Source organism: Atractosteus spatula, chromosome 19 (assembly GCF_055471065.1).
Source record: "Atractosteus spatula isolate fAtrSpa1 chromosome 19, fAtrSpa1.hap1, whole genome shotgun sequence".
Lineage (NCBI taxonomy): Eukaryota > Metazoa > Chordata > Actinopteri > Semionotiformes > Lepisosteidae > Atractosteus > Atractosteus spatula.
This window is the reverse complement of record NC_142724.1, coordinates 2,915,216-3,037,111: the sequence shown is the minus strand read 5'-3', so window position 1 is coordinate 3,037,111 and position 121,896 is coordinate 2,915,216. Positions and strand designations below refer to the sequence as shown.

Genomic DNA, 121,896 nt, shown 5'->3' with positions numbered 1-121,896 from the left:
ATTTTAAAAAGCAGGGTACGGAGAGTCCAGCCATGAGCAGTCCATTTTCAGTCCACAACTAAGCTGTTTTACTAAGAAAAGTAGACACGGACACTGGCATGTCTTTAAATAAGAGCCGGTCCGCCGGTTCGAGCCGCTCGGGGTTCGCCTCCTTCGCGACCTGCAGGCTGGTGGTTCGGTGAACCGGTGAACCAGCGCTCAGGGGCTGTGTCGTCACGGCAGCGTGCGACCGCGCCAGTGGTGTAGTGGTATCATGCAAGATTCCCATTCTTGCGACCCGGGTTCGATTCCCGGCTGGCGCAGAAGGGCGTTCCTGCTCCCTCTTTTTTTTTTTTTTGGACATACTCTAAATTTTTCTAGAATTTAAATCAAGGGATTGTTGCGGTAAAAAAAAAAATGTAACACATGATCAGGTACACGATCGTGGTAGCCACGTGATTAAAAGATCGTGCGGCTGCGGAGCCCAGAGAAGAGAAACCAGATGCATTCTGGGGATTATTTGTCATGCCATTTTCTGTCGGTGTTAACGTGATCTTTTATGTCCTCGTTTATGTCATTTGTAATAAACTTGTAAGCAAAACACGAAAGTTAGCATACATATGGCAATAAACGTGAACTAAGTAAATGTCCTACACTGACACTCTAAAGGAACTGATATTTTTAATTTTGAATAGATAAGGAGGGGAAACAGTCACGTTGTTGAAGCCAATACCTTTCTTTCAAGAAACAGAAAACGATCAAATAACTATTGATTACCGAAACAAGCGAGATGGGTCAAATGGCCTCTTGCTCTTTGTAACTCTTCTTATGTTCTTGTGCTGATTTCTTATTAGCGACTGATTTGTGACATTTAGATTTCTGAGAGGTTTTAAAGAAGGATTTTTAGATGCTGTTTATGTATCTGTAAACAAACTCTTTACATTAAGTCTCTTTTTCGAAAAAGGTTAAATGAGTCATCAAAAGTATTTGTAATTTCCAGATCACTTTTGATGCACACCTTGACGGGCATTAAGTTTGTCCCTCTCCAGACAAGATGTACTGTACATTTCCATACATTTATCCATTTGACAAACACTTTTATCTGAACCAAGTTAAAATTGCATCTCACCAAGACATGAAGGCTGCATAACTCCCATTGTGTAAATATTTGATCCAGTCCGAGTTATAGGAGAAATTCGAGGTTGTGACCTTTATTGGCTGATATAAAATGATGGGAACTTACTGTCCTTTACTTAGTAATCTGTATCGACAGAAACGTGGAGCAAAGAACAGACAGTAATACTGCTGATTAACAGAATATGCATCAGAATTGGAAGTTAGAAAAAACATATAGTGGATCAAGTAGCTATGAAATAGGATTATTGCGTCTGTTCCCCAGTTTTTCATTTCCATTGATAAAATCTTTTTTAATCTGTTAATACTTACCTTCCAGCTTTTCCTCCCTCCCAACTCTGTCCCACCCTATCCAGCCTTAGCGTTGTCTGCAATTTCTCATCTTCCAAATTGTGCTGCAGCAGACACTAACTGCTAATGGCCTAACAGCTATGAATATTAGATATGCCTCTCTTCTCTGTTGAGAAATGATGAGCTGTTAGAAAGCTGTTCGGGGAGAGGACGGGAGACTAAGTTCCTTCTAAGGTGCATCTTGGTGTCTTAAGAACGGGTGTGAAGGGGTCCAGTGTACTGGGCTCCTAGGTCTGTACCGTTTGATTGTCACCATGTGAAAACAAGGGAAACCGCTTTGTGATGTGGCTGTGCTGCGCAAGCTGCCGGACCAAACCTCTCTTTTTTGATGACAGAGATCTCACACACCCTAGCGGGCATCACACGGACAGAGGGAATCGATGACAGATGTCACTTGCCATGCCACAGCCGCGGGATCACCCACTCTACAACATGTGGATTTTGGTGCTGGCTGCTGACTTCCTGATCTCTGCTTGACGGCTGTCCTGTGGTAGCCGGGATTCAGGAATTAGGTTTATAGCATCTGGAAAAAAAAAGAGGGGGGGGGGGGGGGAATTTGGAAACACAAACACACTCAAAACAAGCCGTGAAAGCCTGTTTTGATTTTTATGAGCATTTGTGTTCGATGTTTTGGCACATCTGGGCAGGCTTCTTGAGAGACAGGGGCAGCTTTCCCCCCTCCAGTGAACAGAAAGTGAAGAATATCTTTTTATTTAATTTTTGGACCGGTCTGTGTTTTCTTCCTCTGGTTTTACTGGAAGTGCAGCGTCCTGTGCGTAGCGGACACGTCCCCAAGGGGAACATCAGTGTGAACGAGTTACCTGGTGCTACAGAGAAGTTTGAGAGGAGCCGGTCTTCAGCCTGGCAGTCTGTTCCTGCACAGTTGCGAAGCTGCACCTTGCTCTCTGTGTGCCACAGGCTGCGTGAGAGGACATGGCTGGAGACATTGTGGCTGGCATGGTGTTCAGGTTACTCTTGCCTCTGTTGCTGCTGGCTGGTAAGTAGAACTTCGTGTAATTGCCCAGAAAGGGGCAGTTGTCATGGGTAGCAATGTACAGTACGACTGGCAGAAACCTGCTGGGTTTTAGAAGGTGAATATGAATCTCCATTAAACACATTACAGCCACCATTGGGTAATAATAAGAAGAAAAAGAATAGAAATAATTAAAAAAAACAATCATGAAATAAGAGCAGCTCTTTAGGAGAAATCCAGAACTGTTATTTTGAATTCGCAGCAGCTATGTTAACATGCAGCCAAGATATTTTGTATTTACCGAAAAGGTGTTTATTACCAATAGTGAGACAGGTTGATAATATGGTAGCCTGGTAGTTTATTACTAGTACAGAAAGTGTATTTCCAATTTAATGAAATGACTATAACTGCAGTTGGGGTTTGTTCCCACAATTAACACCTTCTGTATGTATATGAATGTATGTTTTTTACACTTTATTATTTGTTCTCTGCTGTGTCTGATTTCGTATTCCTTACATGTTTACAACTTTGTGTGTGTGCAGAGGTGAAAGTTGTCCTGAAAGAACAGTCTGCAGAGCATAGAAGAGCTATTATTGAACAGGAACATTATTGAACAATAGTGCAGAGATATTGTATTCGGTAATCCTGTCTAGACACAGAGTTTGTCTGGACCTTTTTTGCTTTTTTATCCCAAAATCTTCCCTAAAGCTGTGCTTTTAGAATGAAATTTGTTAATATCAAATTGATTCTGCATGCAACGCCATTAAGTGTGGTCTGTAGTGCACATGTAGAAGTTAACGTTTATGCTGATGAGCTGTGTGCTGCCTGTCGTGATCTTTATCACCAAACTCTCCAAATCGGTTGTGAAAAAATACAAATATGGGTAGAGCCAAGAATGGGTTTTCTTCAATGCCATAAATAAATGCATTTGTAAACCCTGAGCTGTTGCCCAGATAGTTAAAACGCCGTCATCGTTGAAATTTACTGTGTGCTGTGATTAGCTAAAAACAGCTTAAAATGATTCAGTCCTATACACACGTATTCCAATTCTGTCAGGAGTTAAATGAGTCATAGCTTCACAACTTAAATAATGTAACTCCCCTTTATGCTTTGTGAAAAACAGAGTTTTAATTGGGCTCTTAATTAAAAAATGAGTAGCACTCACATCAATCTCCACACATCTGAACTGGTTAAATTCCAGACCTTCCAGTCCGCTCCAGCACAGAATTTTGTGCTCCACCAGGTCTTTAATTGTTTGATTAATAGAGCCATTTATTCAGTCAACCAAATAGGCAGTGAGGTGTATAAAAAACACGTGCGCTGAAATGATTTCGAAGCCTTGTTATATGACTTCCCCTGCTGTACGCATTTGCTCTTGTGTTTGAACCAGCAGACTAGATACTGGAAAATGGTTTCGTTAGACAAGTCACAGAGAGTTGTTGATTGGCTCGATTGAATGTACCGTATTGTTGATTGCACGTCTCCGTAATGGACCTGTGTTTTGAGTCTGAAACTCAGTTCCTGGTGGGCCTGCTGTCTTTTGTTCCAACTTATTAAGTCACTTAAACAATTAGTCTAATTATTCTCTAAGACATCTACAGTATAGGATTTTTCTAAAAAGTCTTTTACAGTCAGGTCTATAGAGCCTAGTTAGAAATATTTCAGTTATACAGTTAATTAATTAATTAAACCAACCGTGCAAATGAGAGATCAGATGGAATAAAACCCAAAATGCACAAGGTGCCCCCGAAAGCAAGTGTGAGATTCCTGCTCTGTAGCTTCTCTTTTTCTCTCTCTGATTCTCCACAGCCATTTCCTTCCGCTATAATGGTATGTCAGCGGTCTACCTCCTCTTCCTCCTCACCCTCCCTCTGATGCCAGAGCCAACAGTCTCCTCCATGCGTGGTGAGTTTCCATTCACCCGAGTCAATCGAGGCCCTGAAATCAATCAATCAATCAAGGTTTATTCATCAATGCACGAACAGTACAGCACACAGCAGGGTTGTCGGCAGTGAAATGCTCTGTCCGCGAGCTCGTTAGGAGGGACAGAAGAGTAGAAGGACAGGAGTTTAGAGGGATTAGATTAACAAAATGAAAAAAAATGAGGATACAATAAGTTACACAATTGTAATGTACAATACAATTTACAGATTGTGCGAAAGAAACACAAGGATCGCACACACACAACGCTCTGGACACACTGTTGACTTTGACGTGCCGCAACATTACAGCAGGGAGGCAGAGCAAAGCCATTGGGACCGGCACAATGCTAGACTTTCCCAACAGGACTCATCCTGGGAAAGAAGCAGCAGGGGTTCTTTCAGTGAGAGGGCCAGCGTTTCGTCACGTGCCAACTCCCTGTCGATTTCTGATTCGGTAGGGCAGGGGGATCGGCCTGGGCTGTCTTGGGATTTTAAGGATGGCATTTGCATCGAATTATGCATCCAGAAAGGATACCTGGGGGAGAGTAAGCCTGAAGACCCATTACAGTTCATGTTCTTCCAGCAGCAGGGCCTAGAAGTGCATGGGGTTTAGCATGGGGTGGCGTGAAGGTAGGAGCATCTTCGTGCTCTGTTTTACACGTGCAAGACTGTACGGAGCATTTTGGAAAGACAAGCCAGCGATGTGTTATTCGCTCTGAATGAATTAAGGTAAGATACTGGGGAATTAACTGGCTGCAGTGTCAGCCTCGTCAGGACGGATGTGCACAATCTGGAGAGCCCTATGGATTTCCTCTCCTGGCTGTTCTTTATGGCTTAATGTCTTCGGCGCGGCTGATGGAGAGGAAATTAAATGGCTTCATAAATGTGTCGGGATGACATCCCTCCGCTGCAGACGAAAAGAGCAGAAATGAGGCTTTTAGCAAAAATCTAGTTATTGGAAAAATGTTAGCTGGCTCAGCTACTGTGTGTCACGCTGAATTCTGTAGCAGCAAAAATCTATTGTTATCCCCATCGTTGGCACCAATCTTCCTGTCTTGAGCCCTCCTGCTTCTATTAAATATGAAATTCAATATAATTTTCTCTGAGTTAATAATTGCTCTTCAACCTCTGTCTTTTTAACCACCTTATAGTGGTTCAGCATGCAAAAAGACTCTATAGAAGCTAGTCCGTGGGTTGTGTTTCTTTGGAACAATTTTTCAGATCCTAAAAACAGCAAAGCCCTGTAAAAATTCCTTACAGCTCTAGAGGCTGTATCCCGAGGTTATCCCGCTTCCTCCCAGCCTCAAAGGAAAACGCGTTTTTCACTTGCCACCAGCTTAGGTAGCTGTGCCTGTGAACTGATAGCAATTCAAGAGGTGTAGGAGACACTGAACAGTCAGGACGAGCAGTTCTGTCCTGCCAGTTCCTACATTGTTCATCAATGGATAGAGTATTAATCATCGTGTTATAAACTGAGGGTCTGTAGGACATTGCTAAAGCATCTATAGATTGTTTAGTAGTGATGATGTTAGGGTTTTTCTAAGTGTTAGGCTACGATTAGGGTTTTTATCATGATCAGAATTTATCATTAATCACATCAAAGATCTACTGAACCCTTCTTTATGAAACTGAGTCTAACGCCAACCTTTTTTCATGGTTTCAGTAGTTTTGCTCTAGCATATATCGGCTTACTTGTGGATTTTGTTTCTTTATTGTCGACTTGTCCTTACAGCACTGTTTAAGCTAACCCTATTTGTGAGGTTGAAGGCTAATTTTGTGTGACGTACTGTACTATAAATGTTTCGAAGTGTGCAAAGTCTATGTAAAATAATCGAGAAATCAAATTTCATATCATATTTATCTGCCTAGAAAAGGATAATGAAACTGAACTGTTCTTGCTGTTTTCCTAAGTTTTGTATCTAAATTCTAACCATTTCTGAGTAGAAGTCAGAATTACAAATGTAGTATAAACGTATGAATGTGTGGTCTATAGATGTAGATGTGTGTGACGTTTTTCCTAACACAATATCTCCTATGTCAGCAGTCTTGTTCTCCGAGACAGAAAGCCACACTAGCTATCCAAGAAGGCGGTTTAAATAATGCAAAAGAGATTTGCCATCTCTGAAAATAATACTATATAATAAAAGTAGACCATATTATGCTCTCTGTTTTTTTATTGGAGTATAGGGAGCTGTTAAGGCCTCGTACTATACTAACTTAATCTTAAGAACTGTGTGTGTCAGCAAACACTGCTGTTTTGATGCTCCTGCATTTGAGACAACAGTGAGCCTTCTCCTTTGATGCCAGCAAACAGCCTCAAATGAGATTATTGGCAGGATATGATTATCCTCTAATGTAGTGTGCAGATCGCCAGGGTTGTGCATGACCTTCCTTGCCTCAGTAGCACTGATACTGGTCTCAAGTGAATAATTAGTCGGAGCTACAGGACGAGCTCGAGGAGGGCTTGTAAAACACATTGGGCTCATTGAAATCCACATTCTGGCAAGAACATGTGAGACAGGCTGAGGTGCAAAGATTAAAAAAAGGAACAAAAAGCAGAGTCTCTGTGTTGGTTCAAGTGTTGCATGTCTTTGGCTGAAGTGAGGGGAATATAATGTGTGACCTTGATCATTCATAATCCTAACGCTTACCTTCGTGGCTTGGCACCTCAGTACCTGTCTGACTTACTCTCTTCCTGCTCCCCACCTCGCCGCCTCAATCTGTCCCACTCTGGTTTCCAGAGGTTCACCCCCCAAACACATCTACACTCAGTGGGTGACAAGGCCTTCTCTCGCTGCGCCCCAGAGCTCTGGGTTTCTATCCATAAGGATGTCAGAGAATCGCCTTCCGTAAGTGCATTCAAACCCAGACTCGAAACCTTCTTCTTTAGGAGGGCTCTGGGTCTGCCCCTGCACCTTCTTCTGCCTCCTGAACCCTTGTCTGCTAACTTTGTTACCTCCTCTCCCTGTTGGTCTAATTAGTTACCTCTTCTCCTCGCTAACTTTTTGTTAACTGTAAAGCACCTCGAGAAGTTACTTTTAAAGGCGCTATATAAAATGAGGTTATTATTTTATTATTTAAAACCACATCAGCTTGGCGAGTATATTTCTCCAGGGATAGGCCTGAAAATATGGAAAGGAAGCAAAACCTGAACTGACCAGTCAGGTTCCCAGTGGAAAAAAGTGTCCTGGGTTACTTCATCTTGTGGGAATCTTTCAGCCCTAACCAAGGCACCTCACATTTATACACTGGCACATCTAAGAACTGAAGGCTGTTTAACAAATGTTTTGTTTTCAGACATACTCACTGCCCTTCACAGTGCTGAGGCCAGAGAGCTGAAGCTTCACCCAGCTGATGTAAGGCTGTCACAAAAAAAAAAATATTGCTGGAGAAACTAACCAGCGCAGAAAATTGCTATTAGTTTCCTTCTGGGTGAAGCCCATAGCTACAATGTGTAACTTTGCGAACACCGAGTGCTAACATTAGCCAGGTAAGTGCTCAAGTGCTTCCACCTCTGAGCCTGCTTGGCTTGATTGTGACGCTATTCCCTCCTCCTGCGAGGTGCCCCAGTCCCAACTGGACCAGTCCGTCACTCCCTGGCTCTCTTCTCTGTCTTTCCCAAAGGCAAAACTGGACGATTTCTGCGGTTCCTCTGCTATACTGGTATTACCTTCTTTACTCTACAGTGTGGACTGCAGATCACCTTCTCCTATGTCCCCCAGCACGGTAAGAAACAGCTGCCGTTCTAGAGGCAATCGGGCTGCCGCCGACTTTATGAGCCCTGGACTTGACCCAAAGAAGATCTCTCATGAGCTGGTTTTACTTTTTAATGTACTGCATTGCATTGATTAACCTCGTTCAGTCTTAAGCTTTAATGAAGTGTACTGGAAGTGGTTTCAGATATTACCTTCAGAAGAACGTTTTGACTTCATCGAATTTTTCTCCTTTATTCACAGTAAGTGGTGTTTGGGAGACTGTCCTCTATCACATTGGGATTATACGGTATGAATCATCAGTATATGGTCTTCCTACTCATTCCTGCAACGGTCTGAATGTTCACTTGCTTGGCATTCTAACTCTGTCTCTTTACTCTCACCCGGCTGTCTCTGCCGTGCCCTGCCAGGTTCAGTGTGGTAGACGCCGCAAATGTCGTCCGTCACCTGGCCCCCGACCTGGGCCTGTTCCTGGCCGCTCTGCTCATCCACAGACTCTGCAAGAAGCTGCTGAGGCCCCTGGCGCCCGTCGCCGTCCATGACAACTGCATCCCGCCCCCTGACAACGAGGTCGAGTGATTCGTGTCGGTACCCGTAGGGCAGATGTAGAGTCGTTTCTCTGGAACGTCACACAGTCTGGGGCTCGAGAGTGATTCCACCTGGAAGGACACCTGCGCTAAGTGACAGAGTAGCCAAGCCCGGGTCACGCCACTGTCCATCCTGGATACCTCAAGGACTGGCACACAGGGGCACTGATTTGTCAACAGCAGCTTTCACAGCAAAACAGCCACCCCTGAGACTTCCTGGTGGCCAGTAGGCATGTGGTGATATCAGTGAGGGATGCCAACAGAGGCACTGTCAGAATAACACATCAGCTGGCCCCAGTGAAACATTTCTTTAAGGCTAGATAGCACCGCACATCAGAGAGCATCCCTTTTTCTTCAAGAAATCGGTTTATACTGTAGGTTGATTTAGTCCGTTCAGCGACAATCCTTGTTCAGCGTATTTAATAGTCACTAGAAAAGCAACAGTGAGCTCCTCCACAGACGTGGTGGTTAGTGGCCCTGGATTCAGACAGTTCTCAGTTTAAAGTCATACATCTCTGGAAAGAACGGAACAGGATCTGGGGTGCACTGCTGAGTAGTAATGTTTTGTAAAATCTGTAGCATTATGTACTGTAGGTCAGAAGGTTTTTATTGAGTTAGCCGTGACAATGATACAGAGAACCAAAACTCAAAAGCTCACTGCAGTATTGTATTATGAAAGGTGCTATATAGAATGAAGATTATGATGGCATTATTAATTGTCATTAAGTCATGGTTATTATTGTTAAGTTTGTGTGTTGGAGACGGCTGCCTGTGTCTCTGCAGGATCGGAGGCAGTCGGAGTCGGAGTCAGAGTCGGAGTCGGAGAGCCGCACGGAGAGCGACGGATCGTGCCCGGACAGCTCGGATGAGTCTGGTGCGACCCAGGGAAGCCAGCCTAAGATCGTCCGGAAGCTGATGGTCTTCGCAGCCGGACTGCGCCTCCTGCTGGCTACCCTCCTCAACACTGCAGGCAAAGCAGTGGTGACCCTTCTGCTGGGGCTCGCAGGTACCAGAGCTCTCTCTGCACCACCCCAGTGGCGTACAGTACGTACTGTAAGAACAGGCGTCCACCTCAGCAAGATGAGCAAGATCCCCTTCAATAAATTTAGAGTTGCTTTCCCCTGAAATATAAGAATGCAGGGAACAAGCTTTCTGGCACTTCCTCCTCTTTATTTTCCTTGCTATTTCTGTCTCTTTTTTTTTACCTGATCCTCTCCGTTCTGCCCCCTCTCTGTCTAATAAGGGTTACAAGCAGGGGGAGTCTATTTACCACTTCAGCCCGTTTAGTAATGAGCAGTTAATCGATCCCAGGATCTCACGCAGCTGTTCATTGAAAGAAGCCAGGGTAGCGGCATCAGCGTCACGGCTGGCTGGGTAGCGTGCTTCGTGCCTCCACTCTTCTGTGCTCCCGCTCCGTGTCTCTCACTCCCGTCCTGCGTCGGACTGTCTCTGCAGGAATCACCCTGCCCTCCCTGACCTCAGCGGTGTACTTCTCCCTGTTCCTGTGGCTGGTGTGGCGGTGGGCATGCTGCCGCGCTCTCGGCCTGCTCTTCTTCAGCAGCCTGTGTGTGATGACGGCCATATTCAGCGCCGGCCACCTCCTCGGCCTCTACCTCTACCAGCTGCAGTACTTCCAAGAGCTCGTCCCTCCCCAGGACATCTATGCCAGGTACTGCAGCCGGGCCTGATCAAAAATCAGTAGAGCTTCAGTTCCAGGGCTTTTTAAATGCACGACAGATGGATTGCTGTACGTTTACAGGACATTTATATATGGAAAAGAATCTGACATTTGTTAATAGACATGCAGTCAATTGTCTCTAGATGTGTGTTATTGGCAGTTACATACACATAGTGTGCCGTACTGAATTTATAAATGGAATTTGAATCCCTAAAATATAGTGTTGCTCAAAAATCTATATTATAATAACAAAAAATTCTTTAATTTATTATCTGTAAAGACTGTACATTTGTTAGCAATTTAGCGTAACACTAGGATGCTACATCTTTAGGGAATTTATCCAGGAACATTTGCAGGTTATGTTGCTGTGCTTCAGCCAGGTTCAGGGTACGGACTGTGATTCTGCAGGTCTGACTATGAAGCGAACAGATTTCTGTTTCTAGATTTGTCCTTGGTAGCCCAGCTCAGGAGGTCTGTGGTGCACAAAGGGTAGCTTTCTGCTGTAGGGTCAATTCAGGTTTGCAGAGGAGATTCAGCCACTGCGCCTGTGTTCAAGAATGGGAAGCACAGTTCTCCTCTCTGTGAGCTAACAGTGTCAGGAGGGAACTAGGGGTGTTAGCTTGTTTGAGCGTCACTTCAAGAATGAAAAATTGTTGGCTGCATTTTTGCATACAGCCAATAGCATAAACTAAGCACCACCAAGAAAAAAAATATCATTAATCTAACCTGTTGTACGTTGCCCATTTAGGTTTATGGATAACAGTTCCTTTTCTCTCTGTTGTCTCCTAGGCTGTTTGGCATGACTGCTTTCATCCATACCAATGAGTCAGACCCCTATAGTTTGGGGGTGCACACTGATGCCACCTGGCCAGTTTTTGTGAACCCCTTGGTACTGCTGGTCCTGTACTACACACTAGTGGCCTTACTGCACAAGTGGGTCCACATTACAGAGGAGGTACTGCACATCGTCCTTCTCAGTTCACACCCACTTTGGGACTGCCGGTGCCTTCATGGCTCAGATCTCTCCGTGTTGATAATCTGCAGGAATCCCTGCCCAGGCTAGACAGCAGACTGTCTGAGGGACCCCACAATATCCGGGGGATGATGTGGGACTCCAGGAATGAGAAGAAAAAGGTAAAAAGCACGAATTCTGACGGGAACAGCTCACCAAAATAAGAAAAATCTGAAATTTTGCAAGCTAGGTGCTGGATAAGAGCACAGTAAAAACAGCAATTTTATGGCATACATACAGTATCAACAGTGTGTTTGAGTGACAGGGCAAGTGGCCATTTTTCATTCTATAATGACAGCCATTTTCTGTTTTATTCTCTTATAGCTGCTTACCAGCATGGATGAGGATAACAGTGTTGCGAACGAGGTATTTCCTCAGATTTCTCACAGCTGGGGCCTCCCCTGGAGGTCCGAACCGTAGTGCACGAGTTACCCCACGTGCTTGTCTGAGACTCTGACACTGCTGCGTGACATAAATTTGTCATTTCAAACACCAGCTCACTGCACGTTGTAAGAAATGATTGGCCAGTCAATAATTTATGTAGTAAAGATTGCATATTGGTTATTATCCATCTAGCCATTTTTTAACCAATTCAGGGGCATGGGGGAGACTATCCCAGCCAACAATGGGCACAAGGCGGTATACGCCTTGGAGGGGACACCAGTCCCTCGCAGGGCAGACTGACATAAGCACAGACATGCACGCACACACACACACACACACACACCTAGGGCCAGTTTTCTCAAAAATGTGTTTTTGGACTGTGAAAGGAAACCAAAGCACCTGGAGGAGACCAGCAATGACACAAGGTGAACATAGAAACTCCACGCAGACAGCACTCCAGGTCTGGAATTGAACCCTGGTCTCAGTGAAATGTCCTTCATCTTTGAGTGTTTTTCTCTGATTTCATCTGAACTGTGACTCCTCTCCTTGTTGAAGGAGCATATTTTCTTTTCCGCTGCACCTTGGCCGGACGGGTTTCTGTCCAGTTGAGTAACCTGCTCTCTCTGTGTCCTGGTGGCCTCTCTCTTCTGACCCCTGGCCAGTTTCTTGTGCCTGTCCCGGTGTACGTCTGTGCTCTGCTCTCCTCCTTCCCATAGGAGCCCAGCACCTTCCTGCTGAACGGCAGATGGCAGGACCCTGGAAGGCTTCACCTAGGCCCTGCCCTGAGAAAAGAGGAGGAGTGCCACGCTATGCCAGTCTACCAAGAGGAACCTCCAAGCCCAGGTAGAAGCAATCGTAATCATAGGGTCCTTGGTTCAGCGCTTGAGAAAGGCTGATGATCGTAACCACTGAAGAAGAACTGTCTTTATTCATCTTTATCTTACCGCATGAAGTGAATTTGCCCTATCGTGTTTTATTGACAATACAAATAGTTACTCAGGTCCATGTTGGGATTTAGATGTGTCCTTGAAGTTTGTGCATCTTTCTGTGGTTGTAACTCTTTCTTGTTGCTCCACCGCTGGCATTGTTTATAAGCTATAAATACGATAAATGATAAATATTTTCAGTTATTAAAGTTATCGTTTATTAAGCCTGTAGTAACCCCTTGAGCAAGACTGGTCAAGTGTCCCCCTCTCGTTTGTGCCTTTCTTATGTTCTTTCACAGTTTTATACAGAGGTAACAGATGCTTGTACCTTGGGACCTATGGTCTTATCTTTGTTGAGACTGCAGACCTGGAAATAATTCGGTTTGACTAGCACTGTAAATACTGTAAGTGTACAGTCCAGGCAGAATTAAAACCAGCAGTTTTAGATTTAGTTCCAAACATACCTGGAGCTGTCTCCTACTGACCAGGTGAACAGGAGGTGGAACTGATCACTGGTTGCAAGCTTCCTGGTTGCAAAGTTACAGAAATCGGACAACCGCAGAGAAGCCTGACACACGGTCTACACATTCAGAGCATTTTTCTGAGAGCTAGTGCTGTTTAGCAAAATTGACATGAACAGCACAGGGTACCTGTAGCCTCCTGCCCCATCTTTAAAACAGTGAGAGTATTAGTGTGTGGAAGAACGGCCCATCCCCCTGGTTTGTGACTGCAGAGTGCTGTCGCTCCTAACCGAGCTCTTTCTCCTGCTCCTGTCCTCCTCTGACCAGAGGCGGAAGAGGAAGAGGAAGAGGACAGTAAAGACGAAGAGAGCTTGGAGGGGCTCACTGAGACAACAGCGCCCATGCCTGCTCCCAGTGGGCTGGTTGTGTTTGGACAGTTCATCATGAAGCAGAGCTACGTCAACGCTCTCATTGTCATGATGGTAATAAGTACTATGATTCTGGTGAAAAATATTGCTATTACTGTAAGCAGCAGTAGTCTACTTCTTTTTAGTCTCTTCATTTTGTGCTCAGCTGTTTTCACCATCTTAGCCTTGGACTGCTCTCGTAAGTCCGCTCCTGACAGCGGCACACTGCCGTCGATTTTCTTGTGGTCGCAGGTCTGGAGCATCACCTACAACAGCTGGCTGACCCTTGTGCTGCTGGTGTGGTCCTGTGGGATCTGGATGCTGCGTGACCGCCGGCGCTATGCCATGCTGAGCGCGCCCTTCCTGGCGGCGTACGGCACGGCACTGGTGCTCTGCGCCTTCGTCAGCAGCCTCCGGCTACACCGGAGCGAGCTGTGCCCGGGGGTGCCCTCCGCCATGCTCACCGACTTCGACCTGAGGGGATACCCCACGCCCTGCGCACACCTGGGTGCCAAGGTGGGCCGCACGCCCACACGCCCACAGCCCCGCGTCACTGCCACGCAGGGGCTGGTCCCTTCTGAAATATCCAGCTCTTATTGTATGACCCAGCTTAATCATATTACCATATGAAAGATACAAGAATGCATTCCTGGCTGCTGTAATTTGTTCCTTGCTGAAATACCTAGTCTGATCAAAGTGTCCATCCAACATTTCTTAAACGCGGCCTGCCCCCTTTTTTTTTTTTTTTTGATCCCGCTTGTTCTCCTGTTTTTTTGGAAGGTCACGTCATGAAACTCTTTCCTGGTGCGTCTTTCCCGCAGGTGTCCTACGCCTTCACCTTCTGGGTGTTACTCCGGCAGCACCTGACGGAGAAACGGCAGGGGCGGTGGCTGCAGCAAGCCCCCCTGGAGGAGGTGAAGGTCTCGCAGTCGGGTGAGCAGGCCGCTCTCTTCCTCTTCGCCTCCTGCTCCTGTTTCCACTTGCCTGTGAGAAGTGGGTGAAAATGCATTTTAAAAAGCACCAAGAAGGCATTAAAAGGACATGGAAAAAACGTACAGCTTTAAGAAAAGAGCAAAGGTTCGTCACTCTGTTTCACTGCAGGCCTGCAGAAGAGCAGTAAAGGCAGAACCTTACTGGGGGGAGGTGTGTAATGGACATACTGTACAGCGCATGTGTAAGAGCACATGGCTGGATTTCCTCTACAGCAGAAGCATGTGTCCCAAGCTGAAGGCACCCCAGCTCGCTCCTGATAAGCGATCATCCTAATTTCTTTATTTTGACCCTGCTCTCTAGGAGAGGAAAGGCGGTCCTCGGCCCTGATGGAGCTCCTGGGATCTCTCGTGAAGGGCACGCTGGTCAAGTACTGGATCTTCTTCTGCTGCTCCATGTTCTTCGTGGTCAGCTTCACCGGGAAGGTGGTGGTGTACAAGATCCTCTACATCGTGCTGTTCCTGTTCTGCGTGGTCCTCTACCTGGTGGGCTTACCTCGGCGTCTCTATACTTTTCTGCACTCTGAACCTTTTTTCCCAAAATGCAGTGTTTGACCTTTGTCTTAGTTCGTTCTTAGAACCTCCCACTAAAACAAAAGCAGTTCTCTTAAGGGAAAATGTTCAGAACAGTGTTCTCTGAGAGGGTTTTAGCATTTAGATGAAATGACCCTTAGCTCCAGCCTGCTGAATAGTTCTGTTAGATTCTCGAGGGCCCAGCAGGAGCAACAGATAGAGAGACACTGCTGGTGGCCTGTGGAGGAGAAGTAGCCCAGCCTTCTACTCTCGCTGACAGGAGCTCGTGTGCTCCCCCTGCTCCCTCCGCCTCTTCCCCAGGTGCGTTACGATGTGTGGCGCAGGGTGCTGAAGTATTTCTGGGCAGTGGTGGTGGGCTACTCCATGGTGGTCCTCATTGCCATCTACATATACCAGTTCAAGACCGTGTCCGGCTTGCTGCGGCAGATCATCGGCATGTCGGAGGAGGGGTGAGTGCCTGTTCACTGGTGCGCAGATTGTCTCAAGGGCAGCGCTATTCTTTCGTTCCTCTGTAGCTCTGCCCTCTTCTTTTTTCTATCAGTGGCAATTCAGCCCCCACTTTATCTCTTATGCTAGCAGCTATACCACCCTGCGTGTCCCAGCTGGCAGCCCCACTGGAGCTCAGCAGGGGTGAGCCTGGTCAGTACCTGGATGAGAGACCTCCTGGGAAAGCTATGGTTGCTGCTGGAAGAGGTGTTAGTGGGGCCAGCAGGGGGCGCTCACCCTGCGGTCTGTGTGGGTTCTAATGCCCCATTATAGTGACGGGGACACTATGCTGTAAAAAGGAGCTGCCCTTCAGATGAGATGTAAAACCGAGGTCCTGACTCTCTGTGGTCATTAAAAGTCCCAGGGCGTTTCTCGAAAAGAGTAGGGGTGTAAACCCTGGCGTCCTGGCCAAATATTCCCTGGCCTTTACCAATCATGGCCTCCTAATAATCCTCATCAATGAATTGGTGTCATTGCTCTGCTCTCCTCCCTACTGACAGCTGGTGTGTGGTGAGCGTTCTGGAGCTCTATGGCTGCTGTTGCATCATCCAGGTGGGGATACACATTGGTGGTGGTAGTGGGATTCCCCATGACCTGTAAAGTGCTTTACCGTGTCTCTGCGTCTCGGAAGCTTTCCCTCTCTTCCTCTCTGTTCCCTGCTGCTCCCTGTTCCTCAGCCCAGCCGGCAAGCCTCTCGCCCTCTCTGTCCCGCCAGCCTGCGCGACCTGGGCCTGGAGCAGTACGACACGGTGGAGCTGTTCGCCCGCATCCTTCTGCCCTCCTGTTTCCTCCTGTCCTGCATCCTGCAGCTCCACTACTTCAACAGCGACTTCCTGTCCCTCACCGACCTGGACAATGTTACCGTCCGCCAGGGACCCTCCAGGTGAATGACTCCTCCAGATATTCCCACTGTTCCTTTACAAACGCTGACCACAATAAATCTGCACTTGGTCCATGGTACTCCCATGCAGTGGATGTGCTTGATTTACCCTGGCTTACAATGCCTCCCCATGCTTTACCATGTTTTCCCTGTGCTTTACTGCATTGTGATGCAATTTTACTTTACTTACTTTACTCTGCATGAATTGTATTTACTGTATGCATACTATCTTTCTGGGCTGCGTTTTAATCAATAAACCCTTTACATTCCAGAGGCTGCCCTGTCTGTTTCTCTCCCTAAATATTTGTCATTTTCTCTCCTCCAGTGAAGAAGCCCTGAAAGCCAGAGTAAGCATGATCACAGAAACGTAAGTCACAGTCGACTTCCCCTTTAGAATGCAAACCTTGATCTTGTACCACCGCTTCATCAGTATAATCAGAAGTGGTGATGTACTGTGTGTCTTTTGGCAGATTTATACTCTGTTTTGAAAGGGTAAAGAGACATGGGGGTTCTTTTAATACTGTTTTCTTTAGGCACTATTTATAGATACAAAAGTACTATCACTGAGTTGTTGGAGAATTATGCTCAGTAGTGTAACGCATGTAAATTGTTAATGCTGTTTTAGTAACTGCATGCTGTAGAAGGGCAAAGTTCTGCACGTACTCATTTTGTGATTTTCTCCCCTTTAATCAGAATTAAAGAGAATATTGAAAAACTTCAACAAAGGTAAAACACTTTGCTTGTTGTTACTTGATCAGCTGAGAGCTGTATGCTTAGTCTTTCCACGATCAGTTTTTAATTATTCCTTAGTTTAAAGAGTAAAAAATCATGTCGATACATTACTGCGATCATAATATCCTTTCTTAGTAAAAAAAACACTTCTTGAGTGGAACAAAAAGACTGTTACTATTTATAAATATTTTGAGGAAAGATTTTTTTTGTGGGATGGGCGTCAGGAGAGTTGAGATCTAAAGACCCAGGTGTAACCCATGACTGGGAATGTTCAAGTGACAGGAGTGCAATGACCTCAGTAGCAGTAATTCTGGGGATTCACGTTGGACTTAGTGGTCAGGGGAACATTCCACTCTTCCGCTGTCTGTGTCTGACAGGCTGGCCAGGGAGCAGCTGGGGGGCTGCAGCCAGGACACCCCGGGTGGGGCCAGGCTGTCTGAACAGATCAAGGACTGCGGGCAGACCAGCACGCACCCAGAAAGCGGTCCGTATCACATTTATGGCAGCACCCCCAATCTTTCATTACTGACTATTAGAAGAGGGACATTTTCTTTATGTTGTTCCAAAGTGAACAGATATTTTAGCATCTTAAATCGAACAATTATAATTCACTTGTGGGCCATCCAGCTATTCAGCAAATACATTTAGCCCCTGACTGTGCTCCTCTCTTTTTTTTTACCATCTGTGTCAAATTGAAGGAAGGGACTGTTTGACATCTCACCTGTTGCCTGATTCTCTACAGACTTTCAACAAATGCAGATGTTTGTGTTTTATTTTAAGGCAGAGTCGTTTTTTATTCTTCTTCTTCTTCTTCATTTTAAACTTTCATTTTTTCTTATGTTTATTATTTTTTAAGTAATCTGGTTATATCTTATGGTTGTATGTTATGTTGTGTCTGATGTTTTTGTGCTGCTGTTCTTATTGTTTTATGGTTTAAACCGTCATGAGCACACCGAGGCAAATTCCTAACACCTAAGTGGGTATGGCAATAAATATAAAATCTGGAAATATATCGAATCTTGTCGGCAGCTTACAATCTCCCCAGCCATGTCACTCTTTCACCGGGCCGGCGGCTCTAACGCCCGGCCCTGTGTCTGCTCCTGCACGTCTCTCCTGCAGGGGGGCGGCTGAGCCAGTGGGGCCTGATTGTGGACCGGGCGGGGCTGCTGGCGCTGCAGGGGCTGGAGGGGCTGCAGAGGGCCCAGGAGCTGCTCTGGAGGCTGCTGGAGCTGCACTGCCTCAAGATCGTCTCCTCCGGCATCATCTGGGTCGCGCTGCAGGAGGTCAGACCCGGCGGAGCGGGCTCGTTCCCGTTCGGACCCAGCCTAAACATCCGCGTGTGCGGTTGTTGTTAGCCTGGGCCTGGGGTGCCTTGTTCCGAAGTGCCTGCTGAGGTTGCGTGGGCTTGGACTGGCCGATTTGTGCTTGGACTGTCCTGCCACCCCAGCCCTTGGGATCGAGCGGCGCTGCGTGACCAGGCAGCGCCGTCAGTGAGGCGTTCCAGCTGCGGCTGGCCTGCCAAATGACTGGCGGCTGCGACAGCTGGGCGTGTCGAAGGAGAGGGCGCTCAGATCCGCACTCTCCCTGCGTGGCACAGCAGTCAAGCGGATTAACAGCTCTCCCGTCTCAGTTTGGGAGTTATTAAAAAAAACAAGCAGTTCATTGCAAATATAAAGTCCCTCTTATAACTGTCTTGTTTTTCCCGCAGTTATGCACTCTGTGTTTTTCAGATATTGTTTTTACCGTATCTTCCTTTTTTGCTCCACAGGTAACGAAAGCACAAATATCACAGTGCAAAAACATGAAAGGATAGCATAGCACAAAAAAAGAGGCAAACGACTCTAAGAGCTGCCCTTGCTTATTTTTACCTCTGGTCTACTGTATATCAGAGTCAATGCATCTCAGAGCAGGTCTTTCCATGCAGGCAGTGTAAGGCTGCCATATTTTGTACAATATATTATATTATTTCTTATTGTAAATTTTTTTTTATATATGTATAGACTTCTGCTAATTTTGGCAAACCAGAAGAGTGGAGTCTAACCACAACTGCAGAGTTAGAAATGTTCTCTTAATAGCCAATAGCTATTAAGGAAGCGTGGAAGCGTGATATCTGCTGCACTGTCTATGCCCTCCGAGGCTCGGTAAAGCTGTCCATCACTGCGCCTGCGTCCCCAGGTCTCTCTGATGAATTTCCTGTTTCTGGTGCTGTGGACCTTCGCCCTCCCCTTCAGGCGGCTCCGCCCTCTGGCCTCCGGTGTGTCTGCCGTCTGGGCCAGCGCCATGGTCGTCTGCAAGATGATGTACCAGCTCAAGTTCATCAAGCCGCTCGAGTACTCCTCCAACTGCACGGCCGTGAGTCCCGCCCGCCCGCTCGCCCGCCGGCCGGCCCTCCGAACTGCCTTCCCTACAGCGCCGCCGTCTCTCAGTAGAGCTCCCAGTGTTACTTTGCACCACGCAGTCCTGCAGCAAGATGGGCAGTGTGTTTATTCTCTTAGCCAAGGTTTGACCTGGCGTAATCCCCTTTATTTTATCTGAAACCTAAGAGCAAGACACATCTTGTCCCATCAGTCAGTCTGGTCTTGATCCTTCAGCTCTGTTCCTCCCTGGAGAGTCTCACTTTCTGCCGGTAAGATGCCACTGTGCTCCTCCAGAAAATCTCTGGGCTCCCTTCTCCATCTGCCTTGAGTTGTCCGTTGGAAAGTCGTGCTAGCAACATTACTGGTGACATTCGAATGACCTGCACCAGCCGCGTCAGATAGCATGACACAGGCACTGCACCGTTTAATGTTGGTCCTTAGGGTATATTTATGGGATTTCAGGATTTAAAAAAATCAGGTATTTGTCATTCCTGGTGACCCATACCTTGGTCCTAGATGCGACCTAAATATGTGAAAAACCTTCACAATGCACTTTACTGCAAATTTAATGGCTTATCCTTTAATGGTGATGATTGTCCAAAAACCCTCCAGGTGCACAGCTTTCTCTCGGTGACTTCAAGGCTGTTTTTTTTTTTTGCAGAACACAAGCCTCAAATAACCCATCTGTTTTTACCTGTATATTTAAACATACAGTAGGGAAAAAATTGGTGCTCACTACCGGATGACTTTCAAAAACCTTTTACAGATGTTTGAATTACACAAGAGCTCAGTGCAGTATAATGTTATTCTTGTTTTCTTTATCAGCGGCTGGTGTCTGCGAATCAGACTGTGGCCCGTGGGAATCTGGAGGAGCTGCTGAGGACGTCTGTGCTGTACGTGGAGCCAGTAGACCCAGCGCTGTGGTGTGGTGCCCTCAGGAAGTGTGGGGACAGCATCTTACCATGTCTCAGGGTACGGCAAGGACTCTGTTCCGAACTCACACTCGGTTTTAGCTGATAATCTCTTGTTCCCAGGTCTGGACCCATAGCTAGAAAGTGACAGGCCATGAGAACAGCAACCCTAAGCTTCTTGTTTCAGAGGAATTACCTCATTAGTGAGTTCTTGGTTCACAACCTTCAGTTAGTGGAGTTCATTGGGCTGGGATGGGTGGAATTCCCAAGGGGAAAGAGAGGTGTGGAGACCGATCCCGACCGTTTTTTCATTGTTCAAGGGAGAGACGCCCACAACACACTTGGAGTGCACAGATGATAAAAATGTTCAATCCCATGAATGTTCTGAAGTCGCAATTTGTAGAAGCACTATTAAAACCTGCGTTAACGTTCTGGAAACGGCGGGCCCCCGTCCACAGCGAGAGTCCCCCGAGTGGCCCTCTCATTCATCTCTTTTTCCTGGCAGAACCACCTTGCTGTGCTGGCGCTGCTGGCGTTTGAGGTGACGGTCCATCGGCACCAGCGGTACTACCGGCTGCGGAATGGCCTGCAGGCACCCGTCAGTGGCACGCTGTTCAGCGGCATCACCCGGCAACACCTCGACCAGGGCTTGCTTCCATTCATCAAGTACTTGGTGAACTACTTCTTCTACAAGTTCGGCCTGGAGGTGAGAGCCCCTAAGAGCTGCTGTAGACCCGTGTGATGCGGCTTGGCGTGTTCCGTGTGCCGTGCCGGGGGGGGGGGTGAGCTTCTCGGCCGGCCGCTGATGTCTGCCGTCCCCCGCCAGGTGTGCTTGGCGGTGGCCGTGAACCTGATCGGCCAGCGGATGGATTCCTACGCCCTGCTGCACTCCGTCGCCTTGATCGCGGTCCTGTCCCGGCGACGGAGAAAAGCCATCGGAGAGGTGTGGCCCAAGTACTGCTGCTTCACTGCCGGCCTCATGGTCTTTCAGTATCTTCTGTGTATCGGAATCCCGCCGGCACTGTGTTACGGTAGGAATTCAGAGGAGTTAGGCATGGGGCACGTTTGGTGGACGTTACAGATGTATGATGTGCATTTTCCCCTTTCCTCTCACTTCCCCACTCTTATTCTTGGTTATACCCTCGTTCTGTTTTTTCCCTCCCCTTGTAAGATTACCCCTGGAGGACCTCCAGACATCCTTTAAGCTCCAACCTCATCAAGTGGCTCTACCTGCCGGATTTCGCCATGCGGCCCAATCCCGTCTTCATCATCTGTGAGTCCGTCCTTCCCTCGTTCGGCCGGGCTGCCCTCCCAGCCGTGCAGGCCTCTGCGAATGCTGGTGTCCTCGTGAGCCTCACGAGCAGCGAGTGTGTCTGTGACCCCGCGGCTCTTCTCCTGCGCTTACGTCTGTCTCTCCCCAGATGACCACGTGCTCCTGCTCTGCTCCTCCCTGCAGTGGCAGGTGTTTGAGGACGAGAACATGGCGGCCACCCGTCTCCTGGCGGGTGACAATGTGGAGATCAGCTGCAGCCTGGATCCTCGAGCTCTCAGCCAGTACACCCCCGTCAGCAACTTCCTGCACTGCAGGTCAGTGTGGCCACATTTCCAGGGGCTGGCTTCTCATTGGCACATCATAGCACATTGAGTGCCCTGTCTCTTTAAATGGAGCGCCCTTGGTCAGACAGCTGCTGTGATAAAACAACTTGCACAAAACTGAGCAGGCTGAATGATAACAATGCTTTTTGCATTAATGTGCCATCTGCATCCTGCGCAATCAGATATGAAGAGATCATGAAAACGTGTGGCACAGTGATTACGGTTACGTGTAAAAACAAGACTTTTCAACTATTTTAAAAAAGTAGGTGCTTATTTTAACATGGTGTGGCTTAAGACTCCCTGTGTCACGCAGCAGGTCCTGTGTCTTTGATGTGCCTTTGGTTCTCCTAGGTCGTATCTGGATATGGTAAAGGTGTTCGTGTTCAGCTACTTCTTCTGGCTGGTGCTGTGCCTGATCTTCATCACAGGTACCACACGCATCAACATCTTCTGCCTGGGCTACCTCATGGCCTGCTTCTACTTCATGCTGTTCGGCGGCAGCCTGCTACTCCAGCCGGTCCGGCACATCCTGAGGTTGTGGGACTGGCTCATCGGCTACACCTGCCTGGTCATCGCCACCAAGAACCTGCTCTCTGTAAGTGAGCTTCCTGCCCCTCTTCCTTTCCCTACAGAGGCCAAGGGGCCAGTGACCAGAGCTGGGACTGTGTGGACAAGTGACTTATTCAGGGGTGCAAGCAGGTCTCCCATTAACACAGCTGTCCGAGTTATTTCGGGTCACATGAGCAATCCCGTGAACACGTAGCACCAAAGGAGCAGCAAAAGTTGTTTTTTGTCCTGCTCTGACTTTAAATCAATGCTTGAGACCTTTTATTTTTCAAGTAAGCCTTTCTTAATTGATTCTTTATTTGGTACTTTTCATTTTATCTTGATTGTGTTTTCATGATCCTTTTCCGTTTCCTTGTGCAGTGTCGAACCGTAACCCCCTGTGTTTTTGCTTGGTGTGTGTGTGCTCACAGCTGGGATCCTGTGCTTACCTGGACAGCCTGTTGAAGAATGGCTGCTGGTTCATACAAACATTCAGCATGTTCTGCACCATAAAAGGCTACAACGTCCGTGAGTGCTCAAGAAGTCTTAAAAATCTCATTATAGCCGTGCATCATCTACATGAAGGTTTCAGAACTCTTTTCATCTAGGCTACATACAGTTTTATTTTCCTCCATGCCAAATTGTGTTTTTGTATGTGTTTCTTGCCTTGCATTTTTCATTTTCCACTGTTGCATTTTGATAACATCACAGGCGTTTGGCGTGATCAGAGCAATTATGGAGAATAGGAGAGAAAGTAGAGGGGAGGGACTGGGACTGGAAAGTTCAGCTCTGTTCTGGTAGTGCGCTGCGCCAGCAGTCTGTCCCCCATCTGACAGTGTTTCTGCTTCTTACCAGCTCCCCCCAATGATGAGTGTGAGCTGCCTAAAACTGAGGCGGGGATTGTGTGGGATGCCATCTGCTTCATCTTTCTCCTAGCGCAGCGCAGAGTCTTCCTCAGCTACTACTTCCTGTATGTGGTGTCAGACCTTTGTGCCTCAAAGATCCTGGCCTCCAGGTGAGCCTCTAGCACACACTGTCGTGAAGGAAACCATGCAGCCTTGTGGGATCGCAGTAGTAACAGGAATGAAAACCCATTGGTCTGATTTTACAACCTTTCCTTTATTTCTTGGCCTGGTTACTGCATGCTGCAATCAAACGCGGTTAGCAAAACAATGTTTCACCCTGCCAGTCTGTGGGAAACCACAACAGCACTCGATCAGTTCACTCCATTAGAAGCACCATTGGGGACCGATAGGGCCCGTAGTGCACCAGCCTGTGGCATAGATTAGGCTCAATTCATCATTGTGACTGCAGCTGGAGCTCTGCCATTGTGACTCAAAGGGCTGTGTATTCGAGATGGGGCAAGGCACTGATAAAGCATGGACAGGAATGTCATCCTCATGTGTTTCATGTGCTGGGCGTCACTTACAGTGCATCATATCCAGACTGCCAGTGCAGACCACCCGTAACACTAGTAACACTGCTACACAGAACACCCGTAACACTAGTAACACTACTACACAGAACACCCGTAACACTAGTAACACTACTACACAGAACACTCGTAACACTAGTAACACTACTACACAGAACACTCGTAACACTAGTAACACTACTACACAGAACACCCGTGACACTGGTAACACTACTACACAGAACACTCGTAACACTAGTAACACTACTACACAGAACACCCGTAACACTGGTAACACTACTACACAGAACACTCGTAACACTAGTAACACTACTTCACAGAACACCCGTAACACTAGTAACACTGCTACATAGAACACCAATAACACTAACTGGGAAGCCTAAACATAACTTCTGTTCCATTGCACATCATGCTGTGGCTGCTCTTGAAGACTGGAGGGTTGCACCCTGCCCTAGGTCATGGTAGATGTGGTTCATAACTTTCAATGTTTCCCTTAGAACTGCGGCAGTCCACCTATTTCTAAGGGGCCTGCTTTCTTGACAGCAAAATTACCACCTGACGCCCTCCGCCTGATCTCATCAGATCCTTTATCCTTTGAGATAAAAAGCACACACCTTCAGTCGTACGGATGTGACACAGCAGCCGTAGAGACGCAGCAGTTTGTAACAAGATGGTTATTCTATGGTTGTGGCATACAGTATCAGCAATGGGGAATCCCAGGGTTAATCAATGGCACAAACTGGGCTGGCTCAAGCCTTCGATGAGACCCTCAGTGGTTCAGTGGTGTCCCTCTCACCCCCGACAGGGGCGCAGAGCTGTTCGAGGCCAAAGTGAAGAAGCAGGTTGCGGCACGACTGGAGCAGGAGAAGAAATCTGTTGAGATGCTGAAGAAACAGTAAGAAAGTCCTTCCTGCTCACTGAGGGGCTGCCTGCTGGGTCCGCAAACCAAAATGATCATTTCTGGTGCACTGAAGTGCTTTGTACTGTGTGTGTGTGTGTGTGTGTGTGTGTGTGTGTGTGTGCGCGTGCTCGAAGGCTGAAGGAGACAGAGCAGGCTGTGTTTCTGCTGTTCTGTCATGCTCTTCTCCAGTGCTGCACCCAGTTTGGAAGCAGCATGATGCTGCGCGATGCCCTGACAGCTTTCTCTCCCCGATTCTCCTCCTTCCCCCCAGGATGGAAAAGATTAAATCCAAGCAGAGGAGGTTCGAGGGGGGAGAGGGAGCACCAGCCGTGCAGGGGGATGCGGACGTGGAAGAGGATCGGGACTCTCAGGGTATCCTCCTCTTTGGGTTTCTTGTTAAAAAGCCGTGGAGAATCTGTTTGGGGAAACACTGAAAGGTATGAGTCACGTCTACCATGACCCAGGGCAGGGGTGCAAGCCTCTGGTCTTCAAGAGCAGGCCACTGTGTCTCTAAACCACCTTCCTCTTGCATCTTGAGAAAATGGTAAAGCTGGAGAATTTAAAACAAATACTTAGTTCGGTGAGAAATTAGGAGCTCAGGGTAGAGGCCTGGAGACCAGAGCTGTGTGCCCCTGGCCTGTGGTGAGAGACAGACCTGGCCAGGTAAGAGTTTCCTGAGTCTGTCTTCCAGGTGTCCCCATGGTTTCGCACCCCTCGCAAAGCTCTGAAACCTGGCTTATTCACTGTGAGGATATACAGACCCGCCACAGCTCTTGGGAACCAAATGAAACCTTTCCCACTCAGCCTGCATGCACTATAATCGCAGGAAAATGTGCCACCACTGGGTTTAGATACCCAGTTTGTCAGTGACGTGGTTTTCGGGCACTGGCACACTTCCTGATCCTTGGCTAAGAGCAGACTCCTGAACGCTTTCTGTGAAATATATTCGATTGACTTAGCGACAGGGGAAGTGAGAGGTCATTGCAACACCCTGAACTGTAGTCAGGCAGAGACTGACCCATGCTGGGCAAGCTGTTTTGACTGGGCCAAACACTGAGGGGTGTAGCAATCACGGCCTGTCCCATGGGCACCCAGTGCATTCGACAAACTATCCAGCCTCTTCTTTTGCAGTAAAGGACATATTTTGCAGGTGGGAGTGAAAAGGGGGACAAAAGTGATAGAAAGAAATGGTGGCAGCCGTGGGTGACTCACACGTCCAGTAAGTTCTGTGTTGTGCTCTTCGCACCTCGCCCGCTGCCTGGCTGCTTGCTGCTGTGCCGGTTGCCAAGCACCAATACGTGGACGGATTCTGCGCTCGGCCTGGTGGCGCTTGCATGACCCTGGCCTCACTTGGACCCCTCTCTTAGTAACGACTGCAGGATCCCAACTCTGAGCGTCAGACGTTGCTGAATGTTTACTTCATTTTCTTGTGTGTGTGCTGGAAGGCTGGAAGAGCCTTGTGTGCTTTTTTCTGAAAGGCTTCTAATACCTGCATCCGTTTTGAAGAAAAAAAAAACACAGACTGGATGAGAAGCATCTTGGCATGAAAGGCGCTGTATAATTGGTTGCTGCTTGAAAGGTTGAAAGGCTTTCGAACATGAACAAGCAGAGAAAGAGTTCTGCTGTCTTTATTACACTGAAACTACTGAACTGTGTTTTTAGTGTCTAATCGGGTAAAAGCAAGTTTAGCTAAATTAGATAACTTATTATGATAACAGATGGTTCTTTTAAAATATTGACCTGATTGATTTTGTGCATCATCTAATTTCCAGAATGTGAAGCTTGTGCATTACCTCTTTTTATTTTGACTAGGTGTGTCCAGGGTTAATGTGCCTGATTTTCTAAGGGCTGTCTCATTCTGAATGACAATGCCTTCACGTGCATGAGAGCAGTGATGCCCGCCCGTGTTGCTGGACCGGGCTGTGGGCTGATGCTGTTTCTGTGTGTGCGTGCGGTCCACAGTGGTGCGCAGCGGCAGCTACTACCTGTTCGAGTCTGACAGCGAGGAGGAAGAGGAAGAGCTGGAGGAGAAGGAGGAGGAAGCCCCTGCAAAGAAGAAAACAGCTTTTCAGGTGAGGAAGAGATGAGCAGAAGAGCTGGCAACCACTTATGCATCCCTTGCACTGGTCTCAAGTGAATATATGGATGTCTCCACACACAATAGGCATATTCATTTTGTCTCTTTTATTCCAGAGGGTAAGTAAGGACAAACATTTCAGCACTCATGACCACCCTTATTGTTTCAGACAGACACATTTTAAACTGCCTGAGGGAGCTCTCATGGTAGGAGACTGAAGGTTGTATGAGACCCTTTATATATGTTTTTTGTATTTTTTACTTACTAAGAAAAAACTCAGCATAGTGGTAAACACTCTATGAACATCTCCCACAGTCTTGCGCACGGTGACCAGGTGTCATGATTTCTTTTAAACTCTTTAACAAAACCTTTATTAATGGAACTAGGAGCTCATCGCTAACTGAAGAGTTCCAGGCATTTTATCATGAGTCCAACAGCAGTAGTGAACAGCACAGACGAAGAGGGAAAGGCGGATTTATGGGAACGACTTGTTTTGAATTTGAATCTCGTATTAACGACACGTAGTTGTTACGTGTTTCTGGAATCCGGACTTAGTAAGACCAAAATTTCCTGCTGCAGCACTGCTTGCTCGCTCACAGGCAGTAAGATAACCATGTCGCTGGACTCCTGCAGTGGGATCTGTACAGCGGGCAGTAGGTACAGCTGGGGTGGAACAGCATTAGGGGTTTCTGTATTGCAATCCTCCGGGCCCATTGCTTTGCAGGGAAACCGCAAGGAATCAAACTGTATTTCCATTGGTATAAATGCCAGCGTAGTTCAGCTGACAGGCCAGCCTGGATCTGTGACCTTGCCTTCTGCAGCTGGCGTATGAGGCCTGGGTGACCAGCTCGAAGGCTGCCCTGAAGGGGCGTGAGAAAGAGGAGTCCATGCTGAGGAGGGAGGAGAGGAAGAGAGCCAGGCAGGAGCTGCACAGACAGCAGGGTAAGAGGGCATCTGTGTGTTCTGATGGGCCAGATGTTGGACTCCCTGTCAAGTGATTGGTGAGGGTCTCAGGTGTGTCAAGGAGCTGTGAATCTCTTTTGTGTTTGGTCAGGTCTGAACACTGTAAGTAGCCACTGTTCACTGAGTGAGACATTTAGCATTTATCTCCCCATGTGGCTCTCTTCATCTGTGTAGATCTCAGTGCACTGTACTGTACGTGCCTTGGTGTATTCGTCACTGCTCCCTGTACCAGAACCATTTTCCTTCTCTACATAACTCCCCAGGCATCGACAGGACAGAGTCCACTGAGGACGAACTGGACCTGGACAGCACAGAGGAAGAGACAGGTGGAGAGAAGGGTAGGTGGTGGTTATACCTTTGAATAAACACTAATCAGACATTTCCTTGGTCCTTTCTGGTGCAGGATTTATTTCAGCATTTTATCTTTTATGAAGATGGCACATGGTTATGTGACTGACATCAACAAACAAAAAACGATATTCATTGTAAATAATTGCTGGGATTCACAAGAATAAAAACGACATTTTCTGTGAAACATTGCATGCTCCTTTGTAGACTTTGTAGATTTATGAAATCTCAGTTTCCTTCCTGTTTTTCCGGAATGGGGAGAGAGCTGTCAGTTCACCTGAAAATCCTAAACCTACAAAAAAGGCTTGTTTTGTTCTTAAAATTAATACAGTTCTTATCCTGTGATTCAGTGCCCGATTTCTCCCTGATTTCTCCTCGCAGACAGCAGGTTTACGCGTTTCATCGACTCAGTCAGGTTCGCCTGGGTCTTCATTTCTGCCCTCATCGAGGACCTCGCTGATGGGCTCAACTCCCTCTGCAAGGACAACCTGGACATCTCCAAGGTGCTGCGCTTTGAGAGAGCCCTGCTGAGCCAGGAGCTGAAGAAGGTGTGGTGATATATTTACAACCGCCTGTGATCAAGTCATGACTTCATTCACGCAACGATCCTGTCAATAACAGTGCAGTTCAATAGCATCGGCAGTGCCAAGGGGTGGGGAAGGGTGACAGGATAATCTTCTCTCTGGCCTCCTCCAAAATGTCCCTTACCCTCCTCTCCACCCCCAGAAAGAGTGAAAGAACACGTCTCCCTTGCCTGACAGCAAAGGAACTACCAAAACTGTCAATTAATCGTGGGGATTACACAATTGCCTCTGGGCTCCCCTCTATTATTTTGTCGAACCCAACTACTCTCCTGCCCTTGAGTGCATACTGGTATCTCCTCTGATGAATATCCTCATTACTATAGTATGTGTTGTGAAATACCTTAATATGTAGCCTTGTTTGCACCTAGAATATTTCCGTTCTGGACCCATGTGTAATAGTGGTTAGTGGCAGCTTAGTCGTTGGAGTAGCTGGAAGTGATAGGAAGGAATGCGTCAGCGATGCAGGTACAGGCTGCTCTGTGTTGAGTCCTCGTGCTCTAGCCCTTTCTGGTCTTTCCCTGCCAGGGAAAGGAGGCGTCCCAAGGCACGATAAAGCGGTTTTACCAGAGCCGACTGTCCAGGCAGTCCACCCTGGCATCTCTGGGGGGTCAGGGCAAGGAGAACCCCCTGGCCGCCATGCCCCGTGGCTACGCCCAGCTGCGCAGCTCGGACTCCAAGCTCTCCTGGAACAGCAGCTTCTCCAGGTTGTCATGTCTTCATCTTCATCATCTCCGTCTTCATCCTATAACACCCCCCCTCCCCCAGAAAAACACAATTCCCTAAATCGTGTAATCTAATTTGCATTTCAAGCATTGATAATTCTTGTGGTTTGTGTTTTGGTTAACTTGTCACTCTTTGTTAACTTGGCTGTGTCATTCTGATGTACTGTTTACAATACCCTGCATGTAACATTAATTTGATGATTTTCCTGGAGACAGTTCATTTCATATAATGACACTCTGTAATCCGTTTGAATAAGCTTTCAGTACCTTCCACCATCTTCATGCCATTTTCAAATGTTGTTGGAACAGGATTCAACAAATTAATAGTTAATATTCCTTTGCTGTGTTCTTCCTTTATTACTCATTATGTTCTGTTAGTCCCCCAAGAAAACTGTGATGTTTTAGAAGCTGAGACCTGAGCAAGAAACAGGTCCTGGGATCCGTGCTACAGGCCCTCGGGTACTGCCTCAGCTTGACGCTGTGTCATTTCCCAGCTGCCTGACGGACGAGACCATGCTGGGCTCGCGCCAGCCCACGCAGGAGGATCTGGACGAAGAGCTGCCTGCCTCCCAGCCCCCCACATCTACTGGGGACCAGCTCCGCAGGAGACTCCTCAGAACCGCCAACATCGACCTCCCTTCGATCGATGACGACAGTCCTGCAGACAGGTGAGCCTTTTCTCCCCTTTTTACTCACAAGACTGACTGTCGGACCCCGGCTTCGAGACCACAGGAGGAGCCTGGATTCTGGAGGAGCAGCAGTCAGGTGAAGAGCTGCCTGTGGTCTACAGCCCCATAGGCTGCACACTCTTTCAGTTCAGCTGTTGGACATGCTCACCCTGCTTGCCTGCTCTTCTGATCCTCACTCCCTTTTCTTTCTCCATCTCCTGTTGCTTTGTTCCATTCCTGGGAGCTCTTCCCCTTGTCCTCCGTTTCTTGCCTGTGGATTGAGACGCTGTCTCCACACCCTCACAACCCCTTTGTTTCCCCCTTCCTTACTCTCGTATGCTTCAGCTCCTCTGTGAACGTCATCGCTGAGAAAGCAGGAGAAGAAGAAGTCGAAAGGAGGGAAGGGCAAGAGGAAGAGGAGTGCAAGGAGGATGAAACGTTGAAGCGTCCCTTCACCTCCTCCCGGGCTTCCCTGGACAGTAGGAACCTCCTGGATGAGACAGAGGACCCAGAGGAGCCCAGGCCCCTCACCCAGGAGACGCGCACTCTTACCGCAAGCGAGCTGCTGCTCAACAAGTCAGTGCAGAACTGTCCAGCCACGGGACCATGTCTTTCTGCCTGCCTATTCAGAATTTGCAACGGAATAATACTAATAATAAGGACAACCTGCACAAAACCTCGCGCACTGCAAAATGACGTCTAAACTAAGTTGTTCTTGCATATTTTGCTTGTTGCATGCAGTTGTGCTTGATGAAGTAACCTGAGACGGAACGATGCTTTCAGAGCATTATGGATATTCCTCTCCATCCACAGCCCCCCCCAGCTCTCTCTGACTCTGCTCCTCTCCTTGCTGTTGGGCCCCCTGCAGGATGTTTGAGAACGAGGAGATCGAGGAGTCGGAGAGGTTTTTCCAGTCTCTTCCAAGGCACCTGCGGCTGCTCTTCGCTCTCTACCGCACCATGGTCTCCAAGTCGGAGATGCTGTGCTACTTCGTCATCATCCTCAACCACATGGTGTCAGCCTCCCTCCTCACGCTGGTTTTGCCCGTCCTCATCTTCCTCTGGGCCATGCTGTCCGTGCCGCGCCCCACCAAGCGCTTCTGGATGACAGCCATCATCTACACCGAGGTGATACTCCCGCCCTTCGACCCAAACCAAAACCGTGCAACCATGCTCAGAGCACCGAGGCCTGAGCAGAACCCCAGTCAAGCAGGCAACCTCTAATCTGCTTCAAGCCACATTTTAAATATAGCCCAGGACTTAATAATAATAAACCTTATATAGCACCTTTAAAAGGTGGCTTCTCTAAGCGCTTTAAAGAACAATAACAATAAAAAAACACACAATGAGAGGAGACAATAGATGGGGGTACTGAATACAGTAGGAGCAGAGGGGTAAACAACAGGACCAGTTAACTGAAGGTCCTTCTAACAAAGAAGGTTTTGAGTCTAGAGGTCAGTTTTAAGGGTAACTTTCTCCTAAGCCGTGCCTTAACATGATGCAGACACTTAATTACAGCTGTAACCCTTCTTTTCCAACATGGAACCCTAACCTCATGCTATTCTTGCCCTAATTTCAATTTTCCCTGACCTCCAACTTAAAGAGTGGGATGCTAAGCCCCTTTGCAAACTAAAAGGACACCCCACGAGATTGGTGAAGAGCACGGGCATGTATTAATAACGATTTTGACTAAAATGGTGCGAGGACACGCCCTCCCGGCAAAGCCAGAGGTAGAGGGATGCACCTCTCCGGAGGCTCCAGTCGGAATCCGGAGGGGGCCGGATCTGTAGGGTGTCGGCTCTGCTTGGTCTCCTTGGCCTGTCTCTGTGTTTTACTATCTCTCTCTCGTAGATCACTGTGGTTGTCAAGTACCTCTTCCAGTTCGGCTTCTTCCCATGGACCACCTCTGCGTATCGGGGGATCAACGCGGAGCGCCCCTTCGCTCTGCCCAACATCATCGGGGTGGAGAAGAAAGACGGCTACGTGCACTTTGACCTGGTGCAGCTGCTCGCCTTGTTCTTTCACAGGTCAATCCTCAAGGTACGGCGGTCGGGCTCCGACTGGGCCCCTGCAGCCTCGGGCCAGGGGCCCTCAGAATACCAAACCTACTTAATACATTGCAGAACAGGCCTTCTGGACAACCAGCCACTTAATTAAATTGTAGATCTAGTTATGAGCTAATCATGTGAGCCGTTTCTTGTTGTGCTGGATTAATCCCATAGAAGGTTTAGTATCTGACTGCCCCTGCCCTGTGTACAGCTGTTTGTGTGCACCTTGTATAAATACATTCAGCAGCTGGCTGATGAACATTCTGCACTAATCAAACAGGGCTGTTAATATTCTGAACATTAAACGTTGATTACAACAGAGGTGTCGCAGAAATTTAAGGCTGTCAGTCGTAATGGATCGAAGGCTTGGTTTCCTGCCCGGCAGTCCATTTTCTTTTTGCTAACGCATGCTCGAGCTGCTGTGTGACATCCCAGTGCGAAAGCCTTCAGGAAGACCTTCAGCGTGTTTTCTCCTGATGTGCGAGCAGCCCTTTGGGATCTCGTCTGGTGGTTTAAACCGGGTGCTCGCACGTGCACCGCCTGTAGGGAGTGAGGGGCTGTTTCGGTGAAGATTCGAAGAGGCCCGAGAGCCGCCAGGCCGAGATTCAGGCGAGGTGTCCCCGTGTCCCCCCGCAGTGTCACGGGCTGTGGGACATCAAGGAGGTGGAGATGCCGGACTTCTTCAAGAAGCTGAAGAAGAAGGCGCAGAAGAAGCGAGGCAGCACGGGGGAGCGAGAGGACAAGCAAGGGCAGCGGGGCTCGGGAGAGCGAGAGGCCCAGAGAGGACGCAGGCTGCCCTTCCTGCCCCTGCAGAGCTCCAGCGGCTCCCTGTTCCGCAGGCGGAGAGCAGCGGACAGCACCGGCGGCACTGGTGCGTTGCCCACACAAGTCCCGCCGCGCTCTAGCACGTGGGTTTTTTTTGTTTCCTCATTGGAAAAGTAAAAACATATGCCAGTGCCAAGTTCCTCTTGGCCGTTATGTTTAGAGAACTTTTGTTTCGTTTTCGGATCTCTATGGGTATTTCCTGCGTTGGGAACACTTTGACTCTTGTGTGTGTTTGGTCGTTTAGTCGAGTTCGTGACCTCGTGGACTGGAGCGTGCCAGACCTGTCTGTCAACACCTGCTTCTCTGGGCTCTTGCAAACTCATTTTCATCACTTCAGTAATACTATCTATCCATCTTGACCTCTGCCGCCCCTTCTTCTTCTCCCTTCAATCTTTCTCAACATCACAGTCTTCTCCAGTGAACCCTGTCTTCGCATTTGTATGGGCAAAGTATTTGAGTTTTAGTGTCACTATCAGTCCTTCCAGTGAACAGTGTTTATTTCCTTGAGTATGGACTGATTTGATCTTTGATTTCGTGCAGTCCAAGGAACTCTCCACAATTTTCTCCAACACCACATGAATCTTAACGTGGAGCAAAAAACTTTATAAGGCCTATGAATGTGTCCAGATTTCAAAACACAATAAAAAAACTTTATTTCAACTACGTTACTGAGGAGGTCATCCCTTGAGTGTAAACCCCCAGAGTGAGTTTTCAAACTTCCAATGACAGAATCTCATAGATCAGAATCATGTAGCAAGACACACAGATTTAATCAGATTGAATGAATCGTAACATGATTGCTGTGATATTTTCCGGAAGAGCTTACTATGGTATCTGTTGTTTCCCACAGGGATTCTGGAGCCCCCGAAACGGGAGTCAAAGAAGAGACATCACTCAAAAGTGCCCCAAACCCGGAAGCACATTATCAGGGAGAAGTTTCGGGAGAAAATGTTGGAGTTCAAAGCCAAGGCAGTGGAAGTGTAAGAACAGACTTCCCAACCCCTGACCCCTGACCCTTGACCCCTGACCCATGGTGGCCTCCTCAATGATAGCTCCAGTGCTGTGTGAAACAAGTGATGATATGGCCATCACACAAAGCTAAATCTGGCATTGTTCTTCTTGGATGATGAAAACTGTATTACTTTTCTTTTTTTGTAACATGTTAACAGTTGCTTGCACGTGTTTGTTGTTCAATTACAAATGGAAACTAGAAGCAATTTTACTGCTTTCGAGCCTTCCTGTGAGTTCTAGGTGACTCTATTTAACTGTAATGGACACGTGAAATTTCAGACATGCAACATTTCCTTCACTTTGTTTGTGCAGTGTCTGGCATTCCTATCATGATGCCACCTATAGGTCAGTTTCAATTAAAACAAATGCTTGTTGCAGAAACTATGGTCATAGTCTGATTCAAGAAATCCCAAAACATACTGAGTCCCTTTTTATTTGGCTTAACCAACACAGTGAACACTAATAGTAAAAAAGTAGGAAGAGTAACAGACTGAAAACGCTAGGGCAAGAACTGAAATATCAAAAGAATGAACACAAAAAGGTGGGGGAAAATACTTTTCTTTTTTTTCTCCGGTACCACATCACCTTGCACATTTTCATTCATTTTTTAATGTCCTGTTAAATCGTGGATCCTACTACAGAATGCACTTGCAAGACTGATTAATGTAACTCTGGTGCTTAGTCCATCTCAGGCTTTGTTTAACACGACCTTTTCAGAAACGGCTGTTCTGCCCAGCTTGCAGTGCTCACTGGGAGGAAGGACATGGGCACATTTCCAGTCATTACAGAGGAAAACCTGCCACATGAGAACTCTTGTCAAAGGTGGGGTTCCTTCTTCCCCATGAAGGTGCCTCTCAGAGTGAGCAGGTCTGCCTGGTGGCTGAACTGATTGAAATGCAACAGGCCAGGTAGAGACAGAGACAGAGATAGAGTGGAGCTGAGCAGCTGGGTGATCAGTAACAAACAGGACTGTAACATTGATCTCTGTCTGTCCGCAGAGCTCTCCAAATCTACCTGCCTGTCAGGCAGTTCTTCTATGACATCATCCACCCTGAGTACAGCCCCGTGTGCGATGTGTATGCCCTTATGTTCCTGATTGATGTCGTCAACTTTATCATCATCATTTTTGGTTACTGGGCCTTTGGAGTAAGTACAGATGCGGATGTACTTTTAAAGCAGGACGCACACAGAGCGGCAGATGTCTCCTTGAGCTGTCTTGCAAACTTCAGCTGAACCAACAACCAGACTTAACTTTGGGTTCAAGCATGGCTCTTTGTCAGTTTCAGTGGCTTGTGATCTCACGGGTCTGTATTCTGTAGAATAGAACGTTATTGATGAGGAACTCCTGGAAAAGAGTCATCAGCTAGATTTGATGGGTATGAGCTATGACAATGCAACAGCTTAATAAGGATTCAAGAATAATTCAGAACTGCCTGTTGGCATCCAATCGTAATGCCTGCCTGTCCGGTTCCCGCAGAAGCACAGCGCTGCAGCTGACATCACGGAGTCTCTGTCAGAGGACCAGGTCCCCGAGGCCTTCCTGGTGATGCTGCTGATCCAGTTTGGCACCATGGTAGTGGACCGGGCCCTGTACCTGCGCAAAACCCTGATGGGAAAGTGTGTGTTCCAGGTGGTGCTGGTCTTCGGGATCCATTTCTGGATGTTCTTCATCCTTCCTGGGGTCACAGAGAGGTGCGCCCCCCCTCCCCCACTTCCACCCCACCCCCCGACCCCTCCCCACCACCCCACTACCCTTCTCCAGCTCACAGCGGCAGGTCTCCACCGGTCGTTCCGAGAAGGGAAGGGGGACGACGGGCTGCTGAACGTTGGGAAAACCAGGTTCTTGAGCTCTCAGTGGGCTTCAGCGCTTCTGCACCTGGATTCGGTTTTCTCAAAAGATGTCGCCAGAAAATAGATGCGACCCAGGCGAAGCGGTTAAGAATCCGCCGAGCAGCGGCAGCAGTCCTTCCCGCGGGGGGTGTCCTGATTGTTCCAGTTTCGTTTCATTTCATTTTAACAGGAGGTTCAACAGGAACCAGGTGGCCCAGCTGTGGTACTTCGTGAAGTGCGTGTACTTCGGGCTCTCTGCTTACCAGATAAAGTGTGGCTACCCGAACCGCGTGCTCGGCAACTTCCTGACCAAGCGCTACAACTGCCTCAACCTCTTCCTGTTTCAGGGGTGAGTGCGGGCGGGGCTCTGTCCCGGGGAGAGATCTCACTCTCACTTCCACCCAGAACTCCCTTGGACTGCATGAGGGAGGCAGGAAAGTGTGGGGTGTGCTGCTGTCCCAAAAAACTTTCATTCTTGAAGGGGTTCAAAAACAAGAACTCCCTGGCCACACCCCCTGGTAAATGTCAGCTGGAATAACTCCGGAAAAGCCTGGTTTGGTTGTGTTTTATTGTAAAAGAGATCAGGTAATTAAAACTGAATTCTGCAGGCAATATGCAAGGCTATTATAGATCTTTTTACTTTGAAGTGGTAAAGAATGACCATCCCTGGCCTGGGGTTGCTCCTTTTTCTGCGTGCATACTGATCGTCTTGTAAGAATCTGGGAAACCGATGGCACGGGTAGCAGCCATCGATCAGAGTAGTCGACCTGTGGAAAAACATGGCTCTGCTGCACTGAGGGTCATCCCGTGACTTGTTCCGGACAGGTTCCGGCTGGTGCCCTTCCTGACGGAGCTGCGCGCGGTGATGGACTGGGTCTGGACCGACACCACGCTCAGCCTGTCCAGCTGGATCTGTGTGGAGGACATTTACGCCAACATCTTCATCCTCAAGTGCTGGAGGGAGTCCGAGAAGGTAGGAGGGTGCCGTGACGCCCAAGCTTTCGTCTGCTGGCTTTTCTCTTGCCGGTCCCTGAGGTGGCAGAGACTTTTTTTAAAAATTTGCTGTCACTTCCAACGGCGGGAACAAGTAAAGGTTTATCTCCATGCTGAAAAGAGAAGAAAAGAAACACAACGTTTCGGCTGTGGAGCTTTCTTCAGGACCCCAAGAAGACTCCACAGCCTAAACGTTTTCAGCAGGGAATAGTCCTTTACTTTACCTACGCTAGCTCACACTTTCCTTCTTAAACTTCTTCTGTCCCAACATCAGTATAGAATGAATCAAGCAGCCCCTTGTCAATGAAAACAACGCACACACATCCCTGTAAACATGCATTGTCAGATAACTGACTTTTTACTGGGTTGCCACCTTGTAGTCTGATCTCTTAGAAGATCAGCAAGGCTGGGCTTGGTCGGAACTGGGTTGGAAGACCTCAAATGAAAACCAAGCTGCTGCCGTAAGTGATGTTAGTAGACCAGTAGGTGGCGCTCTTCTTACCAGACTAGGAATTCCAGAGTAGTTTCTCAGTGTAGTGATTAGGAAAGCAGAGCTGTAGGGGGTGCTGTCCTAGGGATGACCTTAAACTGAGGTCATTAATGATCCCTTGGAATTATTAATAAGAGCAGGAAGTTACTGGTGTTGTAGTTTTCTCACTACTCCACACATGAGCAGAGCTGCTGGTGTAGAATGTCGTCATGCAGATGGCTTCTCTTCAGTGGTGGGTGAAGTGGGTGCCTCCCTACACATGGAGCGCTTTGGGATCCTTTTGGATAGAAAGCTACATGCCAACATGCAGTTGTGAAGGCATTCCTGCACGCCTCCCTGACGGGGTGCGGGTGTCACAGTCACAGTCCGCGCCTGATCCAGAAACGTCCGTGGCTTGTTCCCCCCGGGAGCCTGCTCCCTGGCCTTGCAGCGAAACAGCAGCAGCTGGCTTATCCGGTGGTTTCTCACTCAGTGACGTCGGTGTTCCCTGTGCAGAAATACCCACAGCCCTCGGGGCAGAAGAAGAAGAGCGTGGTGAAATATGGCATGGGGGGCCTGATCATCTTCGCTCTCATCTGCATTGTCTGGTTCCCCCTGCTCTTCATGTCACTGGTCAAGTCCGTGGCTGGAGTGACCAATCAGCCGCTGGACGTCTCCATTCAGCTCAGCATAGGGGGGTATGAGGTATGGACTTCCCCATCGTTATTGTCTTTCTTATCCTTGCACTCTTTCCCGCTTTTCCTAGTTAGTTAGTTTTCCTCTCCTGAGTTTTAGTAAAATGAAAATAACAAGAGCCGGTCGATGATTGAATGTTGCGCATTAACACTTTCCACAATGACACAGAGCAGGTGCTGATGTCTCAGTGAGAGGGGATGTCCTGTCTGTGTTTCTCCTCTCAGCCCCTGTTCACGATGAGCGCACAGGAGCAGAATCTTGTGCCCTTTTCTCAGTCTGCGTACAACCACCTGACCCAGCAGTTCGCCACGCATCCGGTAAGAGCTTCTCTCCCCACTGTCCTTACTTCACGTCCGTCTCCCGCCCCTCAGCCACGCTTACGGCTGGAGACGTGATGTGTGTCCCTCGTTTGTAACCCTTCTTCCCTTCCGACACTGTAAAAATCCACAAATCAGAACACATCAGAGATCCACTTGGGTGGAGTGGAAACCCTGATGACCATACCATAAAGGTTTCTCTGGAAATGTCCCAATTTCCTGTAGAAACCTGTAGGCAGTGTCGGGGAAGAATGATGTTAAAAAAGCAATCCATTACAATTACATGTGTAAGAGATTACTTTTTAATTTAATAAGAAGTTGCATTTAAGAGGTAATGCATTACTTTAAAAATTACTGTACATAATAACATAGGGTTGCTTTTCAAAATTATTTTCCCAAACTTTTTTGATTGTATTAAATTATCCCTTATGTTAGAAGTATCTTCTACTGCCAAATGGATTACTTTATTAAAATAACTTTCCCCCCTAATATGGTCTATTGGTCATCTAAAGGTTAGTTTTTCAGAAGTGGAGTCAGAAAAACTCAGTTGGCTTGGGCCTGGTACTGATCCGAGTCTGTTACCGTGGCAACAGACTGGTGTCCCACAACGCTCAGTTCCTCAGCCAGTGAAATGGCAGCACTGGTGGTCCTGTGTTCCAGTGCAGGGCTCCTCCGGTCCGGCCCGACAGCACCTTCATCATCACTCCATCTCGTGTCTCCCTCTGCCTCTCTCTCTCTCTTCCCTGGCAGCTGGCCATGCAGTTCATTGTGAACTACCTGCCGGAGGACATCGTCACTGCAAAGATCAAGAGTGACGCCAGCCTGCTGTGGGGCATCAGTCCTGCCAGCCGAGAGGCCATGATCCAGGAGCTCAGCAACGCCTCCCACATTTACGTCACCCTACGCTGGACGCTGCTCAGGTATGGAGACAGCTCACTCTGTGAGGACAGAGCGAGGGCTGTGCCCTGATTGGTTCAAGCAGGTATCTGCGTCAGCATGCGTAGGAATTCGCACACTTGATTCTCAAACAGTGATTGTAAATAACATGGTTAATCAGGGCTGCAAAAGAATAAGTAAAGGTTTATTCCCTGCTGAAAAGAGAAGAAAAGAAACACAACGTTTCGACTGTGCAGTGTAAGAAGAAGCCACCCACCTGAAGAAGACTCCACAGCCTTCTTTACTTTACTTAGTTATCATTTACAATCACGTTTTGAGGATCAGGCATGGGCTTGCCCGTGTGCGTCCTTCTGTCTGCGTCGGTGAGTTTCTGCCCTGTCGGTGTGCGCAGAAACGCCTCGCTGGTGATGAACGCACAGACCGCTGGGGAGCACACCGTGAAGTACGAGGACCAGAGGATGAGGGACGAGCTCGTGCACATGCTGCGCGGGACACGTGGCCAGCCTGTGTGAGTCCCCACACCTCTTTGGGTAGACAGAAGCAAACTACCTGCTCCGTGCGTCGTATGTTGACTTCATAGGAAACGTGCATCCGTCGCATGTTTACCAACAAAAGATGCTCCTCTGCCACATGGTAGCAGACCTTTCACTTGGCAGATTTGGCTTCTGTTATTAAATCATTGTGTTCTCTAGGTTTTTGTTGATTCAAATGCAAAATGAACGAATCTGTTCTGCAATTGACGATGCAATTTGTCAGGGTGGCTGGAACCTGACAACAGTAGTCCCCCTTTACTGTGCCGCCCTCTCCTGCCGGCAGCAGTTTCGTCCAGAACGTGATTTGCACCCAAAGCACATGTGACCCTCGTTATACCGCCCCCTCAAAGCTGTTCTTGATCTGAACCTCAGTGAAGACAATGGCATGAATCGGTAGGGGACAGTGGTGCTGAATTACGGTGTTTTCTCCGCTCAGGATCATCAAGTCCCTGCTGCCTAAATACATCCGGGCTCCATCGGGCCCAGAATCCAAGATCGCACACCGGCTGGACATAGGTGAGTCTCCTTCTGCATTATGCCCTTGACCTAATCAAAGGCTCTAGGCTTCTCAGGCAATTGTAGATTCCATGTCCAATTCAGAATGAGGGCTCTCCACTGGCCAGGTATAAGAGACCTCTGTCGGCTTCAATTACATTTAAGAGCTTGAAATTATTGTTTGTCGTGTGGGTCAAACGTTCCATTTAGTATGGACAAAAGACTGGACCCAGATAAAACTCTTACATTAATCAAACGGAGTTAACTTTCACAGAGAACTAGCAGTACTGCCTTGCCTGTCCAATACTAGAAAACTGAGTTTTGGGATCTCGCCTCAGCATAGTTTTGGAATTATTCCGTAACAGAAAAGAGCAGCAAAATGTGTTATCTGAGCAAAAGGCTGTGAATGCCATTCTGTAAATACAGCTAGTACCATGTGTCTCAGGAAGTTCTGTCTCGCAGTTAAAGTGCTGCTCACTGCAAACGGTGCAGCTCATATTTGCAGGTGAAGTGCCACTCGATCGGATCTAGGCAGCTGCAAGCCTGTGTTGCAGTGAGCGTGTTCCTTCTGGTTTCTGCTCCTGGCAGCGCGGAGCTCTTGCGCTGCTCAAGGGGTTTCAGGGTCTGTGCTGAGTGACGGTGCGTCCCTCTGCCGGGCTGTGCAGCTCCACTCGTATGCCCCAGGGGCTCGCAGGCCCCTGCCCTGACACTGTGTGCCCCCCTGCAGCTCACTCGAACAGGACCGAGGAGCTCCGGACCCTGGCTGCGCTCCGGCCCGTGGCGATCGGGCTGCGGCGGGCCAGCTCCAGCGCGCCGGGGGGGCAGGTGCCGCAGTGGTGGGTCGTGCAGGAGTGCCTGCCAGGCCGCGCGCCCGCCAGCTGCCAGAGCATTGAGATTGTCGTCTTCAACGACAAGGTCAGCCCCTCCAGCCTGGGCTTCCTGGCAGGATACGGGTAAGAAACGCCAGCCCGCTGCTTTCCCTTCCGAAACCGTGTCAGATCGATTCAGTCCACTTGTCCAGGTGATGCTTGCCGTAAAGGTTAGGTCACGTGTTGCCAGTTTTCTTATCCTTCACTCTTCCTCTCTTTCTTCATCCCTCCTGCAAATCTTCTGTTTCCTGCTTTTCTTGCCCGTTCTTCCTTCTCACCCTCCGGCTCTCCTGTCCCGGCTGTTCCTTCATTCGCAACTCCCCTTCCCCTCTCTCCCCGATCGGTTGCCTCCGTCCTGCTGCTTCCTCGTCTTTCCCCTGCAGCATTGTGGGCCTGTACATGTCCGTGGTGCTGGTGATCGGGAAGTTCGTGCGGGAGTTCTTCAACGGGATCTCGCGCTCCATCATGTTCGAGGAGCTGCCCTGCGTGGACCGCGTGCTCAAGCTGTGCACGGACATCTTCGTGGTGCGGGAGACGGGCGAGCTCGAGCTGGAGGAGCAGCTCTTCGCCAAGCTCATCTTCCTCTACCGCTCCCCGGAGACCATGATTAAGATGACGAGGGAGAGGGAGAGCAGCTGAGGAGACGCAGAGAGGGGAGGAAAGAGGGAGGCGGGCAGAGGACGGGAGAAGGGAATTCTGCAGTTACAAAGGGAGGGAAGAGGAGACTGTTAAAACTGCCAAACACATCCAGCCACAAGCAAATCCCAACCTAACCCAGGAGACAGGGAGTAAATGTCAGGATTATACCACAGACGGGATACCAGCCTATTGCAGGGCAGGGCACGCACACGCAGGCACCCCCTCACCCGTGGGTGCCGAATCACTGCGTTATCATGTATTTATAGTTAATAATTATAAAGTAAGGTAAAAGCAGACGAGAAGGAGGAGGGAATGGGAGCAGGGAAAGAGACTGATGACTTGCGGTCCTTTGGTGGTGGTAATTCTGTGCATTAATATAGCACCTTTCATCCCAAAGAATCCCTAAGTGCTTTGTGGATAGGAGGGACATCCATCACGCACCAGCAGCTTCACTACACAGCAGGGCAGGGGGAGGGGCGAGTCATCACTTCAGCCGTTTAATTCGATACACAAGCTCAGGGCGGAGCTTACCTGGGACACCGGTGTTGACACCCCTGCTCTCATCCTGGTCCCGTCCAGTTCTGGTCCCGAGGAGAGAGCACTTACAGCAGCAACGCCCCTTACAGCAGAAACCTCGTTGTCTTGGGAGGTCTCCCACCCCACACTGACCAGGCCCAGCCTTGCCTAGCTTCTGACAAGATCGGGCGACGTGACAGTGAACGAATGGCCCGGAGACTTGATGTTCGGACTACAGTGTTTTCTTTACCAGCAGAAGCAGACCTTTGAACCTGGGAATCAGACTCGGTTCACAGCATCCTGGCCCACAGGAGAGAGACTTTGTTGGAGCAGTTCATCCCGAATTTGTGTCTGTGGTCGCTCAGCAGCAGATAAGACCACCCAAAGAGTGCATCAGAGGAAAGCTGTGGACATTTCTGTGAGAACTCAGTATTTTCATCCATGCCTTTTTTTAAATATATATATATCACAAAAGCACAAATCTGTTTAGGCGGCTCTCGGGGTGCAAGTCTTGCTTAACTGCGGATCTTCCTGAACACGGCCTGCGATTATTCACTTGTCCACAAGGGGGCGATATGTAATAACATTCGTATCGAGAGTCCGTGTGGGACGGCAAAGAGCTGAAACACTTGCAGACACTTTCCACCTGAAAGTTCAGGCTTAGCTGTCCCTGCTGACCTGACCAGCCAGTCACGACACTGCTTGTCCTCTACAGCGGACCTTAAAGGTCTCTGCCTGCACCGTTGGAAGAAAAAATAACTTTTAAATCTGACAAAAGTTTGCTTTTTTCTTGTCATACAATCTAAGGGCTGGTCAGTATTTCTAATGTGCTCCGCCTTAATCAGGCTGACACCTATTGGAAACCTTGCAATGCCAGTAATAACAGACTGTAGGGATAAAAGACCTTTCCAACACCACCTGTTTCAGAGACTAATCTGCTGATTTTACAGACTGAACAATCAAGTGCATGCATCTTTCTTATAATTAAATTGCTTGTCATGAACTTTAGTGATCATCCATGTTAATAAAACCGCTGTTACTGAAGAATTTATTGACTTTATTATTATTAGCATTTCACCTCTTGCATGGACTTACTTAAGGCAAATATGCGAATGTAAAGGGTAATTATTAATATGCAGTATATTCTCCTTTTCATTAAAGACTTTGAAGTCACTCACTGTAACGGTAGCTCCATGTCATACCCATTCGTCTGCTCTGCATCTTTAATGCTTTTAAAATGGAGCTTTTTCTATATCATAAAGGCAAAAGGACTGTAGGAGGTTTGGAGCTGGGACACAGCAGCCTGACAGATGTTCAGCATGTGGCCATTGTGTTTGCAATCATGTGTGAGAGACTCCACTCTATTTTAAAGCCCTGAACGAATTTAGAAAATGAATATTTTGTGCGTGTGTGTGTGTGTAATACGGGGCAGATAACAGCTCTCCACTACTTGCTTTGGGAAGTGGAGCCCCGCTCCTGTTGCGACATACCCCCGCGGGAGGGGGCTGCTGGGATCGGCCCCACGCTGTCAGAGGGACGGGAGCGCTGGCCCACGCAGATAAGGCGCGCGGGGCGGGTTATCGGCCGGCCGCCGCTGGGGCGCGCGGCTCCCCCCGCCGGCTTCCTCGCCGCCGCCCGTCCGGGGCCTCGGCTTTGAGACCCTGAAGGATTTTAGTCACCCCCACACCCGCGTACACAGGGCCCGTCGTTTCTGTCCGATAATCAGACGTCTTACTAGTGTTCGGGACTGTAGCGCTAGGTCAGAAAACCATGTGTTGCTGGCACTCTTAATTAACTCTTAACTCTTAACACCTTCCCCGTGGAGATCAGGATGAGCGAGTCTCTGTCGGGCTCTAGACCACACCTCAAACCTACCTGTTGCCTCTGCTTTTAAAGTCAGGATTCTGGTGTCTGGTGTAACATTTCATCCTGTGCTGATTTGTCATGTTTTCTGTATGGTACTTTGGTAGAGTGAATATAAATGGTGCTCTATAAAGTAAAGTTGTTTAATAAGATCACTTTATTGGCCATATACAATTTCTTGCGTTAGGAATTTGTCTTTTCGCAGACCCCAGCTTGCTCTCCATGAGACACACAGACAGGGAGAGAAGCTGGGGGTCAGAGCGCAGGGTCAGCCATTTATACGGCGCCCCTGGAGCAGCTGGGGCGAAGGGCCTTGCTCAGGGGGCCCAATGGAGTAGCCTTCCAGCCACAGGCGCAGATCCTGAGCCAGAGAGCCACCGCACTGCGATTGTGCATAATAATAATAATAATAATGCTGGCAAGAGGGCCCTGTGAGCCAGCGGCTGTGTCTCGTGTCTGTCAGGCAGCACGCTGGCAGACTGAGCCCTGTCAGAGCGTCCGCGTCGCCACTGTCCCGTTTCCTGTGCGGCAGAGCGGCGAATCCCGTTCACCACAACCCACATCTCCGTCCCCGCGAGAAATGAGCTGCACAGCTGTGCTGAAAGATAGATCTCCTGAGCTGCATCTGCATGACAAGACCAAATAAGGGCACAGTCGGCGTGAAAACATTCCCTCTGTGAGCGACGTGTCCTCCTGCCCTGGTGGAACTTGAGGGGACTGCAGGGTGATGTCCGGGGATGAGGGGAGATGTGTCCTTTTCTTGCGCAGGGTTTTTAAACGCGCTTTGTTTACAAAGTATCCTCAGCTTCTATCTGTCAGCTTTGTTAGAGAATAAGTACTACGTTTACCCCACGCTGGAAAGAGAAGAAAGAAAACGCAACGTTTCGGCCGTGGAGCCTTATTAGAGCATGCATCGCAAAGGTCCAAATGTAAAAACCAGCAGTAGTTTAGAGGCCTGTTTTGATCACATGCAAACAGGTGAAGATAAGGGCTGCAGGCTGGGAGCTTGTCCTGAGGGTGCCTCTATGTGAGCGACCCTCATGACACCCGTAACCCACTGGGGCTCAGGTAAGAGCACTAATGAACCTCTGGGCCTCATTAAACATAACACTGATTTCCAGTTTCAATCCGGTTTCCTTGGAAGTCTCTCCTAAGCGGAATAACTGTGAAATTATTTGTCAGAAAATGTTACAAGAAGAAAATAGCAGAGATCTTTTGAGAATGTACAAGAATCGCTTTGAACTCTTCTCTGTCTGTGAGGCAGAATGATGCTCCCTGCTGGTGTACTGCACTGTAGTGTTAAAATGTGCAGTGTGTAGAAAAGCTCGCTTCACGCCTGTCACCAGTGAACCTGTCATTGTGCTGTGTGTGCAAGCGTGCTTCACGTGCTGGCTGTGTGAGGTGGACTCACCCTCCCTGCCAGTGACATCAGCAGCAGTATATAAGGCATGTCTGGACCGCGAGCTGTGTTTCAGACTCCTCTGCCTTCAGCCTGTGTCTCAGTGTCCTGCCGCACTCCTCACAATGCGCGAGATCGTCCACCTGCAGATCGGACAGTGTGGGAATCAGATCGGGTCCAAGGTAAGAGATCTGTGCGTCTGTCTGTCTGCTTCATCCAGGCAGGAAGGTGAGGAGGCAATTTGCTTCCTTGAAAAATGTGAGATATGTTTAAATAAATAGAAATATATACTCCTCCAGGAAAGTGGCTTTTAAAAACACACAATTACACATATTACAGAAATAATTTTGAACGAGCTCTAGTCTGTTAAAATTTTAACTTATTTTTGACTATGAGTCAAGTCAAATAGTGCTTCAGAACAACTGTAGGTATGGCATCATCAGCACAGCAACTTAAGCGAGAATCATCCAGAATTACAGCAGGATAAACTCAACCTAAAGCATAACCCTATATTATAAAGAAATAAACCTCAGATACGCATATAACTCTTTAGTAATTAAATTTGTACTAAAGTTATTTCAAATAATCTGCTTCATGTGGTATTATGGTTATTGTTTTATTTTAAATTATATTTGTAGTTTAATTATAAAAATAAATGATAATCGAAGCGTGCCGGGCTCCAGCTTCTGAGAGAATTCATTTTTTTTAAACGAACCCTGCTCTTCCATTCAAAATCCTGAAAATGTAGCCTTAGCAGAAACAGCGACAGAACGAAATGAAATGTAAGCTCTGAGTTGTATGCAAATGGCATTTGTAACAACAGGACAGAAAGGGGGTATTTTTAAACATATTTGCATTCGAGCTAAGTAAGGGCATGCAAACTGTCTCTTTAAAGTTTGGGTGACGCTGGGTGTATCTTACCCAGCCCCCACCCCAGAGTCCGCAGATAAGGGGGAGAAGTGTGACTCAGATAGTTACTGCTGTGAGGGCGAGGGAGGGGAAAGGGAGGCATCACAGTCCGTCAGGAGGGGGTAACAGTGAGAGAGTCAAGGAGCCATAGAAAGTGCACAGAGAGAAAGCTTGATTAGAGCTGGTACACAGGCTGCCTCCGAGCCCGACCTCTAGAGCTGCATCAGCCCCCGTGCATGGAGCAGTGTGAAAGAGATAGTGGGCCTCAGGCAGTCTGTCAGATACACAGTGTTTTGCAGAACTGTAACTGAAAGTTTGTTTTACTCGCAATGCATCTCTTATGCACTCCCATCTGCTCTTTGAGCTAGGTGAGGCTTTTCTGTGACTAAATACGTTGTGGCACATTGGGTTGGTGTTGTAAGTGCTTGACCAGTGTGTGTCTCTGTGTGCGCTCACAGTTCTGGGAGGTGATCAGCGATGAGCATGGGATCACTACCACGGGCACCTACCAAGGGGACAGTGACCTGCAGCTGGAAAGACTCAATGTCTACTTCAATGAGGCACATGGTACAAGCACCCCCCCTTCCAGCCCCTGAAACACTTGGTCCCAGTCAGGATCCTGCTATATCATCGGAGTAGCTGAAATCACAGCAATCTGAAAGTAGGAGGTAGCTTGACTACCTTGCTTAATCAAATCTTGCTTATGTGGCTAATCAGTCCAAAATTCTCATCACTTCTTAAAGTTACATCTGTGAAGGTTTGGTCTAGAATTTTTTTGTACATTCTCACAACTCCTTGTGAAAGAATGACTTCCTATTTTGAAGCCTAAATGCATCGCATCTTTATTTCCATCTGTGATCCCAGGTCTGTCAGACACTAAAGATCATGTCATGTCAGTTGTTTAATTTCACCTCTAACTCTGTCAGAGGAATTTAAGAGAGTTCCTTGGTATGTTTCCCTGTCTGGGGAACTAAGCTATCCTTGCTGGGCTCCAGTGTTTTGTTGTTAATGTTTTTGTTGTTTTATTGTTTGCTACGCGTGTTCAGAGAAGCATCAGAAGGAGATGGACGTTCTCTGATTTGCAGTCATCTTGATTTCTTTTATTGGAGAAGAAGTCAAACAATTAAAGTACTTTTGCTTCTGTGTAGCCATTGGAAGACAGTGCATTCACACACCTCACCCGCAAGACAGGACAGACAAGATATACTGTATCTTGCATTCTTTCCCTGTTTTTACATTTCAGTAGCTTGAAATGAAATGCCTGCTACTGGATTTTCATTCTCCATTTTTCATAAAAGCATTTCCCGAAGCTTCCCATAGTGCTGCATATGGTGATGATAACGAAGGTCCATGCTGGGTGAGGAAGAGTGACTCCGTCCTTGTGTTGGGAGTTCCAGACTGATAGACTAGGCAATGATAATGTAATCAAAAACCACAGAGAGCTAGATTAAGACTCAGACCCACTGCGTGTCTGAAGTAAGTGTTTCCCGTCTTGCAACTTCAGGCGGCAAGTATGTCCCTAGAGCCCTGCTGGTGGACCTCGAACCCGGGACCATGGACAGTGTGAGGAGCAGCCGGATAGGACAGCTCTTCAGACCAGACAACTTCATCCACGGTGAGCCAGTGTGACTCCACTCGTGCAGGCAGGCCTTACAGAGCTATCATTGCAGGCTGCCTTCTCCACTGTGCTCTCCCTGCTGACTGCTGTATCCAGCGGGTACCAGTGTCATTGCTGTGCTCTTTATCCTCCTTTTCAGAAGCTGTTATTAAGCTAATAAAGCCTTTGGCTTCTGCCAGACCCAGTGCTCTGGTCAGTTTAGATGGTGTCTCTCAATTGCCCCCAGTACATGTGGTTGAGTTAATGGGTTGGTGACCCATCCAGGGTGTGGTCCCACCTAGCGTCCTACACCTCCCTGGAGAGGCTCTGTCTCGCTGCGATCTTCTTCCAGGATAAAGCTTCCAGGACTAAACGCAGATGGATTTTACTCATCTAGGAAACCGCCTCCCATTCCGAATGGCCATTCTACTGAGCAAGGATGGCGGTACAAAGCAACAGACACAGCATGCCTCGTGCATTCTGGCATCGAGCGGTATGAACGACTGTCGATCGGGGAGATTCATTCGGCTGCTCTGTTTTCTTGGTCTGCAGGGAACTCTGGCGCTGGGAACAACTGGGCCAAGGGGCACTACACGGAGGGGGCGGAGCTGGTGGAGAGCGTGATGGACGTGATGCGGAACGAGTGCGAGAGCTGCGACTGCCTGCAGGGCTTCCAGCTCGTGCACTCGCTGGGCGGCGGCACGGGCTCGGGCATGGGCACGCTGCTCGTCAACAAGATCCGGGAGGAGTACCCGGACCGCATCATGAACAGCTTCAGCGTGATGCCCTCACCCAAGGTGTCCGACACGGTGGTGGAGCCCTACAACGCCATCCTGTCCATCCACCAGCTGATAGAGAACACGGACGAGACCTTCTGCATCGACAACGAGGCGCTGTACGACATCTGCTTCCGCACGCTCAAGCTCATGTCGCCCACCTACGGCGACCTGAACCACCTGGTGTCGCTGACCATGAGCGGCGTCACCACCTCCCTGCGCTTCCCCGGGCAGCTGAACGCCGACCTGCGCAAGCTGGCGGTCAACATGGTGCCCTTCCCCCGCCTGCACTTCTTCATGCCCGGCTTCGCCCCGCTGACGGCCCGGGGCAGCCAGCAGTACCGCGCCCTGACCGTGCCCGAGCTCACCCAGCAGATGTTCGACGCCCGCAACATGATGACGGCCTGCGACCCCCGCCGGGGGCGCTACCTCACGGTGGCGGGCATTTTCCGCGGCCGGATGTCCACCAGGGAGGTGGACGAGCAGATGCTGGCCATGCAGCAGAAGAACAGCAGCTACTTCGTGGAGTGGATCCCGCACAACGTCAAGGTGGCCGTCTGTGACATCCCGCCCCGCGGCCTCAAGATGGCCTCCACCTTCATCGGCAACAGCACGGCCATCCAGGAGGTGTTCCGCCGCATCTCGGAGCAGTTCTCCCTCATGTTCCGGCGCAAGGCCTTCCTGCACTGGTACACGGGCGAGGGCATGGACGAGATGGAGTTCACCGAGGCCGAGTGCAACACCAACGACCTGGTGTCCGAGTACCAGCAGTACCAGGACGCCACGGCAGACCTCGACTGGGAGGGGGAGGAAGAGGAGGAGGAGGGGGAGGAAGAGGGTGGACGGGGGCTAGCACAGACGGAGACGGAGGACATATAGGGGACTGAATAAACAAGAGACCGGGACCAACAGGAATACTGCTATATTGTATATTCAGTGGGAGTTTTATCCAATAGGACTGATGTCAGGGATTTGGTGTTGGGGATGGGAATGCAGGATGGAGTCGCAAAGTTTTGAGCCTCTTTAGGTAACACAGGGAGTCACACTGAGGGTGTCAGCCACTGTGTCTTCTGTGTTTTTTTTTAATTTATTTCCATCTGCTCCCCAGTCTTCTAGAACCCAGAATTTAATTAACTCCTTTCTCTGCTTCCTCACTGGTATTTAAGAGTTCCTTTGCAGTCAGATGTTAAGTGCTCTTCGGTACATCAACTGAAATGAACGCCAGCAGACGCAAGAGCCCTGCTGGGTTGGTGCTGGTACCCCAACGCCACAGTGTTTCGAACTTTAACCCCAGAAATAGGCAAACCCCACCTGGGGGGCTCTTCTGCCTGCTCTGCTTCCGCCTGCTCGGCTTGCTCCTTGACTATTTATTACAGCTAGTTTTGCTTTGTGTTTGGCTGTCTGTGTGAATTAGAACTTGGCGAGTCTCTATGTGCTTGTGTCCTTGCCAGTGAGTTTCCAGCCCCCGAGCTCCTCAACCCCTATCCTTTAATTGGTGGCTTCGTTAGTCTTGATCTAACTCACTAATTGGTTCAATTAGGTAACAGAGCGCTAGGATGTGCTGCCAATCAGAAAACCCTGCAGCTCTTAGGGACCCTAGTCTACACCAAGTAGGCTGGTGTGGGATAACATGTAATATGTTACATGATGGAAATATGGAAAGTTTTCTAGGGAAGTCACCCACCTGCTGTGTGTAGATTGTACTCTGGGAGAGAGGATAACTGATCCAAGCAGGGTAGCACAGCAGCTGCCCTAGACTGGCAGAAAGTGCTAGGTTTAAATGTCAGTAGGCAGTACCATTGAAGAGCAATATAATAAGAATAGATACAAAGATCCAAGATCTTTTCGTATCTAAGCTACATAGATCCGAAAAGAATCTTACACTGAATTCTCCTTAATAACTTTGAGCCTGTTGCTATTTTTCAAACAATTGTATATACACCTGTGTAATAAACTTACAATGTGTTGTTTAGCACAAAGGAAGTAGTAATTATACATAATTAAAAAGGTGCTCATTCGCTTTTTGATTAAATTTGAAATATTTTTTTAGAAACGTACTTTTCCGAGATCGCTATTTTTTTAAACAAAAAGAGCAGCTAAAAGATTTTCTTCTTTCTTGGATCTAAGCTGTGATCATTTTTAGTGCCTGAATTTTGCATGCAGAATACTAAACATTTCCATTGACTATATTACGGTTCTGGAGTCTTTTGTCCATTCCTAGCCAACACGGGTGGAATTTTCTGAAGAGGACGTTAAATGAACATGCATCTCACATCAGCTGCAGTCTGCCAAACACGAGTCCACGGAAACACCCAAAGTTTCCTTGGGGTTCTCTCTTAGACTATGGCTTTTCCACTGGCCCGAGGGAGAACTTCAGCAAGAAAGAACATCACCACACCCCGCGCGCCTGCATGAAGGGGAAGAGATTGCACAGGACCAGTCCCTGCACACACGCAGATAAGCACACACACACGCGAGGCTGCCGGTTTCTTCAACCTCGAACAAAAACACTCGACAAAGGCAAATGTCTGAAGGACAAACAGCCCCACCTAGCGTCACAGAAGAGAAAGCTTTAATGTAGTCATCTATATTAATTTGCTTCAGCTGTTGTACAGAAATTCTCACAATTTAAGATGCAGAGAGAGCCTTCTTTTATCACAAAAGATCAAAAGTACTTTATATATAGAACTAAACGTACTTTCTGAGCAGGCAGCTGAGACGCTGGGTTAAGGTCTCATCCAAAGGAGCCCCCCTCCTATAACAGTGTCCCCAGTTACCATACTGGAGCACTAGCTTGTGAAGTCTGGTCCAGGGAAGAGCACCATCTACTGGTTCTCCTACACCACATCCTGCAGCAGCTGGATTTCCTCCCATTCCAGCACTGACCAGGCTGAGCCTTGCTGGCCTTCTGTGGAAAACGACACCCCTCGAATCGTATTTTCATTCCATCTTACAAGACCCCAGAGCTTACAAACACACTCAGACTTCAGGCATCAATGCTAATATCAGGTTAATCCCTCTGGCTTTTTCTCAGCCTTCTTCCAGCTGAAGAATTGCAATGTTTTGCTTTTATAAACTATTTCATGTTATATCTAGAATTGTATACCTTGTGTTGTTGTTTTAAATATATTTGCAAAAAACTGTAAGGCCTCTCAAGCAGATGTGAAAAACAACATACAAGTCTATAAACAGATCAAGTATCTATCCAGAAAGCCTTGTGTGAACCCCTTGAGCCAAAGGAGGTCAACAGCGCCCTCCGGTGTCCACAAGTAGTAAAGGCAATGAAAAGAGGAAGAAAGGGCAGGAGGTAACTGATTGGGTGCTTTATTTCATCGACCAGATGGACAGAGGAAGATACTAATGACATCAGTGTTGGTCTAGAGTTATCTTACATACAATGTAATTTTCAAAACAAATTCTCTTCCAAAAACAAAAGACAGGACTGGAGCAAAGTCTTCATTCCAGGCTTCTTAATACAGGTTCTTCATCCGGGTCCTGCAAGAAAGGAAAATCACATTCATCTTTTTATACAGAGCTATCATGCCCCTTGGTTTCAGGCCTGTGGGGTGAGAGCAAGCAAGATTCTCTGCAAAGAGAGGGCAGTGCACAGCCAGTGCCTTCAGAATCCTCCTCCACTGCAGTAAAAGCTACTCTGATGCGACAAACTTGTCCTAAAACCACCTGGGGCAAAAAAAGAGAGAGAAAACAGCAGTGTGGATCAGTGTGCGATTGGGGTCCTGGACCTTTATGGTTCTGGGGTTTGAAACCCAAGTGAGATGCCGCTGGAGCAAGTGAGGTGTCTCACCTGCAACTGGAACAGTACGGACGGGAGCAGATGCATGTCGCTTTGGATAAAAGCGTCAGTCAAATTCGAATGAATTTCAGTGGTTCAAAGAAACGTTCACCAGTCTCCTCTAACCACAGTCTTGAACTATTATGTGCTCAGTGCAGGATCAGTAACGGGCCATGATTAAGCGCAGAGCAGTGTGGAAATGGACTCTAGATCGCAGGACAATATTTGGCATCACCACCCCCCCCCTCCCCACAAATTAATGAACACAAGAAAAAGCTTGTAACCTTCCGACCCGCCTTGCTCAGCCGAACGGTGGGGGCTAAGAGCTGGAGCACGCGAGCACAGCTCACACTGGAACGGCTAACCTGCTCCGTCTCTGCTTTCTGCAGTTGGGCTGCGCTCCAGAAGGTCAATGCGATTCAATTTACTTTTTTTATGTAGCGCCTTTCATGACAAGGTTGACCCAAGGCGCTTTACAAAGCGAGTGACCTTATGTGTTGCGAACACAGGGGGCAGAGCGGTGGCTCTGTGGCTAAGGATCTGTGCCTGTGACTGGAAGGTTGCCGGTTCAAATCCCGCAGCCGGCAGAGGAATCCTACTCTGTTGGGCCCCTGAGCAAGGCCCTTAACCCCAACTGCTCCAGGGGCGCCGTACAATGGCTGACCCTGCGCTCGGACCCCAAGCTTCTCTCCGTGTCTGTGTGTCTGTGTCTCCATGGAGAAAAGCTGGGGTATGCGAAAAGACGAATTCCTAATGCAAGAAATTGTATAGGGCTAATAAAGAAACATTAGAACAGAAAAGACCACAAGACAACGGAGGAGAGAAACCAAAAACCCCTCAGTAAGGAGGGAAAAAAACCTCTAGGGGTCCAAGGTCAACTGGCTGCCCAACCCATGCGGGCATGCTAACATTATATAATTGGAAAAAAAAGGAAATCATTGAATGAGGTCGGGCTCATAGTGTGACCCCTTTCAAGAGCAGCCAAAGGATTGCAGACGACAGCCCCGCGGCGCACTCACACGACGACGCCTGCTTGAGCCGGGTGATCTTCACGTTGGACTCGGCCACCTTCTCCGCCTCCAGCCGGAGCTGCGGCTTGAGCGCCGCTCGCACCGCCCGGGCGCAGATCGCCGAGAAGCGGATGTAGCTGCAGACGATAAATAAAAAAAAAAGAAGAACCATCAGTTCGCGTTTCCAACCAGCAGCCGGGCTGTCAGCAGGAACATCATTAAATGCCGAGGACAGCGTGAGGACTTAAGCAGGGGACACAGTGTTCAATGCATCAATTCGGGCTCAATCTTTAGTGCAATAAAGTCAATCCTATCAGAAGTCATTTAATGCATCTTTCTCTGACAGCGGACCTCCCCTGTGAACGGTTTCTATTTTAAACAACAGAATGGAAACTTTTGCTATGCAACAACTAAATATACACACTTCCAGTCGTCAATGAAGTCTTAATGAAAGGCAGTGAGACGGTTAAAACCACGCGAGTCATACGGCAGTGATGTTCCAGACTCACACTCGCTCGGCAGTCCAAGCAGGCCGAGACACTCGGGAAAGTTATTTAAAAAACATTCTTGAGAGAAAACCACACCAGTGTCGCCTTTCCCCCCCCCAGTGTGCAAGACGAGTTCCCACCGTCAGACCGTCACAACCCAACATAAACTGGCTGTCTGTCTTTAGTCCGGGATCTATAATGCAGACTGTCACTTGAGGACCTAAACCGATGGGCTACACTGATGGCTTCTAGTTCTATAGCTCGTCAAGCAAGCCGAGCGCGAAATACCATGCAAACATAACCCGACGCCCCGACTGGAGCAAGAATAAACTTCGACACGAGCAGGACAAGCCGAAGACCGACCGCCGTACCTGAGGCCAGCTTGTCTCCAGTACGCCACCATTGTCAAGCACCTCGATCTCCGTCTCCCGAGCTCAAGGGCAGCGGCCGGGCGGATATCCGGTCGGCCTCGTGCTCTCCGCGCTGGTTGGCTGTAGCTGACGTCACTCAGCGCGCAGGCTGACCTGACCGTAATGCACAGCAACCAGCGCACGTCACATTGCCAAACGACTTTTTTTATGGCGACACCTACGGCAAAATTAGGAGCACAATACCCTAAATTCTCTCTAAATTTAAGCGCGAGCAGGATGATTTGTGTGTGTTTTTGTCGGGCTGAAGGGAAATCTTTGGTGCATTTATTTGTGAGGTGTGTGTTTGTGAAGTTGTTTTGGCCGGACTTGCAGAGTTTTGTTTGCAGGCAGTTAAAGGTGTTTTTTAGATTTAAGGATTTTGATATTTTATTGTACTGTTTAATAGAAAATTTGGGAAAAGAGCATAAATGCATTAGTCATTCTGGGTAAATTTCACATTCATAAACCAAAATGTTCTAATAATACTCCCCTTTTTAGTACTTTTGAGGTGGAGTTGAAACTAAATTCTATAAAAATTTTGAAAAATGCTAAAGGAAAACATTTGATATATGTAAAAAATACAGTTTGATCACATAATATACTTCATTATCTCCGGCAGTTAATTGTTGTTTTTTTTTTGCTCTTGTACCTGTTTCTGATCCTGGGGTTGGATTTGTATTGGTAAATCCTTTATACGTTTAATATATATTTTTAAAAAAAAAATACTCTTTAGGTTATGTAAAGAGACAATTAGTTTTGAACAACACGCGATCCGATACCTGCGCTACCATCGACAGGAAAAGAAATAAGTGAAGATTTTCTTAAACCTGCATTATTAACCACACTTTGATGGGGTGCTTTGTCGAATAGCAGCAGGTAAGAAGAACTCTGCAGTGTACACATACAGCTGGAACCACAGCAACATTCACACCCAGAGGGCATTATAGTTACACCACTGGTGCCTGGCACAGGACGGTTAGTGCATTCCTAGCCCACAGAACTGAATCCATCTAAAGAGGTGTGAGCTGAAAGCTTAAGAAAGGGGCACATGTACTTCAGGGCGCAAAATGAAATATTTTCTGGCACGTAGGCGCCCGAAAACGCTGTGGACGACAAAGGTACAACCAGCGTTGGAAACTATTTTTGTTTTTCGTAACGTGGATGTGATAGATGAAGAAAAAGACCGTAAGGAACGCAACCTCCCCCCCCCCGCCAGAACACGCTCACACCAGCGACCCCGTGAGCGCCCTGACGTCACAGCCCGGCGGGCGGGGGTCTGTCAAGGCAATATCCGGCGTCCCCGGAAGTGCGCTCGCCGGTCATGTGACTGACTAGATCTTTCCGTCTGAGAGCTGCCGGCCTGGCGGTCACATTGACAGCGGCGGCGGCGGCGGCGGAGGAGACATCCCGGAGTCTGTCACACACGCTGTCGCTCGGCCCCAGGATGAAGATCTGGACTTCGGAGCACGTCTTCAAGTGAGTTTGTCCGCGCTGGAAAAGGCTCCCCGAGAGCCCTCCCCGCAGGAAGGTGTCGCTTGGGGTGTGGAGTGAAGTGGGCCGGGTCCTCTCGCCTGGGGCCGGGGCGGCGCGGACCGCAGCGGGCGACTAGTCCAACTTTTCCTCCTCTTCATCCCTAGGGGTGTGTGATTGCTTTAGTCACGGCTGCGAAAGTCCGCTCCCTACGGTCTCAGCGCGTCGTTTCCCCCTCACTCGCCGGCTTTTAAAAACCGGCCATTTCAGCGCCTGAGTGCACACCGGTGCGCTTTGCGTAACGCAGCGTGTCGCTGGGGCTCTGGCTCGGCTCAGTTTGAGGAGCCGGGGAGATCGGGGATGTGGGTGCTGTGGGCTTGCCCCCTCTGTATTTACTCTCCCACTGGACCCGTGTAGTAATCCCGAATGACTGCGATTATTATTATTATTATAGGGTCGAGGGTTTCTGAACTCCGCACTTGCTCAGAGTTAACTTCTGCTCCCGCTGACGCAACGTGTCCGAGCCCGTGTTGTTCGTGGTTTCTCCGTCCTCCCGACTTTCAGAGGCATCATAAAACCGGGGGGCCTCGCTCGCCCCGAATTTGGGCACGGGGCTTGGATCTCCGTTTAGCTGAAACTTTTCTAGCTCACCACGTTTCCGTTGCGATCATCGCCTAGAGAAAAATGTTCACCTTTTAAGTTGTCTGCGGGCATAAAGCGATCCCCCATGCCGACGCGTGTTGACTGTTTAGCCATCCAGGACTCCGATGGTGAACTTGGTCAGATGAGCATCCCAGCGATGCCTGGCGTGTCCCCCGCCGGGGGCGGTGTAGCGCTCAGGTGTGGCAGGAATGCCAGGCATTTCTGTAACTGCGGCTCTGTGTGTTGGGGGAGTCGGGCTGTTGCCGGAGCAGCATGCTGCTCTGTTTGGGGAGGTGCACCACCCCAGGGCTGTGGGTGCACCCCTGCCATCTGCGCCTCCAAAACTCGCTAGGACACCTCCGCAGGGCCGGCGTTTGACGCGCTGTGGTCGTGGGGCGTCCAGTCCAGTCCAGTCCAGTCCGGGCTGGGCTGAACTGGACCTGACTGGAGCCAGCCTGTGCGTGAGAGATTGGACCTGTCCCGGTCTGCAGATTGCACCCCCTGAGTACTCCCTGTGTCTCCCCCCCCCCCCCACGGGGAACAGTGTGTGAGAAGCGGGGTGCACTGACCCCTGGGGGGTGCCGCTGGATTGGGGTTCTCCTGGGGAGGCAGGGTAGCCCATCTCCCCTCCCCTTCTGAGTCGGCTGACACTGCTGCCCTCCTCCTGACCCACAGCGCAGAGCCGCAGGGTTACAAAACTCTCCCGCTGGAACCTTTGTGCTCCTGATAAGCTGCGCTCACGCGTGTTGAGACAGAGGGCCTCCTTTCTGCCACATCCTTCTAGTTTTATCTGGGCGACTGATGCAAGAGACTGGCCCGGGCAGGGCTCTACGTTGGTTTGCTCAGGTCCCCCGCAGTTCAAGTGGCTCCCTGAACTGTTCTGATTTTTTTTTTTCCATTAATGCAGCAAGGTATGAGAGCAGGGGGGTTTATTGTAGTTCAAACCCACACAGGGCCAAGCAGCATGGAAATGCCCCCCCCCTGGCTGGGCTGAGACCGAGTCCTCCTGCGCGAGTCGCAGACCGGGCGCAGTCCAGGGCTGTAGGTCACGCAGGTTCTTACTGAAGGACATGTGGCCTCGCTGGCAGCTCACAGGTGCCGGACCTGTGACAGATTAATACCCGTCATGTTACAGACCTGTTTTAAAAGCCCCTGGTGTGTGATGTCCCAAGTGGACAATTTCTGGGGGGTTTTTCCATTAAAAAAATAAATAAATTAAAAGATGGTTAATAAATGTCCTGATTTGCAGCACAAATGCTGAAAAGCAGTATGAAAGCCTGGGAAGGGTAGTCTGTGCCAGGGCCGTGTTGAAGTGTTGGGGACAGCCGAGTAGAGCTTGACAGCGAAGAGGGAGGCGGAGAGTGAGTCTGCGTGACTCCCCTGCAGGAGCAGAGCTGCCGTGACCTTTCCCCCGCTTCCCTCGGCCTCCGATTGCGTCATCGCCACACCCCCCCCCCATCTCCACAGCAACCGGAGCTCCATGTGTACACACTACAGCCCCCGGTGCTTAACTGAAACACAGGCATAATCACGAATTCAGAGAATTCAGGTCCTGCGCTGCCAGTTCTCAGTGGTGTATCTTTTTTCCACGTGTCTAGGAAGAGGTCGTACCAGCTTGTGACAGTTCTGATGTGCTGAGTACATTCTGTACCAGCAGGAAAGGGCTGGCAGATCGGATGTCATAAAAGGACTTTGTTGAAGTCCTCTGTGTTGACCGTTCTGGGAGACACAACGGGGGGAAGGAGTTATTGAGCTACTCTAAATATTTAACCTTTTACTGCTTATAGCAAGTGCAGGTGGACAGAGCACTTCAGCTTATTCTTATGTCATGTGAGATGTGTTTCGTGGGAAGTTTCTAAACCCACTCAGTTTAGAATCTGTGCACGTTCCTGAAGAACTTTGGCCTTTTCCCAGGTATTAAGACAATCAGCTGTGATGTCAGAATACCAAGGGTGAGGCAGTCTTTCATGACCTGATCTTGTACAGTCAAGCAGGTGCTGTTTCAGAGCAGTGAGTCCTCGGCGCCCTAACTGAGTCTTTCACATATCTGTCCTTGCGCCGGAAACGCTGGCTGTGGGCGAGTGATGGAGCAAGTTCCTCTCGGCGTGCCGCTGACCCAGCCCCTGTCTCACTCTGCCGTGTCCTCCGCAGCCACCCGTGGGAGACGGTGACCAAGGCGGCCATGCAGAAGTACCCCAACCCCATGAACCCCAGCGTGGTCGGCGTGGACGTGCTGGACAGGCACGTGGACCCGCATGGCCGGCTGCACAGCAGCAGGCTGCTCAGCACTGAGTGGGGGCTGCCCTCCATCGTCAAGTCTGTGAGTGTCGCCGGGGCGACGGGTAATTGGTGCGTGTGGTGGGTGGGGGGGCATCTCTACAGGGGACCCCAGGGGGAGGGATGGGTTTAAAGTGGCTTCCATTGGAGAGAGCACAGCCTGGTTCCAGGCTACACCGACCTGACCTGGTCCACTCAGTCCTTTAGGTCTCTATTTTGGGGAAAGAGTGGAGTTTATCCCTCTGTTTGGAGCAGCCCCTAGTCTTGTGCAAGCAGGACAGCGTGTCCATGTGCCTTTCACGTTACCCTTTTCAGCCTGTGCCAGGGTTATATTCAGCGCTGGGGACAGTCGAGTTGCACTTTGATCTATTTGTGGAGCTCCCGGGACAGGCGGGTACGGTGTGTATCGTGGCGCGGGCTGGGACAGAGCAGGGCCGCTCCCCCGACGGTGCTGGCTCAGGGCTTTGGCAAGCGGCGTGGGTTCGGAGAGACTGCGCTCGCAGCGTGACGTCACAGCCAGGCACATGAGCGCTGGGCGGGAGGCCCATCTTGAGCCTCGGCCAGGGAGTGACATCAGCCTGATGCTGTGTGCTGGAGGGCCGCCCACTCGGGCTGTCCAGGACCAGCCAGTACAAGTCCCTGCGGTAGCTGTGCCTAAGTGGTGGGATTCCACAGCAGTGAAATACCCCACAGACCCAGAGGAGGGATGGGTGGTCAGGTGACCAAGCTGGATTCAAGATTCTTAAGGTGCGCTTTGCAAGGAGGGCGGCGGTATTATGAAAGTGTTTTATAGCTGCAGTATGGGATAACATTCAGTGGCTCAAGAGTGTAATGAGACTCCAGAACACACTGGACCTGAATTAACAAATAAACCTTTAAGTGAAATGACAAAATATAATGCTTATTCAACCTTCTTAAAACTGATTATTATGGTTACTGTATTCCTAGTTTTGAGTCTTCCTTAACATAGTTTTAAGTAACACACAGCATGCTGTGTGCAAGAGGTGCAGTCTTAAAATTGTGCCCGTGTGGTGACCAGTTGGCCAGCCTGTATTCCTGACTGCCAGCTACAGTGTCCAACCTCCCTCTCGTGCTGAGGATCATGGGAACAGTAAGCACAACTGTAGCGTCGCTTGTTTATAAATAGCTCTTCTTTGACCTGCCAGCTCAGTTGTCGCCCTCTGTGTGATAACTGCACAGGTCTCGTGTGCTTAAGGACATGCAGGAGCTCAAGGGTATCGATCTGAGAGAATGATGTATGGGCAGTGTTTTGTTTGGCTAAAGCAACCTGCTGCAGGCTCTGTTTAAATAAAGAGGGTCTGTAGTCCAGGTACTGGTGACTCTAAAGGCAGTGAATGTGTGGCAGTGAATATGAACAGCAAAACTTGGGGGGGGTCATTTTTTCTGGCGGAAGAGATTGAAATGTTACTGTGAAAGGGAGGGGAGGTGAGGGGGCTCAGATATTTGATGTTTGCTTGGCTAACAGGCCACTGGTGCAAAGCTGCCATCTCTGGGGTTGTGGCTGGATGTCTTGTAGCCAAAGTCCACCCCCATTGAAGGAGGGCCTTTAGCAGGAAGAACTGCAGTCTCCCGGTTGCAGACACTCCCTAACTGTCACAGTCTCAGAAGTCTGAAGCTGGAAGAGGCCCCACTGCTGCCCAAGCAAGAATTCCGCCTTGGGAGTCTGATGTGTGTACCAGGAGTGTGAAGAATTCCTTTCATTTATTTTACACTATGCTACTAGCAGCCAATATCTCTGCTTGCTGCAGACTGTAACCTCCCTGTCCTTCTCTCTGTGCTGCCCCCCAGCTCATCGGTGCCACTCGTACGTGCACGTACATCCAGGAGCACTCTGTGGTGGACCCCGGGGAGCAGACCTTTGAGCTCAAATCGACCAATGTGAGTTTTGCTTTCTCTGCAGATGTTACTGTTTCTGGCCTGTGTGCGGAGGAAATTTGCATCCTACCCTGCGGTTTATTGCAGGGTTCTATAGCAATAAGAAGAATTGTAAATGGACGCACATCCTGTAAATAGAGATACGCACAGTGCACACCGCTGCAGACCTCACAGAGCCTTTCTCAATTTTTTCTCTTCTCCAGATCACGCTGACCAATATGGTCTCCGTGGACGAGAGGCTCATTTACAGGCCCCATCCCCAGGATCCTGAGAAGTAAGGAATTTTAGACTGGGATTATCTTTCGTGCTGTGTGCTGGCTTGTTGGGTGTGGAGCTTGTTCTCCCTGCTCCCTTGGGCTGAGATCTGGCAAGGGGGAAGGCAATGTCAAACCTTTCTTTCGTGTGCACATAGTGCCCATTGCCTTCCCCTCGTGAGTGTACCCGTGTGTGTGCATGTTCCTTTCCTGCAGAGTAGCATTGCATGTGCCTGAGCTGCCCTGTGTACAGCGCGCTAGTGGGCAGCTGCGCCCGAGCTACCTTGACCACTGTGGTGTTGTTCCGCAGGACGATGCTGACGCAGGAGGCCCTGATTACGGTGAAGGGCGTCAGTCTTAGCAGCTACCTGGAGGGGGTCATGGCCAACACCATCTCCTCCAACGCAAACAAGGTGGGTCCCCTCCTGGCGCGCGAGACCGGAAAAGCCGGAACCCGAAACATGGAATGTGCAGTTAATGTGTGTGAAAGCACAAATTCCCAAAACGGGAATTGCTGGTATGAATTTAGGTAAATTGTTATCATTTTTATGTAATCTGCCGCGCCTCGTGAAGGTAGTTTTCTTTGAGCGGTGCTCTAAGGAATTGGGCAGAGTAGGCACCGAGCTAGTTTAAAATGTACCTTCTTTTTAAAACGCAAACTCCTTCATGTCAGACCTGACCTGCAAGGCTCAGGTTTGCTCCCACGTGTTGGTGGACGAGGGTGTGAGACCCTTTAGGTCTTCAGTGTTGTGCGTCCCTGTCTGAGCTGGCGCCTGTCCGCCTGTCCGCCTGTCCCGTCCGCTGAGGCGCGCTTGTCTGTGCTCCTGCAGGGCCGCGAGGCGATGGAGTGGGTCATCAGGCGGCTGAACTCCGAGATCGAGGAGCTGGCGGCGACGGCGCGCAACACCATCCGGACGCCCATGGCTGCAGCCGCCGTTACTGAGAAATGACCCCTGACCCCGGGCCCTTACCAAGGGGCGCATCCTCCTCTCGCCAGCACGGCCTCCCTCTGTGTCGCCGCAGATTAATTTATTATGAGTTCACGCCGACGGGGATCTCCGATCGCCTCTCTGTCCCTCCTGCACTCGAGGGCACTTGATCCAGTGCGATCCAGCCAGGTGTGACACAAAGGGAGGCTGCGGAAACGTATTTATTGCTTGGGCGGGCAGCCTAAGACTCTGGATTTGGTGCTGGTCCTGCGAAATCTGGCTCGTTAGTTATTTTTTTTTGTTCCTTTAGGTCAAAACTCTATAAAGGTTTGTGGGGAAGCTGGGGTCCCCGCGGGGGGCACAGGTACTTTCCTGACGGCGCCGGTTCAGACTGAGCTGGGCTGTGACCATCCTGCCACCCCCAGCAAGAAGGTTTTGTGAACTGGACCTCCTGCAGCTTGTCCGTGGTGCTGTCCGGGTCCAGAAGGAGAGGGATTTGGACTGCTGGGACCTGGCGGTTCTGGGTCAGAGGCGGTGGCGAATGCCATCTCAGCCCTGGGCTAGAGGGGTGGGGAGGAGAGAAGGGTTTGGGAATGCAAACAAAAACTACAGACCAGGTCGGCTGTCAAGGGTGAAGGATATTTATTTTTTTATTTGTAGAGGTAGCTATTTAGCACTTGTAAAGATTCTATTTATTTGAGCCACGTTCTCGCAGCTGACTGCTCCTCATCCAGAGTCCTTCTCTGAGGGCCTGAAACGGGCCCCGCATGCCGGTTCAATCCGGCAAATATCTCAATACTTGAATGTCAAGTACTGTACGTTTCTCTTTTGGAGTATTAACTGTTGTTAATGGAGGTACCAGTGGAGGAGACCAAGGGAACAGAGAGCGGACCAGGGCCGGAGGGCGCGCAGTGGTGCTGTGCACGGCTGGCGTCTCTGCGCTCAGCTTGCGCTGCCCGGGGTCGGGGGTCAGGGGTCGGAGGTCGGGGTGGGGGATCCTTCTTAAAAAGGTTTACTTGCTGAAGCGCTCCAGGAAAGAGGGGGGCGCCGCCCTGGATAAACGCTGGCTTTGGCGGTGCCACAAAAGCGTGCTTAGGTCAGAAAAAGGAAAGGGACGTCTTCGTCTTACACGCACAAGAAAGAAAACCCGCAAGTGGAGAGAGGGTACTGAGAAACCAGAGATGGGGGAGGGCGGGGGGCGGGGGGCGGGGGCGGAACTTTTTGCTCGCTGTGCAGTAGGAGTTTAAAGGAATTGTGCATCTTTCGAATGTTCATAACTTTTCTTGTTACCCTGTCATGTAACAAAAAAAAGTCCTGGTGTGTTTGGACATTTTTGGAATGTATTTGACCGAACTTAGTAACAAGAATTCAGTGACTGCAGAATTGAAGTCATTTACACACTGTGAGCCCTTTTGGTTTCTCTGCTTTGACCTGCCATGACCCTGAGGGCATTATATTACATTTGGTCTACATCTGTCTGTAGGATACACACTACCCCCCTCACTTCTTCATGGTGTACATGCTGCCTAGGCTGTGCTTTGCCACTAATGCCACTAGACTCACATTGCCCCTTGTCTAAAAGCTGAGCTCAACAATGTCTGATCCTCTAGGAAGATGCGCTGCTGAGCCACAGTGGCATCAGAGGTCTAAACATAACTGGAAAGGTTTGATGCTTTTTCAACAAGCATAACCAACTGCTTTTTTTTTTTCCTGTGTCACATTGCATGCAACTGAACTTCTGAGAGACCTGCAAGGCTGTCACCTGCCAGCTACTTTTGGTGTGAGTTTTGTTCGGAAGAGCAAGTGGCATCGCGCTACTGGAATGCGCAGAGCTGTTGTGAGTAGGGAGCGGTTGTCAGGATGAAGCTGGTGGAGAGGTGGGAAGCCCGAGTCTTTATAGTGACGCCAGCTCCTGGTTTCTCCAAGTCCAGGCCCGTCGAGCTCCAGCCCTCGCCGTCCACCTCCGCGGGGCGTTTTTACAACATCCAGCTCTGCAGTCACCTTATCCAGACTGCAGGCAAGGGCCGCCTGCAGACAGGTGCTGCGGCAGTGTGGAGACTGAAGGGTAACGCAGCACGTCAGCGTGTGCTCTCCTCCCGAAACGTGTTGGACACGACCTGCACAGCAACATGGATGCCGATTCAAGGGAGCATGGATTTTCCCTGTGCCTCTCCCAGGGTGCCCATGACGCTGCTCTGGGGCTTTTGCAGGCGAAGGTCTTTATTTAGAAAGATCTTCTAGTTCTTTGTGTGCGACACTCCACGATGCCCCCGTGCAGACTCGATAACAGACTCCCACCCGTTTCTTCATCCTGTACGTGGCTGCAAAGGAAAAGTCCCGAAAACGCCTTCTCTGCTGGTGTGGCTTGGTAGAGCGATGCATGTCGGCAAGCTGGTGTAATTATTCCTGTCCTGAGCGCGCAGTTGCGGCAAATCTGTAGTGCATGAATGCTGACTAATTTCTACATGCAGGAGTCTTTTACTTTTATACTAGCGGGTGTGAAGCCTTAGACTTTAACTCCGGCTTCAGAGAAGTCCCCCTCTGACCGCGGGAGGTGTTTCCTCGGAAGAGTTTGTGTGAGCCGGAGAGTCATGACACGGCGGCTGTTCTTTCCTGATCCAGCGCCGGCCTGCGTTGCGAGTTGCCGTTTCAAGAGCTGTTGCTTCGGTGAAGTAGGATGATGGACCTGCAGGCGAGCTCGGGTGCTGTGTGGCAGTCGTCTGACCTTCGCTATGAGCTCCCCGACGTGTGGCACTACTGAGGGGCCGGGGTTGTGACTTTTTTTTTATAGGTACACGGCATTTGTGGTGCTTTATCTATAATGTTTTTATACCAATAGACTATGGTTTAAAAGAACTATCGGCTAGAATGTGTGCGGTGGGGGTGAGGGGGTAGAATGCATTTTGTTAAGGCAGGAGAAGGGTGCCTGGTGAGGAGTGAGTGGGGTTCTGTGCTGTGTGTGATGGAACAATACTGATGTCAACAACATGCTTAATAAACTTGTAACAATTTAGCCTGGTTGTTTCCTTCTTCACAAGTGGGAGTGGACAGTGGGGAAAGGAAAAGGAACTGCACTGGTCAGCTCTAAGGCCGGTTCTTTAGGGTCACAGGAGTTTGGTTTCTTATTTTTGTTCCCACTCATTGTTATGACACCAATTCCTTCCAGATGAATTCACATAGGTGCTGTTTGATCTGGTTGCTGGGACTGGGAGAAATGGGGGCGAGGCCGATGTTCTCTGGAGACAAGACGGCTTTGGTGTCCGTCCTGCGTTCCTGCTGCTGTGAGGCGGGTGGCTCAGGGATGGAGCCTGGGCTCCCCGATATCTGCCAGCGCTCGTCTGAAGACGCAGAGCGACCCTGCAGGCCATCTGTGTCTCTGATGAAGACCGATGCAGGAGGTGAAACAGTCGGGTGGTTGGTGCTGCGGACAGAAGTGTGTTCCTGCAGAGGCGTATTATCATTGCTCTGGGTCAAGGAAAAACTGTCCCTGCTGTAGATCCCCCGTCTCTAAGACGGCCTCAGAGCAGCTGCCCTCCTCTTGCGGTGTCTCCCAACTCACGCAGTCCTCAGCTGTAGCCAGGGGGTCAAAAGGGCTGTGGTTTGGGAGTGACACAGGCTGCTTGCAGGTAGCATGCGTTTCTCTAGTGTAAGCACACTGGCTAGAGACTCTTTCAGTGAAGACTGAGAGGACAAGATTCATGTCTTCACAAAGTCTGAGGTGTTGACAGTGATGAACTGCATAACGGCGAAGGGGGCTCAATTGGAAGCTGTGTTTAGTACTCCGTACAAGGGGCATGTCTTTACACAAAGGGTTGTAGGAGTCTGGAACAATGCATGTTACAGAAGCAGATTGCGATAGGTTCATAAAGAAGAACTAGCTGAACGAGAGCCTTAGATCGACTTGAAACGGCACGGGTAATGGGGGAGTGGAGGCACGCTGGGAAATTCTGAATTCAGCCGTTCTTTAACCTGGTCCTGAAGGACTTCTCCCTACTGAGCCCTTAATCACCAGGAAATTAAAATAATTATTAATTTAAAAGGATTAATTTTTTTTTTAAACTAAGGTTTGAGAAATATGATAAAAACTTATTAGCATCGAGGATTCATTTTTATATTACGATAATTGCCGTATGATCACACGGTCTTGAGAAAATGGTTCTCGCCGCACAGCAGCCGTAGACTTGTCCTTTGGCGACAAGGAGGGGGCGCTGTGGGAAATCGCAGCACCTTTTACACCGGCCCTGTGCGGTTGGAAAGGCGGCCCTAGCCAATGGGGAGCAGGGGCGTGGTTTGATCTCGGCCAATCAGACGCCGGGAAGGTTTAAAGGTAGTTAAAAGAGGGAGATTTGAATTTAAACAGATTGTACTGACGTGCGATAGGAGCATTGCGGCCTGCGGGCTGGCTCGGCAAGAAACTGTGGGTTAAAGCTCGAAATAAGCTCTTCTAATTCTCGGATTCGCCTGGTAACGTACCTGAAAGGATTTAAAATACAGATACGCGGCAGAAAGCGCGGTTCAGGTGTGGGAGGAAAAGGAGACACGGAACTCCGTCGTTCGGCCTGAACAAGTAGCTGAAAGCGGTACGTGAGAGCGCTTATAATACCAACGTGGCCTTTTTTCGTTTATATCATGATCATCTGTCATCTATCATGATCATATGTCAACCAGTTGTGGCTTAGCAGTCTTGGTATTTTTAAATAATGTGCTGGTTATTGTTTCCAGTCCGGCGTGGGATATGTATCTTTTGGGGAGAAATCTAGTTGCTAATCAAATATTTTTCAATTGTATGTATAACAAAACCGTGAGTGAAATTGAGGTGGCGGTGTCGTGTCCCTTCAGGCTTAGGAAAAATGTTCAGAAAAATGCGTACCGTTTCCACGTCGCCATAGGAGACGCGTTTATACAACAAACGATGCGTCTTGAACAGTAAACTAGCTGAATTCGCTTATCTGCAGCGGAACGCCTTTCAAACGTCGATTAAAATCGTGAGTGTTATCTGCAGATGTGTCGCCCTGGGATTTTTAGTTGTGGTGGCGATCGTGTTGTTTTTTTTTTTAATAAAATGGGTACGCTGGTTTGTATTCTAGATCCTTTCGTCATGCGTTTTTAAGGGAGACAGTCGATTTTTCTTAGCGTAACTCGTTTTCTTTTAATTAAGGACGAGTATAAGCGTTTGAACATCTCTTTTCCTTCATCGCTCCTTTCTCCAGTGATCGATGGACGCAGCCAAGACGGTGAGGAGGTCGCAGTGTCCTGCGACTGCGAAAGTAAGCTGCCGCCGTGCGCCTCTCGGGATCGCCGCTAGGGGGAGACTCGCACCCACTTCCGAATTCCTGCTCGTTTCGTTTCTGAATGCCCGTGCTGAAGGGGGGGGGCAAAGATCACGTGTGCTTCTCGGGAGGGCGCAAATTTATGGATAATTTCCTCTTGCACACAATTATCCCCTCCACCCAAACGGGGGATCTTTTGTCTTGGGTATAACCATGAAAAACCGATTCTCAGGGGGGAAAAAAAAAAGGTTCTGATCTGTGCTTGCAATTGGTCCGGTGGTTCCTGGTCCTGGTGACCTGCAGGATTGTGTTCCAGCCGAGCCCTTAGTCCCACAATCAAACCCTTCATTCGCTTAATAATAATAAGATCAATGTGATCTGTTTGTTCCCGGCTCTTACACATGCTGGAGCTTTAACTGTTGTATTTTGTACGTGAAATAAAATCCCTAACTAAAAACACAATGCAAATATTCACCGGAAGCAGCTCATTGGCATTAGCTCGGATAGGGCTGTGATTATCTAATTACAGTGGGATGGAATGAAAACCGGTTGGTGTGCAGCTCGCTGGGATTTAGGGTGTGCAAACGCCTTACCTCTCTAGTCTGATCTCCTTAGGTGACAAACAGTTGTTCTGCTGTGACACAGAACTGAACTTAATTAAGGCTTAGGAAATTGATAATTGTGGCTCATTTCCTGTTTCACTTAAGTTAGCTTCCAAGCTTTCTATAATACATCTGTTTTGTTTTTTTTAATTCCAATGAAAGCTTGGTGTTTTGAAACTGCAGTGGACAGGAGTTTTGGAGTGCTGTAGATTAAGGCTACCTGCCGTGTGAAGTGTGGTCCCTGACTCTCCTCTCCCCATGTGTTAGCAGCTCAACAGCGACGGCCCTAAACGGGTTCCCATGTCCCAGAACAAGCAGGCGGCTGTGTCCACGTCTTCCCAGCGGGCCCTGGGCGTCTCCAACGGGCCGCAGCGCGTCCAGCGCCCCGCCGGGCCGCAGAAGCTGCCCCAGCCTCCGGCCCTGCGCATCGAGGCCTCGCAGGCCTCCCGGGAGAACACCCCCCCGCCCGCTCGGAGCCAGACCTCCTCCTCCTCCTCTTCCTCCGCTCCTGCCCCTGCAGAGCCGCCCGCGCAGGAGAAAACTACAGGTGGGCAGCACTGCTTTCTCCAGTCTGCGGTGTGACACTGCTGGGCTTGGGCCTGTCTGAGGGAGGGTGGACGTAACATGAGCTCTGGGATAGTTGAAATAGAGCATTACCGTTAACTTTCAGAATAAGCATCGGTCTTCAGAGCTCCCTGGTACTTGCAGTTCACTTATTTCGATGTGCTGGAGTGTCCAGTCTGAGACATCGGGGGACTCAAGTCAAGACCTGGTGGCCATTGGGCATAGAGAGGCAGGAGTACGAGCTCTAGATCAGCACAGGCACATGTTAATAAAGGAAATATCTTGGATACATGAAGGATCTGCACACAAAGTCAAATGTTCTTTTACACTAATGTTCAAGAATGTCCCTGTAGTAATTGTCCTTTTTCTTGTGCAGATAAAGCTGTGGCCACTGGATCTGCGAACTCTGTCAACTCTAACTCTAAGTAAGAACCAGGAATTGAACTCTGGGGGGTCACATTTTCTGTATTAAAAAAATGCAATGTCCTTTTCTCAAACCAGCAGTTAGAATCGACTTCTTTACTTTGCTCCTGGTGCTACTGCTCGTCTTGCATGTGAAGGGGGACACTACATCTAGACCAGGAGAAATGAATTTTCTAAGCCGCTTCTAGTATTATCTAAAGGAGAACTTCCTGAATCCTGTTCCTCCTTCTTAAGGAAGCGCTGGAGCCTGGAGAACTTCGACATCGGCCGGCCGCTGGGGAAGGGCAAGTTCGGGAACGTGTACCTGGCGAGGGAGCGGCAGTCCATGTTCATCCTGGCCCTGAAGGTGCTCTTCAAGAAGCAGCTGGAGAAGGCGGGCGTGGAGCACCAGCTGCGCAGGGAGGTGGAGATCCAGTCGCACCTCAGGTACACCTCCACAGCAGCAGCCCTGCAGGCTGCTTGGGCCTCTCCTCTCGCCGGAGGACGCCGTGTTCATGAGCTTCTCAACATTCACGCGTGAAGAGTGAAGGGCAGCTGAGTGCAGGGAGGTGTCGTAGTCTTTGGTCGCTTGATGTCCCTTAAGCTGAATCATTTTCATAGATGTACTAGAAATCTAATAAGGTAAGCTGCCTTTCTCTTAAGATTTTATCCTCTGCTTTTCCTCGATGGTTTCAAGCACGATCAACATTTGACACCCTCTGGGGTTAATAACCCATCCTGACCAACTGAAATGTGTATAGTTGCATGTTTTCCAGTTGAAAGTAATTGCTGGTATTTTATCAGTTTGGCGATACTGTACATTCATAATTAATCAAGATCACCGTCCTGTACCCAGAGGGCTATGAATGTATTCGTGCATTTGAATCTAGTGAAGGGGCTGTATCTGCATCAGAAGTCTGCTAGTTGCAGTTACAGGGAGATGTGCTGCAAAGTAAAAACTGAAAAACAATTTGAAGGAATGAATGTGGAGGTGACAGTTCAGAGCAATCAATGCTGTTTGAACATTTAGATATAAAAATGCTGCTATTCACCCTACGCTTCTCATCTCTATAAAAACATGGGTTGACTTTCGCCTCCCGTCTCCCCCTCTCTGGCGCTCCGCCTCCACCAGGCACCCCAACATCCTGCGCCTGTACGGGTACTTCCACGACTCGTCGCGCGTCTACCTCATCCTGGAGTACGCGCCCAAGGGGGAGCTGTACAGCGAGCTGCAGCGCTGCAGCCGCTTCGACGACCAGCGCAGCGCCACGGTGAGCCCCTGGGGGGCCTCCGAGAACCTCCGCCGGGGTCGTCATCTGATCTTTTAAGTGTGCGGGGCTAAGGGCTGGAAGTTAGTAGTCAATTGCTACACTTATTAACATTGAGCAGCTGTGAGCAAGAGGACACCATTCGCCCTACCTGGCTTGCTCGTCGGCGTTTTAACCAACCAATTTAAAGACCTCCTCCACCTGTTGCTTGAAAGAAGCCCTGGGTCGGCATGCCCCAAGCCAGTTGCTTCCGATTCACTTGCTTGCAACTTGGCGTTGTGCGTTTGCAACCCTGTGGTAATCTCCCAGGCACACGCAAAGTGAACATGCATGCACCCCTGTTTTAACTGTGACTAAAGACCTGGGGCTTGTGGCTTTTCCCCACACTCCCACAGCCCGCTGGTCTTTGTTCTAGGTTCACATCCTTTTTCTTAAAAGCGAAGAAAATTGTTCATCATTTAAGCTCCATCATAAAGATGATGCCTTTAGAAGAAATTCTAGGCACACCCAGTAATTGTTTTTGCCTGCTTGCAGTACATCACGGAACTGGCCGATGCCCTCCATTACTGTCACTCTAAGAAGGTGATCCACAGGGACATCAAGCCGGAGAACCTGCTGCTTGGCGCCAACGGGGAGCTGAAGATCGCAGACTTTGGGTGGTCTGTGCACGCCCCTTCCTCCAGGTACCCAACTGCCTGCCTGCCCTGGTCTCCGGGCTGTACGTGCACTGCAGGGGGCTTACAGTGGAGGAGGTTAATGGCCAGACATTCCACCGCATGTAGTGACCTTCTCGTGCCCATCTTTGTTTGAATACAGCTGTGTGAATGGTACTAAACTGTACTAAAACTGTTCCAAAGGTATTAAGTTGACTATTCAGTTAGTGTTGAGGTTTAGCTTGTGTGTTACAACATAGTTGAACATGGAGATTTCCATCCCTGCACTCAGCTGGTTGCATAGAAGCATAATTATGCACTTTCACTGCAACAATACCCATAGACCATAGTTCAGTCAAATACTTTCCTGAAGACTTGAACGGTCTTGTTCTGTAGTTATCTGAAACAACCATTTTAAAGCCGGTTCTCTAGCAGCCCGTGATGAAGCCTTCAGCGTAGCGGCGTCTAGCCGTGCCCAGGGCAGCAGGCTCCCGGAAGGGCCTGCTGTTGGCCTTGACCGGCTGTCTGTGTCGAGCAGGCGCTCGACGCTGTGCGGGACGCTGGACTACCTGCCCCCCGAGATGATCGAGGGACGGACGCACGACGAGAAGGTGGACCTGTGGAGCCTTGGCGTGCTGTGCTACGAGTTCCTGGTGGGCAAGCCGCCTTTCGAGACCAGCAGCCACCAGGAGACGTACCGCAAGATCTCAAGGGTGAGAGGTTCCCCCTGGAGCTGGGGGGGGGGGGGGTGTTTTGTCTTGGGATTTTAATTTGAGCCAAGTACCTGATGGGTAACATGTGGAAGTTAGGTTTGCAAGTGAGAGCACAGCCTCAAAACAACAAAACGGGAAGCTCGGATCGTGGGAGTTAATTTAAACATCTGCCACAAACCCATGTCCTCTTAGTAATTTTATCTTCCGGACCTCATGCTTGACTCATGCTCATTTACAGCATGCACAGGGTACACAGAGCATTTATTGCATAACCATGGGATACAAACTAGACATGCTCTCCAACCCTCTTCATAAGAGATGCATTTTTTTTTTTAAAAAAGTGTGTTGCTTTTTGTGAAGTTGAATTCCCCATGCTGCTCCTTACCGGCCTGTCCCCCTGTTGTGACTCCCCCCCTCTATCTCTCTCTCGCAGGTGGAGTTCAGTTACCCAGCGTTCGTCAGCGAGGGGAGCAGGGACTTGATCAACAAGCTGCTGAAGCACAACCCCATACAGAGACTGCCACTGCAGGGCGTGCTCACCCACCCCTGGGTGATGGAGAACTCCACCAAGCGCCCCACTTTTGAGATTCCCAGCGCCGATCCTGGCCAATGAGAACACGCCGCCCCCCCCCCCCCCTCGCCTGGAGCAGGGCATGGCTGTACCCCCTGAGGAGACTCGCGCTTTGATGGAGGACGCACGCTGCAGAGAGCCTCATCCCTGGCGGGGGGGGGGGGCTTTGGCCTTAACGTTTTAAAGGGAAGTAATCAAGACTTGTGACCGAGGGCTTAACAAGGGGGAGTTCTTTCATGCGATCTTCACTTGACTGTTCTTGTTGCGTCTGTTACTTCACACACTTCTCAGTGCACTGTGGGTGGAGGTGTGTAAAGCCACATGACCACCTGGTGTTAGTCTTATTTATGACCAGTCTTGGGTTCCACAAGATCCAAGATCGTCGGCCTTCGACTGAGGCTGTGGCCCTGCGCCACACAACATTTACTTGTTTTTGTACATATTTAGCTGTTGTTTTTTTAAATGATTATGCGTCGAATGTCTTTGAAACTTGGAAATTGTATTAAATCACTATTTGAAAAATAAAGTGACAAACCTGGTCTGCCTGTATTGGCGATGGAATGAGTACAAACCTTTTGCCCAAGACAGTGCTCACATAGCTGATGAATGGAGAGTATGTAGCCTTGCAAGGACTGTATTCAGAATATAAAATGATCCACACCATTTGTACATCATAGCACTCATTTACTGTCTTTAATGTCAGTTTTGCATAGTACAATGAAACTCCACATTTTGTCAGAAAGGTTAATTGGCTGATTTTTTTGCTGTAAAATTGATTTGTATTCTAATACAACTTGTATCGATGCCATAGCGATTAATTTTACTACAGGTGAAATGTGTTTTGAATTTGTGCACTGGTCTTATCATTCTTGCTCCAGTTAAACTGTGCAGCTATACTGATTCTAGCTCGGCATCCTCCAACGACGAATTGCATCATTCCGGTTCATGATTGACCCCAGATTCGTTACAAAGCAGTCGATGTTGATGCTGGCAGTTCAGCAAGGAAACTTGTTCCTGTACGGGGTCTTGGCAGGGTCTTGCTCATGAAGAATACTGGGCGTCGGTGGCAATAGTCACAAAACCCTGAGGGAAGCACATCTCTCTTTAATTCTGTTTCTGGTGGGCAACACACTGCACTTGGTCCTGTCTATACTAAATGCAGGTTGTAAGATGGAAAATGCTGTAAATGGGACTTTTTTCACCTTTAAAGCATCACTTCTGAGATGAATTGATCTGCTGGGGAGCAGGACTTCTAATTTAAACTAGCTCAGAAAGTGTCATCATCCAGGTGGGGCTACACATTAGTGGTGGTAGTGGGATTCCCCATTACCTGTAATAGGTAAAAAAAACTCTAGGAGAGAGTGGCAACAATGGTGCTATTATACCAGCAATGGGTGGAATGGTGGCTCTGTGGCTAGAAGGTTGCTGGTTCAAATCCTGCAGCTGGCAGAGGACTCCTACTCCCTTGGGCCCCTGAGCAAGGCCCTTAACCCCAACTGCTCCAGGGGCGCTGTACAATGGCTGACACCAGGCTTCTCTCTCCCTGTGTGTCTTAGGGAGGGTAAGCTGGGCTATGTGAAAAGACAAGTTCCTAATGCAAGAAATTGTATAGGGCTAATCAAGTGATCTTACAGTAGTGGTGTAGCTTGGCCCTGGCCGGTCCACCCCGTTCTTTCTCCACCCCCTGAATGTGTCCTGTAGCCAGGTGTGTGAACGGAGGCCTAAACTTTCAGGCAACAGACTGTTCTGCCTTGGTGGTAGGTGGTGGAATTAAGGCTCATGTAATGTTAGAAACCACTCCCAGAAAGTGATTTTGGGTGAGACATGGCAAACATGACAGGAAGAGCTGTCTGGCAATTAATGTGTACACTTGGTATTGATGGGAACAGTACGGTACATGGTTCAATTCTACCGATTTAGTTTGTAAGCAGAGACCAGCTCAGTGGAGCCAGCCTGCCCCCTTCTGACACTTCTCAACTAGCTTTTAAGCAGCAGGTAGGTCCCCTGGTTAAGGTGATGTTCAACAGAGTGAATAGCATTGCGTACTGCTTACTGAACTCGTACTCGTTTGGTACTGACCTGGTTGACCTTAAGTACAGGATCGACACAACTGATGTTATAGATGGGAGGGATGGGGAATCCAGCTTTCAGTTTTTCTGAAATAGCACAAAGCACAAAAATAATGGTTTGACTTAGCTGAGCAACAATTAAAACCACAAAGAAAACTCAATGTGTGACCACAGCAAACAGCTGGTGTGTGTGTGTGTAGATGCCATTGTCTGAAAATTGTAATTTTATAGTAACCTGCTCTATAATCAGGAAACTTTCTTTCATGAGGCTGAATACCAAAGGTTTTTCTTTCATATGAAAGTTTTTAGATGAGAGTGACAAGCCCTGAAACGTGAGACACTCTGCATTCTTTTTAGGTCAAATTTTGGGTGGTTTGCTAGCAAGTGATTTTTACTGTGTTTTCGTATAATTATAACTGAAGAATTACTAAAGTGTTTCAACAGCAGAAGCATGGTATAATGTTCGAGTGCCCCAGCACAGGGGTCTCCAACCCCGGTCCAGGAGAGGTCCGGGTCCTCTTTAAATCCTCCATTTCTAAAGGCCTGAACCAGGTTAACGACGATCAGGTAAAGAGGTGATCAAATCAGGACTTGAGAGTTGGAGCAAATCCTTCATCCCTCCTGGAAGGATGTTCCTTCATTGAAACATTACTTTCCTAATTGATCATTTTTTTTAATGTTTCTAATAATCTCCAACAGGTGGTCAATAAGAGCAATTTAACTGGGACCAGGGTTGAAGACCCTGGCTTTAGGTTCTCTAACACTGGTCCTGGAGAACTCTGACATAGCAGGTTTAATAGGTAACTTTTATGCTTTGATTTTTGAGGGCTTAGAACAATTTGATTGATTAGCTAAGCAGGCAGTTAAATCAAATAACTTAGAAGTCTGGCTGAATGACATTTGTCCCTCAAGGAAGGACTGAGCTAAACTGGGAACACTACTGGCTCAAGTAAGTTGATCAATCCTTTGTGTTGAGAGGGGAAATCTAGGCATAACCTAGATGGTAAGACTAAGTGAGCTGTGACTCTCCAAGAATTTGGTAGCAGACTCCTGCACCAGGCCCTGTGCTCATGCAGAATTACTGCATGTTCCTTATGCAAGAATAGGTTTTTCCAAGTTGGCTGCTGGGGGGGTGATGGGCAGTCGGTGCACCTACCATTCACTTTGGGCAGCACAACCGTTTGCACCCCCATCTTCAACAGGTTTTCCAGGGGTGTGGTCTGCAAAACAACAACAGTGTGATGAGCAGTCGCGGGCTCAGCTGTCGTTCGCAGATTTGCGTTGAGCAATTTTTGGCACGCTTTGCACCAGATTGTTCAGGGACCTTCTGCAACAACATCCTCTCTCAACATTGCAATCATTGCATTTAATCGGTCGGCGCAGTCCGTGTACAATATGATCAGGGCAGGAGAGCACTGTTCAGTATGTTCTCTGTGACGGTTGAGGCGTGGATGGGATGTCATACCTGGAACTCTCCCACCTCGCTGGCCGCCAGGGTCAGAGTCAAACTGCCAGAGAAAAGGCAGATGCTATAAGTACTTAAACACATCTTGCATAGAATTTGCAAACACTCACATAAACCGTACTTCTGCATCATCCAGAAAGAAAATCCCAAAGTGATTTGACGATTTCTTCACTAGGTGGATTTGTAGAAAGGTGGGCTTGGGGTGCTGTGGACGGAACGAGACCTAAGAATTCTAGACCGATCATCTTTCAGACCCGACATACTGTACAGCTTCTAAAGATTTCAAGATCTCACTTCCTTTGAATCTGGCTTTATGTAGCCTCATGTCTACAGCGCTCCAGGAGATTAAATTGCAACATTTATAAACCTTTTCAATTTGTACCCAAAAAACATAAACACACGAATATCCCCAGCATTTTTCAAACTGCGCGTTCTGTAGCTAGGGCTGGTGTTGTGAAAATGTATTTGCTCGTTACATGACATGTTCTGGGTGTTATTGTATAGAGCCTACAGGACAGGCAGTGGCCCCAGCTTTTCTCTGTGTATCGGCTCTTCGCAGGAAGCATCAGGGGGCGGCAAGAATGCTCACCTCCTCAGAGCCAGAGATCCAGTCAGCTTCATGTCCGAAATGAAGACCTTGGCATCGAGACTGGCTTCCTTCAAGAGAGAAGAGATTGATGGGGGATCAGGCACTGAATATACACCACTGCGTTCTGCCTGCCATGGGCATGAGAGAGCTTAGCATTGGGACATCCCTTTGAGAGGCTTAGGATGATGTGATGTGATGGTTAACAGTTAAATTATCCATTTAAAAAAACTCAGGATGAATGGGATTTGCGAAAAATTCGTTCTGAGGTCCTCATTCCTGCTGCTTGGAGGGGATGATCATCACGCGGTCGCTGCAGCAGAATCCCTGCTCTTCCTCTGGGTGAAAGTAACCACACACGTTGGCTGAGCCCCGTGTTACTGCCGGCCTCACCAGCGCCCCCCAGAGCCCCCCGCAGGTGCTCACCGACTCCAGGGTGAACAGAGGGGCCAGGGAGGAGTTGGGCAGGATGGCGAAGACCTTGGCTGCCCCCGACAAGCCCATGGTGACGTTGTCGGGCTGGAGAGAGACCACGGGAGGCTTGCTGGCGAACGCCTGGACGGTCATGAGCATGTTGGGGAACATCTTGGGCAGCTGTGGGGAGACGGAGGGGACAGGAGAGCACTCAACTGCAGTTTTGGCTGTTCCTGCCCCCATTCGGATGGGTGACAAGGAGGAGGTGTGTAAACGGGGCATCCGAGCTGGATGAATCGTTCTAACTACCCTGAACGGGAAGGGTACAGGCAGGGGCAGGTCCTGCTACGGGATTTTTGCCTGGGCTTTACAAGGAGCAACTGCTTCCGACCTAAAGAAGCAGGACTCTTCATCCCAGTCGGATCGTGCAATCAGGAGATTAAGGTCAGAGGTGGGGATGGAGGCCGGAGCTCACTGGATGAGCACTGGAGCTGCACTTCCTTGGATGAAGGCAGATTTGTTTTTACAAGGAATAATTAAATTTCTATCAGTACAGCTAACGTGTATAATAACATGGAACTGTAGCATTTCGCGATTCACCGCAGACTGGCAGTGAGGCTGACCCGTGGCTCTGGAGTGGCACGTGATCCCCTTTTCACTTCAGGCTCAGCCCTTCTCGGCTTAATCGAATCGCTTCGTTAATCGGGGTCGCCGAGCCGTGTCCCCCCAGCTCCGGGGTGAAAGCCGAAAGGTCCTGTACCTGAGGGACGAAGGCCCCGAAGCTGGAGGTGTTGAGGTGCACTGGAGACGTCTTGGGAAGCTGGAATGGTAAAAGATGGATATTGGGCACAGTCACGACATGCTGATTGTGCCAACCCATCTCTCGCGTACGTTTTGTTCCCCCACAGTCTCTCAAAATAATTCAGCCTCTGTGGTGGTGCTTTAGGACAGGACTCCCCAGCTCTGGTCCCATTAAACTACATTTCTAAAGACTGGGAGAGCTTGGGACATCATTAATCGATTAAGCACTTAATTTCTTCCGTGTAGGGGATTCAGAAGGATTTTCAGATCTTTGTTCCAAATGTTTTGTGTGCCAAATGTGTGGCACAGTGGTTAGCATTTCTGCTTAGCAGTGCTGGGGCTCTGGACTACGTCCCTGGGGTGCTGTCTGTGTGGAGTTTGCATGTTCTCCCCATCCTTGCTTGGGTTTCCTCCCACAGTCCAAAGACGTGCTTGTGGGGTTAATTGGCTTCTGGGGAAACTGGCCCTGGCGTGAGTGTGTGTCTGTCGGCCCTGTGCGATTTGCTTGCGTACTGCCTCTGCGAATGAAAAATACTTTTTCTCTCTGGACATAAATAAATCCGAAGGGAAAGCCGGCGGTGGAGGGGGGTGGACTCACCATGCTGTCGGTGAGGTTGACCTGCAGCAGGCCGGCCGCCATGTAGGCGAAGGCGGCGGAGTTGAAGAAGAACTCGGACAGGCCGAGCGCCAGCATGCGCCCCTCCTGCGCGGCCAGAGAGAACGCCCCGGCCGGGAACGGGGGCTCGGGGTGCCCCCGTGTGCTGTAGAACTCTCCCTGCGAAGCGGGGGGTTATTTTATAGGGGTGCGCCGCTGTGTAGCGTGCACACAACCCACAGAGGAACGACTGAAGGTTTCTTGCATGCCGAAAAGAGGAGGAGGAACGTTTCGGCTGTGGAGCCTCCTTCGGGTACAAGACCCTTCGGCTTCACCCCCGAAGAAGGCTCCACAGCCGAAACGTTGTGTTTCTTTTCTTCTCTTTCCAGCAGGGAAGAAACCTTTACGTGTTCCTTTGCAGCCTCGAACTATACAGTAACAGTATATACGTGTAAGTTCAAAGTTGCCAGTTGGAACCGGGCTTCGTACCTTTAAGTCCAGCTCCATATCTGAATTTCCTACCAGGGGGGCGCTGAGGAGGGGAATCTCGATGAGAACGTAGGGGTCGATCTGGAAAGAAACTATGAGCGAAATCACAACTGTGAGACGATGCTCCCGACTAGGCCGGATAGAATCTACCCGTCTGCACCTGCGTCTCCTCCGTCTTCATCCGTCTCTGTCTGTCCCGTCCTGTGCGTCAGTCTGCGCAGGCGGTTTTCATATAACGTCTTATTTTTAAACTGGTGCCGGCGGTATTCGTTTCAAGAGTATGATCTCGTCAACGCCAGGGCTGGTGGCGCCCCTACTGTTAGTACAGTGACGCTGCAGTACCGTTCATCTCCTGTAGGTGTCTCTCCAGGCCGTCGACCGACTGCGTGATCATCGGGCAGATCTTAAAATACCGGCATGAAAAGAACGATCAGCGCACGATGGCACGATTCTCTTTTGTTTAAAATAAATCCTTATAGAACCAACTATAGAAACTAACGAGTGTGAACGGATTCCATAATTAAATATTCCATAATATTTATTATTAAATATTAATCCATAAAGATGCGATAAAAACAAGTGATTCACTTTGATTCTGTTGAATGCAAAACAACGAATTAAGTAACAGTGAAATCTTGAATGACTACCGGCGCTTCCCGGATTGCAGTTTAAAAGTATGCGCTGAAGATACTCATGGTTTTCCCACCCTTGTTTTACTACAAAAAAAATCAATCTGAGAACTGCAAACATGTAGAAATAAGTATTAATATAACGTACCGAAGTTTCAATCTTTTGTTGGATTACTCTTCGAATTTCACCGATGAACAAGCTGAAAATAAAGCTTAAAAAGAGAGTAAATTATGCAGCTGTTACTACCTGTAAACCTTCCATGTTCCTTTTTAAGTAAAATCAGACTCCGTGTTTTTTAAGCCCATCCTGTCAAGGACCTCCAAAGAAAATTCCGCCCGGAACGATGCCCCCCCAAAATATTTGGTAATATTTCTGAAGGCTTAGACAAGTAGAGGCCTAGTTTAGGGCTTGAAGCTAATGTTCATCAACTCAGGTCTGGAAGATGTGCCTCTAAGGTGCCTCCTAGTGGTGAGACAGTTTCATTACATTCGCTCCTGCAGTGTGGGCGCAGATACAGAAAAATGTACTTCCACTGTCTCACCACTAGGTGGGGGTGCTGCAGAGGCCGTCTGTCCCGATCTGCCCCCCATCTGCTTCAGGTGAAACCCCAGGTACCGAGTTTGCTTTTTGAGGTTTTAAAAACCCAAGTTTAATCATTTGTACCTGGCCCCCCCATGGAAGGAGACGTCCGTGCTGCCCACGGTGGAGTCGCACATAGAGCTGGAGACGGACAGGTGCCCCGCCTCATCGCTGCCCAGCGACAGGAGCAGAGAGATGCCCACTCCGTAAACGGCCAGGTCGAAGGTGCCACCATCCTTTCTGCCGACAGAAGGAAAACGGCAACGTGACTCTCGCTCTGTTCGGCAGGTGTTGCAATCAGTAAGCGAGAGCTTACAGCTGCCTAGGTTCGTGCAAAGAACGCGGTTTACGCAGTGGTTCAGGAGCGCCTTGCAGCCGTATTCTCCAAGGACGGCTCCTCCGGGCGCCGTAGACCTAGGTTTGCTGCTTTTCAGTACCACGAACAGCCACAGGGGGGGCGGCACTCACATAAACTGGTAGCTTGTGTGCCAGTTGCCATGCACTGCGATGTTCATTCCCGCGAGTCCCGTCTTGATCCCGCTGCCCTCGGAGAATTCCACCGTGGGTTCCGGGAGGTTGAATTTGGACACTTGCATGCTGGAAAGGGCAAAAGGATTAGTGCCTTGGATGGCTTTTACTGGGACCACACGGGCCATGAGTAGGGCGTTGCCACACAATCTGCCACCGCACAGAAAATCGGTGTTTTTTTTTCCATGTATGACATCTTGGAGAAGGACGAAAGCGGCAACGCTTTTTGCTTAGTAATGTCTTTGAACATGATGCCCCCCCCCCTGCTGGCCAGACAGACAAATGCCGTGCGTAAAGAAAATTAAAAGAAATTATTTGTTAAGGCAAATCTGTGCGTGGAGGCTGCTGCTGACACACCTGGCTGCGTGCTCCTCTGGGGTGAGGTTATTCCTCTTACTGGCCACAGGGGGCAGTGTCTGCCGGTGTCTCCTACCTGTCCAGGGAGAAGTGAACAGAGCCGAAGGGGGAGATGCTGATGTCCCCCTGCACGGCTGGGATGGACAGCGCCCCCAGCTTCTCCTGGAGCAGGTTGGCTCCTACGTGCTTCCCTGGGGAGGAGGGGGTTAAAACCAAACACTCTTTAAAGGCTGTTTCACGAGCTCTCTAAAAATGTCAAACGCACAGCCGGAGGAGAAGGAAAGCTTCTCTTTGCTCTGAAGGTCTATGCCAAGAAATTTCATGTTTCTTGAGAAGCAGGCGTATGTAGAGATTGCAAGTAATAAGCATGAAAGCATAGTCAGTGCTGCTTAAACTGTGTACTTTGTGCAGGGTGGCTGTCGTCAAGCACACTAGACCCATCCAGCGCCCGCTGTCGGTGGATGTCCTGCAGCTCACAAAGCTGGAACTGGATCAGATCGCTTTACAAAAGAGTGTGATATAAAGAGCAATCCTGGTGCGTTCTAAAGCAGGGGTCCCCAGTCACAAAACTGGGGCTCCGATACGCAATCAACCCCTCAACTGCCTGGATGACCCCTGAGCGGTTCATGACTGTTTTTGGCTCAGAAGCTGCTTCTTGGCTATTGCATTTCATTAGTAAAAAATAACATCCCGAACGTTTGAATAGAAAGAAAAAGAAGCTGCAAATATCCCGGTGGAGCAGGTCGAGCCAGTCGAGCAAGTCGCTGGTTCAGCTGAATTTCCGCTCAGGGCGTTAAGCTCGGCCGGCAGGAGCTCTGGGCCTCTCACCGTACTCAAGTCCTTTGCTGGTCAGCATGGCCTTAACGCCAGGGTTGGCCCCGAAGGCCCCGAGAGCCCGCTGAGCGATCGCCAGCAGCAGGAGCAGGGATTTCCACATCCTGCAGGGGCGTTGTCACCAGCCGCACTCAGCTGAGGAACAGGAGACTGCAGCGCGGTGCTCTGGGGAGAACAGGCGTTGCCCAGCAGCAGACTGGGTGAAAACGAAACTGACAATGAAAATCTAACAATAAGTATCGGTTCCTTTTTCCTCCCCCCTCGGATCTCAGAGGAGTTCACCTTCACTGGGTGGATCCACAACACAAATTAGACTAAAGGGAAGCTGGCAAAGGCTGGTGAAGTGGTTAGCAATGCTGCCTCACGGCACTCGAGCCCTTCGTTCAATGTCAGGCACGGGGTGCTGTCTGCGTGGAGTCTGTATGTTCTCCCTGTGTTTGCAAGGGTTTCCTCCAGTTTCCTCCCACAGTCCAAAGACAGGCTGGTGGGTTGATTGGCTTCTGGAAGAACTGGCCCTGGTGTGTGTGTGTGTGTGTGTGTGTGCGTGTTTCTGTGTGTGCATGGGTGTGCCGTGCGATGGACTGGCATCCCGCCCAGGATGTACCCTGCCTTGTGCCCGTTGCTTGCTGGGATAGACTCCGGCTCCCCCACGACTCTGAACTGGATAAAGTGGTAAGACAATGGCTGGATGGAAAACCACACAAAGCGTATATGCACTACATTAAAGACATCAACCCATACAAAGTCATCATGCACTAATCAATAATGACACTTGCCCATCGGCCAATACTTCTGTATTGTGTGATTATTTATTGAGTAGTTTGAGTGTGTGATGAAGGGATTTCTGATTTTGTTACATCTGCGTTGAGGGACTCTAAACATCTGCTTTTTATACAGGGTGGTATTCCTAGGGTTCTCCTTGAGATTATTGGACATCATATGCAGATGAAAGTAGCACATTTAGTGAATGAAGTAACGTGTGTAATGAAAGCAGCTGTTTCCTGCACCGGTGTTGAGAACTGCCGTCCTCTATCCTCTGAAACACGGTGTGCATGAGCTCACGCGCAGGATGTAGAAGCGCCCTTGTCTGCCTGTGAGAACGGAGCAGGGCGCTCTGGCGCCTCCTGCTGTCTAGGGTGTGAGGAGAGATCATACGGGTTTTCCCTGCTGGCGGACTCAGGGTGGGCGGGTAAAGATCGAGTGCTGACCGCCGAGGAGTGAAAGCAACTTGTACTTCATCGAAAATGAGGAAGTGTGGTTAATGATTCTTTTTCTGACATCTCAGACAGTTTAGTCTTCTCCTTTCTGGTCTTTATGATAGCATTTTGGGGGTAACGACACATTTTTCCTTTTCCAGTATATTGAGCTGAGAAGCTGCATTGGAAATCCCTGGATTCTTCTTGCTCTGCATTTCTAAACTTTATCCCTTGAACGCTTTGTATCGTCTCCTAAAATAACACACTTCTACTGTGTTTTTTGCAATGAAAAGCTTAATTCTGAGATTTTTTTGGTCCAGTTCTATACACATGACTGCCTTTGCATAAAGAGCTTTAGTCTCAGGTGGCTGATGTTTACAGCTTGTTTTCACGTGCTGTATGTTTATGGTCACATGCGGTTAAGAGCAGAATGGCAGCTGGGAGATGAAGAACAGTGGCTCTCCAGAGCCAGGACACAGAAGCACTGCCCGAAAGACCCCGTGCCACAGTGTGCCAGTCACCAGCAATCGTCTTCTGTCCTGCTGCAAGTTATTTAGGATCATATTCAGTGATTGACAGCTGTCTGATTTCTGATTTATAACCTTTAACAGTTCAACACTGTGAAACCTGCTTGCAGTGCAGGGCTTCCTAATTCTGATGTTAGTCAACTGAGTGTCAACAGGTTTTCTGTGCAGCTGAGCTATAAATTAATTGAGCTAATGACATGATTGTTAAGGATGTATGTTAAAATGCAAGAGATTTCACAGTTACATATTGCCGGTAATTTAAAATGTGCATGTTTTAGCAGCTAAAAATTAAATGATACATCTAAATCAATCCATCAATGAATTGGGAATTCAGCTGGTTTGAAAAGTGGGAGGGATTGCCTGTTTTGGGAAGCCCTTTTCAGGGAACTGTTCATTCTGAAAAGAGCTGATTTATCACAGGCGCTGTCTGGGCCTGTGTGTTAAAACTCATCGTTCCTGGACTGTAAATCTTAAATAAAGGTTTAACATGTTCAACTTTTATTCATGTGGCAAGTTCCTCAAAAGCAAGGAAAATAAACAGATGCTGGAACAATATAAACAGTAACAAACAATAATAATGAAGCTGAAAAAACTGCTACTGAGCACAACCTGAAAGATCCACAGTCAGATTCTGTAAATCAACCACATTCAGACAGCAGATATACGTTTCAGTGACTGAATTATATTTCCAATGTATGTGCTCCCGTTGTCCATCTGCTTGCTATGAGAACAGTACTGGCAATAACACTAAGTACTAAGTACTGACAATAGCAATAAAGGTTATTCTGTGTTGATCCTGATTAATTCTGGCACCGATAATAATGTAATAAAAAGAATTCTTTTACCTGACTTCTACAAGCTGGAGTCCCAGCGGGAGCAGTGAGGGTCAATCTTGTGCAGTGAGGAAGTTAAAAATGAAACACTGTTCACATGGCTGTAGTTTTATTTCCTGAAATGCAGCTCATGAATATTTGCTTCCTGTTTCTTTGAACAATTAATCACGAACCACGACTTCTCAGTGTGAAAACCGCTGTCGGTGCCTTTGGCAGCGTGTGTCTTTGTGCACGTCTGTGCAGACGCTGCTAAGGTGGTGTTTGTTTCTCTAAAGTTTCCACATGATTCAGATCATCCGGTTGTCAATAGATAGCAGCAGTATCTTAAGCAAATAAATTCCAAACCTTATGCGTAACTTGTATAATGAATCAACGTTGAACTGCTTTCACTGAAACAAAAACTTTCCATGATTTCTTTAATCTTGTTTAAATACTCTGCAGGAACATTTGCTCTCCTTCCATTTTATTAAATCATTCCGTTTATTAAAGAGCACAATATCATATATTCTACCCAGGTTGTGTGACACCTTCTGAAGCACTTTTTCTCAGGTGTAAAATGTTTTTCTGTCTGGAAAAAAAAAACTACCTGGAATACTCATACTGATGTTTGGGTAAACTTGACAAATGTCTGTAAAATCCCTGTCACATTTTTTTTTAAATCTGCGAATGAGTCATTTTTGTCCAAGTTTTCATTGCTTTGACTTGGGGGCGATGTCGCAGAGATCCATTGTCTCCTTGTTCTAGCGCTCGGCAGATTGTGTGATGCAGTAAACACGCTCGGTGAAATGTCAGAAGAACCAGCTTCCCCTTCCTGTATTTCTCAGCTGTTGGTGAAGTGTGCTAATCTCTGGAAGCGTGGAGGAAACAAGCTGGGGAAAGTGACCAGCCACAGGGGTCGTGAAGAGGTGCAAACACACGCTGGCCCTGAGGATCGGTGGGTTTGGGAACCTGCGCCACCCTGCTGCTGTGCTCTTTCTTCTCCTTGTGAGCTAAAGTGCGTGCAGGAGGCCTGCAGACCTGGGCTACCCGAAGGAAGTGAAAGCAGCTGTGGTTTCTCTGAGTCAGGACCCGAGAGCTGTCACGGTGGGGGCTGGGGGGATCTGGGGGCGGCGTGCTGCGAGAGAGCCAGTGCCCGGTGAGCTTCCTCTTCACTGCTCTAGCCTGGGTCCCTCCTCCGCCAGGCAGGCCTGCAGAGGGCGCTGTGCCCCCCCCCCCATCTCCCCGCCGGTGCATGGCACGGGGGCAAGGGTGTGGGTACTCGTGCGGCTGGCTTCCCTTCTCTCAGGCCGCGCCCTGAGATCCAGTCCCAGCCCCTGGAAGGGGGGACGGACACGCACATGGCTCGAGCCCGAGAACCCCAGCAGTGTGGAGAGGCAGAACCACCACCTGGCCTGCACCTGAGAGTAAATGAACAAGTAATAGGTTTATTCCATGCTGAAAAAAAGAAGAAAGAAAACACAGTGTTTTGTTTTCTTTCTTCTTTTTTTCAGCAGGGAATAAACCTATTACTTGTTCCTTTGCAGCCTACGCATGCTGACGCAGCTCCCCACCTGAACTGCCTTAGAGTAAATGCTGACTCTCGGCCCATTGTAGAACCTCATACACAGAGAGATGTTTAAAGGGGGGGGGGCGGGCTATTCAGTTCGCATGAATCCTATTGCCCAGGTGGTGCGTGCCTTCACTCTAAACACCCCCTCACCCCGGTTCTGAGTCGTGAAGCCCCAGGGGAGCGCCTCGACGTCCGACCCCTCCTGCTACCGGAGCCACGGGCCGAGCTGAGCTGAAGGGGCGAGGGAGGAGCCTCTGCCCTGTCCTCGCTCCGCTGCTCCGGGCTTTTTTAAAAAGCCCCATCGGGAAAGTTCAGATCTAGATCTGAAAGTGCCACACTTAATAATAGTGTGAAATTGTCAAGACCTTGCGATGCTTTGGTGCGAGCCCTACTTAGAACACTGTGTGCAGTTCTGGTCGCTGTGTGTGGGGACAGGGATCTGTGAAGCCGTGTCCCAGAGAAGAGTGACCCAGCATGTCACTGAACAACTAACAGGTCAGGGGCCTGTGAGGGACGTGTTCCAGGTCCTGCCATCACAGCGGACTTCTCTGGGAGCGGTGAAGGACAAATTCAGGGGAACCCGGGGGGGAAGGGCTGTGAGGACTACGAGCAGGAGACTGCCGAGGGCTGTGAGAGTCTGGAACAGTCTGCCCTGCCCTGCCCTGCCCTGCCACATGACATCCTGGCATGAGATTCAGTCAGCTGCTCGCAGCTAAGCGAGCATGACGGGTGATCAACGCCTCATGACACCCAGACCCAGCGACACCTCCTTTCCTTCCAGGAGGTAGACTGGGCAGGTGCTCACATACCGTCTGAATGTGCTTTCTGTGCCCAGCGGCATCCTGTATGTAGCAAAAATTCAATCTGTTCCCGCTGTTCCAGAGACACTAATAGCCTCAGTTCCCTGCAAGAGCACTATCGACTCGCGGGCCTATTACGTCTTTTAGATTTGAGATTGGAGCGCGGTGAATGAATTCGAGCGAAGAGGTGTGGATCTCCCTTTCAGAAAGTGACAATACGGGGCCCGTGCAATCGGAAATAAATGCTTTTCTTTATTCCTGGGGAAGGCTTTGGAACAGCCCCCCCAAGTACAGACACCGGGCGGCCGTCCTGGTCCGTTTCCATGACGATGAATGCGGCTCTCAATCAAAGACTCGAGCTGCTAAAATTGGTCGAAATGAGTCGGGAAATATCTCATGCTCTCCGGATGCTTGACTGCCAGGGCACTTAAAGAAATCAATTTCTCCTGCTTTGAGGGGAATAACATGAACCGTCCTTGTCTCTTTTAAGGAGAAATGAAGTGGCGGGGGGTCGCCACAGACTGCAGACTTGCAGCCTCTGGTTCACACCCCTCGGAAAACTGCAGCCACCTTTCAGCTCGAGGGCTTGAGCTGCCTGCTCCGAACAGGAGGTGGTACTTGAGCACACATCCCGTTTTCGAAGAAAATGACCCCCTTTTAATTTTAGAAATGTTTAGGTAAATGGGGAGAACACGCTCTGTGGCTTTGATTTGGAGAAGTGAAACTACTGTACATACAGTGTCGACTGTGCTTGATTCAGGGCCAACAGCCTCTTCCCCTCTCTAGCTTTCGGTTGATTGCTGAGCGTTTCAGAGAAACAAGACTTAAGTTGAACTTGTTTTTCAATTCGGTTTCGTTCACGCGGCTTCGTACTCCGTATTTAAATGAGCCGAATGGCGTTAGATCTCGCAGCTCTTTAAACACGTAGGAGTGCGGCCAGTGGCCAGGGACGCGGGCGTCCGCACCGCTGCACATACAAAGTCAGAGCCCGTGTTGAACCTCATCCAGAGTATCTGCCACCTACCTCACGTTGCCACTGCACGGCTCTCTGGGGCAAAGGATTGGAATTGCCCGTGCGGAGGAAAGAGCGCCACCTGCCGTCCCACGAGCCTCACTCTACAGCAGAGATGAATGAACTGGACGTTTTCCTGAGAGGTCACCCGTCCAGTTGAGATCAGGCCCAGAGTTGCCGAGCTTCTGAGCTCTGATGAGAAATACATTGTATGTATATGACTGAGTCTGTGTTTTGGTTTTAACACAAAAAGGTATTGAACCTCAGTCGTGTTGTTTTCGACACACCGTTTTCTGGGGTCGCTCCTGTTCCATCACAAGGGGGTTATAGTACAGCATGATGATTCAGCTCTCAATTACACCTCGACCTGTTCGTTTTAAACGAAACGGGAAAATTGTCGCTTATTTCTTGGTACAAAAGTGGCGCATGTTTTACAATACAATTAACATCTCGTTCTTCCGCTGAAAAGGGTCGTGTTTCATTTATTAGTATTCCGTGTTTTAACCGATTTGTGTGGTACAGACAGCGCCCATTCCTTTGTGGAAGCGCCTTTATCGGGTTTCACGTTCATCACAATTTCTTTGTTACCCTACGTTTAAAAAAGGTTCCAGCTACGTACATTAGATCATATAATAAATTCCAAGATTAAAGCGAGCTCCATTTTCACCATCTGTTTTGACTGCTTTACAGTCATGTCTGCCCTAAATGTAAAGTTCTGTTCAGCTTAATTCGGATTTAGAGGAGCCGGCAGACAGAGAATGAATTGCAGGAAGATATGAACTTCGTACAGAAAAGTACATTGCGGTTTGCGATTCACTGGGCGATCCCACGATGCCTCAGCCGACCATCCAGGGTGTGTGGTGTAATAGTTTCAGCAGCCGACTCTGCGCTCGGGGGCTTCAGCCCGCCGGGCGCGGCCAGATGTGGACCAGCTGTTTGCAGGCGGTCACGTGCCCTTTGCCTACAGGCCCTGCGTGTTCTGTAGTCCACCTGCCGCGCGTCCTTAAGGCCCGATTACACACCGCACGGCCGGCTTACAGGTACCGCTGCCGAGCCCTGACAGCAAACACCTGGCGAGGGTCGGCAGGTCTTTCTCCATCTGTGGAATCAGCTACAAGCGAACCGGTATATTTCCGTTCCTGAATATGCAGATCTACATCTTAATTTACACATGAGCAAAATCTTAAGGCCCTCCGTAATTCACAGGGAGTCCAGGTTTTCGTTTTCTGTTTTGGAATTGGTTATTAACTCAACTTCCCATAAACCGTAACATAAATATTAAGACTGGAAGCTGCGTTATGGTGTCCATTAAACGACACGTCGCAACGTGTACGTGTGTACGATATAATAATCAGAGGACGTGTTTGGTGCGAGGAAGTAGCATCTCGTATATATATCAAGTTAAACGTGCGTGAGCAAAGCATAGTGCTGTTCTCCTAACCTGCCACTAGGGGTCGCCCTCTCCCTTCTGTTCCTCTGATGTCGCATTGCGGGGACGAGACGCGATTGGACGCCCCTTTCAGCACCTACACTTTCGGACAGTGTCCGAAGCAACATCACAGAAATGCCCAAAGATTTGTCCCTCCCTCGGCTCTGATGTAGTGTCGCCTAAGCCTTTCTGGTTCAAACGTTCTGTAGGAAAAGCGCCACAACTTTTAAGTGGTCCCGAAGACAACTGATACGACACCTGCAGAAAGGAGAGTTTCCTTCATGCACAGATGGTGACAGGGCAGGGCAGGGCGGTCTCGGTTTGTGTGTATCTATTGGAACTGCAGACACAAGCGCTTGGCTAAGGAGAATCCCCAACTCGAACAGTATAGCTGAAAAAAAAAGTCTTGCTGGATTTGATAACAGCGACGTCAGGGACTGTTCGGCGATGCGTCATGAATAATAGGGGTTTGCGCGTGTCACTGTTAACACCGTTGTTTTATCTTGAAGAGCAAAACATTTGTTCTGGTGGTGCACAGTATCGGCAGGAAAATTCGATTAATATTGTTTTCGTGTTGTTTTGACCATATAAAGAATGATAACCCGTTTAAAACTAAGAATGTAATGCGCACCGGTTGCCTTAAAATAGTCAAAAGTATTGTGCATTAACACGCATACCAAAAGAGGAGGAACAGTGCAGACCATGTGTGATCTTGAGGTGAGGTGTCCTTTTATCCCTCAGCCCAGCCTATCGGCCAGATCTGGGTGACGGGGACTCTTATCCGCGAGTGGGCAAGATGTCGGGACATTTTTAGTGTGTGCTTTCAATCTTTTAATCAAGAGGCTCCCAATTAAAATACGACTACAGTCGCGTTAAAAAGCGCCAGCGCTGGATTTAAATATTCTGAGCGAGGAGATCGTTCAACAGAAAATCTACAAAAAAGGTCTATAAAAATTCATTTCGTATTCATGCGGAGTCTCGTTCGTGAAAGGTCACAGATATTGTTCCCAATTCAATGGCACATAATTAACTTGATCTGTGACGTGATTATTTAATCATTGAAAAATGACACCGGTGGCAAAGAAAAAAAAAACCCACCATAATAATAATAATAATAATGTTTCACGAATTCATTGTGAAAGATGATCTGGCGTTTCGCGCCGCCATCCATTAAATAGCTGATAAGATCTGAATCGCCGCTCCTGAAAATCCATTTTATTCTGGGCTATAAATAAGCGGACAGCGCGTCTCCGGCGAGCGCGTTCATTCCCAGGCGTGCAGAATCTGGGGGGGGGGGTACTGGGGTATAATTATTTGCCACAGGTGAACGAAAAGAGCTTAACATTCCACTTTTCTCTCAGGGTATTTCTCTTGAATTATTTGAAGTACATTGCCGTTGAAATGTGGAGCCCGGGTAGCTGTGTTTTTAGTGAGGACTGCACGTGTTGTCTTTCGTTCGACGGTTCTCTTATCCTTGATCTGGGCCATAGCTGGGGTAAGCTTATATCTCAGATCTCGAAATTCGTGCATCCTGTTCTGTTTACCTCTTCTCGCTGGGCTCCGTTCGTTAAACACGCGGCGTGATGAGCCTATACATTTAAAAAAAAAAATGATTTACACGAATGACAAGTCAGGAAATTGAGCCTCGACGAAAATGAATGGGCCTATTTACGAAGCCGGTTTCAGATCGAATTTCCTGCCGTCGAAGTTCACGGTGCTTCGGGTTGGTAATTCTGGGTTTGTCACTGAAGAAGCGCTCGTGTGGTTTCCAGCGGCTCAGCACTGCAAGATACTGAGCGCTGGTTTTAAACAAGACCCGCCGAGAAACTGGAACAAGTCGGTAAACTAATTCTGTAAGAGGCGATAGACAACGTGAATCATGTCCACTGAATTGCTGTTGATCACCGTATAAACTCAAATGGCGTTTGGTGATCTATGCAATAAATCTTTTTAGGATATTCTCAGTGATTGGTCTCTCTCTTTATAGCTCGTATTACCGTTTTTCTGTAAACCGGGAATCTGTGTAAAAACATCGTTTTCATTTAAACTGGAAAAAAACACAACGAGCTGTTTCAGTTATTTATTCTTCAATATATTATTTTTTATCCACGATAAATGTTTAGATTTTTTTTTATTTTTGTGATATACATTCCATCTTTTGAGACCACAATAACACCACACATACGTTTTTAATAACATTTCCACAGGACCCGTTGAATTGCACAGAATGAAAAATGTCTTTATGCTTGCTTGCTTCTTTTTAAAAACAGAACTCCGCCTCTTTTAACCATTTGCGATCCAAAACATTTGAATTCCGAAACTGAAAGGTTTCCAGACCGTATTCGTAGAGGGAAAAATAAAATGCATTTATTTTTTTAAGAAAAACCAACCAAACAAAAACCGGTCTGGAAAGAGTAATTTCCAGGGAAAAGAAGGAAATATTGTCCCAGTCTCCCCCCGGTCTGTCCCTACAGATTTTAGACTGAAGGAGATCATTTATGCTGTTCAGCGCGAATCCCGGGCAGGGAGACTCGTCCGTCTCTGCGCACCTGGACTGCAGTCACTTTCAGAGAGGAATTTCAGAATCGGGGCTTGTGCTTGAGTTTTTGAGTTTCATCCTAGATTATTAATCAATTTACAGAAGACGGAGACGGGAAGGGGGGGGGGGGTTAATTAGGCCTATTCATTAGGCGTACAGCGACGTCGTCTTTGTAGAGAGGATTTTGTGAGTTTCCAGTTTCTGTACTTTTATCGAAATTGACTCTTTTCGGGGGTTCAGGCAGCCTCAGAAATCGCCTGTTATAATCTGACTGCTAAAGCTCAATTTTTTTGTTTGTTTTTATAGCTAAAGAATACGCGTTCTCAATTGTGAATTATTTAAGGTTGTGCCGGGAATCGATTGTGTATTCAAGATATTAAATTCCACCGTTTTGGATTCTGCGATTAGAATTATGTTAATTAATGTTAGATTCATGTTGGAGAATATAGGGTGCTTCATTTCAAAGGATTTGAAACCTTCGTCGTCTACTTTGCAGCTCGCATTTCACTACACTGTGGTGCAGTTGATCATCTTATTTGCATAAATAATTTGAACTCGATGCGCAGCTTTAAATAAATGAATTTTTGTCTCTCTCTATCTCTCCCCCTCTCTTCGTGTTTACAGCGGATGCCGCGACTGCTGTGGCACTGCGAGTATATTTACTTGCCCGCCCATATCGCATATCTTGCGGTGCGCCCGAAGCGTATCGGCCCGAGGTTATCGCCGGGACGGAAGACGCCAGGCACGAGGCAACATAACTTCCGCCCTTCCTGCGTTTCCCTCTCGCCCCCCCCCAAAAAAAAAAAACTGTTCGACGCGGACACAGAAACTCTGGTTCTGTTCGTGTCCCGTCCCGTCAGTGAGTCCACATTGTTTGGTACACCCGCGCAGAAAAGCCCGTCGGGTGACGTCGGCGTTCCTGCGGGGAAAAACGGCGACTTCTCGAGATAAAACACCTAAGGATGAAAGGAAGGGGGAAACCGAACTCGTGTGGCGAAGACGACGCGACACCCATTTTTCCGTTTCGGTATGCAAGTCGGAATGAGCGAAATGCTGCGTGTTTTATTTTTGTTGTTGTTGTTGTTGTTGATTTGCTCTGTAAACCTACACTCTTGAGAGTGAGAGAGAGATATGTGTCGTTTTTTTGTTTGTTTTTTTGTTTGTTTGTTTGTTTGCCTTTTGCCTGCCCAGACTCCTCGACACGTTTGGATGCGGGTGAGTGTCGGTATCAGTGAGTGAATTTGTGCGGAGGTGTGTGTGTGTGTGTGCGTGCGAACCTTGGTACATGTGAACGTGCTGTTTAGACGCGTCCCTTTAGCGTCCAGTCTTGTTTTATTTCGTTGTGTGTTTTTTTTTTTTTTAGTCTTCGATGTTGTATCTGAAAGCCTCGATGAGGCCCTCCAGGGAGTGGATGAAACCGGAAATGCTGCATATGCCTCCTATAACAAATATGGCGACGTCGAAGAACACGTGGTGCCACAGCAGCTTCCGCCAGAGCAGCTTGAGGTGGAAGAGGCTGGGCAGCAGGAAGCACAGGCCGGCGCCCGTCAGGCTGCCCGTCAGGCCCATGAGCAGGGCGAAGTGGGGCACGTAGATGGCCATCAGGAGGGTGAAGACCACCAGGGCGCAGCGCAGACCGAGGCCCCAGGACTTGAGCCGCCCATCGCCCCCGTAGCAGTCGGGAAACACGGCCCGGGCCCCGTCCTGGAACAGGGACTTCTCCAGCACCTCCACGGCCGCGAAGAAGGGCAGCGGGTAGGACAGCAGCGCCTTGGCCACCAGGAAGATGTTGACCACGGCCCGGATGGTGGAGGGCAGGTTGTCTGTGATGACCTCCTTGGTGGTGTCGGCCCAGGTGAGGTAGGCCACCAGGGCGAAGAGCCCCTTCAGGATGCAGGCGGCGATGTGGGTCCAGTTCATCATGCAGTGGAACTCGCTGGGCTTGTGCATGTTGCCCTCCAGGGAGGGCAGGAAGATCTGCGAGGTGTAGCTGAAGACGATGATGCCGATGGAGATGGGGAACTTCTTGACGTCGATGTAGAACTTGACCTTGTCCCAGGCCCAGTCGCGCGCCCGGGACAGGCAGTAGGCGATGACCAGGATGTTGATGACGAAGTGGGCCAGGGTGCACAGCAGGCTGAACTTGGACACGGCCTTCAGGTTCTTGAGGAAGGCGCAGGGCAGCAGCACCGCCGTGGCGATGATGGACCAGGACTTCTGCGACACCGGCAGGTTCGGGAAGCTGTTGTACATCAGGTTGCCGCTCACCACCACGTACAGGATGCACGTCATCACCAGCTCGATGATCTGCGCCACGTTCACGACCCGCCCGCCCAGCGTGGGGAAGCGCGGGGCGCAGCAGGCGTTGGCGATGTCCACGTAGGAGTCCCTGACGCGCACCAGCTCCCCGTCCTCGTTCTCCTCGTACAGGCAGGCGATGAGGATCTTGCCGGTGTAGCAGCACACCACGGCGGCGAAGATGATGAGGAAGAGGCCGAGGTACCCCCCGTGGAGGATGGCGTAGGGCAGCCCCAGGACGAACATCCCCTGCGGACGGAAAACACAGCCACTGTGGAAGGCGCCGGGCCCACGAGGGGAGCCCCGCCGCCCGCGAGCCCGGACGCTGCGGCAGCGGCGACGATTTTATTCGTGTGATTTTATTTTATTTTTTTAGATTTGAGGATCTAGGATATTACATGAAACAAACCGCAGAGTAAAACAAACCGAAGCGCGCCCCGACATCGGAGCCGGCGGGGTACAGTTCGCTGTGGCGGCTGCTTAAGGAGCGTTGGAAAGGAACAATGTCACGTAAGCACACCGTTCCCGCAGATGTTCAATCCGTTTAAAAGGTACCGTTTACCCCGCACCCAGAGGATTTCCTAAATGAAAATACTGCCGAGGCAAACGCGCTCTCTTGTCCAGACCGCACATCTCTGGCGCGACAGAAACTCTTTAAATCTCTAGATCGATTTTTTAAAAAAGTCTTCCTTTCCGTGGACTGGAATATGCAGGCGGCCTCCTGTAAAACATTTCACAAAGCTGCCCCCCCCCCCCCCTGCGTCAGCACCACGCCCGGCCTGCAAAGGAACAGGTAACGGGTTTCTTCCCCGCTGGGGAGAGAAGAGGAAAGAAGCACAAGGTTTCGGCTGGGGTAGCCTTTTCTTCTCTTTCCTGCAGGGAAGTAACCTGTACTCGCTCCACTATTCTGTCTGTGCGTGTAAAACATGAATGACGCGTTCCAGCCCGTCCAGAGGCGTGGGCGTGGGGCAGCGTGACGAAGTCTGATATCGAGGGGAAGTTAGTGAATGAAGTCTGACGGGGTGGAAGAGCGCTTGCTGTATTCCCCTTGACTGAACACACCCGCTCGCCCTCCTCGGCCTTTCTGTCACTCCGGGGGGGGGCTGGGGTGAGGTGACGTAACATTTGCCTCCACGCGGATCCGTGACAGTTATTTTAATTGTGCGTGATGGAATGGGGCTCTGGATGAGGAAGGGGTATTTTGTGTGTGTGTGTGTGCCCGGTTGGAAACATACTGTTCCACCCACCAGGTGCGCAGTCAGGCGCAGCAGACGTGTGCTCTGTGGCCTCTGCGGGCCGAGACACACAACGATCAGCTGGAGGTAATGGAGAGAAATTATTAAAAGCCCAGACCCGTAAACCCAAAGCTTTTAGACGCTCGGTGTGCGATATACCCGGGATTTTCGTTAAATCGTTTTCCCGTTGCGGCGTGAAACGCTGTGTTTTGCTGAACGATTTGCAGTTTTTGAATTCAGGGAAATTTAACGACCTTTATTTTTTTAAAAGGTATGAAATATATAGACTATATTGCATAGCAAAAATGTACATTAAATATCGTTATTGCAGAGCAGTTAGGAGTGAATTGTACTGCGTGACCTTGCAGAGGGACGCCGACGAGATCGTTAGTGTTTCTTCTCAAGAATCGTTTAGTGTATTTACAAAAAAAATTACATATTTATATTTGTTCTGTACGTTTCCCTTTTGAAAGGGTATTTAACCTATTTAAAAAGTCGTCCGCGATTTTGTTACATTACATTTCAATATTATAAATGGAAATGCATGTATCAGAATTATTATAGCAGTTGAATAATTACATAATTACTGAGACGCTTCTGAAAAACTGTAGGCAACGATAGCGTTGAAATATACCAACAGTGATGTATACTACCGTTGAAATATACCCCTGTTAGCGCCGCATTGATCCCGGGAGAGCGCGCGGGCTGGGTGTTAAAATTATAACAAGTGCAGGAAACACTGTCTTCGGTAAATTTAATATTTTTAGCAGCGAGACGAGTCGTTTTATGTGAAGGAAGGGGAAGAACGGATCGCGCCTTCAGCTCCCGAGTCGAAGAAGGATTCCGTCACGAAATACACCGTGTATCGGCGCAGGGTCGCGCTGGGCTCCCTGTGCGGTCTCCAGGGATACCGGCATCTGCCGGCGCTGCGCACATTTCGTTAGGAATGTGAGAGCACCGTCCCCCGGCATCGCGACCGACCCTGCATCTCGCAAAACAAGACGGCATTCGTTAAGAAAACAAACACACACACACGCACAAACGAAACAAGCCCGCCACCGACCCGTTTCTAATGTCGCAACGGTGTTTTTTGAAAGGGAGTCGAAGATACGTTGTGTTTTGTCGTGGTATTAGGATTTCGCCACACGTCGGTTCACTTCAAGGCGCCCCCCGCCAGCTCTCACCTCCGATTCTGAAACGGAGCACTGCTGTTACTTGCCCTTAGCCTCTCCGCTTCTCCCCTACCTGCGCGGTTACCCCCAGCGCCCCGAAAAGCCGACGTCGTTCCAGTGGGCGCTGGAGGTGTCCCCCCGGTTCCGACCCGGAGGGGGCGGCGGGACCGCGACCCGTGCTGCGCTTTTACCTGGATGGCGTTGGTGACGTTCCAGCCCGCCTCCCACGCCGTGATCTTGGGCTTGTCCTGGGCCGCCAGCTCGGCGCACACCCCCCCGTCCTTCGAAGCCGAGGGCGGCGGGCCCGTGCCGTCCCGCTGGTAGTGGCTGTCCCCTTCCACCGCCGGATCCCCGCCCGCCTCCCCGCCGGCCTCGTCCGTCTTGAGGATGTCCATCTGCAGCCCCTGCCGGTGCTCATAGTCCAGGTCGTCGCAGGCGACGAACCCCAGAGCCTCCTCGTCCGTGGCCGCCTGAAACCCCATCCGGGCGAACATGCCGCTCACCTTCGCCTGCGACTTGTTGGTCACCGAGGTGGCGGCGTTGGAGAGCTTGTTGGAGATCTTGTTTCGGATTAAGGTTGCCATCGCTGCCTTTTCTCAACTTGACTAGACCTCTTTGTTGCTGTTGCTGTTATCGATATGTGCGTACGGTCTTTGGAAGTTTTGTCACACGGAATCGGCGGCTGTCCTGGGTGGGATCTTGAGGAAGAAGGAGAAGGAAAAACGCAACCCGCGCAGAAACTCCGGGGAGCCCGGGCGGTGAGTGAGATCTGTCGGCTGTTATCTCCAGTTCCTGCTCAAAGTGCGCCGGCTGCTCCGGAGAATCCCCGGGTTCATGTCACCTTCAGACCCCGGCTCTCGGTCCCCGCATCCCCTGTCCTGGCCTCCGAGATGAACCCCAACGCCACAAGCAAACAGGCGAGCAAACGAACTGATCGATCGATTGGAAAAAAAATTCTTGGGGGGGTGGTGGGGGGGGGGGAGAAGGCTGGCGTAGGCAAAGCTTTGGAACGATCAATCGGGTCCCGCTGGGATCTTTTTCCTTCTTCTTTTCTTATCGGTCTCTCTCGGTTTTTATTTTTGTCAATTTTGTTTGTTTTGTTTTTTAAAAAAACAAACAGAAACAAACAAACCCCCTCGTCCCTCACACTCTCGGAGGCAGCGCTCGCCCACAGTGGCTGTGCCTCGGCCGTCAGCGATGCCAATGCGCAGCCGAGGCGCCGGGGGGCGGCGAGGGGGAGAGACGTGTCATCCTCAGCTCGCCAATACACGGCGGCCCCGGCTTCCCAGCCAAACGCGTCTCGTCTCCGCGGTGCGCGTAGCTCCGAGCGCGGAGTGGAGGGGAGAGATTTGCTGCATTTCTGGGGGAGGCGCTTGGTGTACCCCCTATCAAAGTCACCACCAACACACCTTGTCCTAACGCCCAATGACATTCCGATGCCTCCAGTGTTCGCGGCGTTACCTGTCTATATAAAGAGAGGAAGGGGCGTTGGATCAGCTTTTTGGACCGGGTTCAATGCCTTTCCATGCCCGTTGTACCCACCAGGCTGGCGCATTTTAAAACTATTTGACCGAACTGCTGTTTTTGCTTTTTAAATAAAAACCGCGACACTTTTTTCATAATTTTATTAAGGGGTGAATTCAGACATTTGCAAAGTTAGTCATATAAATCCCCCCCCCCGTTCTTAAAAGATCCGGGCAGCGTTGGAGAACAAGCTAGCCTCGCGGTTTTACTCGCTGTAGTTGATGCCGGGAGATGACAGAAATGGAAACCTGCTTTTGCGATCACCGAAGATGATTAAAAACGAACCGTTGTATGTTGTTTCTCCGGTTTGCGAGAGGACACTAGAAGCTGAACTAATTTTTTTTTCTTCAGAATGAGCCTGTTGTTTTTTTTTAAAAAAAGAAAGCGGTTTAAAACGTCTTGTTACTCTTTTTCCCCACAGGAAAAAAACAGGAAAAAAAATGTTTCCTTCACATTATTCTGTATGAAAAAAACTCATAAAATCATCTCTACTTTTTTTTCCCGAAAACAAAGGTGGAAAAATAGTAAAATACTGTACGCGGTGCCTATGTACTAAAACACTGAACAATTTTACGCCAGACTTCGTGTTTCTAAACACTACACTGCACAAAGAAAACGATAGAAATTCCTGACACTTAAAACACTATCAAGCCTGCGCCGATTTTTTTTTTTAATATTGAATAATGGTAACACAAACTTTGTTTTTTTTTAACCCAATTTGATCCGAGTCCTGTGCAGAGCCTGTATGTTCAGTACCCAAAATATCCTCGCACGCTTGCGGAGCAGACGCGCGCGCCGGCGACAATTATCTGCAATTAACTCGGGCGAGACGGAGGCTCTCTGCAGCCTCTCGCTGCTCTGCGCGAATTCGGGCGATTTTATTTAATTTTTTTGCACATGGGGGAAATTGGGAGGGCGGCAGTTACTTTTTGAAACCTGTTAAAAAAAAATGCGGGCAGCCATAATACTGTCAATCTGTCACACCTGAAGAAGGCTCCACGGCCGAAACGTTGTGTTTTCTTTCTTCTTTTTTTCCCCAGCGTGGAATAAACCTATTACTTGTTCCTATTTAACAATTTGCCAAGCAAAAAGCGAACGACGAGTTACTAAAAATAATAATAATAATAATAATAAAAGGGGAGAGGAGAACTAAATTGTATATTACGTACATACTCATGTTTCTGATACAGATTTATTTTTTCGTGGAATTTTAAAAACGCGAGGAATTGTTTGGGGTTTAATTCTTTTTTTTTTACGAGTATTAAAACGAATCGTCCATCAGTTTAAAAAAAAAAATGCAACCTTACAGCCATCGCCTCTCCAGCTCCTTATTCCATTTAAAATGGAGCAGAGTAGCGGGCTGGATTTCTTTTCCAGACCAGTGTTGACACTGACAGTCCCAGACAGCGACTGTTTTAAGGAATCGGGCAGGCCTACGTGTGTGGGAACGAGCACTATAATCGGGAAGAAGAACCGTTGATTGATTTTAGTTGATTTTTCGTTATATTAATCCGCTCCTCTCGCACACGCATTACTGGGGAAAAAATAATAGTGCTTCGGGAATAATTTTGTGTTAGCGACGGGCATGTTTTAAATGACAAAAATAGAGACGCGTGTAGGATATCTTACAAATGGCCCCAAATCAGTTCTGCATCTACAGTGCTGCTTCTCATAATGCAGCTTCGTTTTTATTCTTTAGTAGGCTACACCTGAACGCGCTTCAGTTGTTTTAAGGTTTTGGTTAAAAAAAAAACCAACTAAAATGTTGCTTTTACTGTATTAAAAAAAAAAACGTTTTTCTGGTACGGTTTCGGCAAGGCCGGACGGGAGAGCCGTCTGTGCTGCACCTCCCTTCTTTCGATTCGGTTTAAAAAATGCAAAAGCGGTTTGGGGATGTGGGCTTGAGTTCCCTCTGACAGAGGAGTTCTGTGCCGGTGACCGGTAACAGGCAGCTGCGCGATTGCAGAACAACTACGACATGAGCGCGTTACAGGCGCCGGTCCTCCGACGGCGTGTTCTCCTCTCCGCTCTGTCTGCGACGGCGGAGTTTTCGCTTGATGCGACTGTCCCAGCACAGTGTTTTCTGTCCCTATAAACGACAGGGCGCAGACGGGATCGCCTGGGGTAGCCCCCTTCCTCTTTTCCACGCCGTATGGTGACCCCAGCCCCTGTGTGATAAAGTATATTTAGTAGTAGCCATTATTACGATTATTAACAGTGTCTGCAATTATTTACATTAACTGGGTGTTTACAGTTTTACGCCATTAATACGTAATGCACATGTTCGATATAGGTTGGATTATTTTATATATACAGTGTGCGTGTTCCTGTCTCGTCCGCCGGCGTGAAAGCAGCTCGTGTCTGCAGGAATGCGCTCGGGCACGGGGCGCCTCGAGGGAGGTGAAAACAGCGAGCCCGAGCCCCCAGCCTCGCTGCGGCCATCGGATCAGTGGAAAATATCTTCTTCTGGCCCGAAATCATTGATTTATTTGATAGGCGACACCAGCCGATAAACATATACATATACAACTCCAGAGCGTCGGTGATTACTCATTAAAACAATGGACTCTCGTTTTCTCGTTGGCAACAAAACTCCTGCTCTGAATCCGGTCCTGTCCTCTTACGAAAGCTTCGCACGGAGACGTGAAAGCAGTTATATACAAATGTCTCTCGCTCTTGGCAGAAGCCGGTTTTGAAGCGGTCCCGAATGAAGCCGTTTCTGAGGTTAATTGCAGACATTTGCGGACAACAATTAATTAAGCCCTATTTAATTGCGATGACGTACATTTAATTGTAAGTCTTCTGATAACTACGACAGGGAGGCTACAGCACTGTCCCAGGTTTTTGTTTCCAGTGTTCTGTGTTTTAATTCTCAGTGTGCGTCTATACTCCGCTGGGATGTGACAGGCTTGTCACCGGTCAGTTATGACAAACACGCGGGTCGAGAAATGTTCTCTATTCCACACGAACTCGCGGGACGCGTCCTCCCCGTTTATTTACCATCTTCTGCTGGGGGAGACAATTCTAGTTAACGAATTGTTCTTTATCCTCCACCTCACAACAGAGCTGTGAAAACGGAGAGGCTTTTATCTGCAGCGCTCCACATCCGTCTTAGGAGATTCCTCTGAAAATGACACGTGTCAGAATATTTGTATTCGCCGGTCGAGTCTGAAAATACGAATAATTGTAATTTGCCCTAGGTGAAGCTGACGTCCGGCATTCGTGACCGATCCAAGCGGCAGTTAAGTCTTTTAATTCCTGCGTGTGTTCCTATGTTTGCATCTCCATCTAAATATGATTTTTTTTTATATCGGCATTTTTGGACTCATTACATTATCCCCAGAACAAGCGCAGTGTTCTTAATGCAGCGGGCCGGGGTGAAACGAGAGAGGGTGGGAAATGCATCCATCGATTTCAAAAGGCTTTATGGTGACAACAATCCCACCCAAAAAAAAAACCCCAACAGTCTTCGGTGTTGAAATCCTGTTTTGGGGTCTTCGGGGGGGGGGCGACGCCCACAGCGGCGCGAGGAGGAGAGGGTTGCAGATCAAAGTCACGAGCAGCGATGACGTGGCGAGAAACCTCGGAGAAGAAAATTAAGGAGACTTGAGTCGCGCGGCTGCGCCCGGAGTCAATTCTCCCCGTGACAGTGCAGCGCTCTAGAGAGAGAGGGAGAGACAGGGGCCGGGTGGCGTCAGAGCTATGTAGAGGTGATCACATTTTTTTTTATTTATTTCCAGAATTAAGCCCTTTCGCTGCGCGTTGAGGGTTTTCTGGACAGGCGGGTCACACTTTTTATTTTTATTTCTTCAGTCCATTTTCGCTCCACTTTAAATCCTCTGCCAGCCCAGCCAAATGTTGTCAACACGCACATGTGTCGTGGGCAAAATAAACCAACAGCAACAGCAACATTGTGCACGGTACATCTGTGTGTGGAGACGCGAAGGGAAGTCTGAATAAGACAGAATAATTCAGTCTTCTTCCCCTCTAAACACCAAGACCGCACATTTCGTCTTAAAGGATTATAAAAGAGATTTTCCCGGCCGTATTTATGCATCAGGAGACCGCGGCGTCAATCCTTCCCTTTCCATTTCTAAATTAGTAACAGCTTCTACCCTCCACCCGAGTCCTTAATTCTAAAACAAGTATAAAACAAAGGCGTCATCGACGCCAAGACCTGCTCTGCTGGGTTTTCCTTCACACGAACGGGCCGTGGGTTAGACTCCGGCTGTATCGCCAGAGCCGGTCCCTGCAGGGCTGCGCGGAAAGGGTTAACCGCTGTGAGCCTTATCAGCGCTGCCCAGGCCTCGCTGATCTGTGCTTGGGATTGTTCGACTTAATAGCCTGTAAAAACTCAATCATGAGAAGAAGAGCTGATAGCAGGAAAGGTGTGTGTGTGTGTGTGTGTTGAGGGGGGGTGTGCGCTCAGGTAGCGCCGTGTCTCTGCGCCATGAGCTCATTTATTTGTTGAGTTTATCCGTTCATGCATTTTGAGGAGTGACTGTAGAATGAGGTTAGGCCAGAGCGGCTTAACGAGACCAGTCTAAACGGGGGGTTGAACAGCGCGCAGGTAGAGAGGTGGGCTCCCTGATTGCTGGGGTGGATTAGAGGAATGGGGGGGGGGGGTCACCGTTACCACCCCCGCGCGCCGCTCATCCCGGTGCTGAAATTCCGTCTGTTTTCCCTGTGGATGGGGCATCCCCGTGAGACCCCGGTGGGCCACGGAGACCCCGTCTCTGTGCAGAGGGGTCGTGAGTGGATGTTCGGCCTGCAGCGCTCGTGCTGCATTGAACCGATCGCCACCTCTCAAGACCAGCCACGGGCTTAAAACTTCACATTTCAATTCCTCAGTTTGAAGAAATAAGACACCATCCGTTCCATGCTTAAATATATGCACTTGTATGCTTATTTGTTTTTTTTTTGTTTTTAAATCCTTGTTTATCGGTTTTTAGCTTATTTTTATTGTCTTTCTCTCCCCTTCTCCACCCCTGCGTTGTACACCCCGAAAATCTGCGGATCTCGCGGAAACGCGGCGTGCCGGCGTCACAATCCGTGACGGGATCCAGTCCTTGCCCAAAGCGTAAAATGACGTCTTCTTATAAAGCGAACGGCGAAGCATGAATCTATAAATGCCGGAAATAATTGCTCTATTACGCGGTGCCCTATTTTCAAGTGGAGCTGGAGGTGGGAAGTAAGAAAATGGAACGAGAGTCTGTGACACGAGCCCTTGAGACACGACAGTTCGCGGAAGTGTGTGTTTATGCGGGAGACGTGAGCTTCGCGTTGACCGGGTTAATAGCTCTGGGTCCGAATCCGCAGCAGTGAAGGTTCTCGCAGGACTTAATAGCCTCGTGCGCCCGGGGGGGTCTGCCTGCAGGGTGTGTGCGGGGGTGCGCTTACTGTACCCCAGTATTGATCCAGCCGTGGATACAAAAATCATATTTTTTTTTAGGAACATGTAATAGGTTTATTAGGTTTATATAATAGGTTTATAGGTTTATTTTTTAGCAGACTGAGGGCACAGGTGTGATCGCATATGTGTCTGCAAAAGACGAAAAATGATCAGTAGTGAGGTTTGTTTTTCTGATCATCATCATTTTTCCCTTAAAGCACTCCAAGGCTATGCGGTTTAAAGTTGGGTGCCAGGTGAATCGTTTTGTTTACATGTATAATTTGGCGAGCAGAAGGATAGAAAATGGGTTTATTTCCCTGCATTGTTGTGAAAGCCCTAGACCCTCCTGAAGGACTCTTATCCCCTGGGTTGCTGGGATGCAGCAGATGACCAATCCATCGTTTCTCGAGGGCTCTCGGTGGTCCTGCCAGCCCCTTGTTCGTTGCTGCTGTCTGCCCCAGTCTTTCCTCGGTTCCTGCCTGTGTTTCCACCTCCACTGGAGTGGGAGGGGCCCTGGGGGTCTTGGCCCACCTCTGGTCCAGCTGCTCGGACTGCTGTGGGTGGACCACTGAGGACTATACTGGCCTGCTGGGCGACTCTACTGCCCTGCTCTCAATCTACTGCCCCTCTGGGTGACTCTACTGCCCTTCTCTCAATCTACTGCCCCTCTGGGTGACTCTACTGCCCCACTGGGTGACTCTACTGCCCTGCTCTCAATCTACTGCCCCTCTGGGTGACTCTACTGCCTTGCTGGGTGATTCTACTGCCCTGCTCTCAATCTACTGCCCCTCTGGGTGACTCTACTGCCCTGCTCTCAATCTACTGCCCCTCTGGGTGACTCTACTGCCCCGCTGGGCGACTCTACTGCCCTGCTCTCAATCTACTGCCCCTCTGGGTGACTCTACTGCCCTGCTCTCAATCTACTGCCCCTCTGGGTGATTCTACTGCCCCGCTGGGTGACTCTACTGCCCTGCTCTCAATCTACTGCCCCTCTGGGTGACTCTACTGCCCTGCTCTCAATCTACTGCCCCGCTGGGCGACTCTACTGCCCCGCTGGGCGACTCTACTGCCCTGCTCTCAATCTACTGCCCCTCTGGGTGACTCTACTGCCCTGCTCTCAATCTACTGCCCCGCTGGGCGACTCTACTGCCCTGCTCTCAATCTACTGCCCCACTGGGCAACTCTACTGCCCTGCTCTTGATCTACTGCCCCACTGGTCGACCCTGCAGCCCTGCTTGGCGACTCTACTGCCCTGCTCTCAATCTACTGCCCTGCTCTCAGTCTGCTGCCCCGCTGGGTGACTCTGCTGCCCTGCTCTCTATCAACTGCCCCACTGGGCGACCCTACTGCCCTGCTGGGCAACTCTACTGCCCTGCTCTCAATCTACTGCCCCGCTGGGTGACTCTGCTGCCCTGCTCTCTATCAACTGCCCCACTGGGCGACCCTGCTGCCCTGCTGGGCGACTCTACTGCCCCAGTGGGGGATTCTACTGCTTTGTTCTTGTCCATCGCGATTGTTCACAGAGCAGCAAAACCAAGACAGACAGAGCAGTGTTAAACGACCACAGAGATAACGATTATTGACATGTTCTCAGGAAGCTCATCAGTTTTGGCTTCGATGAGCTGTGCTGCAGGTGACGGGCGCCGTGTCTGTGTTGGATGGTAGCGGCGCCCTGTCCTTGGCTCGGATTGATCTCTCCTATTCTGGGGTTCCTTGTCTTGGGAATCATCAATCAGTGGGATACTGGAGCCACATGTGGGTTTTTTAACGTTTGACCAAGGCGGTGTGTCTCATGTGGAAAGGAGCACTTTCAGCATCAAGGGAAGCCCATCTATCCCTGGTTAGAGAATTCATCTTGATGGTACTTCTAGACCATCATAGAGTGATGAAGAAGGGGTGTATTTAAAAATAATATAACAAAATGAAAAAAAACAGGAATTGTGAAATTGAATATAATTAAATAAACAGATCAATGATTTTGCAAGTTTTAACGTTGTTGCTGTACTACATGCAGGGTTTGATCTTATTTGAATGAAACCAGCTATCATTGCCATCTGTATTTGGCCCATCTAGCCTGTTCTGTAGTTAGTGGCCTTTTGATCTCAGGATCTCGCCCAGCTTATTGTTCACAGACACCAGGGCATCAGCGTCATCACTGTGGCTTGCTCCACCCTCCCACTCCCCGTGTGTAAAGCTCTGAAAGCACCTCCACACCTTTTCCGCTTGTGCTTCTGGTTCAGGCTTCACAGTGTATTTTGAAGACGGCCCCTGGGCTGACATCGTCAGTGCCTTCGAGGATTTTGAATGTCCGTGTGTGATTCCAGTGTAGTCCTGTCTGTTCTAAACCAGGAAAGTTCAGTTCTTTCAGCCTGTTAGCGGAGTAAATGATGAATTCTGTCCCGATCAAGTCTGTGTGTCTGTGTGTCTGTCTCTCTGTGTCTCTCTGTGTCTCTGTATGTGTCTGTCTCTCTGTGTCTCTCTGTGTGTCTGTATGTGTCTGTCTCTCTGTGTCTCTCTCTCTTCTCTTACAGAAGCGGGGCTTCTTCTCTATCTCTGACTATTCCTTGAAGATGGTACTGTGTCGTGTGTGAGAGAGAGAGAAAGGGAAGGTGTGAACAGCCAGCCTGACTCACAGAGGCGGAACTGATGGTTTTCCAGACTCCTTGCTCTGTGTTTCTGACACATCAGAGAGGTCAGCGCATGGTCAGCAGGCTGCTGCAGGGAGGGTTGTCTTTGCAAGGGTGACCGATTGCCGCTGCATGCTGGCGTTGTTGTGTAGTGTTTACCCTGGTATACCCCGATTTAGGCTTAGGCACCGGTAATTGTCTTTACATTTTACATTTGCTTGACTTAAAGTATAATCATGGGTGAACTTTCAGAAGGGAAACCTTATAGTCTCGACAGTCAGGGCACAGCACCTGACTAACAGTCTGCCCCTTATAGACTGCATTGACTGTGAGTCATACACTGGGCAAATACTGCTGTGTTTCAATTCAAAGAGTGAGGGTGTAATAGAGCATTAAGACAAATCACAAAATATAAAAACAGAAAGCAGAATGATTAGTAATGGTAATCAAAGTCCCTACATTGTACTCCAGCTTGTTCTCTTAGTGTTTATGTATTGCTATCAGTGTGCAGATTGCTTTTTTATCTTGTATAAAGCTAGCGTTTAGCTCATAGCGTGCAATGCATTCTGTGCTTTTGTGAGTAAGCAGTCCTTCAGGCTGACATGTATCGCTGCTGGAAGGTACAGCAGCATCAGGACGCGTCACTGTCATTCAGTCACCTGGCTCCCTCCTTCTTTTCATATTCGACTCCTTCTGTCTCTGCCTCCCTCCCTGGCATCAGGCCGCCCCCCGGCCCCCACAGTCTGTTCTGTGCGTTTCCCAATTACACACTCCGCTGGGCTGGCAGGAGGAGCGCCGGGGAGTTCATTAGCCTTCAGCGGCGCGGACAGGGGTGGAACTGAGTCCAGTGTGGATCAGGGACCCACCAAGCCAGCCAGCGGGACGCCGCCTCTCCGCGGGCTCTGCCCCGCGAGCCCCTGGCCGGTCCTGAGCCGGGCGGTTGCTGGGAGGAGGCCACTTCAAGTTCCTTTTTCGTTATCGGCATGGGCGACGCGTCTATGGAAATAAACAGTCATGACTCGGCGCCCCTCAGGGGTTAGGTTGTGAACCTGCACTATGAAGTGTGTCATGTGGGAGCCGTTCCCGTGTTGTGAAAATGGGGGCCCTGTGCTGCTCTATTTATTTCACCCCTCTGTCGGCAGCCGCAGCTGCATTTCCCCCCCGTGTCGGTGCGGTTCCTCTCCCTCTTCAAACACCACGTGCTGGCTTTGCGCAGCTTGTCTTGCACTCTCGAACCCAGGCCCAGCCTAGCGCCCCAAAACGAGGTGCCAGAAATTTGGGGGCTCGGGGCAGGCGTTTGGGGGGGGGGCCTCTCCTGGTTCCGGCGCAAGAGAGGAGCGAACGGAGGGCCACTCCAGCGGAAGTGTGCTCTCTCCTCCATCGCCGCACGGCCGCTCGTGGGCAGGAGGAGAGTCGCCAGGCCGGGGCAGAGGGGGGAAGGGTGGACCGGGGTGGGGGGGTGGGCACGAGCTAGATGGGGGGGGGGGGGAGCTGCTGTGTGTTCTCGGATGATGGAATCAGGGTCTGACAGTCCAGTGCAACACGTCTGTAACCCTCCGCCCGCTATTCCCGCTGGTAGATTATATATTTATTTTTCTGCGCCGCTGGCATTTGCAGTCGTCAGGCTGATCGCGCTGACAGTGGTGCAGGACCTCTCTGAAGCCCTGCAACGTCTTCCGTGTTCGTCTCAGCCGTAACTCCAGCACCAGCGTGCTGCTAATTCAGGATCCCAGGACCCCTCCCTGTCTCCTCTCCCTCCCCTTCCTCTCGCCGGCCCAGCCTGCCTCTGAAGAGAGAAGTGTGCCTCCTCTCCTCTCCTCTGACCTCTGACTGAGCATCTGACAGCCCAGTGAGGCAGAAAATAACACATAACACACTCCAGTTAATCAGGGAAGCTGAAAAGACGCGCAGAGCCTCAGAGGGGCCACAGGAGGGAAATTAGCCAATCACAAGCCCCCCCTCCCGGCTGCAGGCTCTCTACAAAGCCATTAGCATTAGAATCACAATCACAGGTACATTATTCTGCTGATTAGCAGGCATAGCGTGGACTGGGAGCCTGTAGTCAATGAAGGGCCTGGAAACGCAGTACTGAGGCTCACTGCCTGCATACAAGCTTGCTTAAATGTTTGCTCTAATAAGATGTTTCATCCTCCTTGCAAAGGCCGGAGTTATCTGGAGCAAAGCGCTGATCTGAGCTGACTGTTTCTTCAGCTGACAGATTTGATTTATCTAGTGTTGCTGCTGCTGCTGCTGCTGCTGCTGCTGGATACAAGTGGCACAGCCGCTTCTACCACCAGTATCAAGAAGAATATCGATGCAGTAGTTTCGACCGTGCCATGATCTACCAGTCTCTATCGGCAGGGAATCGCAGCCGCGGCGGTGCTGTGACGCAGGGCGTGCGTGACGTCGCGCGTGACGTCCTTCAGCACCCTGGGCAGCGCGACCCCCCGGACCTCGCGGCCCGCTCGGCGCTCGGACTTCCGTCGTCTCGAGCTGTCACGGAGTCACTGGGTCTCGTTGCTTTCTCACCCTGGAGCTGAATTAGGAGTTTAAACCTGCGAGAGGCCGGAGATTGTTAGGGGCGGTCGGGGTTGGGGAGGGAGGGGGGGGGGGCAGTCCTTTTTTTTTTAAAAAGAAAAACAAACAACGTCTATATGCAAGGATATCAAAACAAACATTTTAACTCTGCCTTTTCCCTGACCCCTCTCGCTCCGGACACAATGGAGCTCGTGGCGCAGATGCGGTTTCCGGACCCTGCCAGCGAGCGCGCCCCCAGCCCCCCCCCCCCGGAGAGAGTTCCAGGTGGTTTGTAATAAACGCTTAAAAGCCTTTTCATTTATCCTAATGCGGCTGTTTAATGGCTCATTATTGGGCCCCGGGGGGAGGGTTAAAGTGGTTTGTATTAGCCGTGTTAATGAATGTGGCGAGGTACGGTAGCTCTCCGCGGCGTTGCGCGCTGCTCTCTCTTGAATGGGCGGCTTTTATGTGGACTGCAGCTTTGAGCCCACGGGTGAAAGGAATGTTAAGGAAGAGTACACATGCTCTGGTTGTGTGTGCGTGTGTGTGTGTGCCTTCGTCGTTATTTCCCGTTTTAAACGCCCGCTCCTTGGCGTACTGTTCTGTACGGGGGTTGACATCACGCGGTTTTAAAAGCAGGCAAAGGCTGTCTGATGGACCGACTGACTGACTTGGTGTCCTGACTGGATGTGTGTGTGTGTTTGTGTGTGTGCGACAGGAAGCTCGCCTATCTCCGCGCGCACGTGTCTCCCTGTGTTTGATCTGCGGCTCTCTGTCGCGCGCCGATAAGAGGCGGCCTGCGCTCGCGGTCCCCAGACCCCGCTCCCCGTTAACCCGAAGTGACTCCAAGCACTTCATCACCGCTCCCCCCCCGCGGTGCGCACATTAACATTGTAATTGCCTTTTTTTTTTGGTCGCCGTCTCAAAGGCGGGGGGGGGGGGGGGCAGCGCCGAGCCCGCGCGGACACCTCCCCCGGGTCTCGCGGCCGGCGGAGAGATCTGTTTTCGAATAGGCCGTCGATAATGAACACGAAATTGAAATAATGATCGAGCATTCGCTTTTATTTAACCTCCCCGAAATCAATGAGACCAGGTTCAGGCGGGTAGCTGCGGTATTGCAGAGAGCTGTGCCTGTCCTGTCCCTTTTTCTGTTCGAAACGGAATCCATACCGTAGTGTAAACACTCATCACCTCAGACGATAAACAGGGCAGGGTAATGCCTATTTCATTCGACTTTAAAAGGTCAAATTAGACTTCCTGCGCCGTCAATTTCGGATCAGAGTGCGGCTGGAAAAAAAAATATTTTTAAAATGTTGAAGGTTTATTTTCTTTATGGGGAAGGTGACGGTGGGGACTGTTTGCTGGTTCATGCATCAGTGTGTGATCCCCAGTCTGATCTCCGGCCCTGCCTTGACATCCACCGGCGGTGTTTATCGCTTGACAGCGCGACGACAGGGAGATTTCAAAGCTTATCGGCGAAGTGGTTAAAATAATCTACATCCTACATCTTCCGTTCCAACACGGGCGTTGTGTCTTGAGCTAGACAGAAGTGCAACCCGTGTCTAGGGCCCCAGGCTTGAATAATATTACATCAGAAAAAAAAACTATTCGGACACGTCAAGCGGGTTGGCGCAGTAGTGGAGATGGGAGAGGAGAGTGTCCTAGTCCAGGAGCCGGTGTGAGTGAGCCCACCTGCCAGGGGAAACTGCTCTGAGCGGCCGGTATCGAGACCGGTCCCGTTTCATGTAGCGGCTTCCCCGGCTACCCCAGGACTCACAAGACTGTCTATCGGTGTGAGGACCAGGGCTACGTACAGACTGAGACAGGCCGCAAAAAAGCACGGAGAACATGTCTGATTTTACCCCCAAAATAATTGTGGTTTTGTTTTCAGAACTTGAAAGTCTCTTTTCTGCCTTAAACCGTCCAATTCGGTTTGACCGCTCAGCAAGTGACAGCCCTCCTATTAAAAGGTAGCATCCGTCCAGCAATGGAAATAAGAGTCAGAATAAATAGAGCACAAGTCCAGCATTCACGGCAGTAATTCTTGAGAAGACTTTGAAAATACTAAATATCCTTTACGACTGCTCTACAGCGTGGACTGAACGGTCACTCTATCTGTTTTCCCAGTGGGTTCTTTCTGTGCTTTTTAAACTTGCTAAAATTGCACTCTTCTTCCGGAGAAACTCCGACACGGCCGGGGTTTCTGTCTTTAAGGGTTCCAGTGACTGGTTTTTGAGAAAGGGGGGTTGGTTTCGGGAGAGCAAACGGGGGGGGGCCCTCGAAGGTGGAGGTTCGGTTCGGCTTGAGGTTCGGGCGCTCGGAACCGGCCGACAGTGCCGATGAGAAGCCGAGCCGCCCCGGCCCCGCGCTCCACCGCAGCAGACTCGCCGGGGAGCCGCGGGCGGTCGAGGACAAACAGCGGTGTGATCGAGCCGGAGAGCGGCCCCCGGGGCCTGATCGCGAGTGAGTAGGCGAGGGCAGTTCCTCCTGCTACACGGCTCCGTTTTGTAGTCGTTAATATTTGATGCGGTTGTGAGAATTGCTGTTGCTTGATCCCGCTGCGCGCAGAGACCGGCGGAGCAGTTGGGAGAGCTGGCGTGTGTGTGTGTGTGTGCGTGTGCGTGCAGGTGTTACTACAGTACATGTGCGTTGTGAATGTCGACGAGGAGGTCTCCATTCTAGAAAGCTACGTTTTTTTATAAATCGAAAGTCTCCTCTTTTTTTTTTAAGTCGGAGGGCTTCCTTATTTTAAAATCCGGAACCGTCGGAAATGTAGGTATCGGGTGCGGTGGGGCAGAGGACAGTCAAGAGGGGCCTCACTGGTTCAGAGATCCAAACGTGGGGGATGGACAGAAGGCTGCGGGGCTGATTCAATTAATAAGCAAAAAAAAAAAGCAGGCAAGGTGGGTCTAATGACCTCCTCCAGTCTGCGGTCTTTCTCATGTCCTCAATTGCAAAGTCATTATTATTAAAAGAAAGGCTTGCTAAAATGAGGCTGCTCTTGGGTATTGTGGTCTCTTCGGAGTGTCTCAGTGGGTTAAGTGCTATTGGAGCTGGCAGGATTGGAGTCCATTGTGGCTACACTGGATTGGGGTTGGGGTGGGTAATTAATGATGTGCTTCTCCTTCAGTGGAAGAGCTCGTCAGTCCGCGACAGAGCCTCTGTACAGGCCTCTCGGACCCTTTCCCTCCCTCTGCTCTCTCAGGTGCCACGGCCTGCCGTTGTTCATGGCTTGTCTGCTCCCTGCGAAGGCCGGAGTCACCAGTCACAGCGGCAGAAACCGATTCCCCTGTCGGCACTCTGAGCACAGGACCTTATTATAAATCAGGGACAGGATCTCTGGCACTAGACAGTCGTCAGATCCCATCACTTCCAATAACCGCTTATCCAGGGAGCTCTGGGCGCAGGCAGGATACACCCCGGGCGGGACACGAGCCACTTGCTCCTGGAGCCCCACCCAGGAACCAACTATCCGAACGGTCTGTCTTCGGACTGCGGGAGGAAACCCACGTGCGCACAGGGAGAACATACAGACTCCACGCAGACAGCACCCTGGGTCTGTACATGAACCCAGGGCAGCAACGCTGTGCAGCCCGCACGAGGAATTGTTTTTCTTCTTCATGGTCGGCGTTCAGATGTCTTGAGACCCAAATTATAGGTCACCCCACTTTCTGTCCACAACGTTCAATCATGAATTGAAAGTCTGTGTCCCATGCCCAGTGAGCAGCTCCTGGACCCTCAGTGCAGCAGCAGCCCCCCCCCCCCCCCTTCTGGCAGCCGTGACTGCAGACAAGCACATCAATACATCATCGCCTGCTCTCTCGGCCTCCCTCGGGCGCGGCCTGTGATGATTGCCTTCTGATTTCACACTTGTACCACTTTCACAGCTAGCAGGCGCCAGAGCGGGAGGGAAGGAGAGCCTCCAGGCAGAGCGCGCTGTTACAGCACCGTGTGCGCTGGGGACCGGGGGACCATAACTACTGTGCCCTTTTAAACGCAGGTCTCTGCGGTTCAGTCTGGAGGTCGAGCGCAGGGGTTTATTATTGTAATGTTAATGCGAACGGAAAGAGCAGCAACAGTAGCTTTTTGGAGCGCAAGCGCATTTTTAAACTGAGGACAGGAGGCGCTTCTTTAGCCAGTGAGAGGGAACAAGCTGCCCAGCCTTGTGGTTGATGCCGATACTCCGGCCGACGGAAAACGACAGAAACGATGGACGTCTGGACGAGATCCTGGGGTCACTTAAAGACTGACTCCCAACCAGGTTGGACGGGCCAAAAGACCTCCTGTCGTTTGTAATATTCTTTGTGCTCTCACACAAGTGCTACTTTAAAAAAAAGCCTTTTTTTTCCTCCACTACTTTATCTTTAATGTTTATATTTTTTTAAAATAGAAGCTTTACAGAGTAACATGAGTCCTAAGTGACAAAAACAGTTTCCAGTAGATTGAATTTAGAAATTCTTTGTCAGCATGGATTATGTTAACAGTGTTTACAGAGTGTCAATAATCCACTGATAAGTGAGCTGTACTCATGATCAGTGAGTGACAGTTATCTCGTATAAATGCTTAACGTACATATATGCTGGCTCCAGTAACGCATTTCCCCTTTTTTCCAGTTGCCCAATTTCCAATCACTGCTCCCCCAGATCTGCTGTGTGGGGGGGCTGCTGAGCACCTCAGTGGGGGGTGACTCGGGGCCCCTGCTCTGTGTGAAGCGCTCTGGGCTTCTTTGGGATGAAAAGCACAGTGTGAATGCAAGGGATTAGGATTATTGTACAGTTGTGAAACGTGTTTCTTCCACAGCCCCCGGACCAGAGGGTGAGCTTGTTTCTCTGTGTTTTTCTTGGACGTTTCTGTGTGTATGAGAGCAGACAGCTGAGTGCCATCCTGTGCTAAAAGGGGAAAATCTCTTGTTCCTGCTCACTGTGATTGTAACCGATTCTGACTGCCTCCCACCACCTCCCTCCACTGTCTTCAGGGAAACCCATTAGCACAGAATAACGAGAAGAGATAATCCACACTGGAGATGCTGACACTGTATCTGTAGGTGCTGTGTAATAAATAACACTGATTTAGGGTGAAGTAGCTATGTGCAAAACATTAGGAATAGATGTTTAATTCATGGGAAATTCTAGATATTTCTTTCTGTGCAGGAAATCAGACTTCACCCCATTTATCACTGTCTGTGTATCAATAACAGGATCCAAATGGTATATGATTGGATATTTGCGGATATCTCCAGCAGGGTGAGAAAACCGAGAGATCTAACAAGTAATTTAACAAGTCTGAGAAGATCCCCTGAAAAGCCCAGTCAGCTGTTCAACTCCTGGATGTTGAGACCCTCAGATCCATTGGCGACCAGCACCTAAATTAGCTAGATCGACAGAACGGGATCTCCAGCTTGTTTGCAATCCTTTTACGCTGCAAGCAAGAGTGCTGAGCCACAGAATGAAGATGAAGAAGGGATTGAGAGGAAGCAGGGGGAAGGAGACTAGGACAGTGCAAAGCGAGCTCTCAGAACGCGAAGCAAGAGGAGGGCATGGCAGTCTTCACTCCGCTCAGATCCGGAGCGGACTCTTATCTGTGGGGGGAGGTGGAGGCAGCGAAATCACTGCCATTAGTTTTTGTCTTCCTGGAGAGCCGCCATTGTCCCTCGCCCTCATTTGTCTTCTGCCATTATCTGTGATCGTGGGAGTGATGGAGAATCAGTCCTCGGCATCTCCTTCACAGCCGCTGCCCCCCCCCCCCCATGAAGAGGGTGTGGCCGCACGGGGAAGGGGGGTTGGGGGTGCGTGGGGGGGGCTCAGAGTGCTTGCCGTAGGTCAGCGCTCTTTGATCCAGAGGTGTGCAAACATGTACTGCAATCCTTTCTACTGGTGCACAGGGCAGGATATCCCACCTTAAACCCCCCCGCTGTTCGCCCTCTTCTCTGCCTCAGGATTCCTCTTCTGCCGAGAGCTGTGTACAGGAGCAACCTGTACTCATTGATTGCACGTACGGTTTGCGGCAAACTGAAGCTGAATATTTTTATTGAGGGGGGGTCAGAGCTGTGCTGGGTGTTTTCAGGGGGGGGGGGGGGTTCAGATGGCGTTGAGTTGATCAGGGAGTCAGCAGCCCAGCAGGTTTTGTCGGTGCCAGGTCTGTGTGTCTGTCTACCTGTCCCCAGGTAGAATGTTCCTGATGGGACATCTGTCTCCTGCTTTCAGAACAATGCTCTTTCCCTGCACCTCTCCCTCTCCTCCTGTCCTTCTCCCTCTCCTCCTGTCCCTCTTTCTCTCTCTCCCTATCCCTCTGTGTCTCGCTCTTCCTGTCCCCCTCTCTTTCCTCCTGTCCCTCTCTCTCTTCTCCGGTCCCTCTCTCTCCCAGTACAGTAGCAGTTGCTCTGCCCTGCTGCGTGTCTCTGCCTCACCTCTTGCCGCTGTGCTCCAGTGCCTTTGTTCTGGGTTGTAAGTGCGGCTGGAAGGGTGATTGCTATCATTTTCACACGCTGCTCTCCCGCACAATAGTTTGATGGCTCTGCTCTCCCCCCTCCCTGTGCACAGACACTCTGTGGTTTGTTTCGGAGACGTCCGCTGTCATTAAGCTCTTTTGTAGACCCCCTCCTTGCCCCTCTCTGACTCTCTGCTCTGCTCTGACTCTACCTTTACCCCAGCGCCTGGGCTGATTGAAGATAATTACCTACTAAAAGCTCCATTTTTGTCCCCCGCCACAGCTACAATTGATTAAACGAGTGATAGGAGTGCCAATTTTAAACACATAGGCTCTGTCCATCAGTGTCTGTATAATGAACAGCTGCTCAGAGTTCTGAAGTGCAAGCTAGCAATGTCTGATGTGTGTTGCACTGTGTGCTTCTGTATCTGCTTTGCTGTTTATTTGATTATTTCCAGGTAGGCTGAACTGCAGGCTTTACTTAAAGTGTGAATGCTCTCACACTTGGATGCAAAATTAAAAGCAGAAAAAAAGGCACCAACATCCCAGCCCTCCAGTATGTGGATTCTTAGATGGTTTTTCTTTCTGACTGGATTCTCAGGGGTTCTCTCATAACTGTTTCAGAGCCTGAAATCCTAATGCAGTTTTAAAAAAATGCATCGTCAATGCAAGATTAGAAGCTGGTCTGCTTCAAGGGGGCTGTAGAGTTACTATTAGAGTGGAATTAATCTGTTTCCAATCCAGTCCAATGCAGGACTTCAATACACATAAAAGACACCTTAGCAATTGTATCATGCTCATTATCCCTTGCTGTGTTCAGCTTTGATTCCAATTATTAGTCCCTCTGCAGTGGATGGACCTGATCCCAAAGAGAAACAAGACTTTCTGGTTTTCATAGAGCCCCAAGGTATTTACTTACTCCAGTTTGTGGCTGAGGCAGTCGAGGTTAGCGTGATCTTTAGACTCGGACCGTTCTGGACCAGAGGTGAGGGGCTGTGAAGGCAGTAGTTTCCACTGTGCCCTTGCACTGTGGGTTGTGGGGACTGATGGGGTTGCGCGAATGATCTGGGTGATTGTTTTTTTCTCTCTGCTGCCCCGAAGCTGCCTCTGAAAGGAAACTCCTTCTATAAGATGTAGTGACTGAGGATGAGTCATGGAAAATATACCACGCTCCCCAGCAGCAATCCCAGCCAGCTCTCGTTAACCATTGCAGCCCTGCACGTACAGGAACTCTGTTCTTGTCTGGATCGGAAGGCAACATTTGCCTTTTCAGTAGCTGGTGCAGGTTTACTGTCAGAGGGGGGCTGGGGTGTTTGCATCAGTTGCGGCTCATTGTGGACAGTGTGCTGATGGTGGGGGTTGGAGGAGGAGGAGGAGGGGTGCAGACAGAATCCAGCCGAGGGAGAGTAAACGAGTCTCAGCCACAGACGCTGGGGTACAGGCCCTCAGGCCCAGCGCTGATGCACACCAGACTGTCTGTGCAAATGGCACGCAGAGGCCTGAGCAAACACGCTGAGGCAGAGTGAGGAAAGGTCCTGCAGTCTCCACAGGCTGACAAACCTCCTGCTCCCCAAATTAAACTCCCCCCTCCTCCACAGGAGGCCTCAGGAAAGGTCAGGGGCTTGGATACACTTCATATTAGTCTCAGCGTGTTCTGATTCTACAGATCCTCAGCCTTCGTCTGTTTCCTTTTTATCCATCACAGTTAAATTCTTTTTTTCTATTGCCCTCCCTGCCTTTCCCTCTGTATCGCTCTCCCGCTCCAGCGGCGAGGACACTGTCACAGCACGAGGCTCAGTCTCAGGCGCTGTGAGTATCTGCCTGGTGAAAGGTCACCGAGAGCCGGGAGCCCCCAGCCAAGCACAGCTCTCTCCTCATGGGGGGGCTGTGGCCAGCGTGAGCACAGCTGGCTGAGCACATCTGGCTCCATCTGGAGCAGCACAGGCAGTGCAGGGTACTGCGGCTCAGCGCCCCCTGGCCAAGGGGTAAAACAGACGGGCAGGGGTTGCGAGGCACACGCACAGAGACCGCTCCATGTCAGGCGTTTTCGGAATGGCCAGTTTTATCCAGTACATATTCGTCATGCTGGCAAAAAAGATGGGGAAGATTCGGGATGGTGGTTGACTGCCCTGAGGAGCTGTGAGCACAGCACGGTGTTTGTGGCCTCAGCTGAGTAGCCCTGCAGCAGAGCTCTTCCAGAGCACTCTAGTCTAGAGCAAGCTGTCGCCTGGCTATCAGGTGCCTTGCTGCTATGCTATTCTGTCTTGTCTGCAGACAAAAGAAAACAATTATCCCCCTCCCCCCCCCATCTCTCGCACCCAAATAAACACAGCTGAAGCATCTGCCTGAAATCTTTTTTTGTCTTAGCAGTTTTTTAGTCTGTTTCTACAACACAATTACTTGCAATACATGTGTGCACCACATGTGCGTTCACAGAAGCAGAAGGGAAGTTCGGTCTTGGTCCGCGTAGAGAAGTTTTATGACAAAGCAGTCAAGGAGAGCAAAGGACACATTTATATTGGGGACCAATCGCGACTTTCGTCTTCCCACTGTTTCCAAGCCTCTCAAGGGGACGGATGGTAGTTGTAGGTGTTTCTCTTTTTTGCACCAGGGCGGGGGGGGGGGGGGAAGAGCAGCTCTTCATCCCCGTGATGCCGTGACTCAGGCTGCCGCTCACCCTGGGCCACTTCTCCCAGGGGACCTCTGCTGGCCACGCCCACACGCTGTGAATTTACAGCGAGGGAAGGGCTGTGGAGCGGGGGCGCTGACCGTACACCTGGTGAGCAGGCCTGGCAGGACTCACTGGAGCCTGGCACACCTCACCGTGCCACCCCGTCCGGGTCTGCCCGCTTTCCAACCTTCGAGCTTCGGGCGCCTGGCCCGCATGACGACGCGACCGGGAGCAAAAGCGCTCTCTGTGCTGAGGGCGACGGCAGTGACCAAGCAGGGACCCACAGACACTGAGCGCATCGGGGGCATTGACCGCACTGCCACACGCCCTCCTCCCTTTGGGCAAGGGCTCCCTACGGGAACGTGCAATGTGGACGTCAGCCTGAAGGAGGCGCCAGACACTGACACTGCGCTCAAGGGGGCGGAGAGCCTTCTCACAGTTCAGCACCTGTCACCCATCAGCCCTGCACTCAAAACTGTTTGCTTTGATCTGAAACCCGAACCCACGGCCAGCAGGGCCTCTGGAGAGGCTGAAAGCTTTTCCACTTGGCAGGTGTAGAACCGCAGAGGTGGCTCGTCGTGTATCACTGACATGCAGAAGCAATTGTCCAGGCAGGGGACTGAAAGACAGGCTCTCCTGTGGCTGTGAGGGCAAGGGAAGGCAGCCAGGCAGGGGAGAGAGTGCATCCCGGTTTGCACAGCTCACCAGGGATAAATATAGACAAAGGGAACGAACAGACCTCAAGCAGAAAGAAAGTGACGTCAATTTTCATGCATGGCCGGCCCTATTTCGCCAGCTGCTGTTTCTGTGCAGGCGCGCACGGTGTGTGTGTGTGTGCTCGTGTGTGGGGGGGTGCGTCTCTTCCTGAGCCGTGCAGAGTGGCCACACGGATGGGAGCCCACGCACACACAAGCTAGGATATTCAAAAACACACACCGAGACCAACAGGGCCACACTACCCCCGCGCACTGCTCCGGGCTCAGGTACATCCAGGGACAAACCTTGACACACAGGCTGTTTGTCAGACGCGCAGAGACACACGGGGACAGTGAAGCACATCCAGGCATCTATACAGACCTATATAGTCTGTTCCCAGACATCTCCGCTGGCGGTGGGCGCCCAGCAGTGAAATTCGGGAAGGATCCGTCTCTCCATTGTGTTACGCCCTGAGCTAGGAAGGCAGCAGACCTGTAAGATGAAAACTGAAAAGAAAACTGGGGCTTTAGAAAAAGGGGAAAAAAATGCAGAAGGAGAGCATACTCTAAACGTTTCTCTTTTCAGAGATAATTTAGGTTCCGGCTAATGCATATGATTACTGAAATTGCTTCAAATTGGTTGCCATGGTTATCTATTTAGCTTTGGGCTGGAGTGAGCTGGGTGATTTTGGAGAACGGGAAGAGGGCGAGGGGAGGGGAGGAGGACTGCCGAGCTGCAGGGCTGTGACCTGCTAATAGTGAAGCACTGACTACGGGCCATATTCCAAGATAGTTGCCATGGCCACCATAATTGCACGGCAGAAATGAGGACACAACTTGTCTGCCTGGGCGAGCTGGGAGGAAACCCTGCACAGGAGACGGACTTAAAAGCTGGGCTGCCGCCTGGTGGTGGAGAGGTGAACTGCAGCCTCCGGCGAGCGCACGGCGTCCGTGCGGAAGTCTCGCTTGAGCTGCTCTTGACAATCTTGCGTTTTGCAAGGGACTGACTCAGAGGGCTGCGTTGAACTGTGTTGATTTCCACCGGGTTGTTTTTTTTTCCCCTCAAAGGTAGAGAAGTAACAGCGAAAGCCGAAAGGCAGCGCCGTGTTGGTGCCGGCTTTCCGGGGGCTCGTTCGGGGCCCTGTGTGGCGTTGTGCTGCGGGCAGGGAGAGCTCTCTTCCCCCGGCCTCCGAGGTCCCTGTGCGGGAAGTCAAGGGGCCTGTGCTTTACCTCAGCCTCTTGGCTGGCACCCGGAGGGGCTGCTCTGCTCCGCTCTCGGTGTGCAGGGGCATTCAGACCCGGCACCGCTCCTCCACAGGAGCTGAGCTGCTGTAAGCTGTCGTGAGCTGGTTGGACAAGGGGGTGAAGACCAACCCTCTCTTGGAAGAGCACGGGAAGGATTACAAAGGACAGTGGGCTGTGTGGCCCCTGTAGTGCGTTTGGCTGACGGTAGGGAAACGAGTCTGAATTACGGCTGGGGCCAGACTGTCCTCGTCCACACACACCCCCACCCGAAGTCCATCTCTCTTTCTCCCTCTCTCTCCGTGTGCTGTAGGGTCCCCTGTGGTGCCCCTGCCACTGGGCGAGCATGGACTGGATGGGCAGGGTGCGAGTGTGGCTGCCTGGCACGGGTCCCACCCCTCCGTTTTCTAAATCGCTCTGGCCAACGCCAGAGCGCGGCCCAGCATGCACTGGGCGCAAGGCAGGGTACGCCCTGGACGAGACCCCAGTCCACCGCCGGCCAGACGCACGCACCGGCACCGGGACTGACGTTCCCTGAATTCTAACAACGGGGGCCGGTTACCACAATGCCCGAGGTACTTTCTTGAATTTCTCCCCTTTGTGTTGTGCGGCCGGTCAGAATCTCTCGGTTTCCCCGTGAATTCAGTATTGTCCACCAGGACCTGTGACCTGTGTCTGGACGGGAGCTCACCGCGGCCCCTTATGCTAATTTTTAAAGATTTTCTACGATGGTTGTTACAGTGATGACAAGGGTACAACAAACGTCGTGTGGGATGTACCCCACCGAGTCTTTTGTAACGATATTGCTTGTCTTTGCGATGTTGTGTATTTTTGCGGCCCCGTGGCAACTACCGTCATCAGTGGATAATCGCTGCCCCGGTAATTTAGCGCTGCTTTTTGCGTGATCAGATTCGTGCCTTTTGATTGTCGGGAGACAAACGGAGTCGGAATACGGCCGCCTGCGTGTTTGTCTGAGATACCGCTTGTCCTCCTTTCTGCTCGGTGTCTGAATTGCAGATGAGCCCGGCTGAGGCCTGTTTCGCATCAGATAGCATTTTGTTCATTACACGCCTCGTTAATTTAAATGCTAATTGATTTTTGATGTGTCTTTTGGCCGCTGCGTGTTGTTGTTTTTTTTTGCTTGTCCTTTCCCGGGTCTTCCTGCCTTGAGGCCGAGCTCTTGCCGACTGTGTTTATCTCGGCGGCAGGGTTATACTTTGAAATTGAAATGAATTTGGACTGGGGGGCGAGCGTGCCCCCCCCCCCCTTCCCCGGGTGCACGCAGAGATGTATTTGGTTTTTGCCACGCGGAGCTCGTGGCCACTGACCGTCCGGCAAGCACAGGGCTCGCTGGACACGGGTCAGGGCCAGGACCGGGCTGGGGAAGCGTCCGGGCCCTGGACCGGACAGTGCATGGTTGCTAGGCAACAGCAGGCCCGGACAGTGGCAGATAAGTCCCAAGATTCCATTACCCCTCGGGGGGGGGGGGGGCAGAGGACAATACTTGAGACGCATGAGCACCCCTCCCTGCGAAGCTCCCCAGCTGGAGAGGGCGACCGGAGGAGGCTTCAGTGCACTGCCATGTTTCTTCCACAGGGGGGCGCCGCTGAGAGAAGTCAGTTTGCCCGTCTGGCTCCTTCCCCCCCTCAGTAGGAATCAGCAAAGCTCCCCCTTGTGGCTGTCGGGGTGCTGTTCCCCTGCTCCTGCCTGTTCGGCCCACCTGACCTCGGGCCATCCCTGTCTTGAGGACCCTGTCTTTGTCTTAGGGCGCTTGGGTCTGGGGGTCCGGGCCAGAGGTCCAGCCTCCCGAATGGACTCCCTGGGTCAAGCGCGCTGATGGCCGCCGTGCTGGAGCCCCGGGAGGGGGCGGCTGGCTGGATGATCCCAGCCTGCGTCCACAGGGAGGCCTTAATGGGAGTAATAGCGGACTGAGAGAAACATGGAAGGACAGGCTTTCTGAATAACGCGTTGTTGCCGATACCAGTATGGTAGTACAAGCTGCAGTACCTAATTTTCTTCACCAGAGGGCGGTTCAGTACAGCTCTGTTTCTTGAAAATTTAAATAAACTCCATGCAGTACATGTATATACTGTACACCGTATAATAATAAATTAATCAAGTCATATCATTCCCTTATCTATCTGTATAAGGAAATTGTGACCGAAAGGTTTACCATACTGCAATTTATAAAAACATTATTGTTAACAATTAAAGTCTTACAAATGAGCAGTAGAAAATATAACTATGCAGGCCTACAGATACTACATTTCTACTTGTGTAGAATAACACAACCAGATATGACTGTGGGGAAATAAACACAGTAACCTGATATGTAGAGGAGCAATGCTGCCCATTTCATGAATCACACATTCTCGTAAGGAAAGGACAATAAGGCCTAGGCATTATTAGAGACAGGCAGGTGAAGCTATAGCAGTGTCAGGGAGAGAGACAGGCAGGTGAAGGTATAGCAGTGTCAGGGAGAGAGACAGGTGAAGGTATAGCAGTGTCAGGGAGAGAGACAGGCAGGTGAAGGTATAGCAGTGTCAGGGAGAGAGACAGGCAGGTGAAGGTATAGCAGTGTCAGGGAGAGAGACAGGCAGGTGAAGGTATAGCAGTGTCAGGGAGAGAGACAGGCAGGTGAAGGTATAGCAGTGTCAGGGAAAGAGAGACAGGCAGGTGAAGGTATAGCAGTGTCAGGGAGAGAGACAGGCAGGTG

The 121,896-nt window shown here is 49.7% G+C and overlaps 7 protein-coding genes and 1 non-coding gene across 10 annotated transcripts; 5 read left to right on the top strand and 3 right to left on the bottom strand.

The window, feature by feature from the left end:
• The first annotated feature begins 231 nt into the window (after positions 1-231).
• trnag-ccc (transfer RNA glycine (anticodon CCC)) lies at positions 232-302 on the top strand. The gene has a single exon. It is a non-coding gene; the product is annotated as a tRNA-Gly (tRNA).
• Positions 303-2,397: 2,095 nt separating this feature from the next.
• Positions 2,398-41,877, top strand: LOC148817867 (piezo-type mechanosensitive ion channel component 2). The gene is made up of 55 exons (XM_088937825.1): positions 2,398-2,461; positions 4,247-4,342; positions 7,984-8,085; positions 8,316-8,361; positions 8,483-8,642; positions 9,455-9,665; positions 10,115-10,328; positions 11,127-11,292; positions 11,382-11,471; positions 11,674-11,715; positions 12,450-12,576; positions 12,959-12,970; positions 13,448-13,602; positions 13,780-14,043; positions 14,349-14,460; positions 14,821-15,002; positions 15,351-15,499; positions 16,252-16,419; positions 16,742-16,783; positions 17,526-17,632; positions 18,268-18,431; positions 19,324-19,500; positions 20,331-20,477; positions 20,922-21,122; positions 21,243-21,447; positions 21,588-21,689; positions 21,838-22,003; positions 22,364-22,607; positions 22,990-23,086; positions 23,414-23,573; positions 24,799-24,888; positions 25,166-25,266; positions 26,045-26,113; positions 26,857-26,966; positions 27,793-27,913; positions 28,198-28,276; positions 28,671-28,830; positions 29,392-29,570; positions 30,083-30,256; positions 30,602-30,832; positions 31,125-31,383; positions 32,107-32,295; positions 32,940-33,168; positions 33,979-34,108; positions 35,138-35,285; positions 35,617-35,831; positions 36,160-36,318; positions 36,795-36,942; positions 37,948-38,136; positions 38,352-38,444; positions 39,195-39,364; positions 39,733-39,849; positions 40,311-40,390; positions 41,097-41,322; positions 41,622-41,877. The coding sequence occupies exons 1-55, from the start codon at positions 2,398-2,400 to the stop codon at positions 41,875-41,877; spliced, it is 8,094 nt and encodes a 2,697-aa protein (XP_088793951.1).
• Positions 41,878-44,902: 3,025 nt separating this feature from the next.
• Positions 44,903-51,126, top strand: tubb1 (tubulin, beta 1 class VI). The gene is made up of 4 exons (XM_088937282.1): positions 44,903-45,837; positions 47,023-47,131; positions 48,069-48,179; positions 48,714-51,126. The coding sequence occupies exons 1-4, from the start codon at positions 45,781-45,783 to the stop codon at positions 49,814-49,816; spliced, it is 1,380 nt and encodes a 459-aa protein (XP_088793408.1). The 5' UTR covers positions 44,903-45,780; the 3' UTR covers positions 49,817-51,126.
• A 1,119-nt stretch (positions 51,127-52,245) lies between these two features.
• atp5f1e (ATP synthase F1 subunit epsilon) lies at positions 52,246-54,705 on the bottom strand. The gene is made up of 3 exons (XM_088937513.1): positions 54,600-54,705; positions 53,750-53,877; positions 52,246-52,432 (listed from the first exon to the last, which is right to left on the bottom strand). Coding segments are annotated over exons 1-3 (162 nt in total). The 5' UTR covers positions 54,632-54,705; the 3' UTR covers positions 52,246-52,430.
• A 1,263-nt stretch (positions 54,706-55,968) lies between these two features.
• On the top strand, positions 55,969-65,119 carry prelid3b (PRELI domain containing 3). The gene is made up of 6 exons (XM_088937619.1): positions 55,969-56,114; positions 58,902-59,070; positions 60,837-60,926; positions 61,127-61,197; positions 61,488-61,590; positions 62,008-65,119. Exons 1-6 carry the CDS (start codon positions 56,083-56,085, stop codon positions 62,125-62,127), a joined length of 585 nt encoding a protein of 194 aa, XP_088793745.1. The 5' UTR covers positions 55,969-56,082; the 3' UTR covers positions 62,128-65,119.
• Positions 65,120-66,464: 1,345 nt separating this feature from the next.
• Positions 66,465-72,687, top strand: aurka (aurora kinase A). 2 transcript variants are annotated; one of them, XM_088937618.1, is made up of 9 exons: positions 66,465-66,686; positions 67,317-67,373; positions 68,249-68,525; positions 68,919-68,967; positions 69,200-69,391; positions 70,077-70,215; positions 70,747-70,895; positions 71,404-71,578; positions 72,012-72,687. In XM_088937618.1, exons 2-9 carry the CDS (start codon positions 67,323-67,325, stop codon positions 72,189-72,191), a joined length of 1,212 nt encoding a protein of 403 aa, XP_088793744.1. In that variant the 5' UTR covers positions 66,465-66,686; positions 67,317-67,322; the 3' UTR covers positions 72,192-72,687. The 2 variants fall into 2 exon arrangements, with proteins under 2 accessions (XP_088793744.1, XP_088793743.1); XM_088937617.1 differs by having other exon boundaries at positions 66,609-66,686; positions 68,246-68,525.
• Positions 72,688-72,818: 131 nt separating this feature from the next.
• Positions 72,819-84,339, bottom strand: bpifcl (BPI fold containing family C, like). Of its 2 annotated transcripts, none has more exons than XM_088937511.1 (16): positions 84,065-84,339; positions 81,491-81,692; positions 80,739-80,853; positions 80,246-80,374; positions 79,862-80,017; positions 79,346-79,409; positions 78,911-78,971; positions 78,569-78,660; positions 78,083-78,259; positions 77,444-77,503; positions 76,696-76,863; positions 76,273-76,340; positions 75,684-75,726; positions 75,375-75,438; positions 74,229-74,305; positions 72,819-73,232 (listed from the first exon to the last, which is right to left on the bottom strand). In XM_088937511.1, exons 2-16 carry the CDS (start codon positions 81,597-81,599, stop codon positions 73,191-73,193), a joined length of 1,425 nt encoding a protein of 474 aa, XP_088793637.1. In that variant the 5' UTR covers positions 81,600-81,692; positions 84,065-84,339; the 3' UTR covers positions 72,819-73,190. The 2 variants fall into 2 exon arrangements, with proteins under 2 accessions (XP_088793637.1, XP_088793638.1); XM_088937512.1 differs by having other exon boundaries at positions 81,491-81,661; positions 84,065-84,132.
• Positions 84,340-90,909: 6,570 nt separating this feature from the next.
• Positions 90,910-97,446, bottom strand: slc32a1 (solute carrier family 32 member 1). Its single transcript, XM_088937510.1, has 2 exons — positions 96,278-97,446; positions 90,910-93,928 (listed from the first exon to the last, which is right to left on the bottom strand). Exons 1-2 carry the CDS (start codon positions 96,668-96,670, stop codon positions 92,741-92,743), a joined length of 1,581 nt encoding a protein of 526 aa, XP_088793636.1. The 5' UTR covers positions 96,671-97,446; the 3' UTR covers positions 90,910-92,740.
• Between the last annotated feature and the right edge of the window lie 24,450 nt (positions 97,447-121,896).

Excerpts from the sequence above, each read along its gene's own strand:
- LOC148817867 (XM_088937825.1), top strand. The coding sequence starts at position 2,398 with ATGGCTGGAGACATTGTGGCTGGCATGGTGTTCAGGTTACTCTTGCCT. Across the intron at positions 8,643-9,454 it reads TCCCGCCCCCTGACAACGAG|TCGGAGTCGGAGTCAGAGTC; the intron begins GTCGAGTGATTC and ends GATCGGAGGCAG. Across the intron at positions 38,137-38,351 it reads TCAGCATAGGGGGGTATGAG|CCCCTGTTCACGATGAGCGC; the intron begins GTATGGACTTCC and ends TTCTCCTCTCAG.
- tubb1 (XM_088937282.1), top strand. The coding sequence starts at position 45,781 with ATGCGCGAGATCGTCCACCTGCAGATCGGACAGTGTGGGAATCAGATC. Across the intron at positions 47,132-48,068 it reads CTACTTCAATGAGGCACATG|GCGGCAAGTATGTCCCTAGA; the intron begins GTACAAGCACCC and ends TTGCAACTTCAG. Across the intron at positions 48,180-48,713 it reads ACCAGACAACTTCATCCACG|GGAACTCTGGCGCTGGGAAC; the intron begins GTGAGCCAGTGT and ends CTTGGTCTGCAG.
- atp5f1e (XM_088937513.1), bottom strand. The coding sequence starts at position 54,631 with ATGGTGGCGTACTGGAGACAAGCTGGCCTCAG. Across the intron at positions 53,878-54,599 it reads TGGAGACAAGCTGGCCTCAG|CTACATCCGCTTCTCGGCGA; the intron begins GTACGGCGGTCG and ends TATCGTCTGCAG.
- prelid3b (XM_088937619.1), top strand. The coding sequence starts at position 56,083 with ATGAAGATCTGGACTTCGGAGCACGTCTTCAA. Across the intron at positions 59,071-60,836 it reads TGCCCTCCATCGTCAAGTCT|CTCATCGGTGCCACTCGTAC; the intron begins GTGAGTGTCGCC and ends GCTGCCCCCCAG. Across the intron at positions 61,591-62,007 it reads TCTCCTCCAACGCAAACAAG|GGCCGCGAGGCGATGGAGTG; the intron begins GTGGGTCCCCTC and ends GTGCTCCTGCAG.
- aurka (XM_088937617.1), top strand. The coding sequence starts at position 67,323 with ATGGACGCAGCCAAGACGGTGAGGAGGTCGCAGTGTCCTGCGACTGCG. Across the intron at positions 70,896-71,403 it reads GTGCACGCCCCTTCCTCCAG|GCGCTCGACGCTGTGCGGGA; the intron begins GTACCCAACTGC and ends TGTGTCGAGCAG. Across the intron at positions 71,579-72,011 it reads CGTACCGCAAGATCTCAAGG|GTGGAGTTCAGTTACCCAGC; the intron begins GTGAGAGGTTCC and ends TCTCTCTCGCAG.
- bpifcl (XM_088937511.1), bottom strand. The coding sequence starts at position 81,599 with ATGTGGAAATCCCTGCTCCTGCTGCTGGCGATCGCTCAGCGGGCTCTC. Across the intron at positions 80,854-81,490 it reads CAGCAAAGGACTTGAGTACG|GGAAGCACGTAGGAGCCAAC; the intron begins GTGAGAGGCCCA and ends CCTCCTCCCCAG. Across the intron at positions 77,504-78,082 it reads TCAACCTCACCGACAGCATG|CTTCCCAAGACGTCTCCAGT; the intron begins GTGAGTCCACCC and ends TTACCATTCCAG.
- slc32a1 (XM_088937510.1), bottom strand. The coding sequence starts at position 96,670 with ATGGCAACCTTAATCCGAAACAAGATCTCCAACAAGCTCTCCAACGCC. Across the intron at positions 93,929-96,277 it reads ACGTCACCAACGCCATCCAG|GGGATGTTCGTCCTGGGGCT; the intron begins GTAAAAGCGCAG and ends TTCCGTCCGCAG.